Here is a 144,179-nt window from a genome sequence, read left to right on the forward strand (position 1 = left end):
AAGGATTCACTCATCTCTATGATTATCGTACAAGTGTCCGATCATGAACACAGACAGAACATCATCTCCACTTGTCTCTTCATCAGATGTAACAACATTGGCCTCCCTGAAAGAAGTCTATGAGTTTTCTTTCTTTGCTTAAGAATTTGTACATTCCTTTTTCATGTGTCCAGTCATCCCACAATTCTAGCACTTCAATTTTCCCTTGCCCTTTTCCTTGGATTTGGATATAGGTCTTAAAGATCCTGTATCTCGATCAATATTCCTGCCTCTCGTAAATAGTGCATCAAAAGATCAATATTTCTTTCTTGATCTTCTACAACTCAAAATTATTTTTACCTGAGTACTTTTCAATGTCATGCCTAGTGTTTCTCATTAATGTTAATCCTTCAGATTCAGGCCTGCGCCCCAACGATTTCTCTGATACCACTTGTTGGGGAAACGACGGAATCACGTAGAGATGAATCTAAGATAACAATCCAAAAGCACTAAGAAAAAAGAAAGGGGAACACAACGATTTATCATGGAAAACCCTTTCGGGAAAAAATAACGGTACAAAGCGATAGAAATTCACTATGAAAGCAGAAATTACAAAGAGAGAAGGCTTACCCTATTCAAACAATATCGAATCTCACCCTTGCTACACCCCTTTGAAACCCTAGAACTATTTAGAGACCGTTAGAATCTATCCCAATCCTGTTTACACCCATATATATAGCCTTGGAAAGAATTCAAAACGAAATCGGAAACAAATCCCGCAATTTCACCATGTTGCGAAAAAATCTGCGCAAAATCTGGTTAGATTTAAAACATCAAATACGATAAAAAAATTTCCATAACTAGCCTAATTCTTTTTATAAAACTGGTTTTTCAGTTATGAGAAGTGGGGACCATGGTCGAATAATTCAGACCACTGGTCTGCTGCTCAAACCATATATGGTGGACCACGCAAAACAAATAAATAAATACATTTGATGGGAAAATTCTAAGCTTGCAGTTTGTTCAATCTAAATAGATGAATAAGACAGGATATACAGATTGAATGATCCTGAAATCTCTTAGATTGGAAGATCCCAACCACCAATCTTGCACATCTCTTAAGTTGAATGTGGACCGTTCCTGGGTTTCTCATCTTAACTGCCTATTTTCCGGCAGCCAATTGAAAGGTTGTGATTTTACTATTGAGGATTTTTTTTTTCTTGAGCACGGTCATGCATGGGGTGGCCTAGAGGCAGCTGCTCAGGATCACTGAACCAGAGGCTGCACGTGTACAAACCGAAAATCTAAGCAGACAGACTGGATCAAATTACGGGTGGCAATGGGTTGCATTTGGGCTGGGCTGTGTTCAGCCCAAACCCAACTCATTTATTAAATAAGCCAAAAGTCTCCCCAAACCTGACCCAGGATCCATTACCCTCTTTGGCCATTCTGACCCACTGGAAATCCATAAGCCTGACGGATTCATTTAATTGTAAATTGTTAAAATTTGACACTAAAATCATCAGGGGTTTAGCTAACTTTTAAGCCCATATGACCCGGTTTCACTTGAGCGAATAAAGCCCGGTTTATGGTGAACCTTTTAAAGAGTATTTTTGATATTTTACTCGTGAAATGAGGCTTTTAGAGTATGTTACGTAGGAACCAAGGTAAAGTTACAAATTTTAGATGGAAGGTTTCTTCATGCACATAAGGGTTTCAATAATGGAATTTTCTTCCTGAAGGCTTGATTCAAGACTTAGAGGTTTATCAAGAGGTGCTTCAATATTTTTTTCTCAGGGTATTTAAGATGAGAAGATTTATTACTAGCATTGTAATTTTGTAGGAATTTTCTTCTAAGTTTTGATTCATTGAGATTCTATCATATTCTTGAAGAAGTATTTTATTCTTTATTTATTTATAATCTCTCCTTACTACGGTGAATTTTCTTTGCTAAATCGCTTGTGAATAGAGCCCAACCAGTGAACCATTCATATGTTCTTATGTAATTATGATTTTAGATTTTTCTCTATTGTCTTCTTTATATTTATTACACACGATCCCTACATATTCCATGTATCATTAGAAATAAAAAAACGATTGATTTTGGTGGCGTGTTGTTTGAGCAGTAGTTCTAATTACATCAAGTAGTTGACAATGATTTTAATCACTTCATAAATAAGCCGAGTTGGACTGACCTAACTCAATCCACCCAACCCAACTCAAATTTAAGAATAGGATATGATACTTAAAGGCTGTGCACAACCAAATCGGGTGAATGCTTGCATGCATATAAAAAAAATTAAAAAGTTAAAAACATCTATATTTTTCTTCTTTATTTTGGTGGTTTTTGGGTTGGTTCAGATGGGAACGGCCTCCCTCACCCATTGATAACCTACCTTGGTTGGTCGGGTCAGGTAAGGTTCAATTGAACCCAACCCATCTACTTAAATGAGTTGCATTTTCAGCTTAAGCCTGACCCACTCCCCATCTACTTGGCATGAACCCACCTCAAAAGCGGATCAGTCTAGTTAACCCACAAGCTTACCCAACGCATTGCCACCATTAGTGGCAGTATGGCAGAGTTGTACACGAGTCGAGTTAGCTTGGTCAGCTCGGTCGACTCGCCTTGGCTCAAAATTGAATTTAGACTGAGTTGAGCTGGTTTTTGGAGTTCGAAAAAATTTCAAGCCGAGTTCCAGCTTGTCTGAGCTCGACTCGACTCAGCTCGAACCTCAACTTTAATCAACTTGGATCGAATCGGCTCGGTGACTCGGTTATTTTTATCTTGATGTTGCTCGCCAAGTGTTTGATGAAATGATTCAATGAGGTGTTGTTTCGGATGTGTACACTCTCAGTAGAATCGGATGGTGGCGAGGAAGGAATGAATATGAAACAATTCACTTTAAGAAAAAAAACTAAAAAACTTTATACTATAGAACTGCCATCATATCTTGTTTTTTTATGTTGCTTGTTGAGTGTTTGATGAAATACTTGTGTGATGTTGTTACTATTTTGCATTCCATGAGAGATTGGAGATGCATTATATGTGTTTGAGAAAATGTCTTACGGATTCGAACTCGGCTTGATGTAGTCCAAGCTGCTGATCCAACCGAGCCGAGCTGGCCAGTCAGCAGAGATAACATGACTAAGATTAATCTCACACCCACCCGTGCACAAGGAATATCTCCAATAAGGCCCCTACTCTCAATTCAATAGATTCACTTCCTTTTCCTTCCCTAGAAGTGTAGTACATTGGGGCTATGTCTCTCCGATCATGCCATGATCCTCTGACTAAGCATTCAAAAGCTCTGAGATGACAAAGTCATCTAGTTGCTGGCCAAGACGAGCTGTGCCAAGCTCGACCAGGTTCTCATCCACCACAAATGCGTCCTATATGATGTGAGGTGACCTGGACCTTCCAAAACCATACGCCAGTTCGCAGAAGAATCGAATTTGGAATATTACAACCACCGGGTGATTTTAGCTACCGAATTTCCCCATTTGAAGCACCTGATTTTTCAGCCAGCCATTTAATAGTAGGCAGTTGGATGTTCAGGGTCGTTCTGACACTGATTATGAGTCGTGTACCATCATGGGACCAGTGATTCGAACCGACTGGAGTCATAGCCCTTGGACGATGTTAAATCATTTTCACAGGAAACTATTTTAACGTGCATTAATTGCTTACCGTTGGGTGTCCTCCAAAGGGATGCGTAAAGGTGCAAAACCATATGACGTCCTTAACATGGCTGCCAATGGTATGTACCTGGCCATGTCAGGGTAAGGCTCACATCGTCCGAGAGTTAGCCAATACATCTACTGTATAAAGTGGGAGAGGCTTTTGGACTTTTTTGCCGGACAATTAATTTAATTATCTATCCAATCAGTAGCCATTTAACCAAGTAACAGAAGCCTTTTTATATTAAAATATTTCCAAGTAACTTACTTTGACTTTCTCTTATAAGACTTCTTCTATGACATGGCCCCACTTGATATATGGATTGGAAGATCTAACCCTTGGATATTTAGATTAAGTATTTCAGTAGGCTTCACTACAATTATGATCAATTTAGGTATGTAATGGGGTGGTGCACTTGGACTATGTTACGTATCTATAGTACTTTAGTGCGGTCACTCATGAGAGGAGTAGCTGTGATGGATTAAGTTACTTTAAGGATTATATATATATATATATATTTGTGTGTGTGTGTGTGTCTCAGTCTTTAAATCCACACCACGAAAATTCAAGTCTCATTGAAAAGGTTTTCAAAATGGGTATGAAGCACGGAAGGCCATATATAAAAAGTCAAGTTCATTAATTTACCCATTCACATATAAGTAATCTGGTATCTAAAAATACACTTTTAAGATTCAGTCATTCAATTTAAGATATCCATAATTGATATATAGATGATCCATCATTCGGCATTAAATCTTACATCTCCTCATCATTGCGATGTGATTACTCCATATGTGGCCAATGGTTAGGGAGCTTGTGCAATAGAAGTTGTAGAAACTATCATAATGGCATTATAATATCTACTTTATATATCTATTGCACTGATATATATATTAGGACATCAACTTAAAAAATGAAGTAGATCTAAAACTTGAGTAGGTCATGGCATTAGAAAAAATAAAATTAAGTTATGTATAATATTGAAATACCCCAATAGTTCTCTCCTTTGATGTTTCTATGGAGCATGTGCCATTTCCTTCTACCTTCTCTCTCTCCCCTTTCATTTTCCATGAGGGCACCCACAATGCACGTTCAAACAAGAAAGAATAGAGAAATACAAGATTGAGATAGCCTGAATTGTATAGGCATACGAAGGGCCTGAATTGTGCTAATTAATCACTATGTGAGACAATCATGCATCAATTCACCCCATCAATCAAATGGGTTGTCATATTTTCATCATGAATAAAAAATTCAGTGAAAACGTTGTTGATTTTCTAGAAATCCATTAATCTTACTGAGAAATATCAGATATGTCGATTATATGGCATATTCATAACATGGTAGATTCCACATGCAATTTGAACTATTTTAATGGCGGAATATCCCATCTCGACTGTTTCACATGGTGTGGCCTACTTGAATGTTGAATTGGCTTGAATTTTTTTTGCTATCGTCCAAACATAGGGTGGTGCACCTAATTAATGGGGTGGATTTTAGATAAAGTCGTTTACCTTCTAGAAAAGAAAACTAATTTCAGTGGCAAAATTGTCCAATTACTTCTTGCATTATATACAGTATAGATATTCATTATTTCAAATATAAAACATCTTTCCAACCTCCCTGATTTAAGCATTTAAACTCTCCGTTTTAAAGCTACTTTTCTAGTTAAATTTAATTGGGAATTTTAGGGTAAAATCTCTTAGGAAATAATGCCCCAATAATTAGAAATTACAAGGAGGTGCCTTTCAAGGAAAGAGATTGCAAAAAGGCGATCATTCAATTTTTTCTGTAAAAAATAGTTAAAGTCGAGACTTGTGGATCCCATGCGATGTGTGTATAACATCCAAGCCATCTAACATATGCACCCTACCATGACGATATTACAAACCAAAAATCAAGCCAATCAAAACATCAGATGGCCCACACTTGAATTTGAATGTTTTGAGTGGTGTATGTTATTTTTTATGGATTGGCTTATGGTTGGACCCCAATATTTTTGGTTCACCTAATAACCATATTGGTGTGCACATGTTGGACGGTTTGGATGTTAAATACATACCATGTTAGCCCAACAATTATGGATTTCTCCACTTTGTAAAGTAAAAAAAAAAAAAAAAAAAAAAAAAAGAAGAAGAAGAAGAAGAAGAAGAAGAAGAAGAAGGACAGTACTGTAATTTCGTTTTTGAAAAGGCACTGCCGGAAATATTGCTCATGATGGCATTATTTAGTCCCAAATATTTCGGTTAAAACCGTATTATGTCTGTAAATATCCATACGCAATTTCTTGCGTCTCCAATTTCATGGAGAATTTTGAATCATATTTTTAGTAATTTCTACCATATTTTTGCCATATGCCAAACTGCTAACTATGGGCCAGGCCCGAAAGACATGAGCCTAACATTTAGGCCTGGGCTTACTTTTTATGCTAGAGCTTGACCCATTTAAAAAATTTTCTAGCCTAATCCCAACCCATTAAGAAATTTAAACAAGTAGATTAATCAATGTATGATTGAATGCGTGTGTACATTAGTATTGTCGTGCCACCTGAAGCTAGCTCAACCTGACATGGCACACAAATGAGATTGAGTAGAGTTTCACCTGCTTGCTAACTACGTTGATTAAACATTTTAAACTAGACCCAACCTAAATTATTATTATTATTTTTTTTTGTAGAACCCTATATCTAAACTACTTTCTACGTGTTTCCCCCGTTTTCTAAAATTCTCTTTACCTCTAGACATACACGAGAAGATTATACTACGTAAGCTGTAACTTATTTATATCATTGACAATAATAGAAATATATAGATGTGCACACCCTACTCCAAAATGAAGACAATACTTAACATGATCACAACATATTCTAAAAAAGGGCATCAGATCATGTTCAAGAAAGCATCGAAAAGGGAAATAAATGGTACTGAAGGGGTCTTTAAACCCATCAAATGCCAACTGACGATCCAAATCAGCTGAAAGTGACCGGCAGAAATTGAATTTCTAGTGGCCAGGTGGCACCAATCAGGACCAACAGATGCTTTCTATATCATGCTGAAGTGGTAGAAATGCCTCAAAGTATGTGAAATAGACGAGGTGGAATCCAATTCCCACTGGCCCTCAAAAGCTTCCTTATCATACACACCAGCGGGAATTCAATTCAAGTAGGTCATGTCTATAAATTTGAAGCCAACCTCCTTCATTTGAAAATATGCTAACAAGAAGTAGAAAAAAGATGAAAATGACGGAAGCAGCTACGAAGGGCTAAAGACAGCAACTTGGAGGGGGTTTGGGAGGGCTCTGGTAACTTGGAGTATCCTTCTCCCCTTTGCGACCTTCTCTACGCCAATATGCTGATAGTTTTCAGAGTTTGCCGATCAGCAGAGTAGAGTTAGAATAAGGGATGCTCAATTAGCTCTTTCCACATGAGAGTACTCGATTTTCCCATTTCTATTCCCACGTTAACATCCCACACATACAGTACTAGCACCACATACTTATCACTCTCTGTTTTCTTTTATTTCTTTTTATTTATTTATTTTTTCTCCAGTATTTGTCCACTTGTACCCTGCATGTAGTTATTTCTAGAATTTTCCTCCAAGTCTCAAAAATTTTAAAATATTATAAAGAAGAGACCACATTTTGTGCAAGTAGAAAATGACACTTAACCGTTTCATTTTCAATCACCAAGGCCTTTACTTAGAATCTTCGATTGCAGACCAACCACAACAGTCATTTAAATCAAGGGATCTCTAAAACTCTCACTTCACAAGTGATTCTATGGCTTCTAGCTGGCTATAGAATCTAAGCTCATTTTGTTTAGTGGCGACTCAAGTCACACATGCTATTTCATCAAAGTCAATACCATTCCCTCTGTGCAAAGAAAGAAAAGAGCAACCAAAGCAACAGATTGATAGTGGGTGCGAGACAGACAAGAGAAGAGGTGAGAGGCGCGACCCACTCATAGGGCAGCCCTCCAGAATTGAAGACCAATAGTGGGTGACATGAATCCATTTTAAAGGCCATTTAATAGTATGTAACGTGTATGACCGTACATAAGTTTCCAACATTCTAACACATACACCAATACACGAAGAACCAAAAATGGTTAAATCCCTAGAATAGTGATGCAGAGCGGGTCATAGACAGTTTCATGGCTGAGATGGATCAGAAAAGGCTCGATCATAAGCGGAAGTGTTCCGGACTGTTTAGACTTTAAAACAAACGTATCTTGCAAACCGGAATGAGTTATCTGAAATGTCATATATGATTTTGGGGTAGGACGAGCTACTTTAGCCACCCAACCCTGCTATGCTGGGTTTGTAGGGAAGCGAGGAAGGTGAGCCCTCAAGATCTGACGGTCTACACGATATTTGGAACCTTTACAAAGCAGAAGAACGGTACTCCAACGGCCCGCCTATCTACTACTGGAGCAGATGGAACTATTCACACCTCTGATCCTACGGTATATAGTGGTCCCGGATTGCGATCTATGGATCAGATCGTCCCAAGGACAAGCTAAGATGGACAGACTCTCGTGCACAATGTTTCTCTCTTTGTATACTCTCAGTATTTTGTATTTCTCTTATATTTATGCGAGAGAGAGCGCGTGCCTTTTATAGGAAAGGAGGGGAGATTGGATGAGACCATATCATCCGGTCTTATCCCTATCTCCTATCATAAATCAAATTCAATTTTGAATTTGAAATATAACCGAAAAGGAGAAAGGCCGGAAGATGCCTAAACATGTGGGACCCACCCACTAGTGATTGCTCACCAGTGGCCCCACTGGCCTACGTCCAACAGGGTTGCCCACGCTGAATTCAAAAATACCATCATATCAATGGTCGAATTCCTATTTTAATTTCGTTTTTACTACTTATAGTAAGTTTTAGTTTGAGTATAACTCTTCATCCATTGGGCTTTAGTTGTTGTGCCCAACATGAAAAGTGCTTAAAATAATTAGGGGACATTATGGTTCGGCCAAATAGGACGCTTACTATTTTTGGCTGTAAACCATGCACACTTGTAGGAATCACAACCATCTATAAATAGTAAGTTTACTATTTATAGTAAGTTACGATTTGTAGGAGTTTTAGCTGTAGTTTAATTCCGAAACTTCTTCCATGGCTTAGTATCCTTATTTAAAGTCGTGTAAACTCATTTATTCATTCATCAATGAATTTATGAATTTTTTAGAATATTATTTCTATTTTCTTTTTCTTTTCACGTGGATTCGAGAAGTCTTTGTGAGGAGTTCGGATAAGCTCCGTGGATTCGAAGTAGTTAACCTTGAGTAAAACGGTGATCAAACTCATCACGATTCATCCCTGTGTCAAATAGCCTCTTACGAATTTTGGGTGCACCACCCTCTTCTCATCTGCACACATGACAACACCTGATGTCATCTAGGTCAACAACAGCCAATATGCTGAGCCTTCCCTGCCTGGCTTCAATTAGCCACCAGTAGTCCGCCAAATGTCCAGTTCTTTTGTGAAAGATCTATGTTACGTTCCATCATTTCCCTAATTAGAGCCTTGCAACAAGCTTTTGTTTTTCTTGTCCTTTTTCCTTTTAACTATTTATTAGAAATCGTCTCTCCTTTTATTTCATGTTAAAAAGTCCTAGAACAATAATCCCATTTGAAACTTCTTTTATCCTACATATGGCACATGCTTGCTAATCCAAACAAACAAAATTGTGAATGGGGCATAGTCTGAAAATCAGACCGATTAGACAGTTGAATTCGTTTATCAGAATTTCAGTGACCAATTTATACTTGTATGTTTTATTTCTTTCATCCAATACTATTTAGTTCTGTGTGACCAACCAATTACTTGAAATGAAAGATTCTAATAAAAAATTACACCTTCCACCTAGCGACCATCCTTTCTCATGTTACTTTATTTCTTCATCATTTCAACGTGTCCAAAAGTCCAATTCAGATGATCTCCTACCTCTACCTAGGTTCAATTAACCACCGATGTAGGACAGTCCCTTCAGGAAGCGGATTGGCTGGTGTACCACACACCAGCGATATGGCTGGTGTGGGAACATGTCGTGCGAAGACGAGCGCTGACGCGGAAACGTAGTGGCTACTCCCCTGCCACCAGCCGGGGGCTGGTGGTCGGTGATCTGTGGGCCCCACCATGATGTATGTGTTTTATTTATTCCGTTCATCTATTTTTACATATCATTTTAGAGGTTGATCCGAAAAATGAGAGGGATATAAATCTCAAGTGGACCACACCACAGAAAAACAATAGTGATTGGATATCCACCATTAAAATCATCATAAGGCCCACTGTACTGTTTATTTGACATCCAATCTGTTGATTAGGTCATACAGACTGAGATGAAGGGAAAAAACAAACATAAGCTTGATCCAAAACTTTTATGTCCCCTAAAAAAATTTTAATAGTTGAAGTTCAATCAACACTGTTTAATATGATCCATTTGAGATGGGGATATACCTCATTTTTGGTATCATACCATAAAATGATTTAAAACAATATATATATGGAGGGCGTAGATGAAACACATACATCATGGTGGGGTCCACATAGCACTGACCACCAGCGGCTGGGAGTAGCCAATCCGTTTCCCGCTGACGCTCCCCAGCTCGAAGTTGTACCAACGGTTCAAAGGATATCAAAGTTACATGGGCCTAAAATGATGTATTTATCATATCCACACTGTTTATTCATTTTTAGAGATCATTTTAGAGCATGAGATAAAAAATGAATCATATTGAAAGTTCAATTGGACCACACCACAAATAGCAGCTAGTTTATGATTTTCACCATTAAAACATTCATAGCGTCCACAATAACGTTTATTTTCTTCCAATCTGTTCATAAGGTCACAAAGACGAGGATGAATAGAAAAAACGAATATCATACTGATCCAAAACTTTTGTGATCTCCAAAAGGACGGTAGAAGTTCAATCCCACGCTGCTTTTTTCAGTATGGTCCACTTGATATTTAGAGGTCTGATTTTTCTTTTAAAGCCTTAATACGAGATCTTCAAATGGATGGACGCTTTTGATATAATACATACCTCATGATGGGACCCACGGCACTTGCTGACCTCAACACATCAGCTAGATCGCTGGTCTGTGGTACACCAGCCAATCGGCTTCCGCCAATATGGCCTCCTTTCACTCAAATTCTCGGACGCGGATTTCCTGGAAGTGGATTGCGTACTGAGTAACTCAGTACCCTTAGCGTACTGAGTAAACTGTGTGGGGTCCATTGTTATTTAATTATTTTATCCAATCCGTTAATCCATGTTAAAAGATAATTTTAGTACTTGATCCCAAAAATGAAGCAAATTAAAATCTCAAGTGGACCACGCCACAGGAAACCGTTTTATTGAACATCTACCATTGAAACTTTTTTGGAGGCCAAAGAAGTTTTGGATCAAGCTGATGTTTGTGTTTTCTCTTCATCCATGTCTTTGTGATCTTATGAACAGGTTGGATGACAAATAAAAATTACTTTGGACCCTAGGAAGGTTCAACGGTGGAAATCATTATTCCACACTTTTTCCTGTTTAATAGTCTACTTGAGCTTTGGATTTACTTAAATTTAAGGATCAACCCCTAAAATTATCAGTAAAAATGGATGGACGGTGTGGATAAACCACATAAATTCCCAGTGGGCCCAACTTAGTTTACTCAATATGCAATCCGATTTCGGATATCCTGCGAAAGCCTTTCGGAGGAAGTTCCTGCGCGAGAATGCTGTGTGGGGGCACACTACCATGTTTTTGGGAAATGTACTCTGTTCATCCGTTGGGTGAGCTCATTTTAGGAAAAGCGACCGAAAATGAATTGAATCCAAAGCTAAAGTGGACACACGGGAGGGAAAATTGGGGAAAGAAATACCTACCGTTGAAACCTTCCTGGGCTCTGCCTTGATGTTTATATGCCATCCAAACCGTTTATAAGGTTATTAAGACAGGGATGAATGAAAATACAAAAAATTTAGCCTGAAACAAAGCTTTTGTGATCAAAAAAATGTTTCAACGGTTCTAACTAAGCTCCTACTGTTTCCTCTCGTGTGGCCCACTTGAGTCTTAGATCCACCTCGTTTTTAGTAGCTTGTCCTAAAATTATCTTGCAAAACGGATGAACGGAGTATATTTCCCAAAAACTATGTTGGTGGCCCCACCCAGTATCCTGGCGCAGGAACTTCATGCGAAAGGCTTTCGCAGGAAATCCGCGTCCCAAATTCTCCCTATTTTCTCTTTGTATGGCTATCTTTAGCTTGATAAAAACCACCTGACAAAACCCCACGATTAGGGTCGTTTCACCACGTGGGAAGAACAGGAAAGTCCAAACAAAGATGAATGAGTTATAAATCTCTTGCCCGCCGATGCAAAAACATATACACCAAAAAAGCACATGAAGACTTCGTTCTGAAAAAACCCTTGCAACCCACTAGAGATCACCAGCCTAACCGGTGTCGGATCACATTGGAGCTCATATTGGAAATAGACGGTGGAACTCATCCGTGAATATGATAAAACGCTAATGGCAATGGGAAAGCATTCATTGCATACATTTGATTATTGTAAACTCATGGTATTGGAGTTGTCCATGGATTCTTATTAGAAATAATCTTAGTGAAAAAACTAGTGGGGCTGGCCAACCGTCGATGCCCCTAAGAGAGAAGGAGATACAGTCATCCAACCGTACTTACTTCGTATATTATTCGATATTATCACAAGATTGATAATTTCAGAATGTGTCATGTGGTGTTGGTTTATGTATCAAATAAATTCATATGATAAGATTTGTTACATTTTGATTGTGGGGGATAAAATATTTCATCACGACCGTTTATGCTTGATGATTCATATACTTCCATGTGAAATGTCAAACTGGGCCTAAGTAGAGCTGGGCATGAGATGACTTGACTCAACAAACTCGACTTGTCTGACTCATTCAGATCCAACTCGATCCGAATTGAGTAGGTGAGTCGATCTAAATCAAGTTGACTTCGTCCAATCCAAACTCAAATCGAGTTCGAGTCACCCAGTAACTCGACTTAACTCGACCCGACATCCAACTCGGTACTGACTTGACTTGACTCAAAATCCATCTTGGTACTGACTCGGCTCGATCCAAAACTCGACTCGTGCATATATATTTAAACAAACTCAAATATGACATTTTAGATCTAAGATGCCGCGTAGCTGATCAAGGAGAGGCGGCAATTCCGGCAAGTGAATCTAGGTTTTGAGTTGTGATTTCAGCTCATGGATACCCGCTGCACCCGAATAGACCCGGTGCCGACTTGACCCGACTCAATACTTGTGACCAGGTCGGACTCGGTCTGGATTAATTCAGGCTAGACCTGGACTCGGATCGGGTCAAGCATCCTGGACTTGGTACCGAGTTGGGTCAAGTTCAAGTCAGGCCTATTTCAAAATCGAACACGACTCAATGCCCAGCACTAGGCCTAATTCAGTTGAGACCCGCACCACAGGCAGTTTGATAATTTTTACTGACGGTAGGATCACCTGAACAGGTAATCCCATGGATTACAGATATTTTTCCTTCTCCTATATTTTTATTTATTTTATTTTTGGCTGCTAAGTGGTTCATTCTTTCATTTTCATGCCAAAATGCCCAACAATAAGAATGTGAAGAATACAGGACTAGACACCTGTGACAGTTCACCATCATTTGGTGATTCAATCCTTTTCAAATGTGGCATGCATATATAGCTGTCCAGACAACTTGAATCGGTGGGCACATTTTCGATTAGCCATATATCTAAAATTAAACGTATCAAGCAGTCATAACCATCCAAGAAGTAGATGGCTGACAGCAAGCTGGTGAGTGGTCCAAATTTCAAAGGAAAATCAGATGGTTGCTATCATATTATCACTGTGATTTTTGTGTTAGGTCCATGATTTTGATGATCTAGATTTCCTTCTGTGCCATGTGAATCTGCATTTCTCACGATTTTGTGAAAACTCTACCATTAGTAAATAGGGCACATATGCATGTCAATCAAAAGCACCAAAATTATTAGTGGACCACAGCCTGACCAATTAATCCTGAATGTGCCCAATTGGTTCTCGCCAAATAACAGTTATAAAGTATCCAAAATCCAAAGGGTGAAATCAGATGGTGAACATCATTCGACCGATTTGATTTTAGTGATGTGCTTTGGCCCTTGATTTGGATGATCTAGATTAATATGCTTGTATGCGGCATTTACAGTGGCACAGAAGCCAACTATCATGTCTTCTGTGATATCAGGGCCATCATTCAGTAGGTACTATCAGGAACGTGCCATGGCCTAAAAATAGTGCCAGTCCAGTTATAATTCGGGGCCGCATGTGTACACTGAGTATGGACCATTGATTTTTAATGGTGCAGTTTGTAGTACATGTGTGACCCATCTAATGACTTGAACTCCAATAAAGGCACGTTGTCCAGCCAATAAAGTGTGGACGTGCCACGAACCACTTATCTTTTTCTTTTTTTGTGAGAATTCAGGGAAAAGTGGAGAATAGACTTTTGCTAGACCATCATGCGCCCTCTTCCATTTTGAGTTTTTGTTTTTTTTCAACAATAAGGGAGTTTCGAATGTTTCTTTTCAATCTCTTGGTATGATTGTTAGCTGTGAATCTCAGTAACTCTTGATCATGAATAGAACAACTTTGGATTCAGGTTTTGGCTAAAAGTTTGACTAAATGAAAAGAAACCATGAAAGGGCATTTGTTTATTCATGAAAAGGCCTCAAAGTATACATTTTATATCTATAAAATCCAGCTTTGTATCATTCCACAAACAACCATAATATTTTCTCTCTAGCCTTTTCTATCCTTTTCTTAAATCTCTCACAAGTAATCTTATTTTGAATGAATAACATAGGTGTTTTGGAAAATCTGCAGAAATTGCTAAAAGAAAGGAAGTCAAGTGTGTATATTAAAAAAGCTTAGTTTTCGATTTTGCAAGCTAAAGCTTATATTTCTATAGTTAAAGAGAAGATATTTATTGTATTCTAGAGATGAATTTGTTGCAACTCTCTTGCAAACAAATTTAATTATCAGTAAGGTGTAATTATCACCTTAAAGATAGTGATGTTGTAACGTATCTTAATTAAGCTTTTTTTTTTAGTATGCATTTTATTTTCATTATTTTCATATGATTTTTCTCTTCCCATTTTAAGGTAATATTATAGCCTCTTCTATAGGTTGTCCTAACTTTATTTGAATAACATTGTTCGATGGCTCAAATTTCCTTCAATGATAATTGAGAGTTCATCTCTTCCTCACATCGCTCAAGTTCAAACATATACTCACTAAAGTTCCTCCTGCACCGCCTTCCAAAAAGAATACAGCATAAAAAGAAAATTAACAAGATTGAGATCTTAGAGACTACCTATGTAACTATTATATCTTCACCGTCTTATCCAACTTGTTCTATGTTGTCTACCACCAAAAGAAGACTATTAAATATTTGTGTAAGGTGTTACTAGCTAACTATACCAGAAGATTAAAGCAATAAAATATTCTTTATAAGTTAGTTTTTAGAATATAAATATTGGATAAAAGACTTGTTATTGATCAAGTTCATGAGTTGTATGTCATCATCCAATGAATCATTTCCATTAGCATTAACCCTGACTAGTCCTAAGTATTCATTATTACAACCAAACTACCACCTAGATGGAAAGATACTACAAAATATCTAAAACATAGAAGTGAAAAAATTGTCTTTACGGAATTCTTTGAAGTTTTTTAATTTTTTTTTTTTATTATTGAAAGGGAATCTAGGCTTTTTGATTAGAGGAAAAAGAAAAAAAAAAAGAATAACAACTAGAGATCCTCGCTAAGGTTAACCTAGTCAAAAATTATGTGAAGTAAGAACCGGATAAGCTATATTGCAAGAATGATTATCAGCTCAAATTAAATAATCAAGGATTCAAGAGAACACATCCATGAAGGATCTATGCCTAGCTGCAAAATTCTGAGCTATATATATATTTTTTAAAAAATGTAGAAGTACAAAATAAAAATGTAAGAAATAAAATGGCAAGTCAATATGACGGAAGATATAAATTGGCATCAACCATCTCTAAAATGAACGTGGTAGTTAATGATGTTAGCTAGTGGGTAAATTTTTGTACTACAAAACATGTTTGTAAAAATCGTGACAGTTCACCATCATTTGGTGACTCAATCCTTTTCAAATGTGGCATGCATATATAGCTGTCCAGACAATTTGAATTGTGGGGTACATTTTAGATTAGCCATATATCTAAAATTAAACGTATCACGCAATCATAACCATCCAAGGAGTAGATGGCTGACAGCAAGCTGGTGAGTGGTCCAAATTTCAAAGGAAAATCAGATGGCTCTTATCGTATTATATATTCAGTGTGATTTTTGTGTTAGGTCCATGATTTTGATGATCTGGATTTCCTTCTATGCCATGTGAATATGCATTTCTCACAATTTTGTGAAAACTCTACCACTAGCAAATAGGGCACATATGCATGTCAATCAAGAGCACCAAAATTATTAGTGGACCACAGCCTGACCAATTGATCCTAAACATGCCCCATTAGTTCTCACCAAATAACAGTTACAACGTATCCAAAATCCAAAGGGCCGGTGAAATCATATGGTGAACATCGATCAATTTGATTTTACTGATGTGCTTTGGCCCTTGATTTGGATGGTCTAGATTAATACGCCTCTATGCCGCATTTACAGTGGCACGCGAGCCAACTATCATGTACTCTGTGACATCGGGGCCGTTCATTCAGTAGGTACTATCAGGAACATGCCATGGCCTAAAAATAGTGCCAGTCCAGTTATAATTCGGGCCGAATGTATACACAGAATATGGACCGTTGATTTTTAATGGTGCAGTTTGTAGTACATGTGTGACCCAACTAATGACTTGAACTCCAATAAGCACGTTGTTGTCCAGCCGATAAAGTTAAAGTGTGGAGGTGTAACGAGCCACCTATCTTTTTTTGGTGAGAGTTCAGGCAAAAGTGGAGAATAGATGTTTGCTAGACCATCATGCACAGTGCCCTCTCCCATTTTGTGTATTTCTTTTCCCAAAATTAAGGTAGTTTTGATCGTTTCTTTTTGTCATCTCTTGATGACTGTTGGCTGTGAATCTTAGTAACTCTCGGTGAATAGAGCAACTTTGGATTCAAGTTTTGGCTAAAAGTTTCGACTTTAAAAAAAAAAAAACCATGAAAGGGCACCTGTCTATCGATGAATAAAGGGCCTCAAAGTATACATTTTTTTTTAATATAAAACCCAACTTTGGATAATTCCACAAACAACCACAATCGTTTCTCTCTAGCCTTTTCTATTCTTTATTCAAATCTCTCACAAGCTATTTCATTTTGAGTAAATAACATAGGTGTTACAGACAATCTATAGAAATTGATAAAAGTAAGGAAGTTAGGAGTGTATATTGCAAAAGTGTATTGAAAGTGCAGTTTTCAATTTTGCAAGCTAAAGCTCATATTTCTCTAATTAAAGAGAAGATGTTTATGGTATCCTAGAGAAGAATTTGCTACGGCTCTCTTGCAAAAAAAAAATAATAATAATTAAGTAATTATCAATAAGGTGTAAATACCGTCTTAAAGATAGTGAGTGTGTTGTAACCTATCTTAAGTTTTTTTTAGTATGCATTTTATTTCCATTGCTTCCATATGCTTTGTCTCTTCCCATATTTTTAAAGTAACATTATAGCCCCTTCTATGGCTATCCGACTTCATTTGAATTACAAATAGGGCACATATGCATGTCAATCAAGAGCACCAAAATTATTAGTGGACCACAGCCTGACCAATTGATCCTAAACATGCCCCATTAGTTCTCACCAAATAACAGTTACAACGTATCCAAAATCCAAAGGGCCGGTGAAATCATATGGTGAACATCGATCAATTTGATTTTACTGATGTGCTTTGGCCCTTGATTTGGATGGTCTAGATTAATACGCCTCTATGCCGCATTTACAGTGGCACGCGAGCCAACTATCATGTACTCTGTGACATCGGGGCCGTTCATTCAGTAGGTACTATCAGGAACATGCCATGGCCTAAAAATAGTGCCAGTCCAGTTATAATTCGGGCCGAATGTATACACAGAATATGGACCGTTGATTTTTAATGGTGCAGTTTGTAGTACATGTGTGACCCAACTAATGACTTGAACTCCAATAAGCACGTTGTTGTCCAGCCGATAAAGTTAAAGTGTGGAGGTGTAACGAGCCACCTATCTTTTTTTGGTGAGAGTTCAGGCAAAAGTGGAGAATAGATGTTTGCTAGACCATCATGCACAGTGCCCTCTCCCATTTTGTGTATTTCTTTTCCCAAAATTAAGGTAGTTTTGATCGTTTCTTTTTGTCATCTCTTGATGACTGTTGGCTGTGAATCTTAGTAACTCTCGGTGAATAGAGCAACTTTGGATTCAAGTTTTGGCTAAAAGTTTCGACTTTAAAAAAAAAAAAACCATGAAAGGGCACCTGTCTATCGATGAATAAAGGGCCTCAAAGTATACATTTTTTTTTAATATAAAACCCAACTTTGGATAATTCCACAAACAACCACAATCGTTTCTCTCTAGCCTTTTCTATTCTTTATTCAAATCTCTCACAAGCTATTTCATTTTGAGTAAATAACATAGGTGTTACAGACAATCTATAGAAATTGATAAAAGTAAGGAAGTTAGGAGTGTATATTGCAAAAGTGTATTGAAAGTGCAGTTTTCAATTTTGCAAGCTAAAGCTCATATTTCTCTAATTAAAGAGAAGATGTTTATGGTATCCTAGAGAAGAATTTGCTACGGCTCTCTTGCAAAAAAAAAATAATAATAATTAAGTAATTATCAATAAGGTGTAAATACCGTCTTAAAGATAGTGAGTGTGTTGTAACCTATCTTAAGTTTTTTTTAGTATGCATTTTATTTCCATTGCTTCCATATGCTTTGTCTCTTCCCATATTTTTAAAGTAACATTATAGCCCCTTCTATGGCTATCCGACTTCATTTGAATTACACCGTTCGATGGCTCAAATTTCCTTCAATAGTAATTGAGGGTTCGTCTCTTCATCGCATCGCTCAAGTTAGTACATATACTCACAAAAGTTCATCCTACACACATATGGCATAAAGAGAAAAATGACAAGATTGAGAACTTGGCGCGTACTATTTATGTAAATACCACATCTTCAACCTCCTATCCAACCTGTTCTATGTTATCTACCACCAAAGAAGACTACTAAAGAATTGTAAAAGGTGTTGCTAGCTAACTACACATCAGAAGATTAAGGCAATAAAAAATATATATTTATAAGTCAAGTCAATTTTTAATTAGAATCTAAAATATCAGCTAAATGATTTGTCATTGATCAAGTTCATGAGTTATTAGTCATCATATCCAATGGATCTTTTAAGTATCTACCATTATAACCAAACTACCACATGAATGGAAAGATACTAAGAAATTTCCAAATTAGGGAAAGAAGAAAATGTCTTTAAGAAATCTCTTAAAATTTCTTCTAATTAAAAAGGAATCTAAGCTTTTTGATTAAAAAAAATAAAAATAAAAGAATAACAACTAGAGATCCTTGCCTAGGTTAACCTAATCAAGAATTGTGTGAAGCAAGAACTGGATAAGTTATATTTCAAGAATGATTATTAGCTCAAACCGGATAATCACGGATCCAAGAGAACACATTCAAGAAAGATCTATGCTCAGCTGCAAAATTCTGAGCTACTTTAAGAAAACTGTTAAATGTACAAAAAAAAATTGTAAGAAAAAAAAAATGACAAATCAATAAAGCAGAAGATGTGAATCTGGCAACAATCATCTCTACGATGAACATGGTGTTTAAGAATGTTAGCTAGTGAGTAAATTTTGATGCTACAAACATATTTGTAGAAATCACAACATATATATTTAATCCTTATGAGATAGTAAGGGATAATTAAGAATTATGAATGAAAAATGCCTCTACAGCCAAGGTTTAGAAAAAGGAAAAATAATGTTTATAGTAACTTATGAAAAAGTTATTACTTTAAACGGTGCACTCTTCATCGTTTCTCATATTTCTTCATTATTTTTCACATTGTAAGATATTGGAAATTTATAGTCATTGGCAATAGAAAAGCATACATTGCATACATTTGACTGTGAACTCATTGCATTGGAATTGTTAATGGATTTCCATTAGAAATAATCATAGTGAAACCAGTGGGACCGACAGTCGATGCCCGTGAGAAAGAGATGCCATCCAATCCCACTTTACATATGATTCAATGTAATCACAAGATTGATAACTTCAAAATGTGTCATGAGGGATTGGTTATGTATCACAAAAATCACATGATAGGATTTGTTAAAACAATATTTTGATTTTGGGAATATTAAAATATTTCATAGCCACCGTTTTGCTCACGGTATTTGTTATGGAAAAATCCAACTCGACAAGTTAAGTCTGCTACTTACCTCGGGGCTAGCTCAGAGGGAAGACCTCGAAGGCGCATGACGAATAAGTGGGGACGAATCCACCCTCGGCCCGGGCCGAAGCTCGTCTCGGCTCCTAGCCTCTATCCTTGTTCAATAACTCGATGAAAAGGTCAATCTGCACACCAATCGTGGTCTGAGGCTTGGAGTCAAGACTGCTTTAGTCAAGACCGCCTTAGTTCGAAACCCAAAGCTGAGGCCAAGGTTAAATGGGACCTTTCAAATGCTAAACTAAGAAACTACCTTATACGAATATGACCGGATATCTCGCCCGTAGATACGCTCCTCTAAGACACGATGCGCTATACAATCCTTGGATTACGGATAAAATCTCCACGATCACAGTATCTTATTGATTGAGTGAATCGTGCCGAGATTAACAGACACAGATCATCCAATATGCAGATATAAATACCAAGGGACTCCATGACTACAGGTACGCAAGATCTCACACCCTCTCTCCACATTCAACTTAGACCCACATTCCCTAGCCTGACTTTGGCATCGGAAGGTCCCCCGGCTTAGTCAAGGTCTCTTTTGCTCACCTTTTGTACAGGACCAGGGTTTGTCAAAGATCCACCGCATCGAATGGAAGGTGGTCCAGATTTTAGCATCAACAGTATTCATATACTTCTGTGTGAAATGCCAAACTGGCCCTAAATGAGTTGAGACCCGCGTACCATGCAACAATTCCATAATTTTAGAGACTAGTATTGAACCAGCCAATCCCATGGATTACCATTATGTTTCCTTCTCTTTTTCTTTTTCCTTTTGTTTTTATGTTTTATTTCTCTTTTTCTTTTTCTTTTTGGTTTTTTTTTCATGTTTCATGTTTTTTTTTTTTTTTTTTTTTTTTTTTTTTTTTTTATTTGTTTGTTTTTGCTTTTCTTTTCTTTTCTTTTTTTTCATTTTTTTTTTTTTTTTTACTTTTACTTTGCTAAATGGTCTATTCTTTCAATTTTCATTCCAAAAGGTCCAACAATAAATAATATGAAGAATACAGGACTTGACTCTTATGACAGCTCACCATCATTTTGAAAACATTGGTGACTCATCCTCCTCATATGTGGCATGCATGTACGGCTGTCCAGACAATTTGAATTGTAGGGCATATATCCAAAATTACACTATTCAATAAATCATAACCATCAAATTGGTGTCCAGCGATTAGATGGCTGCAGACACAGTAAAATGGTAAGTGGTTCAAATTTCAAAGGAAAATCAGATGGTTACTATGATATTATCAGTGTGATTTTGGGTTCGGTCCATGATTTTAACGATCTGGATTTCCTTGTAACTATTCCACGTGAATCTGCATTTGTTACAATTTTGTGAAACTCTACCATTAGTGAATAAGGCACGTATGCATGCCAATCAAGAGCACCAAAATTATTAGTGGACCAACAGCCTGAAATGATCCTAAATTTGTTCAATTGGTTCTCACCAAATAACAGTTAAAAGTATCAAAATCAGAAGGGTGAAATCAGATGGTTTTATATATATATATATATATATATATATATATATATATATATATATATATTACACACGCACACACACTCACGCCATGGTGGGATTTCACCACCTATGGGTACTCGAACCATCGACCAGAGTCTACCACTAGAGTAAGATCAGTAAGGACCCGGTGAAATCAGATGGTTAACATCATTCGACCTTTGATTATAGTGATGTGCTTTGGGCCTCAATTTGATGGTCTAGATTAAAATGCCTATATGCCACATTTACAGTGGCACATGAGTGGAGCATCATGCAATCTATGAGATCAGGACCATTCATTTGGTAGGTACCATCTAGAACATGTCATGGCCTAATAATAGTGCCGGTCTAGTTATAACTCAGTCGGCCATGCACTTACACTCATGAATATGCATGTACCATTTTTATTTTTATTTTTAACTATGCATTTTTCTAATACATGTGTAACCCAACTGATGAACGGACATGCCTGCCTCTTGAGCTCAGACAAGTGCACGTTGTTGTGATCTATTCAATAAAGTGCGGAGGACCCTTGAAGCACCTCTCTTTTTGTTGAGGGTTGAGGAAAAAGTGGAGAGTGGACTTTTGCTAGGCCATCATGCACCCTCTTTCATGCACATTTCCAACCAGCACCTAGAAAGTGCGGTCCACTCATCAGGTTGAACATGACTAAATTAGAATAATAACCCCTGGAAAAAAAAAAGCCAATTGCCCACAACCCAACATATTTCAGTATACACTATTTTCTACATCTTGAAAGGCCATTGATTGGATGTCCCACAATCCTCATAGCAATCTATTTTTCCATTGATGAATGGTCCACAAGATGGCTATTCCTTGATGATAATTGACAGATGGTTCTATAATAATTAGTTTATACCAAATTATGGTAGATCCATCTCTTTTGGATGTGGTTGGACCCTCCATCTAGTGAAATCCCTGTCATGAATGGCTAATGTTTTTTTAAAATATACATACAAGACAACCTATCAGTCGCTTTTCTTCATTCCCTCTTGAGAGAGACAACCAAACAACTAATCAATTTAGAATTAATAAAATATAGGTACCATTCAATAGATTAAGAAAAATAGTTTTAAATGTTTGGGACAATTTCAAATTACCCCTTTAAAGTAATTAAAGATTAAGAATATCTAACAGAAGGAAAAGTATATAAGATTACATGATATGGTTAGAGCTATGATGGTTGAGAAGAAAGTATATAAGATTACATGATATGGTTAGAGCTATGATGGTTGAAAAGAATATACCTCATTTCAATAGAAGCTTTATTGACTGCAACGTACTTAATCAATTACCTATTGTTAAAGTTATTGTTAAAAATTCTTCCATAATTAGTTTTTTTCTAGAAGCATTTTAATTGCTTTTGTTCAATTAAATTAACATTGTTGAATAAGTTTTATACTTAATTGAATAAACTCAAGCGTGTAGTTGAATAAGTAATGTATTAGACCCAGCCTATATTAAAAAGCTTGAAACCGCCTACACGGTTTGTACACCTGCTCACATTGGTTATAAAATAAGATAGCCTTAGGGTTTCACGATACCCAACCTCATCACGTTTCTTGTTGTGTTTTTTAGAATAAAAATAAATTTCAAAAAAAAAAGTTATTTTTAAAAAGAAAATAAATATATTGATTATTTAAACTTTTCATAAATAGTGTGTATAGCCAGTCGGTAAGAGAATGGGTTTTTGTTTATGCAACCAGGATTCAAATTTCCTCAAGGACAGTGTGAAGCACCGTTCATGCGCACGCAGCGTGGGCTTAGGGCTACTTGAATGCTTTATTAGGCACGCTTTGTACTTCGCACATGCGCATCGTCGCAAGGAGCAAAAAGAGTCTTAGTCTTTTCAACACAAGGTTCAAACTTTTTAGGCCATAGTAAAACTGGAATTGAACTAAGGTCTACCATGATGTTTTATTACTTTTGTGTTGATTGAGAGTAATTGTGACATGATTGTACATGTGACACCTATACCACATATCGCTCATGTGGCACCTATACCACATATCACTCATGTGGATACAGTTTTTACTGTTGGATAACTATTTCTATCTGAATGGGTACAGAAATAACCGCTGTAGGACAAAAAGTCATATCCTTTCATGAAAGACTATTGTTTGCTATGAATAGGTATGAATTTCTAGAAGAGACACATTAGCATCTCTTCAGGAAAAAATCCATAACTTTTTAATTGATATAAATCTTGGATACTATAATCTAGAAGTTAATACTCTTAATTCTTAAGATTATATCATCTTCCGTGCAAGTACTCTCAATCTAACCTCTTGCTAAGTATTTTCTAAATGTCTTAAAGGCATATCGGTGTCAAAACTAGAGATCTGTTTAATAATTAAATATGTAAATTTTCATGTTGAAATTTGGATTGAGAGTTCATTGTATCCTGAAGATAATTTACAGATTTCCTTCGTTTGCACTTGTTAGCACTTCCAAAAAAAAGAGTAATAAATCTGTCTTGAGAAATTGACTATTCAAGTCGAGCCTTGAACCCGATAGATCTGATCGTCTCGTTATCTTTTTCTTCTATCCTCCGTTATGTACAAGAAACACTTATTTTTCTAACATCTCTTATCTCTCTTCGTCTTCTTTCTTCTTCGTTCCACTTTTCTCTCTTCTTTCTTCTTTACATGAAACTAGACAGTGTCGTTGTCCATCATCACCATAGCTTGATCAACAATGGGTCACTACGCCCATTTATACATAATCTAAGGGATCATTTGGTTATTGAGAATTAAAGTTCCATTCAAACATTCTCGACGGGGTACATGTTTATTATTAATCTATGAGTATGCTACAAGTTTACATGTGCCAATGTGTCTATTATACTTAAGAGCCACATATTCTCGCCAAACAGTGTTTGACAAATAACAAACATTATAGCAAAATTAGTCCATCCATATTAGCCTATTCATTAACCTTTGCATATAGCAAACAATATAGCAACATTAGTCAATCCATTTAAGCCTATTTAGATAACCTTTGCAGAACATATGTTCAAAAAGTTTTATCTAAATAAATCTTTAAGGGGGCGTTTGGATCGTAAGTTGCTTAAGATAAGCTACTTATTCCACATTGTAGCATATCTTAATTTTTACTTATTAATTAAGAAGACAAGTATGTTTGGCAAAAACATACTTATCAACTTCTCCTCTCTTTCATCTCTCCTAATGTCTCTCTTCAACAACTTATGAAAAGTAGAAAAGCTAAAAAAATTAACTGAAGTGATTATGTACGTTTAAGTAAAAAAGTTACTTATAGCTTATCATAAACTAAACTTAACTGAAATAAGTCACTTATCTACTACTGTAAATAGAAAAAAGTAACTAATTTGATGGTATGCAAGCGGGCCCTGATAGTAATCAAATGGACCCTAGAAAGAAGTCTTTGGTTGTAGTTAACAGTTTGGTTACCGAAAATGTTTCATTCAGACAACCTTTTTCAAATTGGGTACATATACATATTTGCCAATGTGCCTATTATTTACAAGAGCCACATAGGGTGATTAATAAACAATAAATAGTACCAAAAAATTAGTCCATTCATATAAGATTGTTCAAATACTCTTAGTAGGACATGTGTTCAAACAGTTTTATCTCAATAGAACTTTGATGGTAACTAATTAAATAGGCCCCAAAAGTCTTTGGTTGTTGTTAATATTCATAAAAATTGTTCTTTAAGAGGACATTTGTTTATGCATCATTTACAAATGCAAATGAGATTTTTCTATGATTGCTTGCACCCGTTAAACCTTTTCACACCCACCAATTTACATGTATAAATGGTCAAAATGTTTCACACCCCTACCCATAAGGAAAAAATGTCCCATATAATTGTCTCACTTTGTTTTACCCATGTATACACCTCACCTAAGATAGGAAAATATACATGGTTCAATTTAAACCGGATTCTTACTAGTAAACCCAGAGCTAGACTACATTAAGAATGCCCAAATATTCAAATTTAGTCTAGTAATGGGAATCTAATTCCCGCTACCCATATTAGGCTCAATTATAATTAATATCAAGCATTCCATCTCTATAATCATGATCATAATCAAGTTGTTTTGGTTTTTCTCTCTATAACTAAATAATAAAAAATTATTAAATACTTTAACGTAAAAATCATACTTTGGTACGAGTATAGAAGGGTGCCTAATCTCTTTATTCTTTATCACCGAGGCCCTTACCTAAGATCAAAAATCACATATTAATTTTAGGAGTCACTCGAGTTAGGGACTCTTTAATTCTCCTGACTTTTTGTGAGCTTATGGTGTTTAGCAGACCATATATTATAAAACCATTGACTAGTGATGACTCCAAATTGAACCATACCATTGAAGTTATCTATAAAGTGCTCCCAGCATGCATTTCACACCCTATACACATATTGTCATGCCCCAAACTCGGAAACCGGGCTCACAAAATTTCCGATCGCCGAATTTGACACTGACAACCTCCATAATACCCCATTCTCGGCTCCCGACACCCATAAACCAGGTTCCGATCCTGGGATCCTACAAGAAGAATTTCAAACATGATTTTGATTTAGTATAAACATAACTATAAGCATAACTTACCAATAATAACCACAAGAACACCATCACAAAATTCACTATGATCAAAAACTTTGAGTATAATGCGTATGAAGGGAAATACAAGATAGTAATAACGGAAACTCCTGAAGCTCGACTGCATACTCCTATTGCGGCGAAGCTACGGCTGCGTCCTGGCGTCACCTGTATGCATCAATCATGCATAAGCTTATAGAAAGCTTAGAGGGTGGTGTAAGTGTGTGCCTAATATGAGCATGCTTAGAATGCAATGTCAGAGTAATGCGGAATCCTACTGATGAGTAGGTAAATGCAATCAACCGTACCAAGGCTATACGGTGCAAAACATGAATGTTATCGGTCATATTAAGGCCATGCGATGCGAAATGCAAATCAAGCATGTCAATCCTCATCCAAATCAACATATCAATGTAGCTCATCACTAGAGCATCAAATATCAGTACAGTCCTCATTCTGGATAATCACCGGGGTTTAGTACACTCCAAATGACATTGCCCATTTCCCAAGCGCGCAGTCCAAGTGAGCTAAGAAACCTCACTATCCGTCTGGCCAATAGTCTGTCAATACCTATCCGGCACGTCGATAGCGGACCCATTCACGAGCTGGTCAAACTCAGCCTAACAATGCCCCCTACCCTTGGGCGAGTAAGGCCACACCCCTTTCCAACCAACCACGATACAGTAGGAGACGCGGCCTCCTGGTATTCGGCTCTCGTGCGCTTATGTATCCACTCGGTCTCGACGTTAGAGTCATTCTCTGATACCAACGGGTTTAGGAATTTTCACCTAGGGACATTTATGGCACCCCGAAGCTAGAAACAGTTTTTCGGTATCCAATCTGGCCACCCACGATGTGTCTATGGAGGCCACAACCCTGATGTCGCTAGGATGCACAGTAATCACAATCACACAAATGCAAATGTGCATGAGTCACGCAATCCAATCATGCATCAATCCTGCGCATACCATGCGCTCATGTGGGGTAACTCCGCCTATCAGGGAGTCCCAAAAACCACCTGCACTATGGCATATGCAATGACCAATCACATCCCATAACAAACATACAGATGATGCGTATGGGCATGTATCATGATGTTATGCTGTCACAATCTCATAATCGGCAACGGTAGCCGGTATCGGCAATCAACACCGATAATCGGCATCGATAATCAACTTCGGCGTGAAGCGGTGTCCATAGATAGACGGTCGATGATAGACCGATTAAAATCAATGGGGCCAAAGCGTTTGGGTTAACCCACGAGAAAATGATGAAAATGGGCCTAACAAGGCCTGAGGGAAGGTCACAATGTGGACATCCAACCATCATTGCCCATCAATGTGGACCTTTAACCAACATTGCTCCCAAGGAATGGTGCTCATAGGGTCAATCATGTAATGGGTCCACAGTCTTGTATAAGGGTCTAATACACATCATCACGGGCCTCGCTTATGAGGCATATACACATCACATTAGGCCTCACTTATGGGCCAATATATATCACATCGGCCGTATCAAATGGGTCAAATCAATGGGCCGATTCAAATTGGTCAATACAAATGGGTCGAGTCGATTGGGCCGATCAAATGGGTCGATACAAATGGGTGGAGTCGATTGGGCTAATCAAATGGGTCGATACAGATGGGCTGAGTCGATTAGGCCGATCAAATGGGTCGATACAAATGGGCCGATCAAATGGGCCGAATATATCACAATGTGCCTCCACCTATGGGCTCTAAATACATCGCAATAGGCCTTAACTCATAGGCTCCAAATACATCACAATGGGCCTTAACCCATGGGCCCCAAACACGTCATATTGGGCTTCTCAAATACAACAAGTGGGCCGCACTACTCGGGCCGCACCATTCATCCATCTATAGAGATCACTTTAGAGCATTATCCAAACAATGAATCAGATCATAAGATCATCTGGACCATACCACAAATAACAGTGGTGATAATGATTCCCACTGTTAAAATTTAGAGGGGCCCACCATAACGTTTATTTTCCATCCAGTTGGTTCATAAGGGTTTCAATGGTCCAAAACTTCTATAACCCAAAAAGGGTTTCAATGGCATACGTTCCACTCCACTATTTCTACAGTGTGTTCCACCTGATATTAGATCTGTCTTATTTTTCATCTCAAGCCTTGAGACAAGCCTGCCAAAAGGATGGACGACTGGATGTAGCACACCCATCAAGCAGTGGGTCCCACCCGTCCAGCATGTTGGACGGGCGTGGCAAAACCCGCCCCACATAATAGATGGATGGTGTGGATAAGACCCATACGTCACGTGTGATGGGTCCCACATAGATTGCTGACGTCAGGTGTAAGGTACACTAGCCAATCCATTCAGACAGGTGGGTCCCACGTACGTGGCCCACTGGCTATACATATGCCATCCAAACCATTCGTCAGTGGGTCCCACGTGAGAGGGTGGCCCACCCTATCAAGCATATGTGATATTATTATAATATTAATAATATATATATATAATATTATATCATCTAGCCAGCGTCTAGTAACAGGGATGCTAGACGGTCTGGATATATGTCTTATATCACATATATTATATTATATTATATATATATATATATATATATATTATAAAATATTATATTTAATATATATACAACGTCTAGGCCCTAAACGGGCTGGACATACGCATACATCAGTGTGGCCCCACATGTGGGGTGGGTCCCACCGTCTAAGGACAGTGGACACCTCACGTGCATTATGGTGTGGCCCAACTAAATGGGTAGACAACATGGATGGGTCCCACGGAGCCCATAATTAGTCCACACCTCACTGTTAGCCACCCCTGCTGTCAGAACACACACTCCATGGCTGGCCACGTCCAGCGTCCCTGGACGCTGGACAGTTTGGATATAACACAGGCATCATGGTGGGTCCCGCATGGATGTGGCCTACTTGCTTGGATCGTTTAATATTTGTGTTTTTCCTTCTGTCTAAGCCCAACATCGGGCTAGACGGTGTAGATCCAACACATCCATCAGGTGGGTCTTACAAAGGTGGATGACATGGATAGATTACATACTTCATGATGGGCCACACACACACACCATCCAAACAAGAGAGAGAGAGAGAGAGAGGAAGAGAGAGAAACGGTGAGATAGAGGGACCCCGCCACTATGGGCCCCTCTCTACATTACATACATCAATGTGGATCCCATAACAAGTGGGGCCCTAAACTTGAAATCAATGGTGGATCACCCACCTATCGGCCTCTTTCTTTAGCTCCTTAGACTTGTATGCTCCTTGTCTTCAACTTTGATGGAGGTTGATGGTGATCAGAAGGTTGAGATGGGAGATGAGAAGATGGGCCACACTTAGTATTTGAGAGAAAGCTTAGACGTTGGAATTTTATTGCTTGGGAAAATGAGTTTTGAAAAATGAGAGAAAGAGAGAAATAATGGATTAAAGGGATGGATGGAATGGTTGTTATAAGGAAAGGAGATGGAGAGATATGGGTGTGTTTGAAATTTTGAAAAAGAGGGATGGGTAGGGGAGAGAGAGAGTTGACTTAAGAAAAAAGGAGGGATGGGTGTTGGTACTTATGGTATGGAGTGTACTTGACTTGATTGATTGATTGATTGACTTGACATGTTGTAGAGATTCCCTTAAATTCGTAACGCGCGGCATTTTCCACGGAACGAACGCGGTCCCACATCTTCTAGCCCGGGTATCGGATTGGTACGCGAGTCACAGCGTTGGAACCACGGTGACGGCGCGATCGCTAAGATATAAGTTTCGGGTCGAGCCGACTTCGGTATTCAAGTCTGGCTTAGGATCACGCGCAAATGTCGGATACAGGTCAAGAGTTACTGAAATTCATTCAGGAGGACCGCGGAAGCATACGGAACGGTACAATTTATGATACGGGTCTTACAACTCTCCCCTCTAAATAAAAATTTCATTCTCAAAATTTACACAATCATTGTAAGTAAACATAACTCATAATAGAAGAAGAAACAAGACATCGTCATATAAAAATCAGAGACAACATACAAGATAGAACATACAATCAATCATCAAAGAGATGAGGATAGCGCTCTCGAATCTTGGCCTCGCCCTCTTAAGACGCCTCATCAACAAAATGGTGACCCCACTGTAAGTGCTATAGTTTATATCCCTGTAAGTTGTCAAATTTGTTGTGCCAAAATCACTGTTTTGTTTTATATAACTTGCTTCAGTGAAGCTCTCGGAAGTATAAACATTCATGAACAAGCTAAGCTCACAACAAGCAACGTACATGTACAAGATAAGCTCACATCAAGCAACGCTCTCAAGTACAAGACTCAAGATCTTGAATGAAAGAACTGATCACAAGACAAGATCTTGAATGCAAGAGCTGCTCACAAAACAAGACTCAAGCCGAAAAGAAAGTACAAGGCAAGACTCAAGTTGAGACTCAAGACTCAAGCTGAAACTCAAGCCACTTTCATGATTGAGCTACTTCAAGGCTTAGTCTACATCAAGACTTCCAGGCTCATTCTTCATGGTCTCTTGTTTCAATGTCCATACTTCATGATTGAGGTTTGTTTGACCATAGGATGACCTTAGAAGTAGGTCATTTCGGATACATAAGTCGAATGTTATTTTACATGTGATTGGTCGGTTCTTCGACCAGTCTTATGTCTGCTTCGACTAGTCCTAGACTTGCTTCGACCGTCTAAGAAATTCCTCGACCGATCGTAAGTTTGTTACAAATTTGGATAAAATCATAGCCCTCGACTAGTCCACGGAACATGTCGACCATCGTAGGAGATGTGTTTGCATCTTCGACCGGTCGTAGAATCTACGACTCGAAGTCCGGCGAACTTTTGCAGGACCACTGGTCGAAGGAAACCTACGACCGGTCGTAGGAGGGCTACGACCGGTCGTAGAACTGTCTGCGCTTATCCCGCCTAATCTTTAAAATATCTGTTATGGCTTCGACTAGTCGAAGAGCACTCTAGACCAGTCGAAGACCCGATCTTCTCACCTATAAATAGTGCACGAATCTCAGAAGAAATCATCGATTTAATTATAGTATTAAGCCAATCTTCGTCGAACTTCTGAGAGATAATTCCGTGCTCCATTTAAGCTAAGTGTGCTTATTTAATATCTTCTTTCCTTATCTTTATTTTAATTGATTTTGTTTTCTATCCCAATCTGATTTGAAAAGAGGAATTGTTATTCCCTTTCTTTGGAATCAAAATCAATTAAGGCAAGCCCTGTTTGGTTTAATTTAAAATCAATTAGAACTAGAACCATTGTAATCGAGTCCTGGACATTGAACTTGGACATTCAATCACTTTGATTTGGTTCTACCGGGCTGCTACAACGAAGAAGATATTCACGTATTTTACATATTGTAAATTCCTTTCTATTATTTTGGTTTCTTTCAAGATTTGCCAGAAAAATCTTGTTATATTGGTTATCTGAGGAAAGCCAGGAAAACTCAGAAGTGGGGTTTTTTAATTGTGTAAGCCCACATACAAAGACACAATTGTAAGGGTTTTGGGTGAACCTGGGAAAACCTATCTTTAGTGAACGCTAATATCCCCTGTGTGAGGATATTAGAGTGGAGTAACATTTTGTGTGGCTGTTGTTTAACATTGGTGAACACACAGGAGAACCACTATAAATCCTTTGAGTTGTGGTTGATTGATTTTTTCTTTTAATTATTTTTATTCTTTTTGTGGGATGTATGTATGGTGGTGAATGTTGTAATTATTTCAAGCTTTGTGAGAATGTTGTAATAGCTTAGAATTTACTTTCTGCTATTCCTTTATAAGCTTGTTTTTCAATTTCATTTTGAAAGTTGTTCCAACAAGGTTGCCCTGCCATTTTTATGGTGTATGGCTGTCCCTAGAACAATACATCTTTAATTACAAGTTATTTCAATTCGGTTCATATTTGTTTTTGTATTCCTCTTCGATTTGAGACTTGATACAAAGACCTTTCTAGAAATAAGGTTGTCCTACCATAAACTCGTTTTTGGTGTAAGGTTGTCCTTAGAATAACGTTTGTATCAACCTCTCAAGATCTGAATTTTGAGGTTGTTTTTCTTTCTTGCATTATTATTTAATTTGGCTATCATTTTCTTTATTATTCCGCTGTTATAAGTTTTTATTTGGCATTGTCCTATTCACCCCCTCTAGGACATATAGCTTGGCCTTTTCAACCTTTACCAAGGGAATGACCTTGGTCTGGAGGACCTGCTCCTTCCGATCAAGGATATGAATTGGCTGCTCAATGTAAGAAGTGTCCTCATGAACCTCCAATGGATGCCAATCAATAGCAGGAACGATATTCGACCCACACTTCCTCAGTATAGGGACATAGAAAACATTGTGGACGCTAGACAACTGAGATGTCAAGGCAAGCCGGTAGGCCACGGCGCCAACGCTCCCAGTGATCTCGAAAGGTCCTATAAATCTCAGGACAAGCTTACCCTTCGCTCCAAATCGAACTACGCCCTTCATGGGCGAGACCTTGAGATACTCCCTGTCCCCAACAGCGAACTCCAAGGGATGACGCCGGCGATCAGCAAAACTTTTCTTTCGGCTTTGAGCTGTGCGCATCCTCTGCCTGATGATATTGATAGCATTTGACGTCTGCTGCATAAGCTCGGGACCTAGGAGACGCCGCTCTCCGACCTCGGTTCAACAACTCGGAGATCTGCATGACCTGTCATACAATGCCTCAAAAGGAGTCATGCCAATGGTTGCCTGATAACTGTTATTGTATACGAACTCAGTCAATCGCAGGTGCTCATCCCAACTACCCCCGAAATCAATCGGGCAGGCCCGAAGCATATCCTCAAGGATCTGGTTGACCCTCTCAGTCTGGCCATCATTCTCTGGGTGATACGCAGTGCTGAGCTACAAATCAGTGTCCATCACTCTTTGAAAGCTCCCTCAAAACTGAAACATGAACTACGGGTCTCGGTCTGAAACGATCGAGACAGGAACACTGTGTAATCTCACGATCTCATCAACAAATAACCTGACGAGCCGGTCCGAATGCCAAGTCTCATGAATCGCAAGAAAATGTGCCGACTTGGTCAGACGATCCACGACAACCCAGATGACGTCATGACCGCGCTGAGTCCTCGGCAAGCCCATAATGAAATCTAATCTGTAGATACGTGCTCCCACTTCCACGTCGGGACGCTCAACGGCTACAACAGACCAGGGAGTCTCTGATGATCGGTCTTGACATGCTGGCATGTGTCACACTCAGCTACAAAACTAGCGATCTGACACTTCATTCCCACCCAAAAATATTGCCTCCTCATATCACAATAAATCTTCGTCGAGCCAGGGTGGATAGAAAATCGTGATTAATGTGCCTCGGTCATAAGATCTCTGCGCAACTCAGGAATATCCGGGACACATAATCGGCCTCTGAAGCGAAGTCCACCATCAAAACCAATATGCCAATCTGTCTGACTCTCAGATGCTGCCTCTGCTCGATAATCTTGTAGCGACTCGTCTGTCTGCTGAGCCTCGATCACCCTTTCGACAAGAGAGGGATGAATCGACAGGCTCGATAACTGAACAATAGAAGACTGCAGACCAAAATTGAAGTCATACTCTGCTATATCCTCGAGCATCCTCTACTTCTGAATCATCATATGTGCCACTAGGCCCCATGGCTGACGGCTGAGGGCATCCGCCACCACATTTACCTTGCCTGAGTGATACTGGAGATCAAAATCATAGTCCTTCAGGAGCTCCATCCAGCGTCTATGCCTCATGTTCAGTTCAAATTAAGAGAATAGATACTTCAAGCTCTTGTGGTCAGAGAAGAGCTCGAACCTGACCTCATAGAGATAGTGTCTTCATACCTTTAGTGCAAAGACGACTGCTACTAGCTTCAAATCATGTGTGGGGTAGTTCAGCTCATGGACCTTGAGCTGACGAGACGCGAAGGCTACAGGCCTAGCGTACTGCATTAGGACAGCACCTAAACCAATATGTAAGGCATCAGTAAATATAACAAATCCATCACTCCCAGAGGGAAGAGTGGGGACAGGAGCAGACGTAAGACGGTCATTCAGTTCCATGAATGCTTGCTCACATGCGTCAGTCCAAACAAAATCTACGCCCTTCCGAGTTAACCTGGTTAACGGGGCTGCAATATGGAAGAAGCCCTCAATGAAATGCCAATAGTATCCTACTAAGCCAAGGAAACTGTGGATCTCGGGAGCAGTCATGGGCTAGCCTGACTGATGCACTGCCTCAACCTTCAAGGGGTCCACTGCGACACCCTCCCTCGTCACCATGTGACCGAGAAACTTCACCTCTGCCTGCCAAAACTCACACTTCTCCAGCTTCGCATATATCTGGTGGGCACGGAGGGTCTATAATGCAATCTCCAAATGCTGCTCATGCTCCTCACAGGTCCTCAAATAGATCAGAATGTCATCGATGAATACTATAACAAACTGATTGAGATACGGACGGAAAACCTCGTTCATCAACTGCATGAAGACCGCGGGTGCATTGATCAGTTCGAAGGACATGACCTGAAACTCAAAATGACAATAATGCGTCCTAAAATCCATCTTCAGGATGTCCTCCTCTCGGACTGAATCTGATGATAACCGGAACACAGGTCAATCTTCGAAAAGAACTATGCACCCTGTAGCTGATCAAACAAATCATCTATCCTTGGAAGCGAGTACTTGTTCTTGATCGTGACCTGGTTGAGCTCGCGATAATCTATGCAAAGCCTCAACGAGCCATCCTTCCTCCTGACGAAGAGTACCGGCACTCCCCAAGATAAACTGCTCGGACGAATGAATCCCAACTCACGCAACTCATCTAACTGACGCTACAGCTTCCTCAACTCCATCAGTGCTATGCGATACGGGGCCTTCGAAATAGGCATGGTACTGGGCACGAGATCAATATGTTAGCGCGGCGACAATCCTGGAATCTTCTAGAACACGTCAGGAAAATCATAGACAATCGGCAACTGATCAATACATGCGTCAGCAGGCTCCTCAACGGCGCAGGACATCAAACAAGACAATGGCTCTCCTCGGGACTCTGCAATGAACTGAAACTGCAGCAAGTCTGGTATACAAAACGTGACTGTCCTCGTGGAGCAATCAAAGATGGCGTGGTACTCGGCAAGCTAATCTATACCCAAGATAACATCAAAATCTAACATCAGTAGCACGTACAAGTCAGCAGGCAAGAAAATCTCTCCTAGTAACACGGGGCAAGATGAACAGAAGTGACCTAATACTGTAGTCTTCCCCAAGGGCGTCGATACGGTCAATCCATCACTAGTAGACTCTGTCGACAATCTAGATGATCGGTAAAAATCCTCAGACATGAATGAGTGCGAAGCACCGGAATCAAATAATAATCGGGCGATGCATGCAGAGACTGAGAGTATACCCTCAATGACTCTTCCAGAGGACTACGGGTCCTGCTGGGCCTTGTAGAACCTAGCTTGAACTAGCTGAGGAGGTGCCTGTGCCCTCTGAGGGTGCTGCTGTTGCTGCTTCTGCAGTGGCTTATACTGTTGTCTTTGTTGCTGTTGGGGCCTCGGCGGCTGAGGTGGTTGCGGTCGCTGCTGCGTTAAAGGCTGCTGTGGTCGTTGCTGCGCTGGAGGCTTCTGTGGTCCTCCTGACTGCTGCAGATGAGGGCAGGGGCACTCATACAGACGATGCCCTGTCCCACCACATCCAAAACAAGTCCCTATAAATGGCTGCTGGGGTGGTGCTAGAAGTGCCGCTGGTACTGTTGATGCTCTGGCAGGTGGATGGCTCGTGTACCTCTGTGGCCATCGATGCTGTTGGGTGCTACTGGAGGGGGATTGCCTCTTCCGACCTCTTCTCTGATCTCGATCGCTCTGCCCGCCAACCCACTCAGTCTCATAAATCTGAGTCCTCTGCACTACCACCTACAAAGTTGAAAACTTATGCCGAATAACATGGCCTTGAAGACCATAACGTAAGCTGTTCATGAAACGGCGAGCCTTCCTCCCCTCATCATTAACCAAATATGGTGCAAATCTCGATAGCGCCACAAAATGAGCCGTATACTGGGCCATGGACATGTCCCCCTGCACCAAAGTCTCGAGCTCTAACGCTCGCTGACGATGAATGTGGTCGGGGAAGTACTGCTGCTCGAATTGGTCAATAAAATCTTCCCATGTCCAGATAAAATCAGGCCCTGCAACACAGGTAACAGAGGTCCACTAATGCTCGACCTCACCCTAGAGAAGAAATACTGCCAACCGGACTCGCTGCTGAGTCGTACATGCCATAGTATCAAAAATCTTCTCCACATGCCAACCGGACTCGCTACTGAGTCGTACATGCCATAGTATCAAAAATCTTCTCCACATCGAAGTGCCACCTCTAGGCTGCAGTCGGATCTGGCTCACCCTAGAAGCGCGGAGGCTCGAGCTGTTGGAACTCTCAAAGAAGGGCACTAGCGCGCTCCTGCCCTGCCTGGGCTGGTGAAACAACTGGGCACCTGCCCTGCCTCTGGAGGGCGACCGTCACAGACTACAACATCTGCTGTAATTGGGAGGCACTCACAGGTACGGTCGGATCTGCACCAGTCTCAGGTGGAAGAACGACATCCTCAGGCTGGGGAGTAATGATCTCTGGGGGTGGAATGAGAGTCGCAGGTGGTAAAGCAGGAGTCTCAGGTGGTGGAGTGGGAGTCGCTCGGGTTGCTCTCCTGGGCGGCATGTCCTATAGAAATGAACAAAGGTGCCTGTCAATCCTTGAAAACTCTCGAAGGCATGTTAGGGGACTAAATCGGAAGGTTACGCACTTGGAACCTAATTGACCTAAACTCATACTAGATATGTGATGTTGTTCTAAGTTGTTCCCAAGTTATGCTCTAATACCAACTTCTGTCACGCCCCAAACTTGTAAACTAGGCTCACAAAATTTTCGATCACCGAATCCAGCGCTGACAGCCTCCATAGTACCCCATTCTCGGCTCTCGTCACCCATACACCAGGTTCCGATCTTGAGATCCTAAAAGGAGGATTTGAAACATGATTTTGATTCAGTATAAGCATAACTATAAGCATAACTCATGAACAATAGCCACAAGAACACCATCACAAAATCTACTATGATTAAAAACTTTGAGTACAATGCGTATGAAGGGAAATACAAGATAGTAATAATGAAAACTCCTGAAGCTCAACTGCACACTCCTACTGCGGCGAAGCTACGGATGCGTCCTGGTGTCACCTGCATGCATCAATCGTGCATAAGCTTATAGAAAGCTTAGAGGGTGGTGTAAGTGTGTGCGCAATATGAGCGTGCTTAAAATGTAATGTCAGAGTAATGCGGAATCCTGCTGATGAGTACGTAAATGCAATCAACCGTACCAAGGCTATGTGGTACAAAACATGAATGTTATCGGTTATATCAAAGTCATGCGATGCGAAATGCAAATTAAGCATGCCAATCCTCATCCAAATCCACATATCAATGCAGCTCATCACTAGAGGATCAAATATCAGTACAGTTCTCATTCTGAATAATCACCGAATTTTAGTACACTCCAAATGACACTGCCCCTTTCCCAGGTGCGCAGTCTAAGTGAGCGTAAGAAACTTTACTATCCGCCTGGCCAATAGTGTGTCAATACTTATCCGGCACGTCAATAGCAGACCCATTCACGAGCTGGTCAAACTCAGCCTAGCAATGCCCCCTACCCTCGGGCGAGTAAGGCCACACCCCTTTCCACCCGACCACGACATAGTAGGAGATGCGGCATCATTGTATTCGGCCCTCGTGCACTTATGTATCCACTCTGTCTCGACGTTGAAGTCATCCTCTGGTACCATCGGGTTTAGGAATTTTCACCTAGGGACATCTATGGCGCCTCGATGCTAGAAACAGTATTTTCCACCCACAATATGTCTATGGAGGCCACATCCCTGATGTCGCTAGGGTACACAACAATCACAATCACACAAATGCAAATGTATAGAGTCATGCAGTCCAATCATGCATCAATCCCGCGCATACCGTGCGCTCATGTGGGGTAACTCTGCCTATCAGGGAGTCCCAAAAATCACATGCACTATGGCATATGCAATGACCAATCACATCCCATAACAAACATACAGATGATACTTATGAGCATGTATCATGATGCTATGCTGTCATAATCTCATAATCCATAACGGTAGCTAGTATCGGCAATCGGCACCGATAATCGGCATCGATAATCAACCTCGTTGTGAGGCGGGGTTCATAAATAGACGGCCGATGATGGACCGATTAAAATCAATGGGACCTAAGCGTTTGGGTTAACCCACGAGAGAATGATGAAAATGGGCCTAACAAGGCCTGAGGGAAGGTCACAATGTGGACGTCCAACCATTATTGCCCATCAATGTGGACCTTTAACCAACATTGCTCTCAAGGAATGGCGCTCATAGGGTCAATCGTATAATGGGTCCACGGTCTCATACATGGGTCTAATACACATCATCACGGGCCTCGCTTATTAGGCATATATGCATCACATTGGGCCTCACTCATGGGCCAATATAGATAACATCAGCCATATCAAATGGGCCGAATCAATGGACCGATTCAAATGGGTTGACACAAATGGGCCGAGTCGATTGGGCTGATCAAATAGGTCGATACAGATGGGCCGAGTCGATTGGGCCGATCAAATGGGTCGATACAGATGGGTCGAGTCGATTGGACCGATCAAATGGGTCGATACAGATGGGCCAAGTCGATTGGGCCGATCAAATGGGTCGATACAGATGGGCCGAGTCGATTGGGTTGATCAAATGGGTCGATACAGATGGGCCAAGTCGATTGGGCCGATCAAATGGGTTGATACAAATGGGCTGATCAAATGGCCTGAATATATCACAATAGGCCTCCACCCATAGGCTCCAAATACATCGCAATGGGCCTTAACTCATGGGCTCCAAATACATCACAATGGGCCTTAACCCATGGGCCCCAAATACGTCATATTGGGCTTCTCAAATACAACAAGTGGGCCGCACTACTCGGGCCGCACCATTCATCCATCTATAGAGATCACTTTAGAGCATTAACCAAACAATGAATCAGATCATAAGATCATCTGGACCATACCATAAATAACAGTGGTGATAATGATTCCCACTGTTAAAATTTAGAGGGGCCCACCATAGCGTTTCTTTTCCATCTAGTCAGTTCATAAGGGTTTCAGTGGTCCAAAACTTCTATAACCCAAAAAGGGTTTCAATGGCAGACGTTTCACTCCACTATTTCTACAGTGTGGTCCACCCGATATTAGATCTGTCTTATTTTTCGTCTCAAGCCTTGAGACGAGCCTGCCAAAAGGATGGACAACTGGATGTAGCACATCCATCAAGCAGTGGGTCCCACTCGTCCAGCATGTTGGACGAGCGTGGCAAAACCCGCCCCACATAATAAATGGATGGTGTGGATAAGACCCATACGTCATGTGTGGTGGGTCCCACATAGATCGCTGACGTCAGGTGTAAGGTACAGTAGCCAATCCATTCAGCCAGGTGGGTCCCACATATGTGGCCCACCGTCTATACATATGCCATCCAAACCGTTCGTCAGTGGGTCCCACGTGAGAGGGTGGCCCACCCTATCAAGCATATATGATATTATTATAATATTAATATAATATTATATATATATAATATGTTATATTATCCAGCCAGCGTCCAGCAACAGGGACGCTGGACGATCTACATGTATGTCTTATATTATATATATATAATATTATATATATATATATATTATATTTAATATATATACAATGTCTAGGCCCTGGACAGCCAGGACATACGCATACATCAGTGTGGCCCCACACGTGGGGTGGGTCCCACCCTCCAAAGATGGTGGACACCTCACGTGCATTATGGTGTGGCCCAACTAAATGGGTAGACGACGTGGATGGGTCCCACGAACCCCACAGTCAGTCCACACCTCACTGTTAGCCACCCCCACTAGTCAGTTCACACCTCACTGTTAGCCACCCCCACTATCAGAACACACACTCCTGGCTGGCCACGTCCAACGTCTTGGATACAACACAAGCATCATGGTGGGTCCCGCATGAACGTGGCCTACTTGCTTGGATCATTTAATATTTGTGTTTTTCCTTCTGTCTAGGCCCGACATCGGGCTAGATAGTGTAGATCCAACACATCCATCAGGTGGGTCCTATAAAGGTGGATGGCATGGATAGATTACATACTTCATGATGGGCCACACACACACACCATCCAAACAAGAGAGAGAGAGAGAGGAAGAGAGAGAGAGACAGAGAGAGAGAGAGAGAAAGAGAGAGAGAAACGGTGAGATAGAGGGACCCCGCCACTATGGGCCCCTCTCTACATTATATACATCAATGTGGATCTCACAAAAAGTGGGGCCCTAAACTTGAAATCAACGGTGGATCACCCACCTATCGGCCTCTTTCTTTAGCTCCTTGGACTTGTATGCTTCTTGTCTTCAACTTTGATGGAGGTTGATGGTGATCAGAAGGTTGAGATGGGAGATGAGAAGGTGGGCCACACTTAGTATTTGGGAGAGTGCTTGAACGTTGGAATTTTATTACTTGGGAAAATGAGTTTTGAGAAATGAGAGAAAGAGAGAAATAATGGATTAAAGGGATGGATGGAGTGGTTGTTGTAAGGAAAGGAGATGAAGAGGTATGGGTGTGTTTGAAATTTTGAAAAAGAGGGATGGGTAGGGGAGAGAGAGTTGACTTAGGAAAAAGGGATGGATGGATGTTGGTACCTGTGGTATGGAGTGTACTTGACTTGATTGATTGATTGATTGATGGGACATGTTGTAGAGATTCCCTCGAAATTCGCAACACGTGGCATTTTCCACGGAACGAATGTGGGCCCACATCTTCTAGCTTGAGTATCGGATCGGTGCGCGAGTCGCGACGTTGGAACCGTAGTGACGGCGCGGTCGCTAAAATACAAGTTTCAGGCTAAGCCGACTTCGGTATACAGGTTTCGGCTTAGGATCGCGTGCAAATGTCGGATACAGGTCGAGAGTTGCCGGAATTCGACCGAGAGGACCGCGGAAGCATACAGAATGGTACGGTCTAGAATACGGGTCTTACACATATCTACAGACTATAAACTCCACTGAAAGTTTTTTGTCAGCCACTAGCCAAGCTCGACTTGAAAATAAGATTTTTTAATTTCTTTTTTTTGGAGATTTTCAATACTAATTCATTTACATTTAAGCATTTAAGTTTCAACGCTTTATTTTTTGTATCTTTACTTCTTCCTACATTTGTTATCTTTTGTCGAGAACCTTTGCACCACTGGCATTATTCATACTGTGAGCACCACTTGCCACGTAGACTAGCTCAAATGACCCAAAAAGTATGTTGCTTAGAAAAACTATTGAAGTCAGGAAAACCTAATTGCATTCATACATTACACGCTCCCAACACAATCTATAAAAATTAAAAAGAAAATATGAAAAAAAAAATTATTTAAAGCAATGAAAAGCAAATAAATTAGAACTATTAATCTCAACAAATTAAAAAATCTCATATTTTGATTTGTACCTAGCTAGTAACTAGCAAGAATTTTCCTAGTGGAGTCACCAAATCAATTAATACACGCATGGGCAGACTGGCCTTTGTCAGTTTCTTTCGATGTATGAGGTGAATTGGCTCATGAATGCTTCTTATTGAGCTTGGAGTTGTCACTAGCCGATAGATCTTAGAATATATGGTCGGCTAGACACAGTGGAATCATTAAAAGTTGGGGGAATGTAAAAAATCCCCTAACTTGAATGTATCTATGGTTGGTCTTTGGCTGGGGATTTTGAGTAAATGCATCAATGATGGAGAAGGGGTTAGGCACCCTTCTCTGCCCACACAATCATTATGAAATTTAGAGATAGAGATTTTTGGGAATTTATTAAGCTCTAGAGTCTTATCGCTAACCGAGATCAAGATTCCAAAGAATGAGCACTCAACATCAACCAAGACTTCAAATATTATAAACAATGAACTAAAAGAAAAATGAACTAAAGAAAACAATGCCGATCACAATTGTAGAGACAGAACGCTCAACATTGATCATAATCGAGATGTAACTGGTGTAAGAGATGGAAAAACCCCCTTCAACTAACCCCCTTGATCGAGTGGGGGTAGTCTATTTGTATAAAGAGAGTTGGTGGGAATCAGATTCCTGCCAGCTCTCACCGTGGCTAATCTTGATTCCTATTCTTTTTTCAATTACCATGTGTTTAAGAGAGTTGACTTTGGACACAAAGGGAATCAGATTCACGCTAGCATATAAGCTCATATTTTAATATGCATTTGCCACACATAAACCCTAGGTCTCACATGTCAACCCTGATTGGTGGATGGTGGCTAGTGGGAATGATTCCCACTGTCACCATACCTTTGGTTTTCTTATCGAGGTTGGTTTGGAAGGATATGGGAGAGTTCTTAGATTACCTAGATTAAGTTTTTATCATTCTTCGGATCAACCAAACAATTAGTTTCAGATGTTGGTTTGGATCATATAGAGCAATTCCTTTATCTCAGGTAGGGTATCTACAATATTATATCAACCGTAGCATATATAATATCAACCATAGCATATATAACATGCAATACTAATAGAGAGAGTAAGGGAGCATTTAGCATCCCTACTAATAAGAGCCTATTTGCTCATTTTTAAACCATTAAGTATTTTTTAAAAAAATAGTTGTTTCGCAATGGCCTGATTTTACATCTACTAATTTTGACATAAGAGATTTTACCTCTTAATTCTTTTTTATATTGAGAGTTTACTTTTTTTCAACGAATAATTTTGATAAATGGTTAGATGTTTCAAGGCTTTTTTTAGGACAAGTTTGTCCTTAAACTTTTAAAGATTTTTTTTTTTTTTCCATCTTCTCTTTTCTCTACAATCTCTCCCATCATGACAATAGATCACTTAAATGCTATAAGGCTCGACTAGTCGCAAAGGGGTATTATCAGAAACCTGGTATTGATTTTATAGAAACATTCAGCCTAATTGCCAAACCTAGTACAATCAGGGTTATTATCACACTCACAATTAAGTTTCTGCCAATTGGTTGTATAAAATACTTTCTTACATGGCAATCTACATAAAGAAGTTTACATGCAACGCCCTCCTAGCTTCGTGGATCCTCAACTCCTAAACCATGTGTGTCATCTTCACAATTCCATATATGAACTTAAGGAAGCCCCAAGAACTTGGTTTGAAAGGTTCCCAAACTATTTGCTGAAGTTAGGCTTCATCAGGTCCCAAGTTGATCATCCCTATTATTCGTTGGGCTAATTCATACGTTAGTATTTTACTAATATGTGTTGATGATATCATCATAATAGAAAGTGACCGATCCTCTCTGAAATCTCTCATCTCAACATTAGGTAACTTGTTTTCTATAAAAGACACGGGCCGTCTCCATTATTTTCTTAGGCTAGAGGTCATTTGAGATTACAATGGCAATTTTCTTTTATAAAGCAAGCTTAGAACTCCTCATTCACATATCCATGCTCATAATGGGTTTGAATATGTAGAGAAAAAGTTTGATTCCACTTGTGCTTCATAAAAACCATTCAGTTGGGCCCACAAAATGAACACTTCACATCAAAGGTGGGCCTCACATGATGGATGACCCACATCAAAGTGTAGCCCCATATGATAAGTAGTCCACATCAAAGTGTGGCCCCACTCGATGACTTGTCCACATCCAAGGTCTTGTATGATAGACGACCCATATCTAAGGTGGCCTAACATGATGGGTGGTCCACATTAAAGGTATGCCCCATATGATGGATGTGGACATCAAAAGTGGGCCCCACATGATGAATGGTCCACATAAAGATGGGCCAAATGCTGGACATCAAAGGTAGGTTCCACATGATGGATGATCCACATCAAAGGTGTGCCCCACCTTTGATTGCCTATTCCTTTTGATTAGATGATTTTTGCAATCCAATCAATAGCCAGAAAAATGAACAGTCCATATTGATCATAGCGGAGTTGTTGCAATTTTTTAAAATGATAACAATTACTCCTTTAAAAAAATAAAAATAAAAATAAAATAAAAAATCTTATTTGAATCTTTTACCAAATGTACTTCAAATAAGATTTTTTTTTTTTTTTTTTGGGTTATGATATAGTGATTTTACCAAACAAGCTGATTATAAAACAAGAGAGGACAAAAAGTCCTAATTCTTAAGATCTTATTAGATTAGATAAGCATTGTGAAACAAGCCTTACATGCTTTACTAAAGGGAAGTTATTTTAGACTCTAACATAAAGTAGCATGTGATAGGGTACATTGGGACATTTCTTCTAAGGTCACACAAACCTGGATGAAGGGAAAACACAAAAATCAGCTTGAACAGAGCCTTCTATGGCCCCCAAGAAGTTTTCAACGGTAGGCACCTAATTCCCTTTGTTTCTTGTAGTGTGGCCCACTTGAGCCTTAAATCTGTCTGGGTTTTGTTCTTTCCCCTAAAATGATATGGAAAAATGGATGGACAGTGTGAATAAACATTTTCATCACCATGGGCCCCATAAAACCCCCTAACATGATTGTCCGTCTCTAGCCAGATCCTAGTGGGGGTAGTACCCAATCCCCCCCACCCCCACCCATTCGTGGGGAAGCAAATTGCATGGTGTCACCAAGTTTTGTGGGCCCCACCATGATGTATGTGTTATATCCATACCGTTCATCTATTTGGCAAGATTAGTATAGAGCATGAGCCCAAAAATGAGTCACATTAAAAGCTAAAGTGGACCATGCCATAAAAAGCAATGGGGAAAATGATTCCCACCATTGAAACATTCATAGGGCCCACCATGATGTTTATTTGTTGTCCAAACTATTCATAAGGTCATACAAACCTGGATGAAGTAAAAAACAAAATATCATATGGGTCGAAAACTTTTTGTGACCCCCAAGAAGGTTCCAATGGTAGACATTTAATCCCCATGCTTTTTGAAGTGTGATCCACTTGAGCCTTGATCCATCTCATTTTTTGGCTTAGGCCTTAAACCGTTCTCACCAAATGGACGGACGGTTTGGATATAAAACATACATCATGGTGGGGCCCACTGAACTTAGTGCCATTAACACACAACAGAGCTCACCAAATTGGCTCCCCACGCGGTTTGACTACCGATGTTACAAATAAGGAGGTGGCTATTGGACAGGACCCCATCATGATGTATGTGTTTTATCCATGTGACGCAGGGAAGGACTTGAGGTCGAGCATCATCTTCCTCAAGAGGATAACTATTCCAAATCCACGGAACTTCTCTGGACTCCTTACAGAGACTTCTCGAATCCACGAGGAAAGAAAGCAGAAAATAGAAATAAATTCTAATAAATTTGAAATTAATTAATGAATTATTTATAATCGTCTAATGAGTCTCCTTACACCATTAATAAAGAAAAAATAAACTAAAATTCGTAATTACCAAAAATAGCAAAATTCTAACTCTAATAAAAATCCTAATTCTAATAAAACTCTTCTAATGCTTAATTTCTAAAAATAAAAATTCCAAATAAACTTTCTCTAGAAGAGTCCTAGTATAATTAAAAGTTATTTCTAAAAGGGAAGAAAATCTAAAACTCTAAAAATAGAAAAAAAAATATTAAAAAATTGGAATTACTAAAAATAGTAAAATTTAAAAAATTCATTTTTGAGCTGAAAGCGTGTGTTTTCTGATGAAACGGACAGATGTGAACCACTTTGTGGGTCAGTTCACCTCGGATGGCCCGTTTCAGTAAAGATTGATAGGTTGTGCGCCTCGTAACGATACTCGGATCAAAAGTTATGGTCAATTTATGGTCCATCTTCTTTTGGCCCAACCACGCTAGGAACGTATCTGTGACACCTTCTACATCACCATGCCATCCATCTATTTTCTAGATCATTTTATGGCATGAGTCCAAAATGAGACAAATCTAAATCTCAAGTGGACCACACCAAAAGAAAACAATGGTGATTGAATGCCCACCATTAAAAACTTTCTAAGGCTCACTATAATGTTTATTTACCAACCACTATGTTCATTAGGTCGCACATACCTGTATGAAAGAAAAACATAAATATCAACTTCATCTAAAATTTTTGTGGTCCTAAGAAGCTTTTAATGGTGGGTGTTCAATCACCACGCCATATGAGATTTGGATCTTCCTCATTTTTGGGATCATTCCCTATATGATACGGAAAATGGATGGAAGTGAATAAATAAAACTCATACATTATGATGGGGGCCACACAACACTGTCCAATAGTTAAGGGCTACTGGCATCGTCAGTACGCAATTTGGATCTAGTGAGATGGGTGTGACCCTTGATTGTGGGCCCTCCAATGATGTATGCAACTACATTCACACCGTTCATCCTTATTCAAATCTCATTCTTAGGCATGATCCAGAAAATGAAGTAGATCCAAATCTCAGATAGACCATAGCATAGGAAACAATGGCGAAATGACCATTAAAATTTTCTTATGAGCTACAAAGTCTTTGGATTAAGATGATATTTATGTGGTCTCTTCATCTAAGTCTTGTTGACCTTATCAATAGGTTGGATGACAAATAAACATTTCGGTGGAATCCATTAATTTTTTAATGGTAGGGATTCAATCATGCTTGTTTCCTATGAAGATAGGGGCGAATGTGTCAAATTAACATATTTCACACATTCCATACGTTAATTAGTAAACATGTTTTAGATTCAATATTTTGTTTTCTAACTTTAGATTTAGACTTTAGACTCAAATTTCAAATTTAGGATCCAGACTTCATATTTAACAAATGGGCCAAAAGTGTTAAGGTTTAAGTTGTATGAAATATCAATATTAATATCAACACTTCAAATAATACATAATGGTACATATATTGATGTAATAGAAAGGGATTTTGCTCGTTCTAGTCTCATGGTATTGTGAAATGCCCTGAATATTTGTTCTCTCAAATATATTCTTTAGTTGGCATTCTAACCATTTTTTGGAGAATTAGTGGATGAAAATACCCTTGCTTTGGAACTTGCCTCCTTATAAATATTTTTCTTTTTTCTTGGTCGTTTTCCCTGAGCTTCTTCTTCATTTTCAAACATGTCTTCCGGGAAACCACCACCACTCCTTTCGACTGTATTTTTCGGTGTATGTTTACCGTCATCAACTTCTCTAGCATATGGGCACCGCCAACAACTTCTAAGGCCCTACAAAAATATTATTTTTTATTCAACTACCACATTTCTTAGAGATAGAAGTCATTGATACATGGAAGACATTTTAAATAAATTTTTTTATTTTTTATAAAATAATATTTTCTTAGAGGTGGAAGCCACTTTTAGTTGTGGATAGAGAGGGATGGTCATGGTTGTTGTTGACTTGTTGTAATGGGGAGAAGTAATTGTCAAAAGGGATTGAAGATAGATAAGGATTAATGGTTGTGGTTGTGACGTGAAAGACAATGAATGAGATAAAATTTGGATTTTGTAATGTATTGCCTTGGTTGAAATGGTTGTCATGTAACCTTTGATCCATTTTTTGCAATGAATGCATGACAACCTCTACCCTTAACACATGACCACATCGACCCTTAACACATGACCACCTCGACCTTAACAACCTCGACCCTTAACACATGACTACTTTGACCCTGACAACCTCGACCCTTAACACATGACAACCTTGATCTTGACAACCCTGACTCTTAACATATGACAACCTCAACCCTTAACTCATGACAACCTCGACCCTCAATACATGATAACCTCGACGTCCCTTAACTCATGACGACCTCAACCCCGACAACCTCAACCCTCAACACATGACAACCTTGACCCTCAACACATGACAACCCTGACTCTTAACACATGATAATATCGACCCTCAACATATAACAACCTCGACCCTTAACATATGACAACCTCAACCCTGACAACCTCATTCCTGACCCTTAACACTATAAGGGCACCATTTGTGGGGCCCACAATTGAGTATAAGTTAAGGGTCGAGATTGTCATGTGTTAAGGGTCCAGGTTATCATGTTTAAGGGATATGGGGCCCAATATGGGATATATGTCGAAGATCTACTTCATCCGTTGGATTCAGAGTTTAATTTAATGACATGATAGGTTTTCAATCTCATCAGTTTCTATGGCCAAAGAAAAAGTTACTTTCACATATAAGGTGGACCTCACTACAATAAAATAGTTAGGAGTGAATGGCCGCTGGACACTGTTATTGATTGTTATGGACCATCATGATGTATATAATTTATCCATACCGCTTATTTATCTTAACAGAACAATTTAGAGCATAAGCCCCATAAGAAGGCAAACCAAAGGCTTAAGTGGACTACACCATAAGAAACAATGGTGATTGAACTCCTATAGTCGAAAACTTCTTAAATGGACTGCACCATAAGAAAACTTCTAAGGGTGTTCATACACCGTCTGTGGGTTTCACCATCGTATATGTGCATAATCCACTCCACCCATTAACTTTGGAATTTCATGAAAGGCCATGGTTTGAAGCATGATCAACATCCGCTAGCCGCATTGACCACATCAAAAGAAAATAGTTTGTATCGAACGAACACCGTTATAAGTTATCAAGCTTTGTAGGCCATAAAGAGATCATGTCAGCAAGAAGTTAGCATATTTCCATATAAATAAAGGGCTGTAAAGAAAATGAAAGACTTGGATCTAAATTTTAATAGGCCCAATAACAACTTCTGCTGACGTCACTTTCCAAGGATTGAATACCACGTAACTACCTCACTCAAAAAATGCACAACTACTGATCTAAGTACAAGGACAATTTGATTTGAAAATTTTTTAAAAACTTGTCAGATAACTACCCTCAAAATATTTGAAACTTCCCTTTGATTTAAAGAATTTGACCATACCACAGTGCTAATAGGGTCAAAATCCCTAATAGAAATAATGCTATGCATATCAATTTTAACATGTTTTTTTAGTGACTATATATGATCATAAAAGCAACAGTAGCGTTGGGCAGAGGGTCAAAATTTTCTTTATTGATGTCAACATGTCTTATTTCTAAGGGATTTTTCCACATGGTCACCTGCCTTTTTAGCTATGGACCGAAAACCTACTACTTTTAAACTATTTCCTGTTGAGATGTGGAGCCACATTTGGGGGCCGCACGACCGGTCGTGTAGCCCCCATGACCAGTGGTGGATTGGCTCGACTCAAAGTCCATCGAGCATCAATTTTTGGGTTCCGAGGTACTGACCGGTCGTGGCCCATGCTCGACCGGTCGAGGGGTCCGCTCGACCGGGTAGATTCGTTTCCGTTTTTTATGCGAACTGCGGAAATTTGAGTCGGTTTTCGCAAGGGTGCGAAAGGGAAGTTGCCTAAACTATAAATAGGTATCCCTATGGCTTTTTTAATTGATGAAAAATAATTCTAAGGTGTTGGCAAAGGGTTTTCTCTGTATTTTCAAGGGGAGAAGTTAGTATATTGCCTTCTAATCTTCATTTTTCTTCATAGTGGAAGTTTGCATCCGTGGTTTTTTACCCTAATTTGGGGTTTTTCCACGTATATCCTGTCTTGTGGTTTGTTTGATTGCTTTGATCTGTTTCTATAGTTTATATTTCTTCTTATTTATCGTTTGTGGGTGAGACTGGAGATTGGATCTCGGTTCATTACATTGTTAAAGTGCTGCACAACATTTCCCATGACCCACCTACTTAATTTCAAATACGTCCTACGGCCACCTCCATTAATAAATTCTCAATGGGTGGAGTCATTAACTATGGAAAAGTCCCTCTTTCCCCCTGTTGACTACAGATATTGCCGTCAAATCCTTTTTATTTTTTGACCTTTTGCCAAATGATGGCACTCACTGCGCCCTCCCTTTCTTTCCCATTCCAGCTGGTTTAATTCCATGAACGTCATTGCCTAAAGACGCATCGGGATATGTGGGGTCTATGATGTTATGGCTTATCCATGTTGTCCATCTGTTTTACCAATCAATTTACGGCATGAGCCCAAAATTGAAGCATATCTAGGTCACACCAAAGGAAATAGTGGGGATAATGACACACACCATTGAAACCTTCACGGTGGCCCCCACACAGATCTTCCTATTCCTTACTAGAATGGGCAGGGGCTAGACACAATCCACTTTCATCGTCCGTAGGGAAGGCAAGCAATGCCTATAGGTATGATGTAGAAGGAGAAAAGTGGATTTAGGTGCTTGGTGGAGTGTATTGGTCCACGTACATGCACTTATCAAACTTTATATATATCATGGTTGTTGGATAATCCAATCCATCCAAATTGTTGATTTAATCATGGATGGATAATAATAAAAAATTTCACTCACTAGGACTTGTGTCCGTTGTTTCTGCATATTCACTAGTGAGAGACGAAGGTATCAATCATGCCATCTTTATACCCATTTTGTACAATTATTTATACCACTGATCTCATGGTTGTTGCCATACACTGTTGATGGGAAAAATTGAAGCAAATCCAAAGTTCAACTAGGCAACATGACAGGAAATAATTGGTTTTGACAGCTCATTTTATGGCATGGGCTCAAAAATGAGGCCAACATCAAAGGCATCACGTAAGAGAATAGTGGGATTAAACGCTTAAACCATTTTGGGGCCATCATAGGGCTCACTTTGAGCATTGGATCTCTCTCATTTTCGGGCCCATGCCCTAAAATGAGCAAACCAAATAAATGGATGGTGTGGATTTCTCACAACCTTAAGGTAGGCTCCACATAGTCGAGGTTAGGTAGGCACAACAATCAAGTGTCAATAAAGTTTTCCGGGGAAGTTGACATTTTAAGTCTAGACAGAGAGGGGTACCCCATCAGGTGGAGCCCACCATGATGTTTGTGATAAATTCACTCCGTCCATTGGATTTTCCAAAGCATTTTAGGATATGTGCTAAAAAACAAGGCTGATTCAAAGCTCAAGTGGGCCAAACAAGCAGAAAAAGTGAAGATTGAATGCCTACTATTGAAACATTCGTGGGGTCACAAATTGTTTGTTACAAATCTAACCTGTCCATTTGTGTTTCCAGATCATTCTAAGCCATGGGCCAAAAATTGTGCAGATCCAAAGCTTAAGTGGCCCACATGATAGGAAACAGTAGGATTGAACACTAACTGTTGAAACATACTCGGGCCATTAAGGGGCCCAATTTGAACTATGGATGTAACTTCAAATAATACATAATGGTACATATACTGATGTAATTGAAATGAATTTTGCTCGTACTAGTCTCATGGTATTGCGAAATGCCATGAATATTTGTTCTCTCAAATATATTGTTTAGTTGGCATTCTAATCATTTTTTGGATAATTAGTGGATGAAAATACCCTTACTTTGAAACTTGGTCCTCTTATGAATATTTTTCTTTTTTCTTTGTTGTTTTCCTTGAGCTTTTTCTTCATTTTCAAACATGCCTTCCAGGAAACCACCACCACCCCTTTCGACTGTATTTTTGGGCGTATGTTTACCGCCATCAATTTCTCTGGCATAAGAGCACCGCCAACAACTTCTAAGGCCCTACAAATTTTTTATTCAACTACCACATTTCTTAGAGATACAAGCCACTGATATATGGAAGACATTTTAAATAATTTTTTTAAATTTTTTTATAAAATAACATTTTCTTAGAGATGGAAGCCACTTTTGGTTGTGGATAGAGAATGATGGTCATGGTTATTGTTGACTTGTTGTCATGGAGAGAAGTAACTGTTAGAGGGGATTGAAGGTAGATAAGGATGGTTGTGGTTATGATGTGGAAAACAATGAAGGAGATAAATTTTGAATTTTGTAATGTATTGCCTTGGTTGAAATGGTTGTCATGTAACATTTGATCCATTTTTTGTAGTGAATGCATGACAACCTCTACCCTGAACACATGACCACTTCGACCCTTAACACATGACCACCTCAACCTTGACAACCTCGACCCTTAACACATGACCACCTCTACCTAGACAACCTCGACCCTTAACACATGACCACTTCAACCCTTAACACATGACCACCTCGACATTGACAACCTTGACTCTTAACACATGACTACTTTGACCCTGACAACCTCGACCCTTAACACATGACAACCTTGATCCTGACAACCCCGACTCTTAACACATGACAACCTCGACCCTTAACTCATGACAACCTCGACCCTCAACACATGACAACCTCGACGTCCCTTAACTCATGACAACCTCGACCTTGACAACCTCGATCCTTAACATATGACAACCTCAACCCTCAACACATGACAACCCCAACTCTTAACACATGATAACTTCGACCCTCAGCACATGATAATCTCGACCCTTAACATATGAAAACCTCAACCCTGACAACCTCAATCCTGCCCCTTAACACTATAAGGGCACCGTCTGTGGGGCCCACAAATGAGTATAAGTTAAGGGTCGAGATTGTTATGTGTTAAGGGTGTAGGTTATCATGTTCAAGGAATATGGGGCCCACTATGGGATATATGTCGAAGATTTACTCAATCCATTGGATTCAAAGTTTAATTTAATGACATGGTAGGTTTTCAATCTCATTAATTTCTATGGCCAAAGAAAAAGTTACATCCACATATAAGGTGGACCCCACTATAATATAATAGTTAGGAGTGAACGACCACTGGACACTGTTATTGATTGTTATGGACCATCGTGATGTATATAATTTATCCACACTGCTTCTTTATCTTAACAGAACAATTTAGAGCATGAGCCCCATAAGAAGAGGGACTAAAGGCTTAAGTGGACTACACCATAAGAAACAATGGTGATTAAACTCCTACAGTCGAAAACTTCTTAAATGGATTACACCATAAGAAAACTTATAAGGGCGTTCATACACCGTCCGTGTGTTCCACTATTGTATATGTGCATAATCCACTCTATCCATTAACTTTGGAATTTCATGGAAGGCCATGGTTTGAAGCATGATCAACATCCGTCAGCCACATTGACCACATCAAAAGAAAATAGTTCGTATTGAACGAACATCGTTATAAGTTATCAAATTTTGTGGGCCACAAAGAGATCATATCAGTAAGAAATTAGCATATTTCCATAAAAATAAAGGGCTATAAAGAAAATGAAGGACTTGGATCTAAATTCTAGTAGGCCCAATAACAACTTCTGTCAATGTCTCTGTCTAAGGACTGAATACCACATAACTACTTTACTCAAAAACCGCATAATTACTGATCCAAGGACAAGGGCAATTTAGTCTGAAAAACCTTTCAAAACTTGTCACATGACTACTCTCAAAATATTTGAAACTTCCCTTTGATTTCGAGAATTTGGCCGTATAACCACAATGCTAATAGGGTCAAAATCCCTAATAGAAATAATGCTATGCATATCAATATTAACATGTTTTTTAGTGACTATATGTGGTCATAAAGCACAGTAGCGTTGCGCAAGGGATCAAAATTTTCTCTATTGATGTCAACATGTCTTATTTCAAGGGATTTTTCCACATGATCACCTGCCTTTTTAGCTATGGACCGAAAACCTCCTGCTTTTAAACTATTTCACACGAACCACCTACCTATTTTAAATACATCCTACGACTGCCTCCATTAACAAATTCTCCACCGGTAGAGTCATTAACTATAGAAAAGTACCTCTTACCCCCCGTTGACTGTAGATATTACCGTCCGATCCTTTTTATTATTTGACCTTTTGCCAAATGATGGCACTGCCTCCCTTTCTTTCCCATTCCAGCGGGTTTAATTCTATGAACGTCACTGCCTAAAGACGCATGACGATATGTGGGGTCTTATGATGTTATGGCTTATCCATGCTGTCCATCCGTTTTACCATATCAATTTAGGGCATGATCCCAAAATTGAAGCATATTTGGGTCACACCAAAGGAAATAGTGGGGATAATGACACACACCATTGAAACCTTCACGATGGCCCCCACACAGATCTTCCTATTCCTTGCTAGAATGGGCAGGGGCTAGACACAATCCACTTCCATCTTCGGTAGGCAAGGCAAGCAATGCCCATAGGCACGATAAAAGAAGGAGAAAAGTGGATTTAGGTGCTTGGTGGAGTGTATTGGTTTACGCACATGCACTTATCAAACTTTATATGTATCATGGTTGTTGGATAATCCAATTTATCCAGATTGTTGATTTAATCATGGATGGATAATAATAAGAAATTTCACTCACTAGGACTTGTGTCCGTTGTTTCTACATATTCGCTAGTGGGAGCCGAAGGTGTCAATCATGCCATCTTTATACCAATTCTCTATACCAATGATCTCATAGTTGCTACCATACACTATTGATGGCCAAAAATGAAGCAAATCCAAAGTTCAACTGGGCAACATGACAGGAAAGAATTGGTTTTGACAGCTCATTTTATGGCAAAAATGAGGCCAACATCAAGGGCAACACGTAAGAGAACAATGGGATTGAACGCTTAAAGCATTTTGGAGCTATTATGGGGCTCACTTTGAGCATTGGATCTCTCTCATTTTTGGGCCCATACCCTAAAGTGAGCTAGTAAAATAAATGGATGGTGTGGATTTTTCACAACCTTAAGATAGGTGCCAACATGGTCGAGGTTAGGTAGGCACAACAATCAAGTGTCAATAAAGTTTTCCAGGGGAGTTGACATTTAAGTCCAGACAGGGAGGGGTGCCCCATTAGGTGGAGCCCACCATGATGTTAGTGACAAATTCACTCCGTTCATTGGATTGTTCATGTCATTTTAGGACATGCACCCAAAAATGAGGCTGATTCAAAGCTCGGGTGGGCCAAACGAATAGAAAAAGTGAAGATTGAATGCCTACCGTTGAAACATTCATGGGGTCACAAATTGTTTGTGACAAATCTACCCCGTCTATTTGTGTTTCCTGGTCATTTTAGGGCATGGGCCAAAAATTGCTTAGATCCAAAGCTTAAGTGGCCCACATGATAGGAAACAGTAGGATTGAACACTAACTGTTGAAACATACTAGGCCATGAAGGGGCCCACTTTGAACTATGGATGTAGTTTTTTTTTTTTTTGGCCCTTGATGGCTTAAAATGATGTAGAAGATAGATAAACGGGGTAGATTTCTAAAAAACATCAAGGTGGCCCCACGTATGGTCAAGGTTTGGTAAGCATGACAATCCACGTTGATCAATGAGCCCGTGCTGAGGTTTAGAGGAAATTCTAATTAAGAGTGAGAGTTGTTTGACTATGGCTCATCATTATGTTCATGAGAAATCCATTCTATACATCCGATTTTTCATTTTTTTCATCTCATTTTACAGCATTAGGCAAAAACGAGCCCGATCCAAAACTCATGTGGGACAACCAACATGAAATAACGGAGATTGAATGCCCACAATTGAAACATTTGCGTGGCATGAAATGTTAATAACAAATCCACCTTGTCCATCTGTTTTCTCAGCTCATTTTATGCTGCGGGCCCAAAAACGAGTGGTATACTAATATCCAATGGGCCACACAGTTAGGAAACATTGGGATTAAACTCTTACCATAGAAATAAATTGGGTTAATCTTGGAGCACACTTTGAGCTTTGGATTCGTCTCATTTATAGGCTCATGCTGTAAAATGAGCTGGAGAAATAGATGAACGGGGTAGATTTGTCATAAACATCAAGCTGGGCTCCACGTGTGGTCAGGGTTAAGTTGGCACGCGATCCTGTATCGAAGAGGGGAGATTACCCGGTGCGGCAATGGAAAGCAGTTACGTTAATAGGAAAATATAAAAATTAATTCGTATGCGTGGCTAACATTGAGCAATGCAATGCCTAATGGTGAATTCTGGGAAATAGTTTGAATACAGGAGGTTTTTGGTCCATATAGCATGAAAGGTAAAAAATCCTGATTTCTGACGGTAGTATTTGTACTAGAAATGAAATGAAACGAGTCTTAATTTTTTAACTATCTTTTACGGCGAATGTGGAAGTCGCTCCTAATTATTAATGTTAGTTTTCTACGGTCACTTTGAATGCCGCACTAATCGGATGTCTAGGATCGTCCAATGTTCGTGTATCTTAATTAGTTTTCCATCCGTAGTATTTCCAACTATATGAACGGTCTTGATTGATCATCATCATTCTTCCACATGCAATGCTCAGTGCTCTCTCTACCAATTTCAGGTGCTACCTGTTCTACCATTTCTTACATTTTAAGGGGGGGAAATGACAAGACCCAACACTGACCCAACGCTGGAGTGATGGGCAATCTAAGGAATGATTGAAAGCGTCCCCTCAACGGCTCTTTTTCTGTTCTCCTCCCTCTTCTTCAACCCCACCACCTTCTCTCTCTTCTCAGATGGAAGGAGAAGAAGAAGACCGTCCTGCTACCACTCACTTTCCAGTAGCAGTTCATTTCTCTTCTTCTCTATTTCCTTGCCAAACACAAACGCCTCCCTGTAAAAATCCCCTTCTTCTGCAGGTATTCGACCACCCCTCCGTTCCTTTCCTTTTTTGTAATCTTCAAATACAATTCCTTCTTTCCTTGTACTTTAAGCATTTCCTTTTTGTACCTTTTTGGGTTGTTGTTGGTGAAATAGGTTGTTGAGTATTCTCCAATTCTATTTCACTTTCTCTATACGTACTCTTGACTCGATTCCTACACCACCCACTTTCTTCTTTCCATTGTTCTATTTTCATTTTCATTTTTTTTTTTTAATTTTCACTCACTCTCACTCTCTCTCTCTCTCTGTGGTTATCTTTGAGAAGAAAATTGGTTTTTTTGGTTTTCTACATCATTTTCTGCGTCGGAACGGTCTTTAAATGAATGGGTTTTGGTTTTGAATAATCTCATTTCTTCTTTTTTTGGCTATGAGACATTTGAGAAATGGTTGTTTTCTTTTAAGTTGGTAATCTGCTGAATCGTTTCTCAGACAGCAGGAATTGGATACTGTTTGGTGAGACATTATGCCGTTTGGCTTGGTTTCGGCATGGAACAAACGACGGAGAAGCAAATCACATGACCTGAATGAACCATGTATGTTATTTGTCTTCTACTGATGCCTGTATGCTTCTTTTTTTTTTTTAAAAAAAAATAATAATAAATAAATAAAATCACATTGGACCTTTTTTTTTTTTTTTTTTTTTTTTTTTTTCTTTTTTCTGGGCCTACTTGGTATGAATGGTTTGATTGCATTTGGTTGATCCAGATCATGCATATGGCATGCCTCACTGCAGATGAATGGCGAATCAAAAGACTCCTCCTGCAAGTGGATTTTCTGTTGTAATGGATTTGTCTCTAACATTCCATTTGCAGGCCGATAAATGAATTTTATGTGGCATCACCCTATGGTGGTGGGGCCCACTAGATGAATGATCTTGGTTACTGAAAGGCTGGTCCTCCTCATATGGAATTACTGGTGAAAAAAAAAATGAGGCCAATTTGGGCACAAACTGCATATTTCCTCCATGCTGAAGTTGAATTGTTACTTTTATTTGATACCCATCTCCAGGGACATATAAGCCAGTGGAAAATTGGCAACTTGAGGATCACAACCAACCATCGAAAAGACGACATGGGTCCTCAGTTTTCACACTCAAGGAAATGGAGGAAGCAACATGCTCATTTAGTGAGAAGAACTTGCTCGGGAAAGGAGGATTTGGTCGTGTATATAGAGGAGTCCTACGGTCAGGGGAGGTATGGAAATATCTTTCTTGTGAAATGTGCTGGAAATTCTATTCCGTAAGATCAAACATGCCAAAGGCAGGGTTGAGAATGACAGAGTCAGAAACTCATGATTTTTGTTAACCATCACATCTATAAGCAACACATGATCCCTTGGAGATTTTGATGATTGTTCGGCCTAGTTTTGATGAATAAGCCTACAATTTCCATTGAGTGGATTAGGTCTCTTTCGTTATCATACAAATACTTTGAAATCATGACCAATTCTAAGATAGGATACCCAAGTATTTTTATGCGTGGCAATCTCGACACAATATAAATACCGATACTAATACTGGATACAACTTGGGTGTTGTATGGTACAGCTTAACCATACCCAGTTGTACTAATTTCGTTGTTTTATTTATTTATTTATTTATTTAAAATCCCAGTTGTGTTTTTTTCTTTTTCTTTTTTTTCCCCCTGATTATGAAAATATCAAACAGGAGGACATCAAATTGCATTGCAATGATAATTCAATATAGTGGAGGTGATTAAATTGAATGTTTTCAGTTCAATTTAATTGTGCATCCAAACATATCTGGGATGAAGCTAGGATGATGAAACAACTGGATTCAAGGAGATGTGGAGTTCTATTCCTTCTCCCCAGTGTTCACTCCATAATGGGCATCATAATGACAAACAAATGTACCATTGCCAGACACTAATGTATTTTTTCAAAGCTGCACTGATGCTAATATAGCTGTATACCATACTCCATTTAGCAGAAAAGCGAGGAACATGTTCTGTTTCTAGTATAGCTGGTGTACTGGTTTTTATTGAAGCTTGGGCATCATTTGGTTTTTTATTACCTTTTTAAATTTTTTTTTTTTTTTTATATTTAAAATTATGTATCTTAAAATTGAGTTTGCTGACAGACTAGGGAGCCTTCTTCAAATCCAAGCTATGATGACGTATTTGGATGTGAAGCTCATCTCATGCTTTTCTAGTACTAGGGGTATGGCATGTGCTACACACATGGGGAGAGTGTAGAGAGAGAGAAGTGGAGAGATTGAGAAAAAGGGTGCATACACAGGCTACATGCAAAGAGAGAAAGAGATAAGGGTTTCCATGGTGGGTGACCCATTCAAAGAGAGAAAGAGATTGAAGCTTGGGCATCATTTGGTTTTTTATTACCTTTTTAAATTTTTTTTTTTTTTTTTTATATTTAAAATTATGTATCTTAAAATTGAGTTTGCTGACAGACTAGGGAGCCTTCTTCAAATCCAAGCTATGATGACGTATTTGGATGTGAAGCTCATCTCATGCTTTTCTAGTACTAGGGGTATGGCATGTGCTACACACATGGGGAGAGTGTAGAGAGAGAGAAGTGGAGAGATTGAGAAAAAGGGTGCATACACAGGCTACATGCAAAGAGAGAAAGAGATAAGGGTTTCCATGGTGGGTGACCCATTCCTACTTTTTCTAGTGTTGTGACCACTCGAGCTTTAGATTTGCCTCTTTTTTAGCCAACATCCTATCATAAGCCAGCACATCGCTTTATGTGCATGTGAGCTTCTAGGTAAAGAAGAGAAGTGGGTGCAAGCTGCTCCCAGGGAGGAGTTGAAGGGACAAAAATGCCCTTGGGTTGAAGGGTTACACAATGAAAAATCTGAATGTTTTTTTTTTTTCCTCCCCATGACTAACTATAGGGGCAAGAATGTACAAAAGCTGCTTGCGTTATATATAGTATAGATTTTGCGACTGTCATGCTGTAGCGTTATGTCATTTTTTGAGCAATTGTACATTCAAGGGTTTTTTTTTTTAAATTATTTCCCCTCTTGCCATGTACTAATGTGTTTGAAGCCAATAAATACCTGTATCTTTTTCACTACTTAGATGGATCCATATGTGGAGTATTGCGGACCACTTGGACATGAATAGACTATTCAAAACATATGCTTCATTGGATAGGTTAGAAAATGACTTAAGATCATTTGAAATTGCTTCTTTAAATACATGCTTCTTTATTTTTCACTATAACTGTTCATTTCCTGAATGAAATGTTCAATTCAACTGTTGATATCTTTATTTACAACATTCGTTGTTCAATTTGAAGGTTGTGGCAATCAAGAAAATGGAGCTGCCACCATTTAAAGCAGCTGAAGGTGAACGTGAGTTCCGGGTGGAAGTCGACATCTTGAGCAGACTCGACCATCCGAATCTGGTTGCCTTGATTGGATATTGTGCTGACGGAAAGCATCGGTTTTTAGTATACGAGTTTATGCACAATGGGAACCTACAAGATCACTTAAATGGTCAGTTTGACATTATATCATTATTGAGGTCTGCTAAACGAACCTGTGTTTGCAATAAAGCTCATGTACATGCCCCACATGTGCCAGTGTGGCACATAGTTGCGAGATCCAATCCACACGTGCCAGTGTGGCACATAGGTGCTAGATCCAATCCATGCATCAGGTTGGTCCAACCTTGTACATGTTGGAAATCTGGTCCACTCAGCATGTGAGCCCCAAGATTGGAAACTGGTGGATGGGTTAGGAAACTTCAGCCAAGTTTTTCAGAGCCGTACAATCCTTTTCTGCAGATTGTGGCCCACATGACCAGTGGATCAACCTGATTCTTGGGCTAGGGCATCAACATAGTTCTGCCATTCTGATGGATTGATTAGATCTTGGTTTTGCCATGCCATGCTGGCACATATGTGGTGTGTACATGAGCTTTATTGCACAAGTGTGTGGGCTTAGCAAGGCTCATCATCATTATCTGTTTCAAACCCACTGATGCCCATTCATCCATTGTTGTTCTTTAAACTTATAATTGATTAATTTCTGATACTGATAACTTAGGTATTAGTGAATTGAAGATGGACTGGCCTCTTAGACTGAAAGTAGCACTTGGAGCAGCGAGGGGCCTTGCATATCTACACTCGAATTCAGCACTCGGCATTCCTATTGTTCATAGAGATCTTAAATCTACCAACATTCTTCTAAGTGAAAATTTTGACGCAAAGGTAACAAAGATATGTCTATATGTAATGTAACTTAGTAGGTTATTCGAAAGAAAAATAAAACAATAAAAGAAAGAAAGAATTTCAGTTAGACAATTGATGCATGTGTTGCTTTTCCCAGATCTCTGATTTTGGTCTTGCTAAGTTGATGCCCGAGGGCCAGGAAATGTATGTGACTACAAGAGTGTTGGGCACTTTTGGCTACTTTGATCCTGAATATACATCGGTATGCATCCTTCCAATGTTCTTTATGTTTTTTTTTTAATGGTTTTCAGATCCTAGAATGCTTTTCATATATTCCACATGCATATTATCTAGGGTGTTTTTGCTGACATCGATTCAGGAAAATTTTCATGATTTATATGCCATTGTAACATTCTTAAATGGGAGTCAGAAATTATGTGAAGGATATAGACAGAACTTTAATTTAGGAGTGGAAACCAAAATATGCCTTGTCAGTATCATCTGGCTACTGATTGTCAGCTGTCCTGGGCTAGGTTTTGGGGAGAAACTATATTTTCATTATATATATATATATATATATATATATATATATATATATATATATATCAGTGTTTCAAATAGCGCCCGTAGCGTAGCGGTAGCGTACGCTACGTAGCGTAGCGTGGCCGTAGCGCTACGTAGCGTCCCAAATAGCGTAAATCCCCTGTAGCGTACACTACGGGGGTCGTAGCGTACGCTACAGCTATGTAGCGCGTAGCATCCGTAGCGTAAGCTACAATGTATTTTTTTACTGTTTTATTTTTTATTCTTTTTTTCACGTTTTTTTTGTTTCTAATGTTGAGGAATGTAACACTTGCATTCTACTTGATACTTTTAACCTATGGGATTTTTATTTCTTTTCATAATTGTGACTTGTGGTTTCAATTAGACATTATTAATTAAAGTGGTTAGCTTAGAAAATTGTTGATGTGATAATTATTTAATTTGGCTTATATATGTGGATTGGCTTTTGATAAATGATAACTAATAACTTTTTTGAACATGCTTATAATTTATAAAATGAATCATCTTTTAGGCATTTTTATATTTTTTTCTTTTTTTTTTTCACTATTTATTATATTTGTCCTATTTTTAAATTAAAAAAATAGAAGTATTGTGTAGCTTACGCTACACGCTACGTATTTACGCTACACGCTATAGAGGGCTGAGCGCTACGCATCACGCTACCGCTATTTAAAACACTGATATATATATATATATATATATATATATATATATATATATATATATATATATATATATATATATATATATATTTCTCTTATTACCTAACTATGTTAAAATGTTCCGAGATTTGTTATGTCCTCTTGCTTATGTCATGAGATATAAACATTTCTTTTGCATATGAACTTTTGAAGAAATGCTGGTTGCAACCTCCTCTATATTCCATATATGATGTTTATTGGCTATGTAAACAATGTATTTTAGGAAGAAAAACTGTCATATAGGATCCCCATGTTGGTAGACATACTGTTATACTCAACCTCACCTTCACATAGGCCTGTTGAGTTTATCAGGTTATGGGTCTCGGGTCAGAAGATGTTGCCTTAAATGAATGTGTCAGGCTTGACTTGAGTTTGTCCCAACCCTACCCACCCATATAGCTTGCACACACACACACACACACACACACACACACACACACACACACACATATATATATATATATGCGGGGATATACATATAACCATGTGCACACACATACACGAGTTTTGCTAATGTCCCCAACGTTCTACAAGGTTTTAAATGACACATGGGGCGACCTATCGTCAATGTAAACCATTCAGTCATTCATACAACTAGGGGAAAACTATGGTGCAAAAATCATGCTAGTCAGATTATCCTTAGCAGCCAATCAATACCATGGAAAATGGACAATCAAGATTCAGCGGAGAAACAAAATAGGTCCAATCAATATCTTGAAACATCCACTAGATAAATCCCACATTGTATTGCTTATGATTCCAAAATAGCACTTTGGTTTGAAAATTCTTACCATGGGATCTATATTCTATAGTGTTCTTAAACAATGGACGGTTGTAACAAATTGATCCCATTATTCTTAAAACAAAAAGAGTCCCCATTCAAAGGGTTAGGGATATTTGATCACAACTTACTCCCTATGGTGCTATCAATGATTGGCGTCCCATGTGTCATTCAAAAGTTTTGCGGACATTGCTAATGCCCCATGAAGGTGGGGAATGGGGATGTTAGCAAAATGCTATATACATATCAGTGTTTTAAATAGCTTATGCTATGTCATGTGTAGCTTATGCTACATAACTCATGAAAATAATCTTGAGTCATGCGTAACCTATGCTACATGATAATTTGCATACGCTGCACACTACATAGATTACATTACAAGTTATTTTTCACTATAAAAATGAAACAATAATATTTTCAATTATTTGTTACAATTAGTTAATCTTTTCAATGCTTTTTAGTAAATAATTTACTAATATGAAATCAGTTTTGTTGCTCTGTCTTTACCTTTATGCTTAATCATTGCCCCTTTCCTATTACTTTAGGTTGTGTTTGGTTGCACCAAATATCATGAAAATTTGTTAAATTTAATTATTAATCAATCTAATTTGGTGCAAAATATAATGAAATTAGTGCAATAAAGTGCAACCTTGGTTTAAAAATCTAGTAGCATTTAGGTTTTGTTACATGCTATGTCGCTCACATGTCATGCTTCAAGAGGGGTGCTACACGCTATTCGCTATTTAAAACACCGATGCATGCATACGAACATACATGTGTGTGTACATTATATATACATATATGTACACATACATATACATATGTATACATATGTATACATCTATGCACATATGTGCGCACGTGCGCAAATGCACAGCAAATCGGGTTCTGCCCTGAATTCCGTATCACTGTTCATTACTGTGTCAAGTTCATAACCTAAGTTGAAAGTGGCCACTGCCTAGGATCCTCCTAAGAGTTTATGCACCTCTGTTCAACCAGAGCAACCTGCGATATGTTCTTTATATATCAATCCTTCAGTTAGTGATCTCCTTTGTTTCTTTGCTTTCCTCTCTACTCAGTGATACCACTATCCAGTTGAGTCAAGTTTTTAATTTTTCCGCTGTTGTCATCTGTTATCTTTTGTTCACCTCCGTGTTTCTCTACTGTTCCATCACCATCTCCGTTGAATGTCACTGCTTTCTTAATGAAATGCTCAAGAGAGGAGTATTCCTCAATGAACGAAATTCCCTTTAAAAAAATTTCCTCCTTGTTCATGTGATCCTTTATCCTTCTTTACATCAGAGTCAAAGTTAGTAAAGTTTCCAAAGAAATTTGAAGCTAGGCCCACTGATAGTTTTAATTTTCAAGTTCCTGTACTAAAAAAAGGCTATGTATTTCGAAGCTGTTTCTTCATAATAGAGGATCATTATTGCAAAAATGTTCCGAAAAGAAGGTTAGAATGTTAGTATGCTGTTGATGATAAGAATATCGCAGTATAAAAATTTTGTGATCCATATGAGATAGAAGATATCTATCCAATTGCATTTCCGAGAGAAGTGCCTCAGTTCTCTCCTTGGGAAGAATATGAGGAATGGACGGCTGATCCATTCCTTATTGAAGAAATTGTTCAATGGAATTATTTCTGTCTGTAACGAATGAGATGAATTTTTTTCTCCTCTCTCACATCAAGCTTTTGGAATACAACAAAGACTTGTACATACTTGTTCACTTGTTCAACAACAGAATTCGAAATCCTTGATGAAGAGTAGATCTATCTCTATGCTATTCCACCAGAATCGTTGTCAAAACCTGAACAAATTCCTAAGCCTCTGGAAAGGAATCAACATCAAAGTAATCCACTTAGGTCATGGGATAAAATATAGATCAGAAGCAAAAGCAGATAGTGGAAGATGATTGATGATATCATAAAGCCTCTTGGGGATCTCTGCAGGTTGATTAGTCCTCACCTCCTCATTTTGATAAAGAAGAAAAACAACATCCATCTATGACAAACGTAGAATGTTACGAGTTGAATAACTGAAGTTATTCTCAAGATCCTTATGCACTCTCTCCGGTATATAATGAGGTAATTCCAGAAGAAGCTACAACAGATAAACTTCAGCACAATCCTCAAATCAAAATGTTTACCCTTGCTAGACACTCTTCAATATCTGAGTCATCTTCTGTTGCTTCATCTAGTTCTTTATATCCTATTCACCAGTCAATTTTAGAAGGCAAAAAAAAAAAAGTCACTTTAGATAATGAAGGAAATATATATTTCTTTGATGTAAAAAAGGAAGAAATGTGCCATATTTCATCTCCTTTATAAGAAAGATTGATAAGATCTATAAAACAGATTGTAGTCAATCTTCACATTAAAGGAAAAAGAATAAGGCTAGTGTTTCTTGCTTTCTTTACTAAGCATGACAAGGAAAGATGGGAGAAACAAAGGTTGTTATTATGTCCATATTGGGCAAATAGATGTTCTTGTACATTCCAATTTTAACAACGAATTACCTGCGGAATATTTGGTAACTTTACTAGATATAAAGCATACGGAATGGGTAAGGGTATTCATTTGCCAGTTTAGGGGAAGATTAGATAAAGATGGTTTATGTGCTGTTCAACCTAATTTTCATTATCTTTACAGGATAAATTCTTAACCAACACATCTATAGTATGTATAGAAATTAAAGATGTAAATTTGCTTCTAGGATCTGTATATGTAACTGTAGCATCTAAGTGTTTTTTTTTTTTTTTTCCTAATTTAATGAAAAGTGTGATGACAAATTCCAGATTAGATTATGGTGTGCATTTGCCTAAAAATAGTTTACATATTTCCAATAGAAAATACAGAAAGTTTTATTACAGATTCTCTCTCTAGTGGGATTTTTAGAACAAAGAATTTCCAATAGAAAAGGACAAACAAAAAAAAAAATCAGAATTTCCTGAAAAAGAGGAATTAGATTTTCAATAGTAGAATTATCTTAAATCCCTCCTGTTTAACCAATTATCCATGTATTTCTCCACCTTAGATTTCTAATTCACCCAACTGAAATTCTGCTCAAGTTAAAATTATGTGCATTTATGATGGAAGGACTTGTGTTATAAATGTAGGTTGGCCCCCTTAGGTAGCTAACACCACCACAACACTAGAATAGCTGGAAGGTCATCCAGAGAGTCTTAGAAAGTGGGCAGATGTGAGATATTTATTAGTTCATGACACCAAGTCCTAGTAGCATCAGGAGAATGAGACAAGGAAACTAAATTATCTTATCTATTGGACTACTTTCGTAGAGCACCACATCTTGAGCATAGAAAAACAGTTGAGGCAAATGCAGCATAGTCCCCAACAGAATTACAGAAATTCAGGAAGGCAAAAGAAATAGGCAGCAAAGCAAAATAAAAGAAGAAACTGAGATCCATAATCAGCATTTGAAGGTCCTATAAGAAAAGATAAAAGAATTCAAAAGGAAGAAAATGGAATATGCTAAATCTCTGTTCTCAAGCAAGATAAGGGGAGACATCAGCCAGAGGAGATTGAAGACAACTCTGCCTCTTAAGTGAAAATGTTAAGATCAGTAACAAATGCTGAAGCTATTAAAGGAGGCATAATCTCAACAGGAACAGATATCCCAGTCATTAATCTTGATAATACTCTATCCCGGGATGTTGAGGACGTTATAATCATATGGGTAAAAGGACTCAACATGCTGCAAACAATTAAGTGGATAATAAAATGTTTTTCAAACACCTCGATGTGTGCATGGTTGGAAAAGTTAGATACTGCAGTTATCTAACGATTGAATAGATAGAAGCCATCTCTACAATAGGAGTTTTTGAGCCAAAAAATAATTTGTTCCAAGATAAGGGGAGACATCAGCCAGAGGAGATTGAAGACAACTCTGCCTCTTAAGTAAAAATGTTAAGATCAGTAACAAATGCCGAAGCTATTATAGGACGCATAATCTCAACAGGAACAGATATCCCGGTCATTAATCTTGATAATACTCTAACCCAGGTTGTTGAGGACGTTATAATTGTATGGGTAAAAGGACTCTACATGCTGCAAACAATGAAGTGGATAATAAAATGTTTCTCAAACACCTCGATGTGTGCATGGTTGGAAAAGTAAGATACTGCAGTTATCTAACAATCGAATAGATAGAAGCCATCTCTGCAATAGGAGTTTTTGAGCCAAAAAATAATGTGTTCCAAGAATTCGAAGTATCCAAATTTCTAACAAACTACTTTACTTCTTTTGAACGAGAGAAGATCAAGTAATCTTGAAGTCTTTGAAAAGTATGCAAAAAGTTACGCTCAAGAAATATATTATTTGGGTCTACATCGGACGCCTATGATCAATATGATGTTTCTAGCCTCACTACCAAAAGGAATTAGCCATTTGGAATAGAAATGTTATCCTCAACAAATATTTCAGATGACACTCTTGTTTTTATAGATATTGTAGTATACGTACAACAATTGATCATGAAGTCATGCTATAATATGCATGCTAAAAAAGAGATGCTAACGATTGGTGCAAAATTTTGTGAGAATATCTCAGGAGTGGAATATTTTAGGCCCCGAAAAAAGGATTTTGGAAAAAAGATATAACGCAAAATTTTCAACCTTACAGGTTTTTCCGTAATAAGATTCGAGAGAATTTACTCAAAGAAGGAGAATGTTTTTCATGTTTCAAACAAGTCAAAGAATGGTAGAAGTTGATCTCTTGTAAAGAAAGGATGGAACAGGGCTATGACAAAAATGATAACATTCACCTTAGATGAAGGGAAATGAGTAAATAATTAAAAACTTTAGTTGGAGTTTACTCCAAGGAGTCCTCATCAGAATGAATCTTTAATAAATGAATGATATGCTTTTGTCTGTGGGAATTGATCTCTTGTAAAGAAATGATGGAACAAGCTACAACAAAAATGATGACATTCACTTTAAAGGGAAATGAGCAATAATTGAATAACTTTGGTTGGAGTTTGCTCTAAGGAGTACTCATCAGAATGAGTCTTTAAATAGATAAATGGTATGCTTTTGTTTGTTTTTTATTAGCTTATAGTCAAAAGTTGTAATTATAGTGACAATTTGTAATTATTCCATTTAGGGTTATACTTTTTGAAAAAGAAGTCTTGTTTGTCAAGCGGTCTCGTATTCAGATGTTGTAATCATGATGTCAATTATGTTCATTTGCTTCTAGAAACCAGCCTACCAATTTATGAGGGGTTTTCTTGTATTATAAAAGCTATTTAAAGCCTCCAGTGACTTTGAACTTACAAGGGAGGTTCATTGTCTTTGTTAACCTAATACCAGGTGCCACCTAACTTAAAGGGCTTGCGTTTCTTAATAGCATTTACAACCAGTACCACTCAAGGCTTGCCATGTATTTCTCTAGCTCGCATGTTTAGTACGTCGGAAGCTATTGAAAGTCTGATCACACTTATTTAGCACTCACTAGAGGCGAGGATAGAAATCTTTCTCAAGAGGAGGAAAGCTTCCAAACTCTCAAGAAGGTTTTTGCACCAGCTATTTTTGTTATTGCAAAACTCTCTGCCTTTTCGGAAATAACTCTTACAATACAAGAAATTTCCTTATAAATCGGTGAGTTGGTTTTTTTTTTCATACACACCACACATGCTCTCACACTCACACTACAATGGGTGCTCAAACCCATGACCTCATGTTAAAACTCTTGTGAGTCTACCATTTGGTTTCTAGAAAACAAATTAACATAATTACCAACTGACATCATAATTACAATTTTTTACTACATGATAACACTTACGAATAACAAAACATATTTTTTGAAAAAGTTAACCTAGAGGATATAATTACAAAATGACAATATGATTATAACTTTTGATCATAAGTCAATAAGAGACTGAAGTACACAATTCATTTATTAAAGATTCCTTCTGATGAGGACTCCTTTACTCAAACTCTAATAAAAGTTCCTCAATTATTGGTCATTTTTCTTCATCGAAAGTACATGTCATTATTTTTTGTTGTGGACTTATTCCATCACCATTCTGCTAGGTCTGACGACCCGAATATATTCTTTGCCTAGATCAAGGTATCCCGTATCGGTATCGGTTGGCGTAATGGTGCTCTCCGATACCGATACAGATATGGGGGCGTAACGGCGATAAGGGGGTGTAACGGCTCGTAACGGTGCAATTTTTTATTTTTTATTTGCCAAAAAAATATGAAAAAATATGGATTAAATCTGGAATATTCTAAGCATTCCAAATATTCATTCATTTATAAATTAGAACATGTTTATGGTGGTGTAACGGTCTACTCTTTGGCGAGAAGTTGTATCCGACTGTTTGATGAATTTATGAACCAGATAACCTGAATTTGACTACAAAATTCATTATTTAATTTTCTAAATATATAATTTATATAGTTAACAATTTGATATCGTTTCTCCCAATAGTTTTTTTAAAAAATGAAATTAAATTCAGGTAGATGGCGTTGCCAATTTGGGGCTAACTTGGAGGACCAATCCATGTGCCAAATCAGCCTCAAATTCATGCAATTTATTGGCATTAGAACATGTTTATGGTGGTGTAACGGTCTACTCTTTGGCGAGAAGTTGTATCCGACTGTTTGATGAATTTATGAACCAGATAACCTGATTTTGACTACAAAATTCATATATTTAATTTTCTAAATATATAATTTATATACTTAACAATTTGATATCGTTTCTCCCAATAGTTTTTTTAAAAAATGAAATTAAATTCAGGTAGATGGCATTGCCAATTTGGGGCTGACTTGGAGGACCAATCCATGCGCCAAATCAACCTCAAATTCATGCAATTTATTGGCATTATCCCACTTATAAATTGGTGGACATTTATTGGATAGTGAATCATGAAAAAAATCAAAAGGCCCTATTTTAAAAAATAAGCGTCCACAAATTAACAATTATAACTAGTTAAACAATTTGATTTTGGCATTGTAAGTTAGCATCTATAGTTCATAATTTGATTGGTAAATTTTAAGTTAATACATGTCTCGTGTACAATTTTTTAAGGGCCCGAATTAGGTGGGACTCGGATTGTGAAGTGTAGCACACGAGTGTCAAAGTTTTTTGGGCCCCACCGTGATGAATGTGTTATATCCACACCGTCCATCCATTTTGCCAAATAATTTTTGGGCATGAAAAATGAGGCAGATCCAAAGCTCAGGTGGACCACAGCATAAGGAACAACAATAATTAAACGTCCATCATTAAAAATTTATTGGGGGCTACAAAAGTTTTAGATCAAGCTGACATGTGTGTTTTCCCTTCATCCACGTCAGTGTAACCTAATTAACAGGTTAGATGGAAAATAAACATTATAGCGGACCGTGTAACAAAACAGTGCAAGTGCACCTAATTCACAACCACGCAGTCCATTCCGATTTCGACGCTGGAAATGAAAAAGAAGAGAGAGAGAGAGGGAAACCAAAGAGAAATGAGGGAAAGAAGAGAGAGAGAGAGAGAGAGAGAGAGAGAGAGAGAGAGAGAGAGAGAGAGAGAGAGAGAGAAGAAGAAGAAGAAGAAGAAGAAGTTGGGATCACTAGAGAGACGAGTGAGTTTCCAAGCCAAATGAAAAAAGAGGAAAAGAAGACGGAAACCGAAAAAGAAAAAGAGGGAGAGGGAGAGAGAGAGAGAGAGAGAGAGAGAGAGAGAGAGAGAGAGAGGAAAGAAGAAGAAGAAGAAGGCCGCAGCCGCAGTAGTTCGATTCGTTTTTCAAGAACGAAATGAAAAAGAAGAGAGAGAGGGAAACTGAAAAGAAAAGAGGGAGAGAGAGAGAGAGAGAGAGAGAGAGAGAGAGAGAGAGAGAAGAAGAAGAAGAAGAAGCTTGTGGAAGGGAGGTTATGCTCATAGATGTGATCTACTGTGCAATCGATGTCTCAACGCTTCTACATCCTCGTGATTGGTGAGAGGCCGTAACGGCCGTTATGCCCGATACGGGCCCGTAACGGCTGTTACGGTAGCAAAATCGGGGCATCGCCCGTTACGCCCCCGTATCGTGTAACGGACCCCATTGTTACCGTTACGTATCGGCCGTTATGGCCGATATGGGACACCTTGGCCTAGATTTGACAAATTGCCATCCCTCGATTGCACCACTGCAGGATCTACAACATCTTCATTATCGACATTTCAAAATTGGAAAGTTCATAACCCATCTTCGTCTCTGTTCACCACATGTCTTCACCCACTAATTACTGTTGGAATCCAACTCACTGTTCGTTACCCGCCGTGATATTGACCATCTTCTCTAGCCTCAAATGGCAATCCATATCCATTTGTATGTTATTGGCATCATCCCTGTCCAGCATCAATGGGTCTAATACCTGATTTGACCTCACTTGAATCCAGTTTTTTCAATATCAGTATGGATGCATGAACATCCCCCATATTATCTCTATCTCCAGCTAGGCAATACCCATAACATTGGTAGTGTTAGAAAGATTTGTATGAAAGATTTCTTTCCGTTTTTGCATGAGTTGGTATACTTTGCATGAAAGATTTCTGACTAGTGTGTTTTTACATGAGCTGGTATACTTTGTATGAACGAATTCTTTCCATTTTTTATTCATCTTTGGGTCATTAGACCCGAAAAGTACTGTAATGGGTTCTATCTGATCCACTTATCAGATAGAGATCACAAAGCACAATTAGAGGCCAATGGCAATATTACAATAGAGCCGCTCGACCTAGTGAAACATAGGGCCGTTGCTTATCAGTGAGATGTTCCAAACCTATTAGATGACAGAGATCGCTAGTATATTTTGTACCATATAGATGAGTATCTCATCCAAGCTTCCAAAACGTATAACAAGACGCTTGAGAAAAGCAAAGAAGCTACCATCGAACTCCGTCTATAGGCCACCCTGCTCGAAGCAGTAATCTTAAGCCTCTTAGACGAAGGAACAGAACAAAGGCTCAGGGTGATCCTCCCCGACATCTTTCCTACACTAGACGACAGACGTACTCCCATCCATCTCTTAAAGGAAGCTCGCCCCGCCAGCGAGAAGAAACAACCAAAGAAGAGGACAAAAGGTCCGACATGAGTTGCACCAAGTTCTGACTAGACGACGACAAAGCACTGCCAGACATCAAAATTGTAGCAAATCCCCCAGTCAGATGACCAACTTATCAACAATCTCGACTTCCATAAAAGTAGGTGAGAATCCAACAACAACCTATCAACAACCCTAACTCTCGCAAAAGCAGGCAAGAATCCAACATCAGCTTTATTAAAGTTGGAAAAAGATTACAATTACAAGACGACAAATGGCACTGACCGACTTCATTATGAAAGGACACGGCGACCCTTTTTGACGATCAACTTGGTTAGGTGCAATCTTATCTTTTATTACAATATGATTTTGAAAGTTTCAAGTCCAGACTCTATATAAAGAGAGTCCTTAGTTCTGTAAAGGCAGAAGATTCTGAAGAGAAGGAAATCCATCTAGCCTAAAGGATTGCAAGGTCTGGTCGGCGAATCACCTTCCAATCCGAAGGGGATATTGCTATTATCTTGTAATATCCAGTTTGCTAGGGCTTTGTCCTAGGTTTTGAATTCTGATATCTAGGCTAATATCATCGTAGTATCTGGATTGGGGATTACTGGTTTCACCTCTTTCAAGGTTGAAGGATTGTCTTCGGGTTAAATCTATGAACTTAGAGGATCGTTCTCTAAACACGGCTTCTTGGTCAGGATTCGAGATTAGTTTTGTAGGTTTGAATTGGAGAGTGATGTCTCTAGTTCTAGGGTCTTCTTGAAGGAAATTTAGTTCCTTCTACTAGGTAATCTTTGCGACTCCTGTCTTTAATTCCCAAAGGTCAAGTGATTTTTTGACCATTTCTACGGTGTCTTTTATTTGATACGCATGGTTAAACTCAAAGTTATTAGTTCTAACTAATATTTGTTCGTTGAGTTTTCCCACCTCAAATCTGCTTTGAAGTCCTCTTTGGACAGTTTGGCTAAACTGAACATAGGTTTGGAATTCTCCGTTAATGTTTCCATGGCTTTGATCGGAATTTTCGTATCCTTTTGCTGATATAACTAACTAAATTTTTTTTGTTGCTTTGATTGGCATAGAGAATCCAAGAATGACATTGAAGTATCCTACATTCTCTGTTAATTGTAGCTGGGCTACTCCGAGAAAGCATTTTCAAAGTTTTCCCGTCTCTCGTCAACTAGGCAACATAGGATCTCTATCTCCATTTTTGGGGAGTGGAGTCCTTGGATCCTTGCTTGGAACATACCAAAGTTTATGTATTCGTAACCTTTTTTCTGCCTTTCCTGGATCCATCTTGGTGAGAATACAGGGATACGTTCATAAGAGCTTGTTACTTTATGGGTTAGAGTCTTATGAGTAATTTCATATTTGCTAGAAATCGGTCTATCTCCGTATACATACAGATCAGCATATCTGGCTAAAGGAAGGCTTGAATTCTCACAATGTGTAGTGATGGTTTCCCATTCTAGTTCTGAAAAATTATCCCATTTCAGATATTCTGCTTTCTTTTGTTTCTAGGTTATCTTAAGGTGTAGCCCTTGGTTACTTAAGGATCTAAGCATTCCTTTTTGGGGTCTTTTGAAGGGAATGGTTTCTGATGCAAAGGATGTGTTTTGTCGAACCCGTCATTCTGGGTTCTTTTGCTACTGTTGCTTGAGGTCACAGTAGTCTGCTTGGTTTGGGCTAAGATGATATCTAGCTTGCTTCTAGGTTCTATGTCGTTATTTGTCAGTTGTTTAACTTCTTCTTCTATCATTTTTAGTTGTAAAGTTGTTATTTGTCAGCTTGAATTCTCTTTGCAGATTTTTGATGACTCGCTTAAGATTATTCTCTTTATGCTAGTTGTATCTTGTTTGGTGTTTAGGTTTATTTCTTCGTGTTTTTGGTCTTGTAAGGCTACAAAATTTGCTATAACTGTTTTGATTTGATTGATTGGCTTCGCTCTATGTATGCTTAAAAAGATTTTTAGATGTATTTTTCCCGTCGTCAAGGCGAGCTAGTACTAACGCTAGCCGTTGGTTGTAGTTGTCTATTTTGCTATTTATTTCTTTAAGGGCCTCTCCGATTTCTTTGAAGATAAATTTGTAGTTGTCTGGTTTGACTATGGTTACTTTGATTTCCTTGGCTATCTTTTTACTATTTAAGATTTCAGTATAGATGAAATCTATTCTTTCTTCTAACTAACTTGGTTCTAGAGCTAGGTCTTTGCTTCGGAAATCAATTTGTTCCATTATTCTTCTAAGTTGCCTCATGGCTATATCAAGATTGATTTGATAAAGTCTCTATAGAAGACTTCTAGTCCTTACTAGTCCTTTTTGCTAGGTTTATATAACTAAGGCAAGGTAAGATTTGTTCTAGATAAGTTCACTTCTTAGAGTGACTATTCCTGAACTGATAAAGTTTTCAGATGATTTGAGATTTTGTAATATCGTGATGTTATTGCTTTCCTTTTTCTGGATTATCCACTCTTTCTCTAAGTGGAGGTGATTACGTATATGGTGTAAGGAGTCTATACTGGCTTGTTGATACGACATTACTTTCAGAAACTCGTGCTGGACGATTTCCATGGTTAGATGCCTAATGCTTTCTTAATTTCTTCTACGTCTTTCTGCAAGTCAACTTCTTAGTGTTGATTTGCCTACTTGGTTTGGAGTGAAGGTCTACTAGCTTATCGACTTCAACCTCTATCTCACAGATTTGGTTGGTATTATTAACTACGATCTGGATGGATTGGTCGAAGCCTATTGGAATCTTCACATCAATTCTTTTTACTTGCTCTTTTGTATCTAGAAGCTGCTTTGCTATCTTCGACTAGGCTACTAATATCCACTCACTAACAGTGGTTCCTAATGATGCTAGGAGGTAAGGACTTGGTCGGTCGGAATATGGTCTATATGATTAGCAAGTGTCTCTAGATACCAACAATTGTTATTTCTAGTAGTGATGGGGGATAAGATTTGATACTCCCTTTTAGAGCTGAATAGATATTTCTTTATTCGAGAAATTGGTCCTAACATGGGAGGCTAAGGGTCTTGCTGAGCTAGGCGGATGAGAAATATTATCCTTCTTGGATAGCAGTTCTGTAGATGGGATAGAAAGATTCTCTTCTTGCTACAACTTCCTGGTAGTTTTGGTTAGGGGTATTACCATATACCTTATAGAATGCTATGTAATGATAATACCCGATAATATTTCTTCTTTTTGTATTAGCTATATGTAACCTAAAACAGAGTTGATGATATTGTTCAAACTTTTGAAATAGCTCAGGATTTCTATGAATGAATAGTATTTCAAAGTTTGCTAAGTCATTCATGAGCTAAGAAGTAATCTTCTCTCTAAAACAACCACTACTGGATCTGTGAAGATAGTTGCACCGGATACCGTGATTGTAAGGACATGCGAGTCCTCAGTAAGCTCAATTGCTTGTTTTAGATTAGACTAGCTTTAGCTTTCTTTATCAACAAGACATCTCTCTCTCTCTCTCTCTCTCTCTCTCTCTCTCTCTCTCTCTTCTCTCTCTTTTGGTAAAGAAAATTTTAAACTGCTTTAATCGCTCGTAGAACTTTTGGGATCTGATACAATTACTTGCTTAGGCTCCATATAGCTTAGTTTAACTAAGGGAGTTGTCTCTAACCCTAAACCTTGAAACAAAGCTTGTGATAAGACACAACAAGAAAAACAAAGTGAAACTAAAATGCAAAATTAGGCACAGACAGAGAAGACATAAAATGACGATTATCATAGAGCTTAGTAGTGTAGAGAAAGAGACAGTAGAGGAAATCTGTCCTTGGATTCAACAAGCTTGCAGTCTCATAATATCCTTTGCTTTAATCAGGGTCCACTACTGCTTCTGCATGTTCTTAGCATATTACTTCATGCTTTAAAGGCCTTTCTAGATCATCTTTTCTACCATTCCTTAGACCCTTTCGCCACTATCCGCCTTTCACTCCATCGACTTAAGCTTTGTGTGAGACTCTTGGTAGATCATTATGGCCATGTTCTTTACGAGCTGTTCGTAATGGATCTACGAGGCTTGCTTAGATTCAGATAGAATATTGCTAAAGAAATGCAGGTAAAACAGTTATAGATATCATTATATTACTAGGCATAAACTGGATATTACAATATTACAAAGCTATCGCTTTGGGACTGGAAGGTGATTAGCTGACCATACCTTGTGATCCTTTAGGCTAAATGGATTTTCCTTCTCTTCGGAATCTTCTGCCTTTCCAGTACTAAATACTTTCTTTATATAGAGTCCAAACTTAAAATTTTCAAAATCACATTGTAATAAAAAAATAAGATTGTGCCTAGCCGAGTTGATTGACAAGAGGGTCGTCGTGTCCTTTCATAACGGAGTTGGTTAATGTCATTTGTCGTCTTGTAATCTTTTTCCGACTCTAATAAAACTGTTGTTGTTGTTGTTACTGCTGCTGGATTCTTACTTGCTTTTACGGGAGTTGAGGCTGTTGATAGGTTGCTGTTGAATTGTCATTGATAAGCAATGCCCTATGTTTCACTAGGTCGAGCGGCTCTATTTTAATTTTGTTGTTGTCCTTTAATTGTGCTTGGCGATCTTTGTCTGATAAGCGGATCAAATAGAACCCTTTACAGTCATTTTTGAGTCTAATGACCCAAAGATGAATAAAAAACGGAAAGAAATCTTTCATGCTTCGGTGTATAATTTTCCTGACTTCTTCAAGAAGATAAGGAACTTCTTCCATGGAATCGCTTACTTTGATGAGGCCGATTAGTTCGTGTTTTGTCGTTCGTTCTGCTTGATCTACGTTCTTGGGTTCTTTTTAAATATACCCAAGGGGGAGATAAGGGAGCATCCCATGGAATAAGTTGATGGCGAGTTCTATGGTTTTCGCCTTTTCTTGGGCGATTTCTTCTTCGTAGAATGGTGTATTCCCATGAGGGATGCCAACTATTACAGAAAATTGTGTCCTTTTGTAAGGACTACTAGGTTTGTTGTTGATTGCGCTGATGTGCGCTATAACTTGTTGGTGAGGGCAGATTGACCTGTCTGTTCCAGGTTGATAGCTGTTTGTTCTATGGTGGAGGTTTCTACAAAAATTCAAAAAATTCTGCAACGAATTCGATTCGACAAGAAATCTAGATAAAGGCTGAAGTCGATAAGCATAATAGATTTCTTAGGATTTCACATCTACACAAATACCAACGATCTTCATAGATACGGTGCAATGATCCTCATTCTGGTAAGAATTGACCCTTCAAGATCGATTTGCATTTAGGATTGTAGTCATGTTCGAGGTATATACTTTTAGGATTCCATTTAACTGTGCTGGTATATGAAGCTCCTTCATAGTAAAATGTTTCTGGTCCAAATTCGTCATTACCAGAGCCTGAGGATTCGCTATAAGGGGGAGTCGGAATTCTCCTCATCATGTTGTTCTAGATTGGTTTACATCATAGTTCTTCTTCTTCTTTGCTAAGTAGTGAAAGCGTTGAGTCAGAATCGGATTCTTCGTAAAAAGTGATGCCGTAAACGGATTCATCGCTAAGATAATCTACTACTGATGGGTATAGGAGATCAAATGTCGCTACGTCAATGGGATCTAATGATTCGATTATGGTGTTAACGAGAGCCACTCTTTTTTGCTTTCTTTTCTTTATGTGGACATTTAGGCGCTATATGTCCTTTTTCTCCATATACCCAACTGTCACGCCCCAGACTCGGTAATCGGACTCACAAGGAACCCGATAGCCAGTTCTGGCCGCAACAGCCTCCGTAATACCCCATTCTCGGCTCATGGAGCAGGTTCCAATCCTGGGATCCTACAAGGAGAATTTTCATAGTTTATATATCCATTCCAATAAGAGCATACCCAAGATCACAGCCAGTATATATGAGAAATAACAAATGCACACACCACAAAGTCCACTATAAGTTTGAACTTTAGATACATGGCTGAAGGAAATACATATGATAATAGAAGAAAGCGGGAAAGATCTGCAACATTGGGGTCCTCGGCTCAACTCCTATCCAAGCTCAGCTGCTACGATGCCGACCTAGGATCCCCTGCACGCATCAATCGTGCATAAGCTTATAGAAGCTTAGAGGGTGGTGAAGGTGTGTGACAATGGTGCGCAGAAGAATAATAGGAGATACAGAAGGGAAACATGATCGATGCCAATGCCACAAGCCTAACCAAGGCTAAGTCATGAATGTAGGAAGCCATACCAAGGCTACGCAATGCAACAAGGCCTATACAGCCGATATCAATGTAATGTGAAGTGATGCCAATGTTTATAACCAGTCCATATATCCCATACAGTTCCATCATAAGGAATATCACTGCGGTCTGATGCACTACAAGATGACTACCGCTATCAAGACCGCACAGTCAATGAGCATAAGAGACCACACTACCCGCTTGTGGACAGCCAACCACCAGCAAGGCTCGACGGTAGCGGACCTATTCACGAGTTGGTCAGACTCAGCCTAGTCATGCCCTCTTACTCAGGCGGATAAGGCCAAATCCCATCTCAACCGACTACATGACAGTGGGAGACGCGGTCTAACGGTATAAGGCACTCGGGTGCTCATGATTTCCACTCGGTCACGGCAATGAGGCGTCTTCTAGGTACCTTGAAGGTGTTTTCTAGGTACCTTGAAGGTTTAGGGGCTTTCACCCAAGGATATCCTATGTACCCCATATGCTCAAGTAACATTTCAGGTGTCCACATATGGCCATCCACGAATACCCCTGTGGAGGCAGGGCCCTGATGAAGCGAGGGCAACAACGTCTATGAGATGTGATGCCAGATGCATGAGTCACGCATAACAATCATGCACTGGCTCTAAGCACACAATGTGCACGAGAGGGGAAACTCCACCCCTCTATCGTATCAACCCAATGACCACACACAAATGCAATCCAATCACACAAATGATGCATATGGGTCATGAGGGTGAAAAGGGTGCACCTCACGGCGATGATGACATGGAATACACTCCCTCCCAAGGAGGGACTAGGTCTAGATATATGGACAGATTCTCTAAGGAGCAATCCTCTAGTGGGGGCCCGATACTTTGGGGTAGCCTACAAGCTAAGGAAGACTAGACATAAGTCTTAAGAGGATTAAGCGGTCCTAGCAAGGGTCCAAGGTGGGCCTTCGACCGCCTATAACAACCCTATGGGCCTACCTTAGGGTCACCAAGGAGGACATCCAACCTCAATTGGGTCCCAAAAAGGTAGCCCACTACTACACGAGCATGAAACAAGGCCCAAGGCCTAAGGAAATCCATGGCCTAGTGGGCTATACTCAAAGCCCAACACATAGGCAATATGGTGGGCCCTTAAGCAAGGTTTGGGCCCAACCATGAAGGTCACAAATCCAGATATTGTGGTGGGCCTAGTTGGCAGCCCGATAATCCAACCATGTGGGCAATTTCTATGCTTTATCCAAGTGAGTTGGGCCTCACAACTTGGCCCAGGTACAAGGTTATTTTGGTGGGCAGCCAAGGGCCCAACTACTTGCATATTACGGCCCACAAACCCATCACAATAAGTAGTGAGATACAGGCCCAAAGGTCAAGGGACCTAACTAGAAGATTCCAAGATATATGGGCACCTACTAAGGCCAATCAAAACTATGAACATAGATCCAAAATAAAATACAATGGAGGTGGGCCTCCAAGCATACAGAAATGAAGCCCAAAGACACCTCAGAAAATGGCAATCTTATGTGCATAATCCACCCTTAATCTGGTAGGCCATGCTGCCCCATAATAGGCTATTAGGGGCAGCCATTTTGGGCCCATTGTTGAATTTACAGCTCGCCTATATTTTGGGCCTGCTGGGGCCCAACAATAATTAATATAAATTAGGTATATATTCCCTGGTGGCCCACACATCTCTGTGGGTCCCACCAGATGGGAGGACTGGATTACACACATAAAACAGGTGGACCATGCTGCTGGATTTCCAATCCAGCAACAGTCCAATGGGCTGGGTGTCCCAAGGTGAAGGGTCCTATGGGCCTGGGCAATTGGCCCAAAAACACATTAAATTAGGTCCCAAAAATGGAAAATTCTTAGGGAGGTGGGCCACGTCCCACGTGGACCACAAATGGATGGACGGCGAGGTAGCAAATACATCAAGATGGGCCCACGAGTAATCGGTCCATAACAAATGCATTAAGATGGGTAGGATGATGTCACCCTAGCCCCGTGCCTCTTACATGTAATGATGAGAGCATGCTTCTCTTTACCCCATGTGCAATCATTGTCTCGCCTAGCAATGATTACCTATTTCCCTCTCTCTTATCTTTCTCCCTTCCTCTCTTCTTCTTCATTTCTCCATTAGCAAGAGCTTGGACGTCCCACCATTAGAGAGAAAATCCAGCCACTTTCACCTTAGATCCCTCTCAATCCAACCATCAGAAACCCATCTCAACCATAGAAATCTCTCTTGGAGCTCTAGAAGCTAAGGGTGAAAGGAGTTGAAGATTTGAGGTGAGTGTCATGTTTAGGAGTAGATCTTGCATTTTCTTTCTTAGATTTTTTATTCTCTTGATTAGGGGCATGTAGGACCCACAAATCAATGGTGGAGATCCTACTTGACCCTTTGGGTGTGGCCAAGGGCCCACCCTTGATGCATGTATAGCCATGATGGGGTCATTCTCCATGGACCCCATCATGATGTTTCATTTAAATCCATGGCTTTGATGGGTCATGTAGACCCTAATTTCATGGTGGGGATGGCATCCCCACTTCAGATTTTTAGATGTAGGACCCATGCATGCATGGAGCCCAAGATGTACGGTTTAGATTTGTTTGGAGGGGCTCATAGTGGCGGAGACCCCTCCCATGGTCGATCTTCTCTCTCTCTCTCTCTCTCTCTCTCTCTCTCTCTCTTGTGATGGCGTGTGGCCCACCTGATGTGCACAGCACATCCAGACCGTCCAGCAGGGTGGGAAGGCCTTGCCGTCCAGAAATCTGGACGCGGGCTGGCCCCACCTTGTTGTCCTGTTTTGCATGCAAGGAAAGACATTAAGAGGGGCTTGGTCTGATGTGTGTGCCATCAGGGAGGGCCCTACCTTGATGCATGTATTTTATAACCTTGCTGTCCAGCAATTTGGACAGCACACAGTCCCATTTGTGGGGCCCACCTTGCTGAGTCTAGCAGCATTGCTGCTGCCTGGACCGTCCGGGACTGGCCCTGATGGAGGGAAAACACGAATATTAGCTGATCCAAAACTATGGTGGGCCACCACGTGGGACCCACCCTGCTGTATGCACCCACCGTCCAGATAGGCTGGACATGGGAGCCCACCATGATGTAAGTATTTTCATCCACACCGTCCAATCTCTGGATAGTGGGTCCCACCCTACACGTGTTGCACGTGTATGTGATGGGGCCTGCCATGATATATGTGTTTTATTCCACGCCGTTCGTGCATGGGACGTGGACCCCATCCACGTGGCCCACCTAGATGTATGTATTGCGTCCCCACCGTCAAAGCTGGGACGGTTGGCCCTGACGTGATGCATGTGTTGTATCAGCACCGTCCAAGCTGGACATGGGATCCATCGTGTTGTATGTGCTTCATCTCCACTGTCCAGTTGGGACGGTGGGCCCATGTGATGTATTTGTTTTATTCACACTATCCATTCCCAGGATGTGGGACGGTGCTGGACGCATCATGATCTAAGTGTTTCATCCATGCCGTCCATTCCACTGGATGTGGACCCCACCATATGTGTCTCAGCCAGACCGTCCATCTGTTTAATGCCCATCAGGGCTAGCAGCAGTGGGCTGACCGTTCAGCTAGACAGCCCACGTTGCTGACCTCCCTGTCCAGCTGGTGGGGCCCATTTTGTGATGCATAAGGCCCACCTTGATGTGTGTGTTACAGCACACTGTCCATCTGTTTTATGGACCATAGGGCTGACCTGTGAGGCCCACCTTGATGTATATGTTGTCAATCAGGACAGCAATTCAATCCAAAATACATACATATGTTATTCAAGTTGACCATCTATTTTGCTGGATCATGTGCTGCCCCATAAGGCCCAAAATGATGTAGGCCCAATATGATGTATGTGAAGCCCATGTGATGAGGCCTTTGTGTGAGGCCCAATGTGATATATATGAGGCCCTTGTATGAGGCCCATGGTGATGTATATGAGGCCCTTGTGTGAGGCCCAACGTGATGTATATGAGGCCCTTGTATGAGGCCTATGGTGATGTATATGAGGCCCTTGCGTGAGGCCCAACGTGATGTATATGAGGCCTTGTGTGAGGCCCAATATGATGTATGTGAGGCCCATGTGATGAGGCCCAATGTGATGTATGTGAGGCCCTTGTATGAGGCCCATGGTAATGTATATGAGGCCCTTGTGTGAGGCCCATTGTGATGTGTATGAGGCCCTTGTGATAAGGCTCATTATGGTGCATATAAGGCCTATGTGATGAGGCCCAATTGTGATATGTGAGCCCACCATGATGTATATGATAATGTTTATGATGCCCATCCATTTTCCTAGTTAGCATAAAGACCATGGACCCCATTATAGGATAAGTTCTAATGGGCCACACCTTGGGGGCAATGGTGGTTGAATGTCCACATTGAAGAGCAATGGTGGTTAAATGTCCACATTGTAATCTCCTTAAGGCCCATTGTTAGGCCCATTCTCATCTCCTCTTATTGGGCTAATCCCAAACCGTTGGGCACCCATTATTGTTGGTACTTCCACCATGACTTAGCCTTGAAGCCCACCTTGTGTGCTTACCGGGCCTCCATGGAGGAGCCCACTTCATGACATGATAGAGTGGATGAGGAAGCCCACTCCCTGTTCTTAGGCTCATACTTGATATGAGTAGGCCATCTAGGCCCATGCTTGTTATGAGGAGAGTACATCATTACCATAGATCATATTTAGTATAACTTCATGATTCATGCCCATGTGCATCATATATGTACTTAGACTCATACTTGATATGAGTAGGCCATCTAGGCCCATGCTTGTTATGAGGGAGAGTACATCATTACCATAGATCATACTTAGTATAACTTCATGATTCATGCCCATGTGCATTATATGTATGCTTGGTATGAGGAGTGATTGATCATAGTATATACCATTGGGCGGATTGTTATGGGACTCCCTGAGAAATGGAGTTGCCCCACATGAGCGCGCGGTACGTGCAAGATTGCTGCATGACTAGATAGTGTGACTAATGCATTTTGCATTTGTGTGACATGATTACTGTATGCCCTAGCTACATCAGGGCCATAGCCTCCACAGGCATAGCGCGGGTGGTAGGATTGGATACCGGAAATACTTGTTACTAGCATGGGGGCATCATAGATGTCCCATAATGAAAGTCCCCAAACCCTTATGATACCAGGAGGATGCTCCAACGTCGAAGCCGAGTAGATATATGAGCGCATGAGGGTCGTATACCAGTAAGCTGCGTCTCCCACTGTGTCGTGGTCAGTTAGAGGGGGGTGTGGCCTTACCTGCCCGAGTGAGGGGAAATTGACTACGCTGGGTCTGACCCAGCTTGAGGAATGGGTTCGCTATCGATGAGCCGGGCCTGATGTTGGCAGGCGGATAGTGAGGTCTCTTCCACTTACCCAGTTATGCGCTTAGATGGGGCGACAAGCTAGTGTTGAGTGTACTAGACCCCGGTGATATTCCAGAGATGTGCTGTACTGATATGTGGATCCGGCTGAGGACTGGTATGCTTGTGACTGTACCTTGCATATGACATTGGCTATGTAGGCCTTGCATCACATAGCCTCAATATGGCTGATCGCATTCATGCCTTACATCGTATAACCTCAGTACGGCTGATAGCATTCATGGACTTGCCAGCATTCTTCCGCATACTCTGATATTGCATACTTGGCATATATCTTACGTACACATTTACACCACCCTCTAAGCTTTCTATAAGCTTATGCACGATCGTTGTGTGCTGGTGACATTAGGACGCTGTAGCAGCATTGAGATTGGAGCGTACAGCTGTCTTCTAGAGCTTTTGATATTGATATTGTATTTCCCTTATGCATTGTACTTAAAAGTTTTTTTTATCATGGTAGATTTTGTGATGGTGTTTGATGTTTGTTGTGGGTTATGCTTATGGTTATGCTTCTTACAAGATAAATGTATGTTGAAAATCCTCCTTGTAGGATCCCAAGATCGGAACCTGATATATGGGTACTAGGAGACGAGAATGGGGTACTACGGAGGCTGTTGGCGCCGGATTCGGCGATCGAGAATTTTGTGAGCTCGGTTTCCGAATCTGGGGCGTGACACTAATAAAGTTCTCTGTTCTTTTGTTAATGTACATATAGATTTTGTTAAGCATTTTAAACATGTGCCGATTTTTTCTTCGTGGTCCGGTTTATCTAATTCTTCTGAACTAGAATCTACTTCTTGTTCTGAATCTGTTGTTTCTATGTTACTAGTGTTTTCATTGATATTTTGTTTGTTATTTTCTAATTTTTCTGAGTCTGTTTGACTAGATTCTGTCAAGTCAGAGGATGAATGTTTTTTTAAAATGTTGTATAATCCTTGTTTTAGTCTTTCATTTATTTCTAATTCATTGATTCTAGTTTTTAAGCTGCAATTCTTTGCAAAATAGCCTATTTTACCGCATTTATAACATGTTGGTTTTTTCCGGAAGTAAGGTTGAAATTGTTTTTTCTTGTTAAAGTTAGGGTAATAGACTTTTTTATTTTTATAAATTTTTCTTCTATGATTCATATTTTTGTTTACAATGGTATAATTTATTAAAATTTTGTTTAAATTTTTTCTTTCTAAAATAATTTTGTTTTAATCCTCTTCTTCTATCAGAAGGAGCTATAATTTTTTGGTATTGTTCACAAAAATTCCTTAATTCATGTCTAATTAGTTTTCTATATTTTTTCATTTTAGCCTTAAGCTTAATGTCTATGCATAATGCTAATCCTTCATTTGTAATGAAATCTATCAAGTCTCCATATGTTATCCTATCATAGGGTATATTACCATTATAAAGTTGTCTTAATTTTTGTCGAATTGTTTTGCAAATAATTTTGGTAATCCTGCAATAAAACGTTCTTTCCAATATGACATATTACAATCTTATTGTATCATAACTTTACTAATAAAAGATCTTTATACTATTGAAAATTGTCTAATTTTGGGCATCTAAGATTATTTAATATTTTACTAGTTCTTTGTCTAATATTATTTGGATCTTCTACGAAATGTTTAATAATTGGATATAAGAGGGTATTAATTGCATCTTGTATGAGTTGTCCTTGATCTAAAATTGTCCATTTGTTTCTAATTTAATAGTGGATAATAAGCGTTCTCTATCTTATAATGACATATAGTTATCCCACCAGCCTTTAAGTTAGTCACTAAAGCCTGAGACTAATAATTGAGCGGTGGTAAAATCATCGACGCCTCTATTACGTTTGTAAACAGTAGCTACCATGGTCATTTCATGAATTAAGTTAATGATATTATACTCGGACATACCATCTATGTTCCATTCGTATATAGAGCCACTAGAATAAGCACTTTGAGTAATTTGATTTTGTTCTTTAAATTGTAGATTAATTGGAGTGGGTCTGGAATAATAATTTGTAGTTGTAGGGAAAAAGGAGTGGTATATTTATTCTCATTAAATTCTATATCATAGTGAGTTATTTCTAAAGGGGATATATGTTTATCAGTATTGTTGATTGATTCGAGAACAGAGATATTAGCTATTTTTTTTTTTTTTTAATGATTTTTTCTAACATTTCTTCTGTTGAATCTTTAAGAGCAAATTGCATGGTTTTGAGGAATTCATGTGGTTTAAATAGAGGTGCTTGATTATTAATGTCAGATGAAAATTGTATAGAAGCAGAGTCTAGTGAAGTATTACATAATTTTTCAGTTAGGTGTTCTATCTTTTTTGTAACATTTTCTATTCTATCTGTTTGGTCTTCCATTGTTTGCAAGTATTGATTGGAATAATTATTTTGGTCTATTATAATTTTTACTCATTTAATTATGGTAAAGTTAGTTGGATTAATTAAGTCAATATTTTGTATACTTCTAAAAGGTGTAGCTTGGATTTCGGTATTTTTTCTATTTAATTGAATTGCATCTGGAGGAGGATTTGTAAAAGTAGTAGTTTTATTTTTCTATTGTCTTCCATTCTTGAGGTGTTTTTGTAGTTACATTTACTTATTTTAGGCTCTAATTGTGTAAAATAGGATTTATTACACTAATTATTAAACCATTGAAAGAATGGAATATTTTCTTTATATTGTCTACAATATTTAAAATGTAATTCTTCTAAATAATCTTGTTTATATTATTGTGGAAATATTCTATAAAATTGTTCTCCATTTTGTTTATTATAGTCTTGGTTAAACTCATTACTTATAAATTGTTTATCTAGAGTAAATTCTTTTTCTATTACAAATATTCCTGGATCCATTTGTGATTGTGTTGGTGATAAATTATCTTGATCTTCCAGATGTGTTGTATAATATAGTTGAGTAATGTTAGATTGTGTTCTAGTTCATTGTATTCTAGATCCTTCTGTAATATTAGTTCTTATTTCGTCATCTAATTATCTACTTCTTATTATGATTTCTGGTTGAGTTTGTGGTGTTTCTATTTTAGAAAATGATGATTGTATACTACTGTCGATATCTTGTATGTTTAATATAACATGTCTAGTAGAGTTAAATCGAATTTCTACTGATCCATCTGAATGTTCAATTATTTGTTCTAAATTTCTATTTTATACTTGTCAAGGATATTGTAATCGTGTTAAATTCCAACTTTGTGGTAGTTGAATTTGATTCCATGTTATTGCTTTTGGGACTACTGTATTTGCTTTATTCATATCTGCTTGTATTTGCTTTATTCATATAGTTTGGCCTTTATGACTTCCTTTAATAGCTCTTGGTACTATACTAGTATTTATAGCTTTATAATGAATTCGATATACTAATGCTAGTTGTAGACTTTCATCCATTAATTGGTATCCACTCGTTTTAATATTAATTGTTAGTGCGTGTAAAATATTGAGATTTCTTAAACTTAAGGAAAAGTTTGGATATCAATTGAAATAAATTGGTCCATTAGATAAACTAGATTATATAATTCCTAATATTAACTTCTGAAAATTTAAATGTCTAGAGTCTCTTAGACATATTAGAGTACTAGCATTTAATCCTTTCCTAGTTAATGATTTAACTGCTACTTGTACTAATACAAGATGGAGATAACTATATTTATTTTTTATATGTTCTATAATTGCTTCATCAGAAAATAATCTTATCGTTTCATATTCATTATTTAATCCTATAGTTTGTTCTCTAGTTTTGATAGCATAATCAGACATAAATTTGAATGTTCCTATTTTATATATTTCTTTGTTTGGTACTTTTGTTCGTTTCCAATTTGCCAAATTTTTATCTATATTTTCATAATTTATTTGAGAACTATTTACTATATTATCCTCTAATACAGAGAAAGAACTTGTTTCTGATATGTGTGAGGTACTGCTGTTGGTGCGAAATAGTTTATCCATCATACCACTATTTATGATACTGTTTAAAGACTTAACTGTTCAGTTACAGGTCCCTTACGGCATTGCGGCAGTCTCTTGCTTGGAGCCATTATGGGTCCACACTCAGTAGATCGATCCAAACATTAATCATAAAACAGTGTTGATAATGGAAAACACTATTTGCTACAGTAGCGTCCTGTGCTATAGAATAGTGTGGTGTATAGTGCAATTTAATAATGTTTGGTACTTGGTTCTAATAATTTTTACCACCGCTCATTCTGTTACATGAATGGACTAGCTGTTTGAAAGGTCCATTCATTTGGCCAACTGGATGAGCATCCCCAGTTGATGTGCATTCACGAATCCATGCATTTAATAAGATTGCATTGTGGATTATTTTGTATGCTTTATTGTTTAAACTATGTAACACAAGTAACACCAATAAATTCCATATCCTAAAATATAAAAAGGAAAAGGAAAATGCTTAAAGGAATAGAAAAAAGCATTCTTAATTTTATGCTTAAAACTTCGAGTAATGAAAACCTCTCTTAATAAAAAGATTACAAAGAGAATGTACCTTTCATGATAAGAGAATGAACCTTTCAAAATAGTCAGTCCATTTAAGCAATAGAATGGTTCTTTCAAACAGTCTACTCATTCAACTTTTAAGGGAACAGGTCTTGCAAACGGTCGACCCGCTTATGTAAGGGAATTGACCTTTTTAAACAATCGGGCCGTTTAAGCAAGAGAATGGTCTTTCAAATAGTCGACTCATTCAACTTGCAAGGGAATGAGTCTTTCAAACAGTCGACCCACTCATGTAAGAGAATGGACCTTTCACACAGTCGATCCATTCAAAATGCAAGAAAGGTCATTCGAACGGTGCACTGATCTTTCAAGCAGTCAGTCAGGCACCCGATAACGCCCAAGTGCCATGAATGCATGATTAGCCAACCATTATTATTCAAATTTACAAACAGACAATTTAAGAAAACTGCTCAGCCGCTCCCTCTCCCGCTCGTGCTCCCCTCGATGGTGAATCCACAGATTTTGGCACTCTTAACTTTTGAATCTGCATCTTGAATTGAAACAACCACAGAAGCACTTGTCTCGGCCTTTGGTCATGGTGGTGGGAAGGATGCTGGTGGGTCAATTTAAGCCGGTCCCGCTCGAGCATAGTGTCCCATACCACCGTCCCCGGCTCATGAGATTTCAACATTAGGATGTTTATTGGTAATCTCCTCAACCAGTGGCCAATCATAGTTTAACAAGTGGGACTTACCATGACATGGTTACACAACAATCCATGGATGGTGGGCCCACATTAATATTTCATTTAATCCATCAGTCAAAGTAGCCACTAGGTTGAGGGTCCATTGTACTCGCAATCAATCAAGTTACATCCCAAGTATGGATGTACATATAAGTGATATTTTCTATTAATAAATGTAGCAATTCAAGTTCCACAATAATTCACAAGTATGAGGATATATTCAAATGCAACGTAGAGATGTTTATACAAGATAAATATTGAGCATCAAATTTTGAAAATAAAATCCAATAACTAGTGCAAGTAATCATGAAATATATATATATATATATGTATCAATTATTAATTGGAATTAAAATGGAATTATCACAAAATGGAGTTATCACTTAAGCTAACATGGAAGCGGGAAACTCAAGGGGAAAAATCATCACCTGACAAGTGAAATTCCCTTGACTGATATATCCTCCTAGACCCGAATCGATTCGAAGGCCAACTCACACAGCTTGGTAATGGAAAGGTTAATTCAACTAGTTGATTTCTAGTTCAACCTTGACCAATTTCGGAATTCTATGATAGTATATGCAGACCAACGCTTCCTACAATTTGATTACACTGAGTCGACTCGGTCAGCTTGAATTGGGTTGAGGCAAGGCGAGCCCAGAGGCTCTGAGGAAGGAGAGAGAGGGAGAGAGGGAGAGTGAGGAGAAAAAGTAAGGACGAGGAAACTCCGAGTCCAGCGGAGCGCGACTCGGTTCGTGGAATGAATCAACTTCTCAAATCGTTGGTCGGAACCCTCTGGAATTGCCAAGTGCTCTCCACAGGGAAAGATGGAGAGAGAGAGAGAGAGAGAGAGAGAGAGAGAGAGAGAGAGGAAAAAAGGAAGGAAGAAGGAGAATGGCGCTAGTGTCAGCCTAGTCCAACTAGGTCGACTCGCCCAACCGACGTTGAGTCAAGCTAGGTTCAGGGCTGGTATAGCCTAGCTACTGCCAACCAGCAACTGTCAAAACCCTTGTCCAGTAACACATGTAAGCTCGTATGAACTCATTATCGAGTCAACTAGCTGGGTAGTTGCCCTAGCTGCCATGGTTGGTAAGTTCAAGTTAGAATGGCCATGCACCATCGTGGGATCGGGGTAGTTGGTCTACTAAGAACCAACCCATTTAATACTTTGAGAGAGGGTGTTGAAGGCTAACACCCGAGTCAAATAACGAGTTGACTCAGCTAACTCACCCGAATCCTTTTAATTAGTAAACTCATTGGTAGTGGGTTGTTTTAAACCAAATGAGTTGATTTAGGATTCCTATCATCAATGAAGGATGGCCCCCATCAGGCAGTCCTCAAGTTAACCAAAATCAAAGAGGTAAAATCATATCCCAAGGATTATTGGTTAAAATCATATTATGATGATGGGTGACATTGGCCCCTAATCGAATTGTAGGAAGCGTTGGTCTGCATATGCTATCATGGAATTCCAAAATTGGTCAAGGTTGAATTAGCCTTTCCATTACCAAGTTGTGTGAGTTGACCTCTGAATCGATTCGGGGCTAGGAGGATATATCAATCAAGGGAATTTCACTTGTCAAGTGATGATTTTTCCCCTTAAGCTTTTCCCTTCCATGTTAGCTTAAGTGATAGTTTCATTTTAATTCCAACTAATAATTGATGTATCTATTTCATGATTACTTGCATTAGTTATTGGATTTGATATTCACTTGTCAGGTGATGATTTCCCCCCCTGAGCTTTCTGTTTCCATGTTAGCTTAAGTGATAGTTCCATTTTAATTCCAACTAATAATTGATGTCTCTATTTCATGATTACTTGCACTAGTTATTGGATTTGATATTCAAAATTTAATGCTCAATATTTATCTTGTATAAACATCTATACGTTGCGTTTGAATATCTCCTCATACTTGTGAATTGTTGTGGAATTTGAATTGCTACATTTATTTGTAGAAAATTTCACTTATATGTACATCCATACTTGGGATGTAACTTGATTGATTGCGAGTATAATGGACCCTCAATCTAGTGACTACTTTGACTGATGGATTAAATGGAGTATTGATGTGAGCTTACCATCCATGGATTATTGTGTAATCATGCGATGATAAGTCCCACTTGAACTATGATTGGCCCACTGGTTGAGATTGCCATTAAACATTCTAACGTTGGAATCTCATGAGTCGGGGATGGTGGTATGGGACACTATGCCTGTGTTGTCTGCTTATGCTAGGTGATGAGCCCCCCTATAGTGACCTTTGAGTTTTTTAAAATTGTATGCTTGTAAATTTGAATAATAATGGTTGGGCTAATCATACATTCATGGCACTTGAGTGTTATCGGGTGCCTGGTTGACTGCTTGAAAGATCAGTGCACCATTCGAATGACCCTTCTTGCATTTTGAATGGATTGACCATTTGAAAGGTCCATTCTCTTACATGAACGGGTCGACTGTTTGAAAGACTCGTTCCCTTGCAAGTTGAATGAGTCGACTGTTTGAAAGACCCATTCTCTTGCTTAAACAAGCTGACTGTTTAAAAAGTCAATTCCCTTACATGAGCAGGTCGACTGTTTGAAAGACCAATTCTCTTACAAGTTGAATGAGTCGACTGTTTGAAAGACCCATTCTCTTGCTTAAATGAGCTGACTGTTTAAAAGGTCCATTCCCTTACATGAGCAGGTCGACTGTTTGAAAGATCCGGTCTCTTGAAAATTGAATGAGTCGACTGTTTGAAAGACCCATTCTATTACTTGAATAGACTGAGTGTTTGAAAGGTCTATTCTCTTATCATGAATGGGTTGACTTTTTGAAAGACCCATTCCCGTGCATGAATGAGCCGACTGTTTGAAAGGCCCATTCATTTGGCCAACTGAATGAGCATCCTCAGTTGATGTGCATTCATGCGTTTAAATAAGATTGTATCATGGATTGTTTTATATACTTTATTGTTTAAACTATGCTTAACTAATGTGGTGGTGTGTAATTTGAGAGGAATTCACACTGAGCTGGCCACTCATCCTTTGAATTCCATTCACTGTTCTGTGTAAAACAAAATTCCATTTTGGACTTCCATGCTTCTAAGGCATCTTTGATGTTCCTAACATTATCTAGATTTAGATATATACCTAAGATGTTAATGGGTATTTGGGCCATCTTCTTGGTCCCTTGGAATTCTCAGCTTAATGTCGGTAGTTCTTTGGAGAACATCGGCTTATCTTTCTTGTGCTCATAGATTGGAGTGTAGGTTTCAATACTCAGTTTTTTTGGCAATTGTCTTGTTTGGTAACAACCCCTTGGTTGGCCTCTATGACAGTATCTGTCATCGCTATTCTGGCTACTGGTTTGAAGAATTTTTTGCTTCTAGCATTAGAGTTTAGTTGGTTGTTTAACGCTTCCTCTAGCTCATCTAGGGTTTTAGAGTTTTGTCCTAAGTCTTGAATTTTGATTTTTTCTAGGCTAATATCATCATAGTCTCTAGGTTGTGGATTACTGGTTTCACCTCTTCATGGTTGAAGGATTTTCTTTAGGTTAAATCTATGAACTTAGAGGGTCCTTCTCTAAACATGGCGAGATTAGTTTTGCAGGTTAAAAGGCCTTATGTGTAAGGGTACATGGAGTGTTTATGTGCTCGCCTGCTTGGGCTCGCACACATGTATGGATGTGCGGTTGCAAAGTGTAGTTATAAATGTCCAAGAAGAGTCTCAAGCATACGCACTATGATCCTAATATACTCAGGAAAAATAGAATTCGATCTATTACATCATTCTACTAATTTTAAGTGATTTAAACAAGAAAAGCTTGTTCAAATTCGGGAAAAAAAAACTTGTTGATTTCATTTCTGGTACCATCCTTCGATCTCGATTTCCGCTCTCAAATTCCCATAAGCGATAAAAAAGGGTTGTTGTAATCACCTTAAGAAGGTATTAGAGCTTTAAAAAACAAAAAATCACAAAATAAGCAGATTTTTTGGGATTTTAGTGATTTTTTCAAAAATTTTGCAAAGGGTGTTGGCATTGCTATTGATCATTGGGCATGGGCACTATGATCCCAATGTACTTAGGAAAAATAAAATTCGATCATTACATCATTTTGCTGATTTTAACTGATTTGAACAAGAAAAGCCTGTTCAAATTCGAAAGAAAGAAAAAACTCGTTGATTTCATTTCCGGTACCACTCTCCGATCTCGATTTTCGCACTCAAATTCCCATAAGCGATAAAAAAAAGGGTTGTTGTAATTAGTGTTCATAATATTATCATAATTGCTATGATCATTGGGCATTGCTATTGATCATTGGGCATGGGCACTATGATCCCAATGTACTCAGGAAAAATAAAATTCGATCATTACATCATTTTGTTGATTTTAACTGATTTGAACAAGAAAAGCCTGTTCAAATTCGAAAGAAAGAAAAAACTCGTTGATTTCATTTTTGGTACCACTCTCCGATCTCGATTTCCGCACTCAAATTCCCCTAAGCGATAAAAAAAAGGGTTGTTGTAATTAGTGTTCATAATATTATCGTAATCGCTTGCTAGCGACACGAAACCCACAAGAGATCCCTCAGAAGTTTAAAAAAATACCGGAAATGTAGATATCGCGCGATAATCTTTGATATAGTCGATATCATTGATATATCCTCACCCATTTTTTTTTATAGATTTTTTGACAGATGCACTCACGGGTTGATTGCTCACCCATTCTTTTTTTATTTTTTGACAAACGCACTCACGGGTTGATTGTAGAGGACTCACGAGTCCACTGTAGCTAATAACCCACAACAACAATAAAAAGCTGATGCGGGGTTGCATATTTTTTTAAAAAAAAAGAAATAGAAAAAAAAAGAGGAAAAATTGGTGTACCTGTAGGCTGTAGGGAAGATTGCATGATTAAAGGTGGGTCATTCCATCAATTGACTGAGGTAATTTCAATTTCCTCCTTTATTTTCTTTAAATCTATAAGCACAAAGATTTCGATGAGAAATAGGGTTTGATTAAGGAGAAGATGTGGGGATTCTCGGAGATTCTAGCGAGAAATCAGGCCGGATTGACGGTGATTGAGGAACCCTCTTCCTTCCAGAATGCTCGCCTTCCGAAACCCTTGCTTCCGAAACCCTCACGGCTTCGCCTTTTGATAAGGGCTTTGTTGCGTTCGAAATGGTGGGACGTGGATTAGCTACTGAGAAGAGAAGTTTGAGTAACGAGACTCGCTACTGAAGTGACATCACCAAGTTCTGTGGGTCCCACAATAATGTATGTGTCGTATCCACACCGTCCATTCATTTGGAGAGATTATTTTAGGGCATGAGACAAACAATGAGGCAAATCCAATTCTATAGTGGACCCCACCACCAAAAAAAAAAAAAAAAGAAAAAAAGAAGAAGAAGAAGAAAAAGAAAAGTGAAGAGAGTGGCGCCCACTGTTGAAGCCTTCCCGTGCTGTTTATTTGAGATCCGACCCGTTGATAAGTTAAAAAATATTTTAAATAAGGGAAAACACAAATATCATCTTGATAAAAAACTCGTGGACCTTAGAAGTTTTTAATGGTGGGCATCACTCTCTCCACTATTTTTCTGTGGTGGGGTCCACTCGAGCTCTGGATCTGATTCATTCTTGGCTCATGCCCTAAAATGATCTTTTCAAATGGATGGACGGTGTGGAAACAAAAAATACATGGTGGGACCCACAGAACTTGGTGATGTCACTTGACCATCATCCTGTCAGTAGGTAATCTGACTCTGAAAACTCTTGTGGCCTTTAGAAGTTTTTAATGGTGGGTGTCACTCTCTCCACTATTTTTCTGTGGTGGGGTCCACTCGAGCTTTGGATCTGACTCATTCTTGGCTCATGCCCTAAAATGATCTTTTCAAATGGATGGACGGTGTGGAAACAAAAAATACATCATGGTGAGACCCACAGAACTTGGTGATGTCACTTGAGCATCATCCTGTCAGTAGGTAATCTGACTCTGAAAACTCTTGTGGCCCTTAGAAGTTTTTAATGGTGGGCGTCACTCTCTCCACTATTTTTCTATGGTGGGGTCCACTCGAGCTCTGGATCTGACTCATTCTTGGCTCATGCCCTAAAATGATCTTTTCAAATGGATGGACGGTGTGGAAACAAAAAATACATCATGGTGGGACCCACAGAACTTGGTGATGTCACTTGAGCATCATCTTGTCAGTCGGTAATCTGCGTCTGAAATAGGGCCTCATTTATCTCGCTGAGAAAACTCCGTGGGGCCCACCGTGAATATATGTGGTTTATCCACGCCGTCCAACTATTTTTACAACTCATTTAATGGGTTAAGCCCAAAATTGAAGCATATACAAAGCTCCAGTGGACCATACCATATGAAACAGTGGGAATAATGATTTCAACCGTTGAAACCTTGCCAGGCCCCATAGTGATGTTTTTATGTCATCCAACCCGTTCATAAGATCAAATAAATAGGCTGAAAGGAAAACATAAATATAAGCTTGATCCAAAACTTCTATGGCCCTCAAGAAATTTTCAATGGTATACGTTCAATTCACACTGTTTCTTGTGGTGTGGTCCATTTGAGCTTTGGATATACTTCAATTTTGAGCTCAAGTACTAAAATTATCTGCTAAAATTAATAGAGGGAGTGGATAAAATATATAAATCACGGTGGGCCCCACAGAGTTTACCAAGTACAATGTAAATTAAGGTGGTGGATTTGGTGCTATATGAGTAAACAATTCAGTGGGTGTTACGCTTAATGTAGGGCCCACAATGATGACGTGTAGTAGATCCACTCTATCCATTCTTTTTTATAGCCAATTTTATGATGTCATACCAACAATTAATCACATTAAAATCTGTACGGCCCACAATGATGACGTGTAGTAGATCCACTCGATCCATTCTTTTTTATAGCCAATTTTATGATGTCATACCAAAAATTAATAACAATAAAATCTAAGGTGGACCATACCACATCAAACAGTGTTAATGAACACTTACCGTTAAATGATATGGATCTAGTTAATTTTTCCGGTGCGGTCCACCAAAAGATTTGGATCTGCTTAATTTTTGCAATAATATGCTTAAAGGATATTTAAAAATAGATGGACGGCCTGGATAATATATATATATATATATATATATATATATATATATATATATATATATATATATATATATATATATATAGCAAGGTGTTTTAAATATCAACGATATCAGCCGATATATCTTGTATCCCACCTGTGCGATACAAAACGCACGGGTAGTGCCGATACATCCCACACATTCGATCTAGTGAGCATTTTCAATTTCTCATCCTTTTTTTTTTTTTGTTGAAATTATGTTTAATCAGTGTTAAATGGTTACAAATCCTTTAGTTTTTCATGTTTTACATGAAAAATCATAGAGTTGGAGCTTTAATTTCAATATCCATTGGTTCTTTACGGTCACCATGTTTTTTTTCTTGAAATTTTCCTTCAACTAGTTGTCAATTGAGGCTAATTTTGTAGTATTTAGGGGTATTTGATGAAATGATCATCACATACACTCTAATTTTGAAATTTGAATGTAGGTTGTTCGATTTGGAGAAAATTCAAAATTTCACCAATTTCTCCCAAATTTCTTGCAATATCGCACTCCAAAGTCCAAACATGAAATTAAGTATGTATGAGGGCTCAGCTACTGATTTGTCAAGTCTTTGTCAATTTTTGGAAATTTTAATTAAAAAATTATTAAAACATTAATTTTCTTTTTGAAAATTCCCTTCAACCAGTGTCAATTTAAACTAATTTCAAAGTATTTAGGAGCGTTTAATGAAATAATCATCACATACACTCAAATATTGACTTTACATTCAATTTGAATATAGTTGCATTAGTTCAGTCAGACAACACAGCTTCGGACCCTATACAAAGGAAATCTATTATGTGCACTTCTTTTTAAAATGTTATGATTTATAATTGTGTATTAAGGTCTTTTTTAACAATCCCAAAAGTTTCATTGAAAAATTCAACCATTTTCCTAATGTTTCCTCATGTTTCCCAAAAGGTGCGATAAATTACCTGATACAAACGATATATCCCATGCGATAACTAATACGTATCTGTATCTCAAAGATGCAATACGTAACGCGATACCGATATTTCGAACATTGGTTGTAACCACCTTAAAAATAAAAAAATAATTAAAAAATCACAAAATAGGCAGATTTTTTGGGATTTTAGCGATTTTTTCAAAAAATTTGCAAAGGGTGTTGGTGTTGCTATTGATGATACATATCAATGATATTGACAATAAAAAGGAGTTTATTACTATGATGTTTTCAAAATATTGCAATGTATTGATATATCATTGATACATTGTGATATTTTGGAAAGTATCGCACAATATGGGAAGAAATTGATCTTAAACTCAATTCTGTATCACCCGCATGCAATATCGATAGTGTTGGCTGATAAGTCGAATGATACTCCCGAGACTGCAATCACTACCAAAATTATCCATCTACATCCGTCTTGATTGTTTATTGCTCGTCCTACATATCCGCCCACCTAGATCAATGAATCTATTGCAATCCAACACCAAATCTACCACCTGCCACCAACACCAAAGTCGGCCCATGGTGTGTTTAGAAGAACCCATGTGTGAGAAGAAGGAAGATTCAACTTATCTTTTCATTTTTCTTTCTTTTAGGATCTGTTTGATTTTCCAATTCCTTTATAAATAGCCATAAATTGCTCATTATTACTCCTTAGGCGTGTTTGAAAGTAGGTGAGTATTTCTGCCTCGAAAACTGGATCGGAAAGAGCTGACTTAATTTATGAGTCCCACCGTGATGTATGTGACATATCCACGCTGTCCATCCATTTAACCGGAACAGGGCATGAGCCCTAAAACAAGGCAAATCCAAAGCTCGACACCACAAGAAACGGTGGTCTAAAAACATTTGTTGTTGAAAGTTGTTTCCTTCTTAGGGACCACATTGATGTTTATTTGGCATCTAACTTGCTCATAAGGTCACACAGATATGTATAACGGAAAAACACAAATATTAGCTTGATCCAAAACTTCTGGAGCCCTTAAGAAGTTTTTAATTGTTGACATTCAATTCCCACTGTTTCCTATGGTGTGGTCCACTTGAGCTTTAGATCTGCCTAATTTTTGGGCTCATGCCCTAAAATTAGCTTGCATAATAGATGGGCAGCGTGGATAAGACACATACATCACAGTACACCTTGCATTTTTTTCGCACCCCTCGATTTTAGCGTTCAAAAAGTGGATTGTCCGTGTCTGCATTGAAAATGGTGTCGGAATGACAGGGGTAAATAATTATTACTATTTTCAAGGATTTACACAAGTGAATTAAAAATAAATAAATAAATGAATAAAATAGTCACTTATTGTGCTCTGTGGTTCACATAGCATTCATGCACTTTCAATCATTTTCTCCAACCAATCACTACCCAGACCATTTTTTTTCTTGTTTTTGAAGTAAATACTTCCCAAGTGCGTGGAATTCAGTACACCATCTTTGTGAATGCGCATACTGCTTTAACACTCATCGTGCCCTCTTTGCTAGAGTCCCCGTGTTGTTTAGTGCAACGATTGCGACACCCATATCTCATTGTTTTGTATATGCACCCAAAGTTTGTGCACCAAGAGCTTCAATAGGGGCTTTCGTGGTAAATCCTCCAATTCTAGATCGAGCTCATTTTCCACCAGTTTCATTTCCTTGCAAGGAATGCCTCACTGTCATGAATTAGTCAATGATCCTTCCCCTCTTAGTTAAAAGACTCGAAGTCCTAGTATTTTCCTATTAAGATGTTACTGGCCAACGGGTTGTTTGTCGTCTTGTGGATCATGTTGTTGATTGTGTTTAGTGAGGTAGCTATGTAACATACAGGTGAATATAGCCCTGGTTGTTCGTTCTTCCTTGGCAAGAAAAGAAGACTTAGGCCGAGATTAGTCCTTGTGCATCTCGGGGACATGGACATGTGGCCAAGAGTTGGGTATTAAATGCTTAGTTTGCTTCTGCACTAGCATTCTCATAGACACGAACATTCTTCCTCAAGATTTTTAGAACTTAGATGTGTCACTTTCAACTCTAGACCTTGCAACGGGTCAACGGACAATCGGCCGGACAAAGACTCACTGTGCTCACCACACATAGAATTTGTCCACAGAAGTACTAGGGGTTGGCCTTTGTCGTCCTCGAACCAATCTCTCCTTGCAGCTTCAAAGCCCCATTACGTAAGGCGCACGAAGGTATTGGATCTGACAGTTAGGCGGGTGAAGCAACAAGCTTCGCTTTTGATCAAGGCCCACCCTCTATGTTCGTATAAAGGAATGTACCTCTTACTCTTTTTTGTTCTAAGATCTATAAAAGTACCAAAGGCAAACCCAACTCCCAGGGAGTAGGTGGCTTTTTAAACATTCCTTTAGTGGGAATACAATTCGAGGTTCAAATTTTCAAGAGACTTATTTTCTTCGAAGGAGTAAATAGGCACCCCCCTTTGATTTCAAAATCAAAAATGGAAAATTGGCTATGGAGATTCCACAAGGTTGGAGATTCATACAGTGACGCGATGTACTTCTCTTGAAAGAAGCACAGGTGGCACGTTTGGCAGTCAATATGCCATGACTACTCATAGAAGTGTGTGTGTGTGTGTGTGGCCATGATGCCATTGCCCTACCCCAACTTGACTGGCTTTCAAGTCCCTTCAATTTGATTTGAGTGGGCTTTCCTTTTTTGTTTATCATTTCTTTCTTATTAGGCCATTATGATTAGTTCACTCCAGTGTTTTAAATAGCGAATAGCATGTAGCATAGCATTCACCCCTCTGAAGTGTGAGGTGTAAGCTACATAATGTGTAGCGTAAGATACATGCTACTTCTATATTTTTAATCAAAGTCGCGCTTGTTTGCACTAATTCCATGATATTCACCAAATTAGACTGATTAGTAATAATTTCATGATATTTGGTGCAACCAAATGTAGCTTAAAGTAATAGGAAAGGGTAAGTATAAAGGTAAAGAAAATGCAACAAAACTTATTTAATACTATTAGTTATATTATTTTTGCTAAAAGCATTAAATATTGACAATAGAAAAAATGTAATTGAAAATATTATTTGATTTTAATGTTTTAATGAAAAATAACTTGTAATGTAAGGTACGTAGCGTATAGCGTAGTTTATGTAGCATGTAGCGCATACAAATTATCATGTAGCGTAGTCTACACGTGACTAGCTATTTTCATGGGTTACATAACGTTAAGGCTAAGCTGCGCTATGTACTATAAGCTACACGCTACATAGTGTAGCTATTTAAAACATTGGTTCAATCACACGTTGTGCAATGTTGCACACATGTGCCTTCACATGTCATTGTACCTTTAGTTCCCCCTCTTAAGCCGTTGTGAGTATAGTTTAGTCACCTATTTATACAATGTGCATATATTTGAGAGAATTTTACATGTGAATGAAGGTTTGTTGGCTCAATGGTTGTCGAGTTTGGATGGTGTAATATTTGAAGAGAAGATTCAATGGACAATGAAAGCTCATTCTGTAGACAAGCAGCAATTGAAGATCTGATATCCCATCATGTTATGCTTGAGGGAGAGTTGCAGTCCATCTTCATCGTATGTATTCCAAGCTCGTGATAATTGATATCCATGCTCCAACTTGAGGGGATTGTTAAAGTATATGATCCGTACTTGCGGTTGTATATGAACAGTTTATACACCATATTGGTGGATTCATGTGTATCTGTTAAAATCTCGTATAGATCTTTACAAATCTCCCACATCTTCTATATATTCCTATATTCTCAATGAAATAAGCATAATATAGAGTTTCACAATGATGTCTCTTGTGTAAAACCTACCACCAGAGTGATCTTGCCCTGAATCTGTTCCCCCAGAATTTCCACCACAACTTTCCCCATCTCTCCTACCAAAAGAGGAAATAAATGTTGATCGATTTGATAAAGATGAACTCAGAGACTAACTGATGGGGACATTAGAGGACCTACTCGGATGTACTAGAGACGAAGACGACCACGCACATCAGTGCAACTATCTTTGTGGATGAGAGACGAGTTCCAGATGGGGCCCGTCGGGCCATTTTGAAGACCCCACATGCATTGGACGTGCATTAGGAAGACTCCACCTTGGGATGATGCATGTGAGCTGCTTAAGAGATCATTTTAATCATAGGATTTCTATTTTGTGTTAATCTGACCATTGGATCTTGTCGATCAAGCCATCGGGCCACTAGATCTTTTAGATCTGGGCCCTTTGGACTCTGATCTTGCTTTATTTATGTTTTTTGTTATTTTCAGGATTTATTTGATGGTTGAGATTGATAATAAATGTTTTAGTTTTCTTATTTTGGACAATGAGCTATTTCACTTATGTGAGTGGCATAGTTGTAATTATGCTGAATTTTTAATAATAAAAACATAAGAGGGTGGAGATCTAACCCTCATTAGATTTTATTATTATTATTTTTTAAAAAAAAAGAGAGAAAAGCTCTTGCTTTCTTCTTCCATCTTCATGCGATTTGAGGATACTTCAATACAATTTGAAAGGGATATTGGTACGAGGCTAATCTTCATTAAAGGAGGTGCGAGGTCTCCATTTATGCCCACACCATCTTCTCGTTTCTCTCTCATCTAGGTATTTTCTTCAGGTTCTTCATTTTCTACATCCCAGATTTTCGTCTTCTCCCAAACCTTACTTTCCCATACTCATCCACAATTAAACCCTAACCGACCTAAACCCATCCTCACATGCCACACGTGTGACCGTATGACCACACTTGTGAATTCCACCTGCCTTTTTTGGTTTCCCACCATCATTATCAAAACCCCTTTCTTCTATCCCCGAAACCCCAACCCTAAACCTAAAATCCCTAACTATCCTTGATTTTTCCTAATTTCTATAAATAAATAAATAAAAAACCTAATTTCAAAATTCTCAATACCCATGAACTCTAATTCTTCAAATTTCAGATTTTTCCCTTCCTAACCCTAATCATAAAACGTACAAATCTATCCCATGAGTGTGGAACATATATGCTAAAGTGGAAGTTTTATCTTTCCATTGAGCCTAGTTTTAATTGATTTATGTGATTTCTTAACATATGGGCATGTGATTTAGGTTAAATCAGATTTTATTTTCTATTATTTACTCTTAATTACTTGGTAGATTAACATCTTTTGTTAATTGAATTACTTTATGGACTCTTTCATAATCTCCACGTTGCATGTTAGTATTAAATCATGTGCCCTACATCACTAACTGCATGTTAAACACAAGAAAATGGCTCTACAGTAGATTGCTCTCTGTAATAGAGTATAGAATCCGTACGTGTAGTTGTATATGAACAATTAGACACTATATGGGTGGATTCATGTGTATCTGTTAAAATCTCATACTGATCTTTACAAATCTCCCACGTCTTCTACATATTCCTATATTCTCAATGATATAAGCACAATATACAGTTTCACAATGATGTCTCGTGTAACGACTACCACCAGAGTAATCTTGCCCTAAATCGCTTCCCCCAAAATTTCCACCATGACTAAAACAACCACAACTTCCCCCATCTCTCCTACCAAAAGAAGAAATAAATGTCGATCGATTTGATGAAGATGAACTCAAAGTATTGACACTAACTGCATGTTGAACACGAGAAAATGTCTTTATAGTAGATTGCTCTCTGTAGTAGATAGAACTTCAATACCACCAAGAATCTGAGCTTATACAAGTTGAAATTTAGGCGAAGATCAGGAAGAATTTGACAACAAAAAATTCCTCCTGATGCCATCTCATGGTCTCATAATCAGTCGACAAGTGCTGTTATATATTAAGTTCTTCCCACATATCCTGCAATGCCAAGGATTGTCATGTATTTATCTGGTCTATGCTGATATGATATGGTTCTATCGGCTGATTCATGACTGATATTCAAATTCATGGTTTGATCATGTGCAATGAAGGTGGCTACAACGAGGGGGGGATATTTGACATAATTTGAAAGTGGACAAATGTTGGATTGGGGTTTTGGAGGAAGGCTCTACAATATAAATGCTTAAACTTTAGCAGAACTGAGACTTCAATAAGAACAATTATTTCGGAATGCAACTTTATTTGGAATAGTTATAGGGCTTTAATTAAAATTTATAGTCAAAAGCTTTCTCAAAGTGATGTGTTTTGTTACTTGCCACTACTATTCAAAAGGGTGGGAAGATTGGACGTTTCCAATAGAATTAGAGTTTGGTGGATTGTGGATGTAGTGGAGATGTTCATCTTGAGAGTATTGTGATCTCACATGCCTATGAAAAGGACTTGTATATAACCAGTAGGAAGGCAGTGGTAAAGGACTTGTATGGCGGTCATGGAAATAGATACAAAGGTTAATTCACTTGCCGATATTGAGATGGATATGTAGGAAGACTAGGTAGAGATGAAATGATAGCAAGCAGATTGGGATGGCTCAATCACGTGCAATGAAGACAAAAGATGGCTCCAACAAGGAGGGGAATGTTGATTAGGGTTGAAGGGGCCTAAAATGAGGATGAGTGGAATACCTAAAAGGACTTGTACCAAGGTTTTGAGGAGGAAGACCTAAAAGGACCTGTATAGAGGCAGATAAGCTGGGATACAAAACCTTGTAGGAAGGATGGGAAATGACTTGTACAGAGGTTTTGAGAAAGAAGAACTAAAAGGACTCGTATAGAGGTGGTGAAAAGGAATATATGCAGGTTCATTCACTTACTGAGGATAAAGCTTTGGCTAAAAGATGGAAAATGACTTGTACAAAGGTTTTGAGAAGTGAGAACGAAAAGGACTCGTATAGAGGTGGTGAAAAGGGATATGAAGGTTCATTCACTTACTGAGGATAAAGCATTCGATAGGATTGATTGAAGAAATAGAACTTGTAAAGCCAATCTCAAATAGCTGGCACAAAGGCTTATGATGGTGATATTGCTCATGATGATAACGATGATGATTGATGGTTTTAAGGGCATGTTTGATTTTCCAAAGTAATCGTAAACGCATTGCAAATATGTAATAATTACTTCCTATGGTAATTACCTCATCATTCCCGGGGGTTGATTTGACTCCTACTTTTTTCAACACTAAAATCAAAGTTGCCCACAAATATGTGGGGCCCATCGTGATATATGTGAATTATTCACACCATCCATCCATTATGCCAACTTAATTTAGGGCATGAGTAAAAAAATAAGGCAGATTCAAAGTTCAAGTGGACCACACCATAGGAAAAAGGGAATTAAACACTCACCGTTAAAAACTTCTTGAGGCCACTGTTTATTTTGTGTGGGCCACTTGAATGTTGGATTTGCCTTATTTTTTGGCCCATGCGTCAAAATGTTGTGGTAAAACGAATGGACGAAATGGATATATCATATACATCATAGCGGGGTCTAGAAATTTAAACTAGCCCTTTTAAACTGGTTTCCAGGACAGAAATTTCGATGGAATTTCAAACAGGTGAATTGGTAATAATTACCCATTTACAAGGTATTTACACTTGCTTTAAAAAATCAAACAAGCCCTAAATGTACAGTAGTTCTATGAAAATTTAGGTAATAGTTTCCTGATGCAATAGGGTTTAGAAAGTCCCAGTATGATGTTCATGGTCTAGGAGTGTTTTTGACATAGAAAGTTCAGTTTTAGAGTTACTTAGGGCTTGTTTGATTTTTTTAAGCAAGTGTAAATACCCTGTAAATGCGTAATTATTGCCATTTCACCTGTTTGAAATTCCATCGGAATTTCTGTCTTAGAAACCGGTTTAAAAGGGCTTGTTTGATTTTCCAAATTCATTGTAAATTCCCTGTAAATAACCAATTATGACAATTCGATCCTGTTTGAAAATAGGCAGGTATTTCTGCTTCGAAAAACGGTCCAAAAGGACTAGCTTAAACTTGCGGGGGCCACTGTGATGTATATGACATATCCGTGTTGTCCAACCGTTTTATCAGAACATTTTGAGGCATGAGCCAAAAAATGAGGTAGATCCAACATTCAAATGGCCTACACCAAAGCAAACAATGGCCCCAAGAAGTTTTTAATGGTGGGTGTTCGATTCCTTTTTTCTGTGGTGTGGTCCACTTGAACTTTGCATCTGCCTCATTTTTTGGCTCATGCCCTAATTTCAGTTGGCATAATAGATGGATGGTGTGGATAAGCCACATCACGGTGGGCCCCACATATATTTGGCAGCATCCTTGATTTTAGCGTTAAAAAAAGTAGGCATCAAATCAACCCTCGGGAACTCTGCGGTAATTACCAAAGGAAATAATTATTACCCATTGGCAATGCATTTACGGAGGAATTGGAAAATCAAACAGGCCCTTAAGCAGTAGCATTGGGAAAAGGATTGGTTCTAACAGCTGAGCATGGGTTCTTAATCCCCAATCTCTCCATTGTCAATGGAATGCTTGAACTGCAGCAAAGTAGTCGCCACATGCTGAACAGTTAACTCAGAACTGGTACAAGGCAAGTATGATTGTTTGATTACAACAAAGCGTTGTGACGTTCCTTGTTTTCAGGTGGCCTACATCGAGCACAACCCTTCTTTGCTTGATCGCCCTTTGGCTATGTGTGTAGTAGTCAGGTTAGGAGTCAATACTATAGGTCCATGGTAGCATGCAACTGTACTAATGTGAGCCTCTATCATCAGCTCTTCCAGAGCCAGGGTAAAAGAGGAAGTTTGATGCGTAGCAGCAAACCGTGAAACATAGGCTCAACACTTTGTTGGGAGAAAGGCTAAGATAATTATTATGATAATAAGATTATTATCAAACTTTCTTTTAGTTCTTTCTCCTATATCTTTCTCTCCTTTTGGTTAGTATGATTTAATTGAGTTTGTGGAAGCTATGGATAGGATTCATCCCACATTCTCTAAATCATCTCAACGAAGCAACTATCCAATTGCGTAAGGAGAATGCTTCAGCTTCGATGACATAACCTCTTCTTTCATGCATGATGAAAACACCTTCTCTAAAAACTCTTTACCGTTATCCCTATTCCCTTATTTAGATAGTGTACCCTTCTATTCCTCTGTCTACAGACTTGATATCAGAAAGGAGGTTATCTTTGGGTTACCAATGCTCCCAAACTCAAGTTTGATATCAGAAAGGAGGTTATCTTTGGGTTACCAATGCTCCCAAACTCAAGTTTGTTCTTTCTACTTCAAGGAAGTGATCATTAAATCCAAGCCATCCATGAAAGTCACATTTGTTCAACCAAGTGTCGTGGTCCTAGAGGCAAGTAACACCCAACCATATATTGCCAAACCTAAAATGCACTATTAGGCTTAACACTCCTGCAGGCTGGTTGGGGATGGATTGCTTATGCCATGTCTACAAGGTGTTGATCGCGACTACCTGAAATGCCGATGATATCTTCTTCTTTTTTTTCTTTTTTCCTTTATTATTATTATTATTTAAAGATACTAAATATTATTAAAGGCAAAAGAGCCAGAAAACAAAAGGCAGAAAAACACAAACAAGAGAAAAATACAATACAAGGCCTAACAGGGCTACAACCCAGAACTAGTTAGAGAGCCATTCTCTCACTGAGTTGAAGACCCTATAAAGAACCCCAGCAGCCATGCAGCTTTTATTATCGAAACAGCAGCCCTTGCGCTCAGTCTAGATACACCAAAGGAAGGCCAAGAGAGATAAATCCCAGGAAGATTTCTTGCGTTTCTTCCCCTTTGAGCGAACCAAGAATGAAACAGATCTTCGATAGTCTCCGGCATGATGCAGAGGACGTTAAACGAATGATGCACACTGCACCACACTTCCCTTGAGAAGTCGCAATGAATGAAAAGGTGGTCAACTGATTCAGCCTCCTCATAGCACAGCAAACGGATGTTAGGAAGGACCATAGATCTTTTGTGCAGATTATCTATGGTAAGAATACGGTTTTTACCAGCTAGCCAAGCAAAAGCCGGATGGATGAAACTTCCAGATAAGAAAGTCCGCTTCGCCTAAAGTGGGGCTGAATGGCTCGATGCGTGAAACAAGAATGGTCATTTGATCAGCCTCCTCATCTCAGAGGTTCCTATGGCAAGAGGGGACCCATATAACCACCCCCCCCCCCCCCCCCCTTCTTCGAAGTGCTGATAATACCTAACTAAATAGCCTTCAAAGTGCTGATAATATCTAACTAAATAGCCTTTGAAGTGCTGATAATATCTAACTAAATAGTTTCCAAACCTAATAGAGGTTAGGAGCAGTGGATGAATACGAGCCCATAAAGGGCTGATACATTTTTCCTTTAAAAACTTTCAACTGTTGCACGACCATAATGGATATTCTGGCCCATATTGTAGAGGCCATAAGGTTAACCAATCATGGCCTCTGTTACTGTTACGTGTGAAACTCCCAACATGAAGAGAATAAGATTGTGTTTCAGTGCTGGATAGAGATCAATTGTTTGTGTTCACTTGTGTCTATAAGTGCAATTGCAAACTTCTTGAAGCCTGAAATATGTCTAGATTGAGCTGCGTAGAAATGACAAAAGTTGGAAATCTCCACATGCTTCTTGCGATTCTTCTTCTTCTTCTTTATTCTTTTTAAGATGAGAAAAATTTTATTATTTCCAAAGGGCTAACACCAACGAATACAAGGATGAAAGAGAACAAAAAATCTCAAAGAGTAGGAGAAGTAAAGAATAAAACAACCCACATCCCGGGCAAGGAGGAAGCCCACCTCCTGGCCCAGGATGTGGGCTGTTTTTTTTTCCCCTACTCCTGCTCTTCCCTAGGTTTTGCTTCTCGTGATTCTGTTGGTTCCTGTTGTTTTGGATGAGAACCATGTAGTGTCAAGATCTCTGATGGAAACACTGCAGAAGATTCCATGTGGAATAGACCACATTCAGCTAATCTTACCACAATTCATCCTACTTTTATCCGTGGAACCTAAATAATGGTCAAAAGCTACTACTAGATTTATCATTCTTTGATGAAAAGCTGACTGTAATGGAGTACTCCCAAGAAATCCCCCCCATACGATAAGGTTGTCATTAGTGTGTGTCCACCGGCCCTTCCCTCGCTGCTAGGAACATGAACACCCAATCTCTACTTCTTCAACTCCGAAATTATCAAGTTGTCTATTGCAGCATGCCAGCATCACAATATCCAATCTCCTCCTGGTCAACTGCTTAACCTCTATCCACCTATCAAGAGAGTCAAGCCCTCTCAAATTCCATAAACATTTACTTGTGTTCTCAGTCCCTGAACAGAGAGGTCTTCCACTGGAACCAAGACCTCTATCCTTTTCTTGTCGTAATTATTCACCAAACATTTTGAATTTTTGGATCTCCCATTTCTTTTGGTGATTGATTTGGAATTCTTCTCCTCAATTCTAGAGAAATTGTGAGCCTTCAGAAGTTAACCTTTATAATACTACTATTTTTTAATGAATCTACACCAGTCCTTGTTTATTAACCACAATTTACAGACTGTAAACTTTATCTTCTTTGAAATATGCGTGTATGCGCTAAATCTATTTTTCGAAGATGGGATTTTTTATTTTTTTGGAAGGGTAAAATATTGTATTAAAGAGAGAAATACAAGCAAAGATACAACAAAAACAGCACCACTGCTACCGGAACTAATCTAACACATTGCCTGCCCAAACAAAGAGTCATTACATATCTTTAAAACCCCACACCTTCAGCCCATGCGTATGAATATCGGTATCATATCGGCCGATACAGTCGTATTGTATGCGTATCGACACGAGCCGATACGTGATACAGGGTCGTATTGGCCCGATATGAAAAAACTAACCCATATCGGTCGTATCGGCACCGATACAGGGTCGATACACCCATAAAACCCCAATTTTGAATTTTTATTTTTATTTTTTCAAAAATTCACTCAAGTCTCATCTTCATCTTTTCGTTTAAACCATAGAAGAATCTTAAAAACTCATTTAAGCTAGATCTAGACCTATTTTGAGATATATAAAAAATGATTTGAATGGAATTCAACAAATCAAAGCGATGTGGACTATTATGGGAAAAATTGGAATGAAGGGTAAACCTTCACTTTCTTTTTTATATTTTCATCCTATTTTTGTTGTATTTCCAATGTAATGGACCATTGTTCACCAAATCACGTTTAATTTCTGTTCAATTAGGGTCCATTTAGTTGAACTTCAACAGACAACATTCTCATCTAAGAATGGTTCGATACACCATCGAATACATGGTCAAAACACCAAAAAAAAAAAAAAAAAAAAAGAGGATAGATTTCTTGTATATCTCGAATTTTCCTATTTTTCTATATTTATTTGCTTTAAAATTAAATATATATATAATAAAATAAATTTTGACCGATATAGCCCCGATACCGATACGCGATGCTATATCATATCATTTTTCTGTCGAGCCAAAACACCAACCGATATCAACATTCAGAACCATGCTTCAGCCCCTTATTGTGGAGGCTCCTGATCAATTTTAAGTAGTCGGCAATCTCATCAGCTTCCCTCCTGATTTGTTTGAATTGGATCGGTAGACCTCTACAAAGATCTAGAACCCCTACAATGAAATCCACCACTCTCCAAGGTCCATGGCCATCTTAAAGCCGTCTAATAACATTTCTGGAGTCCCGTTCAATCACAACAAGAATCAAACACTACCAGTTTGGTCACCTAAAGAATGACCGCTACCTCAACATAATTGGACTTGTGAATCCCAATTTGGACTTTGAACTCTAGTAAGTTTTTTGCGTTCTGTTTGAATGATGCTCACACACCCAAAAAACAAATTTTTCCCAAGGAGCAACTCTCAAAGTTGGCTTTGAAAAGCCCTTCAGGTGGTAGGAACCACATCTGAAGGCTCATCCAAAACTTCCTAAAATTGTAGAGTTAGTAATGAGCAGGGTATTTTGATGAGGACATCAAAGAACCTACTCGTGTGTACCAGAGACGGAGATGACAACCCACATCAGCGCAACTTTCTTTGTGGATGAGAGACGAGTTCCAGATGAGACTCGTTGGACCATTTTGAAGACCCCACATGCATTAGACGTGTATCAAGAAGACCCCACTTTAGGACGATGCATGTGAGCTGGTTAGGAGACCATTTTAGTCATTGGGATTTCTATTTTGTGTCGATTCGACTGTTGAATCTTGTCAATCAAGCCATCGGGCCATCAGATCTTCCTGATCTGGGCCCCTCGGACTCTGATTTTGCTTTCTTTATGTTTTTTGTTATTTTTACGATTTATTTGATGGTTGAGATTAATAATAAATGTTTTAGTTTTTTTTATTTTGGATGATGGGTCACTTCACTTAAGTGAGTGACATAGTTGTAATTATGCTAAATTTTTAATTATAAAACCACAAGGGGGGTGGAGTTCCAATTTTATTAGTGTTATTGAGAAGAAAGAAAAAAGAGAGAAGCTCTCTTGTGTGAAGGGATTTTCCTCATTGTGTTTTAGGGTTCGTGAGAAACTGATGTAGAACCTGTCACAGACACGTTCCTAGCATGGTTGAGCCAAAAGAAGATAGACTGTGAATTAACTATAACTTTTGATCCGGGTATCGTTACGGGGCGCACAACCTATCAATCTTTACTGAAATGGGCTATCCGAGGTGAACCGACCCACAAAGTGGGTCGCATCTGTCCGTTTCGTCAGAAAAGGCGCGCTTTCAGCTCAAAAACGAATTTTTAGGAAAATTTTACTATTTTTAGTAATTCCGATTTTTAAAATATTTTTAGAGTTTTAGATTTTCTTTTCTTTTAGAAATAACTTTTAGTTATACTAGGACTCTTCTAGAGAAAGTTTATTTGCAATTTTTATTTTTAGAAATTAGGCCTTAGAAGAGTTTTATTAGAATTAGGATTTTTATTAGAGTTAGAATTTTGCTATTTTTGGTAATTACAAATTTTAGTTTATTTTTTTCCTATATTAATGGTGTAAGGAGACACATTAGGGATAATCAATTATTCATCAATCAATTTCGAATTTATTTCTATTTTCTGCTTTCTTTCCTCGTGGATTCGAGAAGTCTCTGTGAGGAGTCCAGAGAAGTTCCGTGGATTCGGAATAGTTATCCTCTTGAGGAAGACGGTGCTCGACCTCACGTCCTCCCCTGCGTCAGTTTGGTATCAAAGTGAGGTTTCTCCTCGGATTGTTGGCTTCTAACGACGGGTCGGGCAAGAATCCCATGGGCGGCGTTCCAGGGAATTTACCTTTAACGGCGGCAACTTTCGAAGCAGCACGACGAGAGAATTGGCAAGCTATGCAAAGGCTACAGGCTTCCATCGATCGCATGACGGATCGTTTGGCGGAGGCCCTAGGGCAGCTCCGTGTTCATGGTGGTGATCCACCATCAACAATTGCTAGAATTCGTAATCATATTGATCGTAGGGCGACGCTATCAGTGAACCACAGGATTACTCCTAATAAGGTGGGATCTAGCGACATGATTTTACAGCATCCTAGACGAGCCATTGATCAGATGGATCGGATGGATCAAGAATTCAAGATGAAAGTCGATCTTCCTAGTTTTAATGGTCAACTCTACTTCAAGGACTTCCTCGATTGGTTGCTTAAAGTCGAACGTTTCTTCGACTACATGAACGTAATGGAAGAAAAGAAAGTTAAACTCGTGGCCTACAAGTTAACGGGCAGAGCTTCAAATTGGTGGGAACAACTTCAACTCGAGCGAATGAGACGGATGAAGGCGCCAATCCGCATGTGGTCGCAGATGAAGAAGTTATTGTGCATGCGATTCTTCCCTACCAATTACGATCAGGTATTATTCCAACAAAATCAAAATTATTGACAAGATAACCAATCATTAAAGGGTTATGCAGAGAAATCCTATTATTTGTCAACGAGAGGTGACCGGGTCAAAACGGAGTTGCAACAAGCCACAGGATTCATCAGTGGCAAACATGTGACCCCTATGGAAACGGTGAGCCAACTCAAGACTTCTAAAGTGGAAGGACAATCTCTCATGACTGAACAGGCCTTTGTTAAACAATCTGAGGAAACGGGAGACATGCATTAGTTGAAGAGAAAAAATATGTGGAGCCTGTGAATATCGTAGAGTATTTGGAACAAGTATCGCAGGAGTTCAAGGGGATTGTGCTCGATGAACTCCCTAATAAATTACCTCCCATACAAGATACGCAAAATCACGTTGATCCTGTCATAGGGGCAAGTCCGCCTAATTGCCCACTTTATCAGAAAAAATATGAAATCTTGAAGACAGATGTGAAGGAACTAATCGATATTAGTCAAGTCAAGGAAAGCATGAGTATATGTATCGTATCGGCTCAAAAGCTTAATGCCAAGTACAAAAAAAAAGGCTAATGAACATCGGCGTCAGAAGTTATCTTAGACTCATGTGCCAAGTCTCTTGCGTAACTCGAGGACGAGTTTTTTTCAAGTGGAGGGGTCTGATGTAGAACCTGTCACAGACACCTTCCTAGCATGGTTGAGCCAAAAGAAGATAGACTGTGAATTAACTATAACTTTTGATCCGGGTATCGTTACGGGGCGCACAACCTATCAATCTTTACTGAAATGGGCCATCCGAGGTGAACCGACCCACAAAGTGGGTCGCATCTGTCCGTTTCGTCAGAAAAGGCGCGCTTTCAGCTCAAAAACGAATTTTTAGGAAAATTTTACTATTTTTAGTAATTCCGATTTTTAAAATATTTTTAGAGTTTTAGATTTTCTTTTCTTTTAGAAATAACTTTTAGTTATACTAAGACTCTTCTAGGGAAAGTTTATTTGCAATTTTTATTTTTAGAAATTAGGCCTTAGAAGAGTTTTATTAGAATTAGGATTTTTATTAGAGTTAGAATTTTGCTATTTTTGGTAATTACAAATTTTAGTTTATTTTTTTCCTATATTAATGGTGTAAGGAGACACATTAGGGATAATCAATTATTCATCAATCAATTTCGAATTTATTTCTATTTTCTGCTTTCTTTCCTCGTGGATTCGAGAAGTCTCTGTGAGGAGTCCAGAGAAGTTCCGTGGATTCGGAATAGTTATCCTCTTGAGGAAGACGGTGCTCGACCTCACGTCCTCCCCTGCGTCAGAAACCCTCCTTTTTCGAGGGTAGAAGCTTGTTTGGTGGTGGATTCCTCAAGGTACATCCTTCCTCTTCCTCTTTTTCGAAAGGTATTCTTCTTCTTACATCTTTCCTCTCTATTCTTCGAAAGGTATTTTTCTTCTTCTCTTGTCTTCCTCTTTTCCTTTCCATTACAACCTTCTAAACCCTAATCCTTTCAATCCCTAAAAAATTTCATTCTTAAATTTCCATCCATGAATCCAAAACCCTAATCAAAATCTTTTTTCTTTTTCTTTTTCTTTTTCTTTTTTTTTTTTTTTTTTTTTGTGAAAATCTTTTTTTTTTTGTGAAACTTTTCCAAAACCAGAATTTTGCTTGCATCATTATCTATCCACGTGGTTGTTGCACTACCCAAGCTATATTGGAAGTCCTTACTTCCAAGTGGTCCACTCTTAAACTATTTTATATTTCCATGCACCGCGTATATGAGAAAACCTAGGATCTTCATGTTATAAATATGAATTTATGAATCTATTATGAGGATATGCTTGATTTTATATGTTGATTGCTGAAATTAATGTATAATTGATCTCCTATCTTGCATCATAGGATAGTTTCCATCATCCTGCATCATATTTCCCTTGACACTGGGACTGCCTTGCTCCACTCCACAATAAGTCTGATGATTTTGATAACCATTCCCTCCACATGAGCCTGTTTTCTCCTAAATATTTTATTTTTTTCTTTCCAGATAAGTAGCAAAATTGCCATCTTTCAAAGAGTTCTCTCATTGTAACTCCAAGCCAACCTTACCCGATATCACCCACTTTATCCTGAACTTGGATAAAAATGTGTGAGAGACACCAAAGCAGTTCCGCGCTGTTGTGTTCACAGTTTCACACCAGTGGGCCTGAAAGGTTAGTCCTTTCCCAGCAAAGGGGAGATGCCAACCTTCACTCCTCCCAACAAAAACACTATTTCTAAAGAGTTGAACAATGTGAATGTGTGGGTGTCTCTATATATATAGTTGTCATCGTTGTTATATCCTTTTTCCAACTATTTGGGATCTCTATCTATATTTTTATATATCTTTTTACTTCATCTCAGTGTTTTAAGTATCGATAATATCGGCTGATATATCCCATGATATATATTGTATCCCACTTGTGAGATACGAAACCCACAGGGTAGTAGGATTTATCCCACATGCGATCTGGTGAGCATTTTTGATCCTTTTTTTTTTTTTTTGTAAATCATGTTAAATCAGTGTCAAATTGTTACAAATCCATGATTTTTCATGTTTTGCATCAAAACATGAAAAATCATGGATGTGGAGCTTCGATTTCGAGATTTGGAAGAGATGGGCCAAGTTGCAAAAAATTGAAAAAAAATAAAATAAAAATCAATTTCTCGCAAATCGGTTGCAATCTGTGTCTAAACATAAAATCAAACATGTATGCGATTCTCCTTTTACTTTTGAATATATTGCTTGTGTTTCCACATGTCTTCTTATATCACTAAATTACATAAATAAACTTTGAATATACTCGCATCAACTTAGTTAGACAGTGCATGGATTAGGACACATACAAAGAAAACCTATTATGTGCGCTTTTTTTTTTTTTTGGTAATATTTTGATTTGTAATTCTGTATTAATGTCTTTTTTAACAATCAGTGAAGTTTCATTGAAAAAATCGATAAATTCCTCAATGTTTCCAACAACAGCGATTCATTGAGTGATACAGCAGATATATCCCATGCGATAACTGATGTATCCATTTCCCAAGGCTGTGATACATAACACGATACTCTTATTTATTTCAAACACTACTTCATCTCTGTGTTGGTGTGTGCTTCATCTTTTGGGTTCATAATGTTTGCCACATTCACGGTACCCCCACCATAATATGGCTGTTATTTTTTCCTTTGGTACTAATTATTTAAAAATTTAAAAAAAAAATGATTGGCTTGAAAGATCTGATCGTTTGGCTATTTTTCTATTGCCACAGACAGGGAAGCTTACTTTACAGAGTGATGTATACGCATTTGGAGTAGTTCTTCTGGAGCTATTGACTGGCCGCCGAGCAGTGGACTTGAGCCAGGGACCTACTGATCAAAACCTTGTATTACAGGTACGAGTTACTCCAATATCAGTGAGGGGGTCTGTGTCGGTCTGCCCGGTATAGGTAGTATATAATAGTTGAAAAATCATTGCCACGTAGTACAGGTTCGGCATATATTGAACGACCGGAAGAAGTTGCGCAAGGTGATTGATCCTGAGATGGCTAGAAGTTCATATGCCATGGAGTCGGTGGTCATGTTTGCCAACCTGGCGTCCCGCTGCGTCCGCCCTGAGAGCAGTGAGAGGCCTGTGATGGTGGAATGTGTGAAGGAACTCCAATTGATTTTCCTTGTGAATTCAAAAGCTCTGGGCATCTGAATTCACCTTGTTGAAAATGTGAGGTCTATGATTCTGTGATAGTATGTTGTTGGCCAAGTGAAGTGTCGGACTTGAAAATAAAGCCAATTATTATTATTTTTTTATTATTATTAATTTAAGCGAGTTATTACTAGAAATGTTTTATTCTCAAATACATACATGAACTTGGTAGAAAAACCAGTCATTGTTGGCAGATGTACTTTTCCCAGTAAAAGGTAAAAATTGGGCCGCAAATACCCGTTTGCATTGAATATGGACTTCTGGGTGTCTTTATCAAACACTCTCACTTTTTTCATAAATGTTTACAATGGACTGATTTTGGCATATATATATATATATATATATATATATATATATATATATAGGAAAAGGTACTATGCGCTGGACCTCACGAGTCCGTCCCATGAGGTCGAGCTGTGTGGGCCCCACCGTGATGCGTTTCGAACATCTACCCCATCAGTCAGATGCACCATTCCATCGTGGGCCTAGGTCTCAAAAATCAAGTCAATCCGTTACTTGTATGGGCCACACTACATACAGAAGTGGGGAGGGGCCGTGCACCATTAAAACATTCATAATCATTTTTTGGGCCCACCGAGATGTGGTTTGCAAATCCAGCCCATCCATTATGTGTGTCCCACTTGGATGAGCGTTCAGACCAAGTTTCAGCAGCATTAAAAACTCAGGTGGGCCCCACCAAGTGCTTTTATATGTTTTAACGGTGTCTTCACATGATTTTAGATGGTGTGGCCCACCTGAGTTCCGTATACGGCTGATTTTTGGGATATCTCATAATTTAGAGGGGACCTATCAAATGCACGGTGTTGATGGTCAACACGCATCACGGTGGGGCCCACACAGCTCGACCTCACGGGAGCTTATCATGAGGTCGAGCGCACAGTACCTTTTCCATATATATATATATATAGAGAGAGAGAGAGAGGTACCTTTTCCATATATATATATATAGAGAGAGAGAGAGAGAGTCATGCTCACTTGTGCACCTTTGCACATGTGTCATGAGTGTCTAATCTGGATTCCCATGAAACCCCATGTGGCAAATTTTTACCCTGATCTAAAATTCTGATGGGCCATAGCAAAGAGAAATGCAAATCAAGGGAGGAAACTGTTTTCATTTTTCATGGCCCATCAAAATTTTAGATCAAAGTAAAACTTGGGCTTGGGGGGTTTCACGAGGTGCTGCCTCACATAAACGGTTCAGATTTTGGATCCACATCACGTATGATGGGTTCTCAAAAAAGTTTGCACCGTTCCCTAACTGGTGCGCAGGTGAGCATTTCCGTATATATATATATATATATATATAGAGAGAGAGAGAGAGAGAGAGAGAGAGAGAGAGAGAGAGCGCAACGGTCTCCTGCGAACCATACCACAGGATACCTTGTTTCGGTCCAATTCCCACCGCAAGAAACCCTTCTAAGGGCGCACATTGGCTAGCTGATATTGAATTTATAGTCCCACTATGATATATGTTTTGTATTCATGCCATCCATCCATATGGAGATATCATTTTAGGGAGAAATCCAAAGAATGAGTGACATCCAAAGTTCCAGTGGACCCTACTACAGAAAACAGTGGGAAGAGTGACGCCGCCGTTAAAAACTTCTAAAAGCCATAAAAAGTTTTCGGTCAAGATTATGTTTATATTTTTCCTTCTTTAAAAATGGATGAACGGAGTGGATGAAACACATACATCATGGTGGGGCCCATAGAGCACCGACTGCCAGCCACGCCAATCCGTACGTGGAAATCAGATTGTGTACTGAGTTACTGAGGACGCTCTTATCGTACTGAGTAAACAAAGTTGAACCACGTGGAATGTATGTGGTCTACCTAGACCGTCCATCTGTTTTTCCATCTAATTTAAGGGGTTGAGCCCAAAATTGATGGATATCCAAAGATCAAGTGGACCATACAACTGGAAACAGTGGGGATAATGATTTCCACCGTTGAAACCTTTCTAGGCCCCACAGTGATGATTATTTTTCATCGAACCTGTTCATAAGATCATACAGGCATGGATGAAGGGAAAAACCAAATATAAGCTTGATCCAAAACTCCTGTGGCCCTCCAAGTATTTTTCAACAGTAGACATTCAATTCAATTGTTTCCTATGGTGTGGTCCATTTGAACATTGGATATACCTCATTTTTTTGTGTAAGTATTAAAATTATCTGTTAAAATGTATAAACGGAGTGGATAAAATAAATAAACCATGGTGGACCTCACAGATTTTACTCAGTACGCTAAGCGTATTGAGGTACTCACCACGCAATCCACTTCCTAACACGGGACCTCACTCTACGGAAGTGACGTCACCATGCTCTGTGGACCCGCTATGATGTATGGGTTGTATCCGCAAGGTCCATCCATTTGGAGATATTATTTTAAGTCATGAGCCAGAGAATGAGGCAGATCCAAAGCTTTAGTGGACCCCACCACAAAAAAACAGCAGGAAGATTGATGCCCACCGTTGAAACCTTTTTAAGGCCCACCATGATGTTTTTTTTTCAAAATCCAACCTGTTCAAAAGTTAACAAAGACATTAAAGAAGGAAAAATATAAATATAGGCTTGATCGAAAACTTGTCACCTTTAGAAGTTTTTAACAGTGACATCACTCTCCCCACTGTTTTCTAGAGTGGGGTCCACTGGAGCTTTGGATGTCACTCATTCTTTGGATTTCACCCTAAAATGATCTCTTCAGATGGATGGATGGTGTGGATATAAAACATATATCATGGTAGGGCCACAAATTCAGTAGCAGCGTGCCCACACAAGGGTCTCTTGCAGTGCGAATTGGACCGCACCAAGGTATCCTGAAGTATGGTTCACAGGAGACCATTACCATATATATATATATATATATATATATATATACTCATACTCACCTAGGCAGTCCATGTGATACAGAATCCTATGAAACCCCGAGGGACAAATTTTCACCTTGATCTAAAATTCCGGTGGGCTATAGCAAAGAGAAATGCAAATAAAGAGAGGAAATTGTTTTCATTTTTCATGGCCCACCAAAGTTTTGGATCAAAGTAAAAATCGGGACTTGGGGGTTTCATGAGGTGTTGCTTCACATGGACCATTCAAATTTTGGAGTCACAACACGTATGTTGAGTTCTCAAAAAACGTTAGCACGGGTTTCATGCGAACTAGTGCACAGCAACGCATTCGGATATATATATATAGACACACACACACACACACGGAAACACTCACCGGCGAACCAGTTCGTACGTACTACATACGAACTTTTTTGAGAACCCATCATACGTGATGTGGATCCAAAATCTGAACCGTTCGTGTGAAGCAGCATCTCGTGAAACCTCGTGGGACCAAGTTTTACTTTGATCTAAAACTTTGATGGGCCACGAAAAATGAAAACAGTTTCCTCCCTTGATTTTTATTTCTCTTTGCTATAGCCCACCAAAATTTTAGATCAGGGTAAAAATTTGTCACAGGGGTTTTCATGAGATTCCGCATCACATGAACCGTTCAGATTAGACACCCATGACATGTGTGCGTAGGTGCGCACGTGCGTAGGTGCGCAGGGGAGCATGACTCTCTCTCTCTCTTTATATATATATATATATATATATATGGGAAATGGTAATATGAGGTCGAGCGCATGCAATGTTACCGTGAGGTACAGTCATGTTGAATACAAATTTGTAAGGAGGAAAAGAAGCGGATTGCATGCTGTCCTTGGGGGTGTGTTGACGTTATGAAGTTATGTAGCCCCACAACGTTGTATGTGTTATATCCAAACCGTTCATTCATTTGTGTAGATCATTTTAGGGTACGAGCTCAAAAATGAGATAGATCCAATGTTCAAATGGATCACACCAAAGAAAGTAGTGGGGATTAATTGTTATCATTGAAAACTTCTTAGGTCTCTTGGAAGTTTTGGATGAAGCCGATATTTGCTTTTCTCCATCATCCCATGCTACGTGACCTTATGAAACGGTTGGATTGTACAAAAATAATAATAATAATAATAAATAAATACATCAAGGCAGTCTCTAGGAAGGTTTTAAGAGTGGGTGTCATCCTCATTTTTCTATGTGTTGTGGTCTACCTGAGCTTTGGATCTGACTAATTTTTAAGTTCATACTCTAAAATGATCTCACCAAATGGGTGGACGGTATGGATACAGTACATACATCAGGGGACCCATAGAACTTGTTGGCGTGAACACAGGGCCGAAGTCGGCATGCAATCCACTAACAGGAAGAAGATACAAAAGGTGGGAGTGGATTCTCCGTCGGTGTTACTCTTACCATGGGGCCCACCTTTATGAATTTTTGCATATCCACGCCGTTCATCCATCTTTCTAGCACATTTTAGGATGTCATCCCAAAAATTAAGCAAATCCAAAACTTAGGTGGACCACAGGTCAGGAAAAAAACGGTGACTGAACTCCTACCATTAAAAACTTCTACGGCCCATTGTAATGTTTTTTTTTTCATCCAACCTATAGATAAGGTCAAAAAGACCTAGATGGAGGGAAATTGTGAGGATTGTACGTCCATACCATCCAAATTGTGGGTCCCATTTTGGATTGATTAAAGACTAAAATTATACTTATCTAGCATGTTTAGTCATCCAATTAATGGACATTAAATATACTAAGGGTAATCTACGACTGTTCTCGAATACGAGAGATGCTTGCACGGAGAGAGCCAGATACTAGGAGTGGGACGCGGATTGGCTCGGGCAGCATAGTTGTGGCCTCCCTGATGTAAATCCATACCATTCATCCAATTGTTATGTTAGAACATTGCCCAAAAAATAAGGCAGATACAAAACTCAAGTGGGCTGCATGACAGTAAATAGTGAACGTCCACCATTGAACATTTGCAGGGATACAAAAGTTTTGGATCAGGCTGATATTTTCATGTTTCCAGTTCATCCTGGTAGAAACGACCTTGTGAACAGAATGGATGGCATATAAGCATCATTGTCAACCCCTTGGGAGGTTCCAACGGTAGACATTTCCCTATTGTTGTGCGGCCCACTTGAGTTTTGGATCTACTTTGTTTTTGGGCACACGTCTTAGTGTGATAACATAGTGGATTTCTCACATACATCACTATGGCTCCACCTATCTTCCTCCTGCTAGAAGCTTACCCATGCATTATAGGGACGATGTTGGTCGGAACTCGGAAGTGAATTGCATGGTGTGCCACACTCAGACTTGGCGGTGTGTTTATGTCACTAAGTTATGTGGGCCCAACATGATGTAAGTGTTATATCCACGCCGTCCATTCATTTTACAAGATCATTTTACGGGATGATACAAAAAATGAGGAAGATCTAAAACTCAAGTGAACCACAACATAGAAAACGTTGGGGATTTAATGCCCACTATTGAGAACTTTTTAGGGGCCTTAGAAGTCTTGGAACACCCTCATATTTGTTTTTCTACCTTCATCTAGGTCCATTTGACCTTGTGAACCGGTTGGATGGCAAATAAACATCATGGTGCATCCTAAGAAGGTTCCAACGGTGGACATCATTGTCCCTATTATTTTATGTGGCATTGGTTCACCTAAACTTTAAATCTGTCTCATTTTTGGGCTCATGCCCTGAAATGATATCTCCAAGTGGATAGACGGTTTGGATATAACACATACATCATGGTGAGGCCACTTAACATGCTTACATCAACACATCACTAAGGTTGCAGGCGCAGGGTAAAACAACAGCTGATTTTGTCATCTTTGCTTGCTTATTATTACTAGAGAGGCATCTACACCATGAACTTTATAAACTCTCATTCGGCTGGTGAGAAGACACGACTCGACCTCACATTAACATTGCATGCATTCAACCGCATAGTACCATTTCCCATATATATATATATATATATATATATATATATATATAGAGAGAGAGAGAGAGAGAGAGAGAGAGAGAGAGGTGTACACGAGTCGATCCAAGTCGAGCTTTGCCCAACTCGGCTCGACTCAGCCACCAAGATACCTCAACTCGAATTCGGCTCGGTCTGGTCAGCAACTCGATCCAGTTCGAGCCAAGTTTGAGTCTGAGTTTGAGTTTTCGGGTGGGATCTGATCGTTCGATTGGGCCCTAGCCACCAGGCCAGTGGTCGGGTGGGGTCCGTTAATCAGACTGACGCTGGAGAATAGAGAGATGAGGAGAGTAGGGGAGAGTACCTTTTAGTTGTCGGTCATTTAGGCGAACGCTAGAGAATAGAGAGAGAGAGAGAGAGAGAGAGAGAGAGAGAGAGAGAGAGAGAGAGAGAGTCTAGGAGAGTAGTCGTCGGTTGGAAAACGGTGAGAAATAGAGGACAGGACAGTGGTCTCCAGTTGTCGTTCGGGCGCTAGAGAGAGAGAGAGAGAGTATAGGAGAGTAGTCGTCGGTTGTCGTTCGGGCGTTGGAAAACGGTGAGAAATAGAGGAGAGAAGAGTGGTCGCCAGTTGTCGTTCGGGCGCTAGAGAGAGAGAGAGAGAGAGGGTCTGGGTCGGGTGCTGCCGCTGGACGGCTAGAGTGTTTAGGGTTTTTAGGGTCGGGCGCTGGAGACAGCTGGGACTCAAGCAGGTTAGGGTTTTTTTTTTTTTTTGAAATATATATATACCTAGTCAAAAAATCAAGTCAAGCCGAACCAAGTCGAGTTCGAACTCAAGAATGGGTCAAGTCGATTCAAACTCGGTCCAGCTCAGACTCAACTCGAAATTTTTCGAGCTCAATAAAATTGGCTTAGCTCGGCTTGAACATAGTTGCGATTTGAGTCAATTCGAGCGATCTAACCGAGCTAGCTCAGTTTGTATACAACTCTCTCTCTCTCTCTCTCTCTCTCTCTCTGTGTGTGTGTGTGTGTGTGTGTGTGTGTGTGTGTGGAAATGGTACCTCGTGGGAACTCCCATGAGGTTGAGCTATGTCGGCCCACCGTGATGTTCATGGTGGCCATGGGCTTAAAAATCAAGTCAATCCATTACTTTGGTGGGCCACTCCACATACAATAGTTGAGAGGGGTTACCCTCCCATTAAAACATTCATAATCATTTATTGGGATCACTGAGATGTAGTTTACAAATCCGGCCCATCCATTGTGTGTGTCCCACTTGGATGAGAGGTCAGACCATGTTTCCGCTGCATCGAAAACTCAAGGAGCCCCGCCAAGTGCTTTTATATGTTTTAGTAGGCATGTCTTCACATGGTTTTAGCTCACCTGAGTTGGCTGATTTCTGGGATATGCCATGAATTAAAGGGGACTCATCAAATGCACAGTGTTGATGTTTGACACGCATACACATCATGGTGGGGCTTTGTGGCCCACAGAACTCGACCTTATGGGAAGTTCCCAAACCTCAAGAAGATCCAAATCTCAGGTGGACCATATCACTAGAAAAAGTGATGAATGACCATTAGAAAACTTTTGTGGGCCACAAAAGTGTTGGATCAAGCTGATCTTTGTGTTTTCCCTTCATCTAGGTCTTCTTGACATTATTAACAGGTTGGATGGCAAATAAACATTACAAAAACCTTACGATGGGCCCTTTGGAGTTTTTAATGGTGAGGCACTCAAACACCACTGTTTCCTGTGGTGTGGTCCACCTGAGAATGGATCTGCTTACTCTTTGGTACCAGGTCCTAAAATGGGCTGAAGAAATGGATGGACGGCGTGGATATACAACAAACCATCAAGGTGGCTCCCACAGTACGGGCAACAGCCGCTGGTGCGCCTAATCCGCTATCCACTTAGTTACGAGTGTATGCTGTCTTCATCTTGGATCAAATTTTAGTCCCTCCGCATAAATGGGTGAGAAAATCTACTCTGGGAATGTGATGGTTGATACACAGGCACTTGCAAATTAAAATTGCACACATGGCATGCAAGTAGTCAAATTAAACAGGCCGAATTATGGTATCCAGGTAGATGTATCATTAACCAAATTATGCTTATTTGATTATCTAACTATTGGATTGGTGGATGGACATTTATTGGATGGTTAACAATGAAAAGCATCCAACGGTCCTATTTTCACAAACATGTGTCCACGAATCAGAGGTTAGGATTGTCCAACCGACCTAACTCATAAATGCAGCAACCAATACATCCGCCATGCACCCAGAGCGTCGAAAGCATGGGACCCAGTGTTTATAAACCATGGCCAGAAAACCACAGAGACTTGTTGATCGATCCTAACCTATTAGCTCGTCACCAGCAAATGGATGGTTGCTACTCTCAAAGAAAACTTCTACATTGTTGGACATATAGCTCATGGGGCCCACTTGTGGGCAACCATTACGGGTGGGTCCCACAAGTTTTCATTTGACGGTCTTTTTCTTGGACTCCTAATTCAATTTTGAAAGAGTAAGAGATAAGGGAGAGAGATTAAATGAAATAACAAATAAGCACTGCCTCATTCAAATTCCTCCTACATCACCCATAAAAATTATAGTGTCATTCGACCGTCCATCTTCAGTTTTGTAAGAGGTTTCAAATATTGGGTAGATCCGGTCAAATCCTGCAGTCTACCCATCCGGGTTATCTTTATAGCTTTGCAAGCCCAGAACAGGCGTGCATGGATAGCACGAATATGATAGTTGTAATGAAACTTCAAAAAAGTAAAAAAGTAAAAAAGATGTGGAGGCTTGCAGTCATACACTCGTGCTCCGCGCATCAGCTAACGTACAGCTGGTCGACAGTCGGGTTTTTGTGCATATAGCCCGTGAATCCAATCCATTGAAAATTGTGCATCATCATCGGTTGGGAATCCCTGCAAATCTCCTACATTAGGATGTTGTAACTCTAGTATATGCCTTTTTTTTTTCTGAACCGGAGGACTTTGGCTCTAGATATTCTCTCAACCATGCATTCGTAAGGCTCCGTGTCAAGCACTTACAATCTTCAAATCAGGGAGATACTGTGCATATATCCCCCAGCTGTTGCGAGGTAAAAAATAAGCACTTACAATCTTCAAATCAGGGAGATACTGTGCATATATCCCCCAGCTGTTGCGAGGTAAAAAATATCAATGATTTGGGTCATCGAAACATGTTCCCAAGCACATTATGTATTATACCTAGGGGTCTACACGAACTGAGCTAGCTCGGTTGGCTCGCTTGACTCGACTTGGTTCGAAGCTAAGTTCGAACCGAGTCGAGCTGATTTTTGGAGCTCGAAAACGAGTTCGAGCTTGCCCCAGCTCGAGTTGGATTGAATCCAACTCGAACTTGGCTCGACTAGGTGCAGGGGTATATATACCCTTAAAATTATTTTTTTTTAAAAAAAGAAAAAGAAAAAGAAAAAGAAAGAAACTCTACTTTCCTTTACTCATTTTCCCTCACTCGGCTGCACGAACCCTAATCCCCTTGGCGCTTTCCCTTACTCGGCGCCCCTAAACCCTAACCCGAGCTCGAGCTCCCCTCTTCCTGTCTTCCTCCCTTTCTCTCCCTAGTCTATCCCTCCTCTCTCAGGCGCTCACCTCGGTCTTCCTCCCTTTGATATTGATGTTGCTCACCAAGTGTTTGATGAAATGACCCAACAAAGTGTGGCCGGTGGCAAGGAAGGTATGTACATGAAACAAATATGCATTTTTTCTTAGTTTTTATGTTGCTTAAAAGGTGTTTAATAAAATACTTGTAAAACCATTACCACTGTTTCACAAACAGTAGGATTTTGAAGGTGCAATCCAAGTGTTTGTGGAAATGCTGAATAGGCGAACTCGGCTCGAACTAACCCAAGCTGTTGACTGAACCGAGTCGACCTGGCCAGTCAAGCTCGAGGACCAAGCCGAGCCGAGCCGAGTTCAAGCTGAGGTCAGCTAGTGGCTGAGCCGAGCCAAGCTGAGGCCAGCTCGACTTGATTCGACTCAATGTGCACCCCTAATTATACCCTTGAGATAAGTTACATATCAATTATCCCACAAGATACATCAATCGTATCGCAGAATTTATAGTTGTTGTGGAGATAAACATAGGAAAACATTGAAAAATTAATCAAAAGAAATTCAATGAAATTTAAAGAATTGCCAAGAAAAGACATTAATATACACTTAGAAATAAAAAATCATAAAAAAACAAGTGTGCATAATAAATATATATATATATATATATATATATATATATATATATATATATATATATTCATAATTAATTTATAAAATTTATAAATATAAGAAGGCATGCATGAAACAAGCATTATATTTAAAAGCAAAAGAAGAAGGATAAAACTAGAAATATACTTGTAAATTTTGGAAAAAAAAAATATATTTTAAAATATTTTTAATTATTATTTAATTAAAATTTTATTTTTTTGAAAATTTTTAAATTTCCAAGAATGTTAAATCAGGTTATATATGTGTGATTTCATGTTTAAACACCAAGATTGCAACTGATTTGAAAAAAAATGAAAAAATAAAATAAAATCATATTTTCGCAATTCGGCACATCTACCCAAAATCTCAAAATCAAAGTTCTAGATCTATAATTTTTTATGCAAAACATAAAGAATTATAGATTTGTTACCATTTTACACTATCTACAACATATAAAATAATTTAGAACTGAAAAATACATACCCTTTAGAATCCAGCTCTAAGAACCTTTCGACATAGATTTCATAGAATTTCAAAGATTTTCTTTCAACATGCTAGAGTAGACCGGTCGAAATTATCTTACGATGTAAAGCAAATTCAATTTTTATAGATTTTTGAAGATTTTTCAGACAATACAACACCAGTTTCCTTTTATCCATTTCAATATCACACTTGGTCTCGATATATTGCACGATACATTAAGAATTTATAAAGGAAAAGTGTGGTTATATTGCACGATATCGCGATACTAACGATATTTCACAATATCATATAATGTATTGCACGATATCATGAAAAATGGAGATTAAAGCTGGGTTTCATATCACTAAAATAAAATAACAGTTATATTATGGTATATATCAATGATATCACAAGATACTGAAAACATTGAATGGATGAACCAATCATAACAGATCATGCATTGTTGACGAGGCAACTTATAATTGTACAGTTGTAGCTTGAGTCTTGGTTGTCTCCATTGTCATTGAACAGTGGCAATCTCCTATCAAGCATTCAAAAATGTCCACTGTGCATCTGGCACATGTTCAGGCAATCAGAATTATTGGTATGGTGGATCGCCGGGTTGAAAGGCCATGGCTCAAAACTTAGGGTCCGTTGGACACAGACAAAACTAGAGTATGTAGATAAACACTCAAATACAAATGCCAAGCTGCCCCTTACATACACTACACAGTCCCTACAGCTCTACAAATGAGCTGGAGACTCTTTAGATGCACTTTCACATGCCCATTCTAATCCCCTGCTAATATAATAAAGTCCACTTGTTGAAAACAAATTCGATTCGTACTCTTCCCTGGAGAATTAGCTAACTTTAGTTCATTTCCACTTGATCCTGTTTGTTTCAAATCCTTTTCTATAGTTTCAATGTTTAGACATTGAATATGGACAACTGCTTTTTTAACTCATTTACCTCTTTAACTATTATCAATTTTGAGGGTTTCTAAAATCAATAACCATATCAAGACCTGATAAATTGCAACATGGCATGGTTGGAATACAATCCACACACCCTTTTTTTTCAGTTGTTTAGGAAGGAAAGAGAGAGAATAAAAGTGGATTGAACTACGATACACCAACCATGTAATAGGTCTAGATTTCAATGTGCCTTGTACCAAAACCCAGCTCAGATAAACTAATCATTTGGTCCACATGCATCATGGCTAGCGGGCTAGGCCGGGCCATTCATTGACAACCCAGGCCTGGCCTAGCCTGGTCGATGAATCTATATTTTAAGCCTGGGCCTAGTCCTCAGCCCAAGTTTACTTACGCAGGCTCAAACCCTTTGTGGCTAGGCCTTCGGGCTCAGGCCGATCCACTCAGCCCATTGCCACCCCTATTCTAATCATAGTTCTAAGACCAAAAACTCATCCCGACTCAGTGTCCAGCTGGGTACAAGTGCTGCTACATTCAGTAAAGTACACTTCTCATAGTGCATGCATCAAACATGTAGTGAGCCGAAGTGTTGTATTAGCCATCATGCGGATAGACCATCACTCAAAAATCAATCGCAGTGAATCTTTATGGACCCTGCTTGGGACCAGGTACATGAGGATGTGAATTTGGTAAATCCATGAACATTTTAAATTCTTGGATTTGCTCCAATGTCCTCTTTTTGAAAATCAAATTACAAATCCATGAATTTGGAAAACATTTTTTATTAAAATGGAATTATTTCTTTTTTGCTTAAGACTCTCATGTTCAACATTTGCTGAGCCTGTAGCGGTTGTTTGGGTAAAGGATCCTACGAAATCAAGGTTGGTAGGCCCCAAGCCATCCACACTGGATTTGCTGCACCTACCAACCCATCCACATTGGATTTGCTGCACTAATGCAGTGCTTTTTCCGATGGCCCGTAATGACGCCGTAATGGACTGGCAAGCCCAAAATGGTTTGATAAGCGGTTGATACAGTTTCTTTCGGGGGGGGGGGTGTGGCTGCTGTTGACTATTATAAGGCCGTAATCATTAACGACCATCATGGCCTATATCGGCCATAGGGCTGGCTGTTACGGCCACAGTTACAGTTATTGAATACCTTGGAAAAGCCTAGCACGCATATACCATATTAGGCATGTTACCATCGCAAGCATCCTTAGCTAGGAATCAAGCTAACCTTATTATCTGGTTGGCCACAAGTGCATAAAATTGGCTAATATATTTAATGAAAGAGCATTTTCGCACTGGGCTCGAGTAAGGTAGCCTGTGAGATGCAGGAGCACACTCGGGGTGAGTGGCCCATGTGAGGAGAAACCCATGTGAAATGAGCCCATGAGGGTGTTCGGCCGAGGACCTAACCCATAGGATGTGGGGCTAGGGTTATGAGATAAAGGAATTGATTCACTACACTTTATCAGTTCGAACTTTGAGAACAAGTGGTTAGTTATCCTACATCAAAGTGGTATCAGAGCAGAGGCGGGTGGCTTGTGTGAGGCAAAAACCCATGTGATGTGGGGCCCATAAGAGGGTTCAGCCGAGTACCTAACCCATGGGATGTAGGCCTGGGCTATAGATAAATAGATTGATTCACCACGCTCAATCAATTCAAGCTTTTAAAGTAAGTGATTAGTTGTCCTACGTCACTATTCTAACAATTCGTTTCCCTTGTAAAAACTGACCCACTTGATGAGCAGACTGGTCTGATTTCAGCCTAATTAAAGCTCTTCACACAAATATCCTCACGAGGGCTCTGGTTTAGTGTAGAAAAGCATGAGGTCAGTCATTGACAGAAAACCAACATTAACAACATTAGTCATTATTCAAGAAGACCAGAAACAAATCATGTATTGAAAGTGAGAAGAAAAAAAGAATGACAATCTTTGTATGTTACAGAAATTTCACAACATTTATGCATACAACAATATCAATACATTGGCTACCCAACACGAGTGGTACCCATTCAAAATAACAAATGCAATTATTGTTACATAAATCAAAGTGAGTAGTTGCTTGTACCTTCTAAAATCTGCCGGGACTTGCTCTCGGACTTCAGTGGATGGCCTCTGCCTGGTATCGGCAAACCAATGGAGTGGTTTAATTATCAGAATCCCAGTTATATGACTGGTCATCTGACTCGGGTAGCGTCTTGTGCATCAAATGCTTGCGCCGCTGGAATTTTAACAGAGTTAAGAGACTGTCTGTTTTAACTATTTTGTAATCTGCCTTGATATACATCTGGAGTGGGCCTTTGTCAATCATTCTGCAGTGCAGGTATACATCTCTGGAAGTCGTCATTTCAGATATCAGTTGCTCCGACGCCTTGAGAAGATTCCAACCAATACCTCTCCTAAACAAGTAAAAGAAAGAAACACTTCAAAAAAGCCTCATCAAGGTCAAAGGTTAATGACTTGATTACCTATGATTTAACTGAGGATATGGTTCTTGATGGAATGGAATGGCGGAACAGCATTCGTGTAGATGACCCCAGCCATGGTCAAAAGACAGCGACTCGGACAGACTCATCTAGTCTCCAGTCCAGTCAGGACCCACTGAATTGGGGATGAATTGGCCAGACTTGGCCAAATTGGGGGTCACTCGTGGTGTCAGACCGGAACAGGTCCAACCAAGTCCGAGTCAACTCGGACAAGTTGCATCTTGCATGGGACTTGTACAAGGTCTCAAAACTAGGGTGTACATCGAGCCTAGTCGAGTTGAGGTGGGCCAAGATTGGCTTGACTCATCCGTGCTCTCCTCGAGCTTACAGTTGGAGCTTGGCTTGACTCATATGTGCTCTCTTCGAGCTCGAGCTCGAGCTCGCCCTCGAGCTTACCATTCGAGCTCCCAACCCCAACCCAACCTCCAAACCTTTCAATTTGCAAATCAAAGATTCAAAACCCCAAATATCAATTTTGGGATTTGGGGTTTTCCTATTTTCAAACAATTACATAAATAAATCAATCAATCAATCAAAGATTGGATTTAGAGGTACCTTGTTGTTGTTGTTGTTGAGAGAGAGAGATAGAGAGAGATAGAGAGTGAGTTTGGTGGGTGCGGCTGAGACGCTGAGTCGAGCTCGAGCGAGTGGCCAAGTGGGGAGGAGAGAGAGAGAGGAAGGGGGGAGAGTTGATCAAGCACTTAGAATTAAGGGATATTAGAGGATGTAAATGAATTCAGTATTAATAATACAATGATTGTTCTTTATATATATATATATATATATATATATATATATATATATATATATATATATATTGAGTTGAGCTGTGCTTGAGCTAACCAAGATTGGAGTAGAGCTTCGAGCCGAGATGAGTCACGCTTCACTCTGCTCGACCCCGACTCGTTTTCAAACGAGTTAAGTCATATGAAGCTTGGCTCACCTCGAGTCGCCGTTTAAGCCGAGTCAAACCGAGCTAGATCGAGCCAAGTCGAGCGAGCTTTTCGAGCTAGCTTGGCTTGTGTACAGCTCTACTCAAAACCATGACCCCAATTAGTTGGGATAGGGCTTAGATGATGATGATGAAGGTCAAATGCTTCTAATTCAAAAGTTAGTTATCTGTATGATTGAAAAGTAGTCCATGCATTGGTGACAGCCGACACTACATTCAGCAGATTACTTGAATGTATGACATGGAAACCAAGGGTTTGTATGCTTAATATAATGAAGTTAGATCAATACATTCAAGAGAACCCCACTGATCATTTTTATCTCGTTGTGGAGGTGCAGACTAGACATAAATACTGGCGATTCAACAGGCTACATCCATTGATTACAAGCTCCTAACATCACACTGTTGGATTTCTATTCAACTTTTAATGCCAGCAAAATAGTCCCATGGTGTTCATACATATGTTCCCATGGTGTTCATTCAAAACTGTGTGTGTGTGTGTGTGGTTATGGGGGGTGAACTAGATTTGATTCATTGTTCTAAAGTCATGTAGGCCACATAATCTCCTCTCTGCAAATGGCATATGTTCAATGAGATTTCTCAAATATGTAAAGAATAAATACAGTTTTGAATACATACAGCTACTGAGTTTAATTATAACCCAGAAAAATAAATAAATAAATAAATAAAGGACTATATATGATTATCATAATTAATTGTGCCTCCTATGCAATGGCTGTGCCAACAACATATGATGGATTCATCCCTCTGCTTGCAGCTATGGCAAATCAGGGAAACTAATCATGGTTTTCAGGTATGTTTTCCTCATGTTGGATGTCTTCACTATAGAGCAAAGCAACCTCATTGTGACCTGCAGACACCTCATTCTTATCTTGTACTTGCTATATTGCTCATCCTCCTGTCGTTCTGACTGCAAGCTCTTCCAGGTTATGCGGCTTCAAAAGTAGTCATTTCATATAGGAAGAGAATCTTTTTTCCTGATGTTTCCTATTAACCTAGTTCATCAATCTAATTTCCTTTTATTAATTATCAAAATCGTGATACCTGGATTAACCCAAGTTTGCACATCATTCTTTAAGACCACAACTGTTGGATATGTCTGTGTGTCCAAGTGCTTTTTTCAGAACAACAACCTGGAAAAATGCACTTGAACACTCCTCAACATGACGCAATGCTTCAAAGTTTGTTCAAAGTATGCTAGTGATGGCATCAAAAAGTGCCACATGTTGGACAGTTCATAGTGTGAGGTGTCCAGAAATATACTCTGTAAAGTTTTCTTTTCATTGCATTTCTTTTTCTTTATTATGTAATTCATAAACTTTTTTTAAAGAGAAGATCTCGCACTTCTCACCCTCAAGCTTGCATCCACTCTCTTGGTGTCAAAGAAACCACTCACGGGGACTGCCACACATACTCAAGGTAGTATTAGCTTCTATTTAGTATAGGTACAACCAGTGATTTAATTATCAATAGTATCAGCTGCCAATATTATTGATATCGTATGTTACCGATACAAATACAAGAGTTATTAAATTCCCCTATATCACACAAAATATCACAATGTACATTACGATATTTTGCCAAAAACCCTTCATAAAATTCTCCCGCATCGTCAATACATGCAAAACATTGTGATACATTGCGACATGTATTGGTGGCGGTACATTGCAATACATTACCCTACCAGAAATTCTAATAGAAAATCACCAAAAAAATAAAAATAAAAATTTCTCCCGTTTTTTTTTTATTTTATTTGGGGGGGGGGGAGGTTGTGGATACATTGTTATACTTGTATTGTATGATTTATGAATTATATTAGATATAATCAAATCAATTCTATCAAACAACACAGTTTAGGACCGTATACAAAGGAAACTTGTTGGGCATACTTTTTTTTTTTTGTGATTTTTTTACTTCCAAGTGTGTAATCATGTCTCTTTCAACATTTCCAGAAGTTCTATTGAAAGAATCTATAATTTTCAGTGACACATTGCCTGAAACATGCGATATTTCCAATGCAATGTCGATATGTTTTAATATCCCAAGGGTGCAATATGTGCATCGATACTGATATTTAAATCACTGGGTACAACTGCCCACATAACAAGTCGTTTTTCTTTTTGGGGTTTTACTGTGATTTTCTAAAATTTTAACGAAAAGTAAGTGTTCATTGTATTTCTTATCTGTGATATTATTTCTTGAAATGGTTAATGTGTGAACTTCATTTTTTTATTTATTCATTATTTGTTAGTTTAAACTTATGCTAGTTAAACTTGATTGGAACTATGTCAATAGTTATTTTAAATTTCCTTCTGGATTTTATTTCTCTATTTTTTCAGTCTTTTTGTATTTATCAATTAATTTATTTATCGAAATGTGTGTGTGTGTGTGTACAACAATGTCTCATTTTTTACTTTTACTTCTTTTTCTTTGTCTTTTTCTTTTTTTGAAAAGTGTCCATTAATGTCTCTTTGTCCAGATTTTTGGAGTTCCCCATGCAAAACACAATCAAACACCAACACTTGGCAACCATGCCATCTTTCTAGGTAACATGGTTGAGAGAGTTGCATTCATTCATTTTGAATAGGAACTTGTTTCACCCATAAAGATTTGCATCTTAGCATCTTAACACAAAGATGCCTGTGAAGGACACAACTAAAGGAGATGTCAATTCCCTTTAGTAATCAATAAAAGGATGGGGGATTAACAACCACATCATATAGGATAATTTGCATGCCAAAGGATCTGAAAACCAGCACTGAAACCAAGAAACTGTTGATGGAGAAATCCTCCCTAGAGTATGCATATCCAATAGTGACCACCCAATAATAATAACGAACTCCATATCCAACGATTATTGGAGAAAGATCAACAGGGATTAGCAAGTAGATGATCTAGCTTATTAAGGTAAGAAAGCTTTCAAGCACAAAAAGATACCCAACGTGAAGGTGAAGCTTGTAGCACCAAAATTTTCTAAAACATGTTAGCATCATGAAACAATTTCCTGTCAGCACCAGCGAAAATTTTAGGATCTGATCAATTTCCTGTTTGTTGGTCAGATTTCCAATGGGTCTTTTGTTCGTATCTTCTGGTTTTCTTGGTTTTTTTTTTTTTTTTTGTATTATTTGGCTCAAATTGTTATTGTCTAAAAAAAAATAAAAAAAAAAAATAAAATAAAATCATGAAACAATTCCGTATGGAAAGATAAAAGATAATGTCAATGAACAAAATGAAGATAAAGTTGAAACATAAACAGTACAGATTTTGAAGTGGCATGTCACATCCAGGAGTGTCCAAGTGTTCCCGAGTGTCACCATGGAAAAACCACAGAAAGTAGAAGTGTCCAGGTAACACTGATTGTCAGGTGTGCCAACATGATGTGGAGGTTCCCTTGGTGGAAGGACATCAATACAAAGATAATCTGCAGAATGCTTACGAGGGAGAAACTAGGATTGATTCACTTCTAACCCAAGAAGAAGGTGGATAATCTGCAGAATGCCTACGAGGGAGAAACTAGGATTTATTCACTTCTAACCCAAGAAGAAGGTGGAATGTCCTGTGCAAGTGACAAAGTTTATGGTAATCACGAGGCTAGGATTTTGGTACTTTAAGGAGTTGCAACTAGTCTGCCAAAGTTGGTAGAGGATGATTGATGGTTTCATCATGCTCTCTTTCGAACTACATGAATGCCAGGACCTAAGCTTTTGCACTATTTGGTTTGATGACAGTATTGGCAAGAATATAGTCTCTGGTGGGATGGTGGAAAGTAAAGGGTGTGAGCACCCTTTCAAGCTGTATTTAATGCTTTTAAAAGGGGGGAGAGGTGCTAATTGACAAGGCAATGTGGGTTTTGCTATTGGAAACAATAGTTGGCAAGTGAAAGCAGTAGCATGGACTTTAGCAGCAAGAGGATATGGTTGATTTTCATTGATCAGACCACGTAAGGACTGGAGATTGCATAAAAAACTATGGGATCTGTGATCCGGCATTGCAGGTAGGAGGGTGGTGACAACAATGTCAGCTTTCAGATCCAACAGCTCAGATGACCCGATGGTTAGTGAAAATCCCACAACCCATGATTGACATCACATAGTAACAAACAATCAATGGATAATTTACCGTTCATTTGTGTATTGGAGGACAATGGCTAATCGAGAACAATATAATTAGGTGTATTGGACCATACCGGCATGGACCTTTTTAACCAGAAGACATAGAAATATATCATAAAAAGGAAAATATGAGAAACATAAAAAATCAATCGCTCATTTATGTTTTGACATGTGCAATCAGACAAGTCTTCAGTAAGAATGATAATCTGTCAGTCTGAACTGCCAAAGAATGAGCTTTGTATTCTTGGAACTATAAACCATGAAAAGAAATGAAATAGAGAACACCAAAAACAGCAAAAAGAAGCTAAAACAATTTCAACAAATACATGCTCTAATGCATAAACAGACTTTATAAATGTTATCTAACAAAAAAAAATGATACATATGATAAGTTTACAATGAAAAAAAGAAACCACAAAGGAAAAAAGAGAAGTAAAATATATAATAAATATATGTTTTAATACAGAAACAGATCATATATATGTTATCATACAAAAGACATACATATACATGTACATTGAATCATAGGATCAATTAATAAAGAAAAAACTGCAAGACCAGTAAGGAAAAAAAAAGTTTTAAAATACAAAAAAGAAAACAAAATATGTAAGATTGATCCAATACATAAGTACATTTAGGTTGAAAATCGTCATTCAATATCCAATAACATCATTCAACCACCCCTTCCCTAATGAAAATTTAAGAAAATATCCAATATATATATATATATAAAACTATGAGCAACAAATTGCATCATTTGCAATTTAATTAAAAAAAGTAGTAGGTTAAACTGTGAAAAGCTAGAAAATCAATGTCGAACAGTCAAGCAGAATATGATGGATTAAGGCCCATGAGGTTGAAAATTAAAAAAGAAACAAGAAAAGAATAAAAGAAAAGGCAAGAAGAAAGGGAAAAAAAAAAATCGTTTACGCATCTTTTAGATTTTTCCCAAAATGGTCTACTCAGCTTTAATTTGTCGAATGACCTAGGCTTTCAAATTAGGCATAGATCTAGTTGAATGTCTCAGTTCATCCTCCATCCAACCTCAATATGAGAGAGAGAGAGAGAGAGAGAGAGAGAGAGAGAGAGAGACTGATATTTCTTCACCTAAAACATGGGTGTGCCTGAGCTGATATGCCTGTGAATGCATATGAGATGACACACCCCTAATGTGTCTTTGGTCATGCCGATATGGCCGGCCAACACAACCAATACAAATTTGATTTTTGCGTCTTTGAAACATACTCTTACAGAGAGAGAGAGAGAGAGAGAGAGAGAGAGAGAGAGAGAGAGAGAGAGAGAGAGACTGATGTTTCATGGGTGTGCCTGAGCTGATATGCCTGTGAATGCACATGAGATGGACACACTCCTAATGTGTCTTTGGTCATGTCGATATGGCCGGCCAACACAACCAATACAAATTTGATTTTTGCGTCTTTGAAACATACTCTTACATTGTGGACAATGTTTGGGCTCCAATCATGTGTGTCGAATGTGTATAGAATCTGTAGCATCCGTATATTCAACATCTCAATGGGAATTAGCCCTTCTACAGCTAACTTTTCATACAAAATTTGGAAACTTAGACCATGGGAAATTCATTGTTTAATATCGTTAATGTGAGATTTTACCAACTCACATATGAACAATTTTGTGATCAACAGCAAATGTGCCCCACCCAAGAAATCAGGGGGGTGTGATGATCCTAACCACCAACAAACAGGTGAAGAAATCAAATGCTCAAATCTAGCAGCTAGGATTGTCCAACTGGCTTGAATTTTAGACCAAGGCACATCCACAGCACGGCCCGCCTGATGAGCGGTGAGGATCTTGTAAATGTGTACAGGGTGTCAGCGAGTATGGTTAACATTCTACTTCTTCCCAAGAAGCATAAAATAGACTATCCAAACAAAACAATAAACAGATCCCAAACAGATGCAATAATCACAATTTCTAAGGGCCTGTTTGGATGCCTATAAGTTCTTTTAAGTTGTAAGTGACTTACTTGTAAGTCACTTACAGGTGAAAGTTACTTCCAGGTAACCTGTTTGGATGTAAGTTGTAAGTCACTTACAGGTAAGTTAGTTTTTCTGTTTGGATGACCTGTAAGTTACTTACAGGTAGAAAGCTGAATATTCAAATCGAGCAAATCTTAGATTGGGGAATCATTCTAAAATGTTATAATCATATAAAAAAAACATGGGATCAAATATGTTATTTTGTTAAGCCCATCAAGATGAATATTTGAGATAATTATTAAGCTAAACCAATCATCAAGTGTGCTATAAAAGTGGGCCCACGAATTCAAAATATCTATAATATGGAGTAATAACTCAATTTAAGCATTGAGAATAAACTTAAAAACATTAATAGAAAATCTACTAATTAAATTACATTACCAATGTCTTCTTTAACTATAGAAATTACATTTAAAACTTTTCACTTGGGAATCATCCTCTCCAACCATTCATTCCTTTGAATAGGACTTATTCCAAAGTGTACATCAATGGCCCGCGTTAAACTGAAGAAATGCTATCCATGGTCAGACCTACTGCGGCCTATTCATCTAGATTGTTGAACCATGACTCCAGTTATAGAAATCAAGAATCAAATGTACCGTGGATATTTGCAGTTGAACAGTTATTAATGATCAAGTGAAGAATTGGGACATGGTCCATCCATAGTGGGTCCATTTGAACAATGGCCTTGGTTGCAAGGGCCATAAGAATAAATAGGATTTATGTACCAGATACATGATGGATTCATGGTTTTCTGATCCAGGCCACTGGTCCAATGAAAACCGTTGTGGTTGGCCAATGAAAACTTACACTGTAAGCATACGTCCCACCAATCAAATCTCAATGGGCTTCTACTATGAATGGAAATGCCCCGCAGTCCATGCAAACTAGAAAATCTAAACCATCTAAAAATGTCAAGCAAGGTGGGCCTAATATCCCTGATGGAGAAACTGCAGCATATTTTAACATGTCATTTCTTCCTCCGTGAAAAACCTGGCAACACAAGCAAGGTAGGCCTAAAATCCCGGATGGAGAAACAGTTTGGCGGAATGGATATATAACACATCATCAAGGTGGGCCCACGGCAGGGGTAACACCCACTACCGTGTTACCAGTAACGCAATCAGACTGCGTACTTAGTTGCTGCTATACTTTTGTTTATACTAAGTATACTAAGTAAATTCAGTTGGGCCCATTGTAAATGTATACGGTTTATCCAATCCGTCCATCCATTTTTTCATCTAGATGTAGACATTGAGCCATAAATTTAAGAATATCCAAAGCTCAAGTGGGCCATACTACAGGAAGTGGAAATACTGATTGGATCGTTGAAACCTTTCTAGTTCCCATAGAGATCTTTAGTTGTCATCCAACATGTTCATAAGTCACGAACGCCTAGATGAAGGGAAAAATAAAAATAAAAATCATCTTGATCCATAACTTCTGTGGCCCCCCAAAAATTTTCAACGGTACACACTCAATTCACACTATTTCTTATGTTGTGGTCCACTTGATCTTTGGATATAGCTAATTTTTAGGATCATGACTTAAAATTAAGTATTAAATTGGATGGACAGTGTGGATCAAATACATATATCATGATGGATCCCACAGATTTTACGGATTACTCAGCACGTGATCCCTTCCGTTTTCAAAGGAGAAAAAAATGGGTCGATGAAACCTACCATTTTAGGAGGAGAAGAGACGGAAGTCGGTAACTGTAGCGAGAGATTGCAGAGACGGAGAGAGATTGCAGAGAGGGAGGGGGAGAGATTGCAGAGATGGAGAGAGATTGCCGTTTTCAATGGCTGGAGCTTCATGGCTATAATGGTGGTTGGTGGGTTGGTGTGTTTCTCCCTCTTCCCCTCTTTTTAAAAATCTGACCGTTGAGCCTGTAAGTGACTTACAGGGAAGTGACTTCCCACCCCCATCCCCATGCAGTTTTTTGGTAGATTTACCTGTAAGTGACTTACAGGTTGTAAGTTACTTACAGGTGATTTTTCTCCCCCAAACACCACCTGTAAGTGACTTCCCTGTAAGTCACTTCCCACTTACCCAACTTACAGGCATCCAAACAGGCCCTAAAAGGAAGAAAGCAAAAAGAAGAATAGAAAACATCTCCTGAAAGCCAACAGTCATACCTTCGAAGCGTCTCCTTGACCGCCATGTTACATATATAGGGAAAATCTCTAGGTGGGACCGGCGTCGGAGAAGACGCATTTGCACCCCGGGCATTGAAAGAGATCTCCACCGTCCCCGCCAACTCCTCCGTCCCATCCTCTCCTTTATAGAACCCGATGAGCATCACCGCGTGTGGCAGCAGAGCCCTCCTCTCTGTCACATACTGCTTCACCAAGAACGTCAAAAACGCCACAAGCCGAGACGGAACCGACATGGACTCTGCGAAAGAATTCGCAAGCAACCCAATTGTCGCCTCGACGTTTCTGTCTCCCATTGATCGAATGGTCAGTGATCCGAGAGGGAGACGTTGAAAGTATTCGAATCTTTCTAGGACTCCCTTCTTCTCGATGTCATCGGGGCTTAGGAATAGGCCTGTCGGAAGTGGATTATTGGGTAATGAGTAGGACGAGGAAGAATGGTAGGAGGAGTGGTGTGATTTCAAGAGGTGGAATTTGGAGAGGGTGGGCGCAGGATAAGAAGGAAAGGAGGGGGTGTAAGATAGTGAGAGAGGTTTGTTGGGGGTGAGGAAGGAATGGTGGGTTGTTTTGGGTAGGAAGGATGGCTGAGAAGAGTCCAAAGAAGAGAAGGGAAGAGAGAGTGGGGTTGTTGTTGTTGTAGCCATGGATTGAAACTTGGGTTTTTGAGAGAGGTTTTTCTTCAGTTTAGATAGATGGAAATCTTAGAGAGAGAGAGAGAGAGAGAGAGGTTCCTGACCATGAATGTCATGACAAACATAAGCGAGAAAATGGGAATGATCTCATTCGACGGTTGAGATTCAAATGGAAAGATTGAGAGAAAGGAATAGAATGTTGTTACTTGTTAGTTTGGATTTGGAATGCCTTATATCCAAATCCTCAGACTACTATACGAAAGGGGTTCTGTGCGCGGCTATTCGCGCTTCGCATTAGACGTGTTAGAGAGATGGCCCACTTGCGTGGACGGAAACGGGAAGATCGGTCTTTGGACTAAATTTGTTTGTCCAAAGCCAACCATGGTCAAAATGATTTCTTTTATTTTCTACAAAGGTAGAGCTTTGCTAATCTCACACGTGTGTAAAAGAAAGTTCATGTACACGCTATATATGTGCCAGCATGCACAATGGTGTGAAGTCCAGTCCATTCATCTGGTGGGTCGGGCCGTCTATATTTCTTTCTTATAAATGAATCTAGACCAACTAGCGTGGCCCAATATTAGAAACAGGTGGATGGGTTGGGCAGGTTGGGTATTACCTCCTTGCTCTGGCTGGTAATGGATGGAGGCCATGAGGGGACACTGATGTATTCGTCAAACACTGTCCAGTCATGGTGTTTTTTTTTTTAGTTTTTTCGTATCATTTAAAAGTATATATGAGCTAAAATATAAGGTAGATCTAAGGCTCAATTGAACCGCACCACTAGAAGCAGTAGGGTGACCATTAAAACTTTCCTACGGCTTACTGTGATGGTTAATTGCTATCCTACCTGTTCGTACTAATCTCGACCTGTTCATCCCTACTATTGACATCCCTTGCTTGGACCCATTAAGGGGAGTTACGTTTGATATGTATGGATCATCATAGTGCATTTGAGGATATGCAAATATGTATGGAGAAGATTTCTCGATTACTAAGAAGATTTATCAATAACCGTAGCTAGAATATATCAGGTGGTATCGTGTATTACTTAAGCGACCGGTGAAGAAGCAATCATGTGCAAACGGTTATAAGACAGATTGTGAAAGGAGAAGCAAAGGAGTTCAAGTAGTGCTAAACGGTTATAACAACCGTCAGAACGTGAGAATGATCTAGATGATTGGATCAAAAGTATAAATAACAAAGAAACCAAGTAGGAAGATTTCATCTCATGCCAACCCAAACAAACCAAATCTATCTTTCAATTACCTTTTTCAATTTGCCGGTTCATTTAAGTTCCATAGTATAAACCTTTAACTTTCCTGTCAAGCAAATTACATTTCTTAGTGTAATCATTTACTTTTCAGCCCGTTGTTTACATTGCATAGTGTAATTTGTAGCATTAACTAAGTAGTTGGTAATCTTTAGCTGTAAATTAAGTCCAAACTCGTGAGTTGGATTCAGTTCATCAATCAGAAAGGTGTTTTGCAGCTGCTCTTCGTGACCGACTCTAAGAATCTCTTTTCCCATTTCATTTATCTATATCGAAAAGTTCTTTTGTACGGAAGGCAAATGTGCAACCCATTATCAGAGGATGAACCTGACCCTCTAAATATCACCTGATCCGATTTTACACGTTGAGCGAGTGTCTAAATTGGCGACTGATCTAATCAGATCTCGGTCATATACTATGTGTCTGCCTATCTTGATGCTTGGAGTCATCGTTGTTCAATTCGAATTGAAGCTACAATTTCAATTCTAGTACACTCGCGCACACCTAGTGCCGAAACAAGCAGCAACAAGTTTTTGGCACGCCCGGTTGGACCTTGTGTCTAACTTACTGGTGTAGTATTTCTAATTATAAATAGAAGAAGTGCTTGTATTGCAAGAGTCGATACCTCTACGCCAACTGCTCCACCTCTAGTCGAGCACGTACCAATTCTAATAGCCGTTGAGGCATTAAACTTAAATACTAGTCCAACACCTACTTATGGAGATTAAGGAGGAGCATCAACTTCCCGAACTATTCTTCCAGATGAGGTAACTGTTGTGCTTCAAGACATACAGATGAGCATTCAGCTTGTGTAGAAGTATGGAAGGGCTCAGGAAGAGCAATTCCGTATTCAAGCTAAGAATGCTAATCGATATATGGCTAGCCAAACTAAAGTCATGCATCGATTAATAGCTATGATGACCAAACGAATATCATCGGAAATGCAATACAATGCCGATGGAAGTTCTATTGGAAATGCAGCTCCGATGCCACCCATGCCACCTCCGCAACGTAATCCACCATCGATTCTTGTCTCGAAGATGAGGAATGCGCCACCTCATATGGAAGTTAGGCGACCGGAGCGAGAGGCTATGAACTTTGTACCTGAGAATAGGAATCAATGACTGTCAGGAAGATTCAATCCCCAATAGTTCCCTAGATTCGAAGATAATGCAAACCGATTTGGTCCAGATCACCCACCAGTCTTAGAACCTCAACGGATGGATTGTGACTAGATTGCGCAAATTGTCCAAGAGGTTATTGGCCAGGTACTCGGTTGTAACATTATCCGGTGTATTATAAACCATACCCCGAATGGATAGATCGGCAACACCCATTATTAAGGAACTGTCAATCGGATTTTGCCTTATTTTTGAGAGAGCCCGGTCAATTGACCATTAAACATGTTGGCTAGTTTACAATATAGTGTGGCAAATTGGCCAACAACAACTATCATAAATTATAATTGTTTGGCCATTCACTAAAAGCATCAGCCTTCACATGGTACTCAAACTCATTGGCGGACTCAATAAACACTTGGCAAGATATGAAAGAAACATTCCAAGTTCAGTTCTTCTCTAAGAACAAGGTAATCACTATGGCCTATCTTGCACATTTTCGACAGTTACCTGGAGAATCGTGTGCAAGTTATATCATATGGTTTAAGTGGGCGAAGAGCCACTGTAATATTGTCATGACTGAGGCTGAATTTATGCAACTTGCACAAGACGGGCTTGAATAAAAATTTCGTAAGAAGTTCATATGTACAGAGTTCGCAGATTTGTATGACCTAACCAAAAAGGTCTCTCGGTATGAAGAACTTCTAAATTCACAAAGGCAATGTTAGCCGAGTTGAGGGCTTAGATGAAGTTCGAATGAGGACCCTTGACTCAATCATTGCCCACAAAGCAGTCATTGCTCGTGCTTATAATAAAAAAGGCGAAAAGGAAATCCTTTGGAGTATGAGACATGGTATGGAAAATGATATTACCAATCGGTCAGACAGACCATGCTCTCGGTAAGAAATGGTCGCTCATATGGGATGAACCATACATTGTTGTCCAAGTTCTTAAAGGAGGCGCCTATATATTGATGGATATGAATGGAAAGACCGCAAAGGCTCAAATAAATGGCCAATTTCTAAAACCCCACTTCCCCTCACTATGGGAAGTTGTTAAAGAACAGGCTGAGAAGAGTCATTAAACAGCGGGGGTGGGGAATAAGGAGTTTCTTTAATAAAAGCTTTAAGATAGAACAAAAAAAAAAAAGAAAAAAAAAAGAGGGAAAGATATTCCCGGACAATCGGCCAAACTACAAGTGGGCTGATTTGAGTTCTTCAAATCTCTTGCCAGTTGACTCCTTGGCCTTCATAGCCCGTCTTCACCTCTTTCCACGATGGTTGCTAGTCCTTGAGTTTGTCAAAAATGTGATTGTCTACCTTGAGATGCTGATAAAAAACCACACACTCTAAATCGGCCATCGATTTTTTGACCTTACTCAACTCCACATGGGCCCGATAAAGTTCGATTTAGGACGCGATGAAGACAGTTAGGTCCTAATTGTCGGGCTAATCACAGTCTAGAAAGAGCTTTGGGCCTTGCGGAAGTCAGCAAAGAGGTTGCAAAGTACAACTCCATGGACCATAACATTTCCTTATTGAAGTGATGTTCACATGTCCAATGCAGTTGATTCTTCCAAGCTGCTTCATAGCGGGCTGAGAGAGTTACAGACTCGACACGGAGGGTTGATGGCTCCATTAATGGAGCAGTGCATCATTCAAGCTCAGAGTTAGCCTTAGAATATGCCTCTTCGAGCCAGCTGGAGTTCCGATATGATCTTTAGGACCTCCTGTGGAGGCTTATCAGTCTCGGATGCTCCAGCTACATCCCTGAGGAAGGGATATGGATCATGGAGAAAAGGTGAACATGAGAAGGAATTGATCCCCTCTTCAAAGATTTCCTCCAGAATTTTCAAAGATTGGGAGAATAAAGAAGAAGAATTCAGGGTTTCGAGGTCTCTTGCTGTTGGAGCTTCCTATTCGTGGCATGCTGTAAATATGAAGGAGTGTTTTTATAAACTAGGGGATGAATAGTTAATGCACACATTGGATAAGGTGTGATGGTTGAGAACCCGAAGTTGACGGCTGGGGTGTCGATTCGTTTCCGAGATTGTAGGAGAATACCATGGAATAAATGAGGATTTCTTGGGAAACGTTGCGTAGTTATTCCTGCTAAGTTAGCACATAACAGAACATGCATAAGTTTAAAAAATGTCTAAGTGTTGAACAACTAAATGACAACGCAGAGGCCCGATCGACTATGAAAATATCATCTGTTATCTTCCAGATGTACGTAGCCGTGATTAATCGTTTAAGATTCATTGCTGGGAAAAATATATTTTACACCATGCAAAATATATCAACTTTATTGATAAAAAATGATTTAGTGAAAGTTTTGCGTGCCATCGACCGCATTGCACTAGGAAAAAAATAAAACAAAAAGAAGAAAAGATTGAAACGGTTGAGCGGTTTAGATCTTTATTTCCTCAAACTACTCAATGAGGGCATGCATCTCAGCCTCATTCTTCTCCTGCATCGATGCCCAGCTTGCCCCCTTTTTTATGATGATTGACAGAAGGTGAAG

At 39.0% G+C, this 144,179-nt stretch overlaps 2 protein-coding genes across 7 annotated transcripts; one reads left to right on the forward strand and one right to left on the reverse strand.

Annotated features, from left to right (window-relative positions):
- The first annotated feature begins 56,580 nt into the window (after positions 1-56,580).
- On the forward strand, positions 56,581-115,638 carry LOC131258256 (probable serine/threonine-protein kinase PBL28). 6 transcript variants are annotated; one of them, XM_058259440.1, is made up of 8 exons: positions 56,585-56,789; positions 57,248-57,344; positions 57,820-58,004; positions 60,091-60,289; positions 60,842-61,005; positions 61,124-61,228; positions 114,957-115,079; positions 115,175-115,638. In XM_058259440.1, exons 2-8 carry the CDS (start codon positions 57,275-57,277, stop codon positions 115,385-115,387), a joined length of 1,059 nt encoding a protein of 352 aa, XP_058115423.1. In that variant the 5' UTR covers positions 56,585-56,789; positions 57,248-57,274; the 3' UTR covers positions 115,388-115,638. The 6 variants fall into 6 exon arrangements, with proteins under 6 accessions (XP_058115426.1, XP_058115423.1, XP_058115421.1 ...); XM_058259438.1 differs by having other exon boundaries at positions 56,586-56,789; positions 57,214-57,344; XM_058259437.1 differs by having other exon boundaries at positions 56,586-56,789; positions 57,241-57,344.
- Positions 115,639-128,753: 13,115 nt separating this feature from the next.
- Positions 128,754-139,468, reverse strand: LOC131258257 (GCN5-related N-acetyltransferase 5, chloroplastic). Its single transcript, XM_058259444.1, has 2 exons — positions 138,616-139,468; positions 128,754-129,284 (listed from the first exon to the last, which is right to left on the reverse strand). The coding sequence occupies exons 1-2, from the start codon at positions 139,275-139,277 to the stop codon at positions 129,032-129,034; spliced, it is 915 nt and encodes a 304-aa protein (XP_058115427.1). The 5' UTR covers positions 139,278-139,468; the 3' UTR covers positions 128,754-129,031.
- Positions 139,469-144,179: the final 4,711 nt, after the last annotated feature.

The sequence above is a fragment of the Magnolia sinica genome, chromosome 10, assembly GCF_029962835.1.
Source record: "Magnolia sinica isolate HGM2019 chromosome 10, MsV1, whole genome shotgun sequence".
Taxonomy (NCBI): Eukaryota; Viridiplantae; Streptophyta; class Magnoliopsida; order Magnoliales; family Magnoliaceae; genus Magnolia; species Magnolia sinica.

Coding starts and splice junctions, on each gene's coding strand:
- LOC131258256 (XM_058259440.1), top strand. CDS start 57,275: ATGCCGTTTGGCTTGGTTTCGGCATGGAACAAACGACGGAGAAGCAAA. Junction 57,345..57,819: donor ACATGACCTGAATGAACCAT/GTATGTTATTTG, acceptor ACCCATCTCCAG/GGACATATAAGCCAGTGGAA. Junction 58,005..60,090: donor GAGTCCTACGGTCAGGGGAG/GTATGGAAATAT, acceptor TTCAATTTGAAG/GTTGTGGCAATCAAGAAAAT.
- LOC131258257 (XM_058259444.1), bottom strand. CDS start 139,277: ATGGCTACAACAACAACAACCCCACTCTCTCTTCCCTTCTCTTCTTTG. Junction 129,285..138,615: donor GTCAAGGAGACGCTTCGAAG/GTATGACTGTTG, acceptor TTACTTGTTTAG/GAGAGGTATTGGTTGGAATC.